The sequence below is a fragment of the Coregonus clupeaformis genome, chromosome 14 (genome assembly GCF_020615455.1).
Source record: "Coregonus clupeaformis isolate EN_2021a chromosome 14, ASM2061545v1, whole genome shotgun sequence".
Lineage (NCBI taxonomy): Eukaryota > Metazoa > Chordata > Actinopteri > Salmoniformes > Salmonidae > Coregonus > Coregonus clupeaformis.
In genome coordinates, this window is record NC_059205.1 from 25,894,578 (window position 1) to 26,006,106 (window position 111,529).

General features: G+C 41.8%; 2 protein-coding genes and 3 long non-coding RNA genes across 8 annotated transcripts; 2 read left to right on the top strand and 3 right to left on the bottom strand.

The window, feature by feature from the left end:
* Positions 1–17,533: 17,533 nt before the first annotated feature.
* Positions 17,534–33,961, top strand: LOC121581594 (neurturin-like). Its single transcript, XM_041897092.1, has 3 exons — positions 17,534–17,632; positions 31,988–32,321; positions 33,166–33,961. The coding sequence occupies exons 2-3, from the start codon at positions 32,015–32,017 to the stop codon at positions 33,645–33,647; spliced, it is 789 nt and encodes a 262-aa protein (XP_041753026.1). The 5' UTR covers positions 17,534–17,632; positions 31,988–32,014; the 3' UTR covers positions 33,648–33,961.
* Positions 33,962–47,547: 13,586 nt separating this feature from the next.
* LOC121581595 lies at positions 47,548–60,205 on the bottom strand. Of its 2 annotated transcripts, none has more exons than XR_006003232.1 (4): positions 60,131–60,205; positions 58,167–58,235; positions 57,899–57,966; positions 47,548–48,061 (listed from the first exon to the last, which is right to left on the bottom strand). It is a non-coding gene; the product is annotated as an uncharacterized LOC121581595 (long non-coding RNA). The 2 variants fall into 2 exon arrangements; XR_006003233.1 differs by having other exon boundaries at positions 58,167–58,232; positions 60,131–60,202.
* Positions 60,206–60,604: 399 nt separating this feature from the next.
* Positions 60,605–64,136, bottom strand: LOC121581596. The gene is made up of 3 exons (XR_006003234.2): positions 62,096–64,136; positions 61,657–61,935; positions 60,605–61,428 (listed from the first exon to the last, which is right to left on the bottom strand). It is a non-coding gene; the product is annotated as an uncharacterized LOC121581596 (long non-coding RNA).
* Positions 64,137–69,711: 5,575 nt separating this feature from the next.
* LOC121581264 (serine/threonine-protein kinase OSR1-like) lies at positions 69,712–91,531 on the bottom strand. Of its 3 annotated transcripts, XR_006003183.1 has the most exons (18): positions 91,321–91,531; positions 86,472–86,584; positions 85,932–86,040; positions 85,106–85,247; positions 84,390–84,445; positions 84,071–84,180; positions 83,637–83,738; positions 82,948–83,081; positions 82,203–82,251; positions 81,481–81,546; positions 80,587–80,709; positions 80,136–80,165; positions 79,199–79,350; positions 75,580–75,632; positions 71,006–71,074; positions 70,615–70,706; positions 70,333–70,397; positions 70,203–70,226 (listed from the first exon to the last, which is right to left on the bottom strand). XR_006003183.1 is itself a non-coding variant. In XM_041896773.1 (17 exons), the coding sequence occupies exons 1-17, from the start codon at positions 91,388–91,390 to the stop codon at positions 70,152–70,154; spliced, it is 1,518 nt and encodes a 505-aa protein (XP_041752707.1). In that variant the 5' UTR covers positions 91,391–91,531; the 3' UTR covers positions 69,712–70,151. The 3 variants fall into 3 exon arrangements, 2 of the variants coding, with proteins under 2 accessions (XP_041752707.1, XP_041752708.1); XM_041896773.1 differs by lacking the exon at positions 70,615–70,706 and having other exon boundaries at positions 69,712–70,226; XM_041896774.1 differs by lacking the exons at positions 70,203–70,226; positions 70,333–70,397 and having other exon boundaries at positions 70,639–70,728.
* Positions 91,532–101,029: 9,498 nt separating this feature from the next.
* On the top strand, positions 101,030–106,443 carry LOC121581597. The gene is made up of 4 exons (XR_006003235.2): positions 101,030–101,217; positions 101,661–101,808; positions 105,758–105,919; positions 106,054–106,443. It is a non-coding gene; the product is annotated as an uncharacterized LOC121581597 (long non-coding RNA).
* Positions 106,444–111,529: the final 5,086 nt, after the last annotated feature.

Here is a 111,529-nt window from a genome sequence, read left to right on the forward strand (position 1 = left end):
CGCAATAAATGACTTTACTTTTTGCTTCAACTGGCTGTCCAAATCCACTGAAAGATCGGAAATCCTGTCTGCAACTGTGTTTCTTGTCAGGCTGATATTTGCAAAAGCCTGCCGCTTTTCAGGGCACACAATCTCCGCTGCCTTCATCATGCATGTTTTTACAAATTCACCCTCACTAAATGGTTTTGAAGCCACTGCGATTTCATTAGCAATGAGGTAGCTAGCTTTAACTGCAGCGTCACTGATGTCTCGGCTGTGAGTAAACACAGACTGCTGTTTCTTCAGACCCGCCAACAGTTCATTCACCTTCTCTCATCTCCGCTGTCCTTGAAAGTTGTCATATTTGTCGGCATGAAGACTCACATAGTGGCGACGAAGGTTATATTCTTTCAGCACTGCAACATGCTCTGAACACACCAAACATACAGCTTTCCCATTCAATTCCGTGAATAAATAGGATGACCATTTTTCTTGGAACACTCTGCACTCTGCGTCCACTTTTCTATTTTTTGACAGAGACATATTGGGGCAATGAGGGTGCCAAAGCACATAATGTTAAAAGTAGAAGCCGTAATAAATATCGCGGGCAAAACAAAGTAGCTCATTGGCTGCACGTGCTTGACCTACTTGCTCTGCCCCGGTATAAACAATTTGCTTGCTTAACACAATTGGAACAGCAGTTTATTTTATTGAAAAATTGCAGCGCATTTTTATACTTAAAAAAAATAATAATAATAATGTTTCGCGGGCCGGATTAAACCCGTTTGCGGGCCTGATCCGGCCCGCGGGCCGTACGTTTGACACCCCTGTTATATACAGTACTTAGGCTATTGTAACGAGTTCAACCAGTTAGCAAGTCAGAAATGTCAGTTTCCTAGTACCGACTAGCACTTGAATGTTGTATTATGCCAGCTTCACATTCTCATGGAAAATGGGAAGTTGTAACTCCGACATGATTGTGTTGAAGTGCTTTTGAAGTCGGAACAATTCTTAAACCAATAAGATTGGCAACAACATTTTCACTATTTCCCACTTGTAATTCCTACTGGAGGGTCATTCAAATGAAACTTCCCAGTAGGAACTAGGTATTTCCGATAACTCTGATAGCACCTGAACGCAACATTAGTATGTGTGATCGACAACAGTAGGGTCTGGGTCGCGGCGTGTCCAGTCCCCATACCCATTCCATACGAGTGAGTGTCCGTAGTCTACTATATGTCCGTGCTATGTGCAGTCAACTAGTATAATTATTGTTTGTGATGTAAGTATGGTGATTATTATTAAGGTTTTGGTCGTCTGAGATACCAACAAGTAGGCTATACAATATCAAAAAAGATATATATGTCACGCCCTGGCTCTGGGGACACTGTTATGTTGAGCCAGGGTGTGTAATTCTATGTTTGTATTTCTATGTTGGCCTGAGTGACTCCCAATCAGAGGCAACGAGTGTCAGCTGGTTGTCTCTGATTGGGAGCCATATTTAACTGTCTGTCTTTCACTTTGTGTTTGTGGTTTCTTGTTCTATTTTGGTTTGTGTTAAACCGTAGACATCACGTTATCGTCTGTTGTTTTGTTCGTGTGTTCATTCATTAAATAATATGTTCACCTTCAACGCTGCGCATTGGTCTCTCCCTGACGATCGTGACGGAAGAAACCACCAGAACTGGACCAAGCAGCCTAGTGAGGAGCAGAGTGGGTGGACTTGGCAACAGTGGAGGCAGAGCTTCGACTGGGTCAAGCCGAATGAGGAGCTGAATGGCGGAGATTGGAAGCAGAAGAGCGAGAGTTGGGCGAGAATTATCGAGGCCTGGCCCACGGGGAGGAGAGACTCCCAGACATTTTTTAGGGGGGGGCTCACGACGTCGGACCAGCAGGAGGCCGCGATAGAGCGGCCCAGCGGGTTGCCAGAGGAGGCCGCCAGGTTACGGGGGCCACTGGTCGAAGAGGGGATGGAGGATGTAGAGGCACGGCGAGAGGTACTGGCGTGTGTTGCCAGTCCGGTCCGGCCCGTTCCAGATCCCGGTGTAGGGCCAGTGGTGTGTGTCCCCCAGTACGGTCCGGTCCATTCCTGCTCCCCGCACCAAGTCTGTGGTGCGTTTCGTCAGCCCTGTCCGGCCCGTTCCTGCTCTCCGCACCAAGTCTGTGGTGCGCGTCGCCAGCCCAGTCCGGCCCATTCCTGCTCCCGCACCAAGTCTGTGGTGCGTTGCGTCAGCCCTGTCCGGCCCGTTCCTGCTCTCCGCACCAAGTCTGTGGTGCGCGTCGCCAGCCCAGTCCGGCCCATTCCTGCTCCCCGCACCAAGTCTGTGGTGCGTTTCGTGCAGCCCTGTCCGGCCCGTTCCTGCTCTCCGCACCAAGTCTGTGGTGCGCGTCGCCAGCCCAGTCCGGCCCATCCAAGCTCCCCGCACCAAGTCAGTGGTGCGCTTCGTCAGCCCGGTCCGGCCCGCTCCTGCTCCCCACACCAAGCCAGTGGTGTGCGTCGTCGGTCCGGCACGGCCCGTGCCTGTTCCACTGGTGCCTGGTCCGGCACCGGTCAGATGCGTTACGCCGGAGCTAGAGCAATCCGCTCCATCAGTGTGCAGTCCAGCTCCGGCCAGCGGGGCCAGACCCGGACCAGGGGTACTTTGGGGGGTTGGAGAGGGAGTGGGGATCAGGCCCGAGCCGGATCCGCCGCCAAGGCGGAGTGCCCACCCGGTCCCTCCCCTGTGGTATTTAGTTGGCGCGGTCGGAGTCCGCGCCTTTAGGGGGGGGTACTGTCACGCCCTGGCTCTGGGGACACTGTTATGTTGAGCCAGGGTGTGTAATTCTATGTTTGTATTTCTATGTTGGCCTGAGTGACTCCCAATCAGAGGCAACGAGTGTCAGCTGGTTGTCTCTGATTGGGAGCCATATTTAACTGTCTGTCTTTCACTTTGTGTTTGTGGTTTCTTGTTCTATTTTGGTTTGTGTTAAACCGTAGACATCACGTTATCGTCTGTTGTTTTGTTCGTGTGTTCATTCATTAAATAATATGTTCACCTTCAATGCTGCGCATTGGTCTCTCCCTGACGATCGTGACAATATATTTTTCTATTAGTGTATTTGAGTTTGTTCTGTTGTTTCTGGATGATTAAATTGAAATTGCAACCAACATTCTATGGCTTGTTTTAGATATAGTGATATTTGAGAGATGATTTCATTTCAAATAACTGAGAGGTTGTCATCTGAATAAAGGGGGAAAATGCCATTATTGAACATGTGGTAATTAGAACACAAGATTTCACTCTTGACTTTGGCGACTATTATTGCGTGTAAAGGGCCGGCAGTGTCTTGTTGCGCACACAGTGTGCTTTTGCCTGCGCACAGTGTACTATTGGCATCGTTTGCCATAGCAGGCTAGCATTAGATTAGAACATAAGATTTCCCTCTTGACTTTGGCGACTATTATTGCGCATAAATGGCCAGCAGTGTGCTGTTGCGCGAGCGCAGTGTGCTTTTTTCATCGCTCAGTGTGCAGTTGCGTGCGCGCAGTGTACTATTGGCCTCGTTTGCCATAGCAGGCTAGCATTAGATTAGAACATAAGATTTCACTCTTGACTTTGGCGACTATTATTGCGCGTAAAGGGCCGGCAGTGTGCTGTTGCGGGGCGGTGTGCTGTTGTGCGTGCGCAGTGTGCTTTGTTCTGCGCGCAGTGTGCAGTTGCGTACGTGCAGTGTACTATTGGCATCATTTGCATTAGAAGGCTAGCATTAGATTAGAACATAAGATTTCACTCTTGACTTTGGCGACTATTATTGCGCGTAAAGGGCCGGGAGTGTACTATTGTACGTACGCGCGCAGTGTACTATTGTATGCGCGCGCAGTGTACTATTGTTTTGGGCGCACAGTGTATTGTTGCGGGCGCACGCAAAGTGTATTGTTTTGGGCGCGCAGTGTATTGTTTTGGGCGCGCAGTGTATTGTTTTGGGCGCGCGGTCCTAAAAAAAAGAAGCAAAGCATCCCTTCCAATAGCTGACAGAGGAGGCCTCCGCAACGGGCCAATCGGGGTGGTGGGGAGATGGTGTCCAATCAGCAGATGCCACTGGCGGCTTTATACATTTCACATGGGCATTTCGAGGCTATACTTCGACTGTCTAAGAAGGAAGCTAGTGCCATGGCCAGAACCAAGCAAACCGCTCGCAAATCCACCCGTGGCAAAGCCTACAGAAAGCAGCTCGCCGCCAAGACTACGCGCAGGAGCGCCTCCCCGTTACAGGCCCGGCACCGTGTCTCAGATAGATCCGTCGTTACCAAAGGTCCACTGTGCTGCTCATCCGCAATGTGCCCTTCCAGTGCCTGGGGAGAAAAATCACCCAGTTCTTCAAGACCGACCTGTGCTTCCAGAGCTCCGCCGTGATGGCCCTGCAGGAGGCTAGCGAGGCTTACCTGGTCGGTCTGTTCGAAGACACCAAACTGTGTGCCATCCACGCAAAGAGGGTGTCCATCGTGCCCTAGGACATCCAGCTGGCCCGCTGTATTCCCGAAGAGCTCGCGTAAGTGATGACCTGATCTCCAAAATCCCACCTCCATATTTCCATCAAAAAGGCACAATTGCTCCATTTATACGCACACCTCTACATTTCTCACCATGTATGTTGTTAACTAACCCGTCTAAAAGCTACATATTACACGTTTTACTTGCCTGAGGCGTTGAAATAAAAGGCATCAATCCAAAGGGATTATCTACAATAGTCGAAGACGCACGGCAGACCGAAAAACTCCAACCAAACAATTGGCCAAATCAAGAAGTACAAAGGAAGACTCGGCGCATGCGTTGCTTTATTCAGCACAGTTGAATGGACAGCGCGTCTGCTTCATCTCCACTCACGAGATGGGTAATAGCGGAGCTCCGTGGTGCTGAAATGTACAAAGTTGTTCACTATCGGTATATCTATTTATTATGGCCATTGAAATGTTAGCTATTCAAATCAGATCCAGCAATAATATCAAGGGATTAGAAATCCAGGGCTTAAAAACAAACGTGTCATTGTACGCTGATGATTCTTGTTTTCTAACCTCTCTGGATTACAACCACATTATGATAAATGTACAATGTTAGGTATTGGCTCTCCTGTAGCTCAGTTGGTAGAGCATGGTGCTTGCAATGCAAGGGTTGTGGGTTTGATTCCCACGGGGGGCCAGTATGAAAAATGTATGCACTCACTAATTGTAAGTTGCTCTGGATAAGAGTGTCTGCTAAATGACTGAAATGTCAATTGGATCACTAAAAAATACAACTTTTACATTACCTTGTAGTTTACCAATAAAATGGTCTGATGGTGATGTGGATACATATCCCAAAAGAAATAAATGATCTCACTCTATTAAATGTTAATAGAAAGTTAGCAAAAAAAGATAAGATCTTGCTACCACGGAAAGGTAAATACCTGTCTATTTGTGGAAGAATCACAATGATTAACTCTATAGTATTATCCCAGTTTACCTATTTGTTTATGGTTTTGCCTACACCTAGCGAATCACATTGTAAGATTTTTAATGAATTTATTTGCAAATTATGGTGGAAAATAAGTATTTGGTCACCTACAAACAAGCAAGATTTCTGGCTCTCACAGACCTGTAACTTCTTCTTTAAGAGGCTCCTCTGTCCTCCACTCGTTACCTGTATTAATGGCACCTGTTTGAACTTGTTATCAGTATAAAAGACACCTGTCCACAACCTCAAACAGTCACACTCCAAACTCCACTATGGCCAAGACCAAAGAGCTGTCAAAGGACCCCAGAAACAAAATTGTAGACCTGCACCAGGCTGGGAAGACAATCTGCAATAGGTAAGCAGCTTGGTTTGAAGAAATCAACTGTGGGAGCAATTATTAGGAAATGGAAGACATACAAGACCACTGATAATCTCCCTCGATCTGGGGCTCCACGCAAGATCTCACCCCGTGGGGTCAAAATGATCACAAGAACGGTGAGCAAAAATCCCAGAACCACACGGGGGGACCTAGTGAATGACCTGTAGAGAGCTGGGACCAAAGTAACAAAGCCTACCATCAGTAACACACTACGCCGCCAGGGACTCAAATCCTGCAGTGCCAGACGTGTCCCCCTGCTTAAGCCAGTACATGTCCAGGCCCGTCTGAAGTTTGCTAGAGTGCATTTGGATGATCCAGAAGAGGATTGGGAGAATGTCATATGGTCAGATGAAACCAAAATAGAACTTTTTGGTAAAAACTCAACTCGTCGTGTTTGGAGGACAAAGAATGCTGAGTTGCATCCAAAGAACACCATACCTACTGTGAAGCATGGGGATGGAAACATCATGCTTTGGGGCTGTTTTTCTGCAAAGGGACCAGGACGACTGATCCGTGTAAAGGAAAGAATGAATGGGGCCATGTATCGTGAGATTTTGAGTGAAAACCTCCTTCCATCAGCAAGGGCATTGAAGATGAAACGTGGCTGGGTCTTTCAGCATGACAATGATCCCAAACACACCGCCCGGGCAACGAAGGAGTGGCTTCGTAAGAAGCATTTCAAGGTCCTGGAGTGGCCTAGCCAGTCTCCAGATCTCAACCCCATAGAAAATCTTTGGAGGGAGTTGAAAGTCCGTGTTGCCCAGCGACAGCCCCAAAACATCACTGCTCTAGAGGAGATCTGCATGGAGGAATGGGCCAAAATACCAGCAACAGTGTGTGAAAACCTTGTGAAGACTTACAGAAAACATTTGACCTGTGTCATTGCCAACAAAGGGTATATAACAAAGTATTGAGAAACTTTTGTTATTGACCAAATAATTATTTTCCATCATAATTGGCAAATAAATTCATTAAAAATCCTACAATGTGATTTTCTGGATTTTTTTTCCTCATTTTGTCTTTCATAGTTGACGTGTACCTATGATGAAAATTACAGGCCTCTCTCATCTTTTGAAGTGGGAGGACTTGCACAATTGGTGGCTGACTAAATACTTTTTCCCCCACTGTATTAACAAAATATTCGATGAAACATTGAATTTGGCCTTACTGCTATTAGCCCATAGAAACGCATTGAATAATAGATTCATACATGGAAAAACAGTCAAAAATTAAATATAAATAAATATGTTTTGAAGTGTCTGTCCTATATCTGAAAGATATCAGGAAAATAAAGAAATAATTTTTACTCTGGAATTACCCAAATACCATATACGTGGATAATTTTTTCATACCAGTACCGGGTTACCTTCAGACAAGTACACAAACCTACACAGGAACAAGATCCCACAAATACTGTGGAAAAACAGACTGTTTAAATATGGTTCCCAATCAGAGACAACCAGTAACAGCTGACACTCATTGCCTCTGATTGAGAACCACTCTGGCCAACATAGAAACACAATAAATAGAACACCCTAGAAACACAAAACTAGAACACCACAAAGAACACTCACACCCTGGCTCAACATACAAGCGTCCCCAGAGCCAGGGCGTGACACTCGTCTTTCCATAGAGGGGCCATAGTAGTGTGTAGAAAAAAACTTTTGGACGCTACAGATGTTTTCGTGAGAAGATGATTAACCGGTGGAAGGTTGCAGAGCTATAGCTGTGTTTGTCAGACCAGGAGACATCACAAAATTGTTTCATGATGTCTCCTGGTCTGACAAACACAACTGTAGCTCTGCCACCTTCCATCGGTTGTCCTAGTTACCACAGCCACAAAATCAAAATTGGCTATATCGTAAAAATTCTAAATTTGCTTTTTGGCCATAATTTAAGGTTAGGGCCATAATATTAGCAGTCTGGTTAAGGTTGGGGTTAAGGTTTAAAATCAGATTTTAAGAAGAAAAATTTTAGAAATAGCCATAATTATGATTATTTTGGCTGTGGTAACTAGTGACGACCCCTTCCACCGCAGATGCGGAAGGCCGACATCGGTGGATGTGGTGGATTGAGACGCAGCCAATGCAAAATAAATACTGAAATCTCTAGCTTAAACAGACATATTTTGATGGCGATTTTTTATTTTTTATTTATTATGCTTCGAGTGGAGCATTGGGCCCTCAAGCTGAGAAATATATATGTCATTTTTTTTATGCCCAGCTCCCGAGTCCCCTTGATGATGTGAGGCCTGAGGCAATTGCCTCTTCTGCCTAATGGTAAGTCCACCAGTGACTATGGACTCTTGAGTGTACAGTGCTATGAAAAAGTATTTGCCCCCTTTCTAATTTTCTCTACTTTTGCATATTTGTGATACTGAATGTTATCAGATCTTCAACCAAAACCTAATATTAGATAAAGGGAACATAAGTGAACAAATAACACAACAATTACATATTTATTTCATTTATTTAATAAACAAAGGTATGCAACACCCAATTCCCCTGTGTGAAAAAGTAATTGCCCCCTTACACTTAATAACTGGTTGTGCCACCTTTAGCTGCAATGACTCCAACCAAATGCTTCCTGTAGTTGTTGATCAGTCTCTCACGTCGCTGTGGAGGAATTTTGGCCCACTCTTCCATGCAGAACTGCTTTAACTCAGTGACGTGTGGGTTTTCAATCATGAACTGCTCGTTTCAAGCCTCTCAATTGGGATTAGGTCTGGACTTTGACTAGGCCATTCCAAAACATCAAATTTGTTGCTTTTTAGCTATTTTCATGTAGACTTGATTGTGTGTTTTGGATCATCGTCACTGAGTTAAAGCAGTTCTGCATGGAAGAGTGGGCCAAAATTCCTCCACAGCGACATGAGAGACTGATCAACAACTACAGGAAGCATTTGGTTGGAGTCATTGCAGCTAAAGGTGGCACAACCAGTTATTGAGTGTAAGGGGGCAATTACTTTTTCACACAGGGGAATTGGGTGTTGCATAACTTTGTTTATGAAATAAGTGAAATAAATATGTAATTGTTGTGTTATTTGTTCACTTATGTTCCCTTGATCTAATATTAGGTTTTGGTTGAAGATCTGATAACATTCAGTATCACAAATATGCAACAGTAGAGAAAATTAGAAAGGGGGCAAATACTTTTTCATAGCACTGTATGTAGTGTGAGTGTGCCCGGGCCTGTCCTTGTGTTTTGTTCTGTGTAGATTTTATCCTGTAACCCCCTTTTAATACTAAGAAAAGAGAAAGGAAAGATATTAAAACAACCAGTAACAGACTGTCTGCCTCCTGCCTGTGTCTGTGGTATTGAAAGAACTTTGCTTTTTGACACATGCACGCAGGCCAAAGCATCCCGTAGCATTTTTCCACCAGCCAGAGACACAGACAGGGAGATTAGCATGTCAAAAGTAATCCCACTCGCTTGGCCTACGAGAAGAACTATGGAGACAGGGAGAGGAAGAGGGAGGAGGAAGGGTTAAAGGGAGGAGGAGAGTGAAGAGAGGGAGGAGGAGAGGGAAGAGTGAGAGGAAGAGAAGGGGGAAAGGAGGAAGTCAGGACAAGGAGTAGGAGCAACAGTTTGGAAGAGTGGCATCACAGAAACTCAAGCTGCCTGCTCCAGTTAACTATTCTCCGGTACCCATCCCATCTATTGATTCAAACCTTTCCCTTATTGTTCTCTAGCCATCCCTGCTTATAATCTGGCAGTGAATGGACTGGTGGAGGAACGTGGAGATATAGAGGTAAGGACAGGAGCTGTTCTACCCTTATCGAAAAAACACCTGAATTTCACGTGTGAAGTGTTCCAAAAACACGTTTTCATGTGATCACGTGATCTTATGTGAAGTTAATGTGATAACATGTAAAGCAACATGTGATAACATGAAATTACACATGTGAAAACATGATGACATGTGACGTGTTCCAAAAACACGTTTTCACATTAACTTCTACGTGAAATCATGTGATTTTTCACATTTGAAATCATGTGGTTTTTCTGTAAGGGTACTAACACTATGCGGAGGCTACATTATAAGAGAATGACTATAGTCGTGGTCTTACTTTACTTAGCTTTACCTTACTTTACTTGGCTTTACTTAGCTTTACTTTACTTAGGTTTACTTTACTTTATTTAGCTTTACTTAGCTTTACTTTTCTTTACTTTAAATGGGCACTTGTCATTGTACCTGTTTGACTTTTAAACTCGTGTTTCAGGTCAACTAGACTGTACTCTCCTTGCCTGGTAGTGGTACAGTACATCAACGAGGGAACTGCATCATCAGTATGGAAAAAATAGTATTGTGAAGTCTCACATGCCTTTTGAACATTCCCACTCTGTGCTTCACCTTACCTTTTCTTTCTCATTGAGTCAAGTCCAAATATGAGACTTACTCATCACTTCTTAAATCAAGATGGGGATTTCTATCATTGCGACACAACGGATTTAACGTTTGGAATAGCCACTGCAATGAATGGACAAGAGAGTCATGAGAGAGAGTATCAACACAATCACTTCAGAGACTGGAGGACACCTGGATCCACAGGGATGAGAGGAGGGACACACACTGGTTTCTTCCCCGCTCAGAAGCCACGATGCTGGGCTTACCCCGCTGCCGGTTCCAGAGGTCAGCTGGAGAAGACGACGCTAGGCAGCTAAATCTGGATTAGCAGACCCGGGCGGACGGTAAGGACACAGCTTTTGTTAGTATAAGCCGGGAGCTTAGTGTGAAGGTGTTAGGTGCCACTGAACACGTTAGGTGCTGCATGTTGACAACGACAATTAATCAGACATCAATATGTCAGCTAACACATTATGGATTAGATCTGTATCAACAATGTTTCTTTTAGCTTCGACCACGTGTTACTGGGGCTGTATGTATCAAGCGTCTCAGAGTGTTACAGCTGATATACAGTATGTTCAGATCCTGACTGTCCATGTAATCTTATTCATTGTGATTTAAAAGGAAAAACTGATCCTAAATCAGACGCTTGATACATGCAGCCTCTGATTTCGGACTGGTGTTGATTTTATTTAGACCTTGACAGCATGATCTTATTTAACCTCCTGTTACTTCTGATTCAGTCTCTAAATGTCAAACACATTTCAGATATTTCTTACCTGCTGGAGCATGCTCATGACAGCAGTATTCAACATGTGTCAAGTGGCAGTCATCATTATAGACTTACACAAACATCCACATATCACACATATAGTCCAGTGCATGAGCTAAAACAATGTTCAAAATGTTCCTAATGATGTATAGAATTAGTCTACCAAGTGCCATGCTTTTATCCAAAAGTGCAAAAAAAAATCACATCTCCTGGACTAATTAACATGGGTTCCTAAAAATGTAGTGTAGTTGGAGCTCTGAGATTTTTATTTAGTCACATGCACAGGGTCGCAGGTGTAGTTGCAGTTTACAGTGAAATACTTAAACTCGGAGCTCCAACAGTGCAGGTGTGAATGAAAGTAGAAACCTGCAATGTTTTGTGGGAGCTCGAGGCGCCATCTGTCGGCGCCATTTTAGCATCTTCGGCATGGACAGATAGGTAAGCTTAGCTACTGTAGTGAAACAGGTCACCTTTTCATAAAGTGTCTCAGAGTAGTGCTGACCTAGGATCAGTTTTAACCCTAGATTTCTGCAAATTGACAATGGGGACCTGATCCTAGATCAGCACTCCTACTCTGAGATGCTTTATGAATTTGGGCCCAGGTCCCATTGCCCCATTTACAGTAGAGAGCAGATGACAGCCTTGTTCGAAGATGTAAACCAGTGATGGTGCACTATGACTATCTAAGGCCAGGGTAAGGTCATACCCTAACCCTATGCTCCTACATATGCATAGAACTTTAATTTACCCTTTCATATAAGACAACAAAATCAACAGAGCAATAAATTACTTTAGTTTATTCTAGTTCATTTTTATTTTCATTAGTTCTAATTGGATAGTGAGTCCAACATGTTCATAACATGTAGACTGTTTCATACGCAGTGGCAACCCGTCATTCAGGGTAGGTGGGGAAGAGCCCCACCTGTTTTGAGCCCCACTAGTTTTTTTGGGGGGATGCCTGTTTTGCATTTTATTTTGGCATTAATACATTTCACATATCAGTTTGCAAACAATGTAAAAAATACGGAGCATAGGGGTTGGTAATGTTCTCTAGTTGCGCCGTGATTGGCTCAGTGTTCTGTTACTCATGGGGACACTACGTCACCGTCAAATCTAAGGGTAGAGCTCGAAAATTCAAGCCCCTTGGGTGCTGCCATAAAGTTACATTAGAAGTGCCCATCCAAGAATGCTCAAGGTCATTGGCCACAGATAAAATGACTTCAAATCACGTTATACAGTGGGGAAAAAAAGTATTTAGTCAGCCACCAATTGTGCAAGTTCTCCCACTTAAAAAGATGAGAGAGACCTGTAATTTTCATCATAAGGTTCACGTCAACTATGACAGACAAAATGAGAAAAAAAATCCAGAAAATCACATTGTAGGATTTTTTATGAATTTATTTGCAAATTATGGTGGAAAATAAGTATTTGGTCAATAACCAAAAGTTTCTCAATACTTTGTTATATACCCTTTGTTGGCAATGACACAGGTCAAACGTTTTCTGTAAATCTTCACAAGGTTTTCACACACTGTTGCTGGTATTTTGGCCCATTCCTCCATGCAGATCTCCTCTAGAGCAGTGATGTTTTGGCGCTGTCGCTGGGCAACATGGACTTTCAACTCCCTCCAAAGATTTTCTATGGGGTTGAGATCTGGAGACTGGCTAGGCCACTCCAGGACCTTGAAATGCTTCTTACGAAGCCACTCCTTCGTTGCCCGGGCGGTGTGTTTGGGATCATTGTCATGCTGAAAGACCCAGCCACGTTTCATCTTCAATGCCCTTGCTGATGGAAGGAGGTTTTCACTCAAAATCTCACGATACATGGCCCCATTCATTCTTTCCTTTACACGGATCAGTCGTCCTGGTCCCTTTGCAGAAAAACAGCCCCAAAGCATGATGTTTTCACCCCCATGCTTCACAGTAGGTATGGTGTTCTTTGGATGCAACTCAGCATTCTTTGTCCTCCAAACACGACGAGTTGAGTTTTTACCAAAAAGTTATATTTTGGTTTCATCTGACCATATGACATTCTCCCAGTCCTCTTCTGGATCATCCAAATGCACTCTAGCAAACTTCAGACGGGCCTGGACATGTACTGGCTTAAGCAGGGGGACACGTCTTGCACTGCAGGATTTGAGTCCCTGGCGGCGTAGTGTGTTACTGATGGTAGGCTTTGTTACTTTGGTCCCAGCCCTCTGCAGGTCATTCACTAGGTCCCCCCGTGTGGTTCTGGGATTTTTGCTCACCGTTCTTGTGATCATTTTGACCCCACAGGGTGAGATCTTGCGTGGAGCCCCAGATCGAGGGAGATTATCAGTGGTCTTGTATGTCTTCCATTTCCTAATAATTGCTCCCACAGTTGATTTCTTCAAACCAAGCTGCTTACCTATTGCAGATTCAGTCTTCCCAGCCTGGTGCAGGTCTACAATTTTGTTTCTGGTGTCCTTTGACAGCTCTTTGGTCTTGGCCATAGTGGAGTTTGGAGTGTGACTGTTTGAGGTTGTGGACAGGTGTCTTTTATACTGATAACAAGTTCAAACAGGTGCCATTAATACAGGTAATGAGTGGAGGACAGAGGAGCCTCTTAAAGAAGAAGTTACAGGTCTGTGAGAGCCAGAAATCTTGCTTGTTTGTAGGTGACCAAATACTTATTTTCCACCATAAATTATAAATAAATTAATAAAAAATCCTACAATGTGATTTTCTGGATTTTTTTTCTCAATTTGTCTGTCATAGTTGACGTGTACCTATGATGAAAATTACAGGCCTCTCTCATCTTTTTAAGTGGGAGAACTTGCACAATTGGTGGCTGACTAAATACTTTTTTTCCCCACTGTATCTACAGCAGCTTTGATTGGACTGATCATGTCAACATCATTATTTCAGCAAGCTAGCAGTCATCATCATGAATCAAGTCGACAATCTACTGGCAAATCCTTTTTAATCCTTGTCATATGAAGAGAAATAATGAAGAGAAATTATTGATAAAACGTATCGGTGCTCATCGGCCATTGGACATAAACATTACACAACAAGTTGGAAATCGCAAATTCAACAATGAGTGGTTTGGAAGGAATCAGTGGCTAACTGCAAGCATTACAAAGCAATCACTAGCCTGCTATTCAGTGGAGTGGGTGTGTGGTCCCAAGTCTGGGTTTAAGGGTCTCTTTTCCTAGCTGAAAAGGATAAACATTCAACGTTGGCCATGGTGTCAATCCAGCATGACCTCTGCCACGCTCAAAACAACTGGAAACTCAGAACTGGGAAATCTGATTTCAGTGAGTTCAAGACAACTGGGAACTCTGAAAAAAAACTAGCTCCAACTGGGAAAATACGTTTTGAACAGTCATCCAACTCGGAATTGCAGGTCGGGAACTCGGGCCTCTTTCTAGAGCACCGACCTGAAGATCACTGATGTTCCGAGTTCCCAGTTGTCTTGAAAGCACCATAAATCCAGAGAATGCCAGACTTTGATGACAAAGTTTGATGACAAAATTTACCCACGAAGGACCGCCGCGCCACCTTCCTGTTCAAGTGAGCACAGCACAACAAGGTGAGTCCAAAAATGTCTTGTATGCTGCTGCATAAATTATGTAATATGCCAGGGAGATATGTATACTGTAGCTAAGAAAGTAATACTAAGTGTATGTTGTGTAGTAAGCTGTTAGTAGCCCATGTGCCTCGCCGTAATTATTTGGTCCCGTTTGCCCTCCTCATTTCGCCTACTGTTCTGACTTGGTGGTGCACATGTAGCCTATAGCCTGTTGTAGAGAAATGTAATCATCAAATATTGTAAGAGCTTTCATTGTCTGCTTATATGCCCCCTTTATTTATCCTACGGTTCTGACTTGGTGTACAGGGAGAATACTGTAAGAACGGCCCATGTTCTGAATTCTGTCGCTGTACATTTCAAAAGTGCTGAACAAATAGTTATATTGACTACGTCTGTCCCAGCTCGCTCATTAATGTTTTAATTGAAATTACAGATTGCCTCTTATCCGCTCGTCGTCCCCTTATGCCATAGTTTGTACATTTCAATTGTCAGTAGAAACCACATTTGTTTAAGAAAGTCAGCCATATCACCTATGTTTTTTTAAAAGGCAGTATCGGTAAAGTTCTCTGTCATCTCTGCTTCTTTTGCGGAGAAAATACGTTTAGGGACTAGGAGAAAATACAACAACTCAACAACAACAAAAATGGGAAAGATTTTCTGTGCAAAATGTCCAAATGAAATCAGTTTGACCGGTTGTAAAGAAATAGAAAGCTGTGAAAACATGTTTCTGATAAGATTGGCTTGGATGCATATTGTATGTGGTTGAAATACTATCAGCTTATATGATACTGATAAAGATAGCACCTCTACAGAGGGTATCTAACCGCGCATTCACATTCTCTCAAGATACTGAAATAAATAAATCATATTTCTCCACTCCTGTTTCCGATTAAAATGTTTGCCTACATTTGGTGTAGGGGCCTATCGTTCTACTGCAAGAAAAGTTTTTTTTTTCTGCAGGACTTAATATTAAGGCTATGTGAAAAATTTCAGATTTCAGTTTCCATCTAAACAGTAGGATACAGTTCCCTTGACGTGCCATCGACCTATTTGAAGTCCCTGTCTTGTGACTATCGAATTTGTATAGCGCCTCACAATCATCACACATAACATAGCACTGCTATCATCCTCTTTTACCACTTCACCAAATTTTTCCCAAACATTGCTTTTCTGGTCCTCCCGTCTCTTTATTTCGCAGCTTTTCTCTTATTGAATTAAACTCTGACATTGTCCTTTTTGCCTCTGTGGATGGACTTTTTCTGCCCGTTCCCAAAAGCATTTGGCAATTGGCTTGTATGCTATTTGTCACGTGTACAGTGGTTAGTTGGTACGTGTATAGTGAGGCCCTAAAGTTTAGGCTTATGCACTAATGCCAGATAGACTAAAATAATGAAATAATTTTTATCGGTCAACCCGCTCAACACTAACACATACTTAATTTCCCCCACCTTAAGAGCAGAGGAGATTGGATTTCCCTCAACAATATGCTCCCACACTAGCTATACATACAGTATATCCATACGTCATCCCTATGTCATATGTTAACATACGTATCCCCATATCATGTCAACATACGTTTCCCACATGTCATATGTCAACCTAACTCATCCCATATGCCATATGTCACCCTTGATAGCAGCAGTCCCAGCTGTGGCCTGAAGGACTACATGCATCACTGCCTGGCCCTCAGCCAGGTCACTCATGATACAAGTCAGTATTCGACGTCCATCCATGTCTGAGGATGTCGGGAGATTAAATGGAAACCGGCCACTAGGGGCAACAGTGAGCGCTGTTACCTTCAAGAAGGTTTCAGTTTTACTATGGCATTGTGGATGGAGATGGTGGATGGGTGTAAGCATCTGATTCAAAAGGTTCTACATTCAAATCCAGTGATAGAAAGTTGTTTTTGATATTTTTGTTTTAAGATTATCCCAAACCTTAACTCTTACCTTAACCATTCTGAGTTAATGCCTAACCTTAAGAATTTGGAGTTAATGCCTGAACTTAACCCTAACCTTAACAATTCAGTGTTAATGCCTAAACTTAACCTTAAACACATTGAAATTTGACGTTTGGAACAACTTCAAAATTGTAGAGCTGGTAGTAGCCCTACTTGGCCCAGCAGGTCAACACTGTTTAACCTGAGAGAGGTGATACCTGCCTGGGATTACCTCTCTCTATTCAGGTGTAGAGCAGCCTCCCAACCCACATGGTTGAGAAACACTGCTAGTGTAGCCTGGGTACCAGTCTGTTTGTGCCATGATATCACAAAACAGATCTAAAACCAGGTTACTGCCAGTGCTGGGCTGGAACAAAACGAGAGGTGACATGTACATGGGATTCTCTCATTTTCTCTCTGCACAGAGCTTCCCTCACAACTCTTTTAGAGCTAGCCCTGGTACCAGTCTGTTTGTGCCATCATGCCATCATGTTTGGCATGGCAAGGCGTTGACATGGTAGCTCAAACAGACCTGGGACCAGGCTACATTAGAGCTGGGCTGGAACAAAAGCCTGACCAGGATTAAAGACCACAGGTCTAGAGGCTTACTGTGCCCTGTGGCTTCTTAACCCTGAGACAGAGGTGGCTTTGCTTGGCATTGACACTGAATATACTACTTAATTTTTTTGATTACTTCACTGATCACTTAACAAGGAAGTGCTACACTCCAAAAAGGAAGTAAAAACAGGTGCTCTTTCATTCCCACCATTTGATGCTGATAATTAGCGGTTTCTTTTTACAGCCATTTGGAGATGTACAGTATATACAGCGTAGTAAAATGAGCAGTGAAGTAAAACAAAGTGAAACTGAGCTAAATTCAGTCTGGATGCTACAGTAGGCAAGAGGTGTGTAGGCCTACACCCTCAGCCTGTCCATCCCACCCCACACAGCTAGCCCTTAACCTACCAATCCCAGGTGTTAACCCACGTGAGCGTAGATAAACCAGGAGGCATTAGCGGGTAATCCAGCCCTGATCTTTGGAGTATGTCCCCGTTTCCTTCAGAATCTACAGAACAGCTACTGTCTATCTCTAGCCCTTACCTTACCTCATGCCTTCTGATGCTCAACATACAGGGAAAACAGGGACAGGGAAGACAGGGCTTTTCACTGCAACACGGAAGTAAAAACAGTAGGTAGTCTTTGTATTTCATATTAATAGTTGTCAATAGGTTGATATGTTCTCTTTTTAGTCAGTACATTTGGAAATTTACAGAGTAGTGTGTGTGTGTGTGTTTGTGTGTAAAGGATCATGGTTAGCAGTAGCAGACACTCAACAGTACATAGTACTTGGGCCTCTCTCTCTCTCACTGTTAGACCAGTAGCATTACTGAACTATCTATCAAGGAACTACCATAGGCTATGTTTATTTATACAATGGGTGGGTCTAATCCTGAATGCTGATTTGTTTAAAACCGCATTCCAGCCAGTGTCTATTACACAAGTTACCACAGGCTAAATCTATGACATTAAAATGCCTATTTACTTCAATCTGTGCGCAATCCACTGTCTCATCAGCCCAGCCAGGCAATTTTTTTATTTGATCTCCACTATAAAAGCATCTAGACATCTCACATTTCTTTTAGACTAACATTTAGTTTTCAACAGCGGAGATTTGTATAAACCTTGCTGTCTATCTCTCTGACATTTGCAACATTGTTTCAATATTCAAATTCGATCTCGAGCTGTTCAATAGTAATCAACGTGTTGGGATTCGGGACGAGACAGACAGGCAGGCAGCTTTACTCAGCCAGTCTAAATCATGAATCAGCTGGCATCATTTTTAAGGATATATACAAAGAAATGTCAATTGAAAAAAAGGTAAAACGAAACAAAGTGCAGCTAGTTTGCAGTCTTTCCAGCTTAAATTTGAAGTGATTGTGTTAGCTGTGTTGTTGACTAGCTCCTCTAAACAACAGTGTCCTGACGAGAGAGCACATTTTCTATGCCAGGCGAAATCGTGCCTCATTAGCTCATTGTTATGGATGTATCCAAATAAATATCACCAGAAAACAGCTTAAACAAATGCAAATGCAGCTACTATTGTTATTCTGACTGCACTGTTCAACGTGACTGTATGTTAGCCGTAGTTGGCTAGCTAGCAAGCAAGGGATAAGAACATTGCCAGCCAGTATGGCAATGGAACATTTAGAGCGAACGGCTGGGTCGCGTACATACAGTACCAGTCAAATGTTTGGACACACCTACTCATAAAAGGGTTTTTCTTTATTTTTACTATTTTCTACATTGTAGAATAATAGTGAAGACATCAAAACTATGAAATAACACATATGGTATCATGTAGTCACCAAAAAAGTGAGAACCAGTTTCATTTTAGCACTTTATGGTTTTTGCGACTGCACTTGAAGAAACTTTCAAAGTTCCGTATTTACTTCATGTCTTAAAGTAATGTTGTTTCTCTTTGCTTATTTGAGCTGTTCTTTCCATAATATTGACTTGGTCTTTTACCAAATAGGCTATCTTCTGTATACCCCCGTACCTTGTCACAACACAACTGATTGGCTCAAACGCATTACGAAGGAAAGAAATTCCACAAATGAACACAAAGGCACATCTGTTAATTGGAATGCATTCCAGGTGACTACCTCATGAAGCTCTTTTTTTGCTGAGTTTATGTCAATCATTATTTGAATATGTTGGTAACCCATTGTATAAAAGCGATAATGCCCTCGAAGACGGTGTTTGGAGGATATATTGGCACGGTAATAGCAACTTAATAAAATTACAACTTTAGTTGGATGATTGGTGGCCCAATTATCTTCTTTGATCATTCAATAAGAATGGCACTTCTATCATTCATACACACAGCAGCCTTTGAAACACTCGGTTTGTTATTTCTGACTAAAACATAACCAATATTCGTTAAATATAAATACAGAACTTGTTTTTGCGTGGACTCCGCGACTCAGTTAACTTTTAACAGCTAGGACCGCTATTTCTTGTCCCAGAATCCCGCTTAACAGACAGGTTGAAGCCTGCTTGACAGAGCCACTAAGCTGCTAGCCATCAAGCTAACAAAGTTAGTCCCAGATGAGTTTTGCAATGGAGCCCTCTTTGTCTGGAGAAATAAATTAACGGTTCCAGCGCTGCAGGAGCTGTATCTACTACGCTTTGTTTCGGGACAAACCGGATCACTCAGAGTTCCGATGCGGCAATTGTTTGCTTGCCGAAGATTATAGGCTTGATGTGGCTTCCTTGATCACGCAGGTTGCCAGCCTACGTAAGAAACTGGGGAAAATGCAGAGTGGAATGTACCTGTGTCTGCGGCTGCAGTGCCTACTCCTACAATTTCGAAGTCGACGTCGGCAACCTTCCGTCCCTGCTCTGGATCAACCGGTGCTTCTCCATCTGTCGGAGGCTACACCAGGCGCCTGGAGCAACGGGCTCAAGTTATCCTGCCTCTCGCCTGTCCATAAAGGGTTCTCCGAATTCTGTGAAGAGTGGGAGTGGGCGGATTTCCTCGTCCTTCTCGCCAGCCGTGATTTTGGCCACCTCCGTGGTAAGAAATGTGACCGTTCCTGGTGCAAAAACAATGTCCTATCCCGGAGCTCGAGTAAATTACATTGCTAAGCTGCTCCCGAATGTACTACGTCAGGACATGGAAATCAATTCTATCGTAGTCCATGTGGTTTTTAATGACATTATGAAGGGCAGCTCTGAACAGTTGAAACTGGATTTTAAAGAGCTGATTGACTCTCTGCTAGACACAAATAAAAGACCCCATCATATCTGGCCCAGTGCCCTCTCTGAATCGTGGCGTTGAACACTTTAGCAGGATTCTTTCTCTTCACAACTCTTCACGACTTACCAATGACCCAAGCCCAGCTCAGTTAATCCCTACCATTGTGACGCTGAGTTGTCATAATGCTTCAGCAAATGTACATTATACCAGGGGCATTGGTAGACACAATGTAAGTAACCTAATTTATGTCCCTCTAACTTCCCTCAATGCCTCTGCTGATCCTACAGCTATTGTATGCAGTAATCATGTGTCTATGAACCAGATTTATACTGTTAGCACTGAGGCGGTGTGCCCAAGTAGGAAGTCCACTGTGTATAGCTCATCCTGCACTAACATAAATAACATGAGCCTATCTACTTCTGCTAAGCTTCCCAGTAAAGCAATGAAAACAAGTAAGCATCCCAGAAGAAAAGTGTTAAAAATATCCCACGTTAACTTATGTAGCTTAAGAAACAAGGTTCATTAAATTAATAATTTGCTAGTAACAGATGACATTCATATTCTATCTCTGAAACTCACTTAGATAATACCTTGGTGATACAGTGGTAGCAATACAACGGTATAACATTTACATAAAATACAGAAATGCCAATGGTGGAGGTGTTGCTGTTTATATTCAGAACCACATTCCTGTAAAGCTTAGAGAGGATATCATGTTAAATAGTGTTGAAGTAATATGGCTACAGGTTCATCTGCCTCACCTAAAGTCCATTATTGTGGGAAGCTGCTATAGACCACCAAGTGCTAACAGTCAGTATCTGGATAACATGTGTGAAATGCTTGATAATGTATGTGATATCAATAGAGAGGTATACTTTCTGAGTGATTTAAATATTGACTGGCTTTTATTAAGCTGCCCACTCAAGAAAAAGCTTCAAACTGTAACCAGTGCCTGCAACCTGGTTCAGGTTATCAGTCAACCTACCAGGGTAGTTACAAACAGCACAGCAATGAAATCATCAACATATATTGATCACATCTTTACTAATGATGCAGAAATTTGCTTGAAAGCAGTATCCAGATCCATCGGATGTAGTGATCACAATATAGTAGCCATATCTAGGAAAAACAAAGTTCCAAAGGCAGGGCCTACTATAGTGTATTAGAGAGTCATACAATACGTTTTGTAGTGATTCCTATGTTGTTGATGTAAATAATATGTGTTGGTCCATGGTGTGTAATGAGGAGCAAACAGACGCTGCCCTTGACACATTTATGAAATTGCTTATTCTAGTTACTAATAAGCATGCACCCATTAAGACAATGACTGTAAAAACTGTTAAATCCCTGTGGATTGATAAGGAATTGAAAAATTGTATGGTTGAGAGGGATGAGGCAAAAGGAATGGCAAATAAGTCTGGCTGCACAACCGATTGGCAAACATGTTGCAAACTGAATAAAAAGAAGAAGAAACTACACTATGAAACAAAGATAAATGACATAAAGCTTTAGAGCACCTTAAATGACATTTTGGGAATAAGGGCAAACTCAGCTCCATCATTCATTGAATCAGATGGATCATTCATCACAAAACCGACTGATATTGCCAACTACTTTAATGATTTTTTGATTGGCAAGATTTGCAAATTTAGGCATCATATGCCAGCAACAAACGCTGACACTACACATCCAAGTATATCTGACCAGATTATGAAAGATAAGCATTGTAATTTTGAATTCCGTAAAGTGAGTGTGGAAGAGGTGAATTTTTGTTGTTGTCTATCAACAATGACAAGCCACCAGGGTCTGACAACTTGGATGGAAAATTACTGAGTATAATAGCGGACGATATTGCCACTCCTATTTGCCATATTTTCAATATAAGCCTACTAGAAAGTGTGTGTGCCCCCAGGCCTGGAGGGAAACAAAAGTCATTCCGCTACCTAAGAATAGTAAAGCCCCCTTTACTGGCTCAAATAGCCGACCAATCAGCCTGTTACCAACCCTTAGTAAACATTTTGAAAAAAATGTGTTTGACCAGATACAATGCTATTTTACAGTAAACAAATTGACAATCAGCACGCTTCTAGGGAAGGACATTCAACAAGCACAGCACTTACACAAATGACTGATGATTGGCTGAGAGAAATTGATGATAAAAAGATTGTGGGGGCTGTTTTGTTAGACTTCAGTGCGGCTTTGACATTATCGATCATAGTCTGCTGCTGGAAAGCGTATGTGTTATGGCTTTACACCCCCTGCTATATTGTGGATACAGAGTTACCTGTCTAACAGAACACAAAGGGTGTTCTTTAATGGAAACCACGCCAACATAATCCAGGTAGAATCAGGAATTCCCCAGGGCAACTGTCTAGGCCCCTTACTTTTTTCAATCTTTACTAACGACATGCCACTGACTTTGAGTAAAGCCAGTGTGTCTATGTATGCAGATGACTCAACACTATACACGTCAGCTACTACAGTGACTGAAATGACTGCAACACTTAACAAAGAGCTGCAGTTAGTTTCAGAGTGGGTGGCTAGGAATAAGTTAGTCCTAAATATTTCTAAAACTAAAAGCATTTTATTTGGGACAAATCATTCACTAAAACCTAAACCTCAACTAAATATTATAATAAATAATGTGGAAATTGAGCAAGTTGAGGTGAGTAAACTGCTTGGAGTAACCCTGGATTGTAAACTGTCATGGTCAAAACATGTTGATACAACAGTAGCTAAGATGGGGAGAAGTCTGTCCACAATAAAGCACTGCTCTACCTTCTTAACAGCACAATCAACAAGGCAGGTCCTACAGGCCCTAGTTTTGTCACACCTGGACTACTGTTCAGTCGTGTGGTCAGGTGCCACAAAAAGGGACTTAGGAAAATTGCAATTGGCTCAGAACAGGACAGCACGGCTGGCCCTTGGATGTATACAGAGAGCTAACATTAATAATATGCATGTCAACCTCTTCTGTCTCAAAGTGGAGGAGAGATTGAATTCATCACTACTTGTATTTATGAGAGGTATTGACATGTTGAATGCACCAAGCTGTCTGTTTGAACTACTGGCTCACAGCTCGGACACCCATGCATACCCCACAAGACATGCCACAAGAGGTCTCTTCACAGTCCCCAAGTCCAGAACAAACTATGGAAGGCACACAATAGTACATATAGCCATGACTACATGGAACTCTATTCCACATCAAGTAACTGATGCAAGCAGTAAAATTTGATTTAAAAAAAAACCAGATACAAATACACATTATGGAACAGCGGGGACTGTGAAGCAACACAAACATAGTCACACACACATGCATAGACACACACGATAACATACGCACTATACACACACATACACATGGATTTTGTATTTTAGATATGTGGCAGTGGTGGAGGAGCGGCCTGAGGGCACACGGTGTGTTGTGAAATCTGTGAATGCATTGTAATGTTTTTAAAATTGTATAACTGCCTTAATTTTGCTGGACCCCAGGAATAGTAGCCGCTGCCTTGGCAGCAGCTAATGGGGATCCATAATAAATACAAATACAAATACTATTCACAATAATCAGATTATTGTGTGCATGCTCAGTGCCGGCCATATTCCTCTTGGTCAGTCACCGGGATCGGCTCGTAACACCAGCCACACTACACGATAAAGGCAAAAAAATAAACGTAACACTGCAAGAACTTTGTCGGAGCCTACCACGTAGTGGTACTTAATCAGCAGACCTAGACCCTGTCACCCTGAAGAGCCAAGATGTCCGACAATCGTTTACCCACACGACTTGAACATGTTTACCCACACGACCTGATGAGTAAGATGCTAATTGTTTTATTCTAGATGATTCTGACTGAGACTGGAGCATTCAGGTCCTATTGGGTAAATATGATGCATCCCAATTGGCACCGTATTCCCTATATAGTGCACTCCCTGGTCAAAAGTAGTGCACTATAAAGGGAATAGGGTGCCATTTGGGATGCACCCTACGACTCCATTCCTGTGTAATTACATAATGAATATTACTTATTGATAGCATATGAAAACAATGATATCACTGTTCGCTAAATTTATTATAACTGGCTCCGTCTGTTCGGAATTAGAATGTGTTTATCATATTCAGAGAGCAAGCAAACAGAGACAACTAAACTCTTGGGTGACACACATTGGTGCCGCTTCAAAACCCAAAGCAAAAGGGTTTCCATCATTTTAAGCTATTAAATAATGTAATTGTACTGCAATAATGATACTTCTCTAATACTACTTATCTGAAGCAGGCGGTTGACCTGCTTCTGTTTTGTGGGTGGCACTGTGTGCTGTTTTCGAAGGACGGGTTCCTGGCCTCTCGGGGGGCCTAGGGATCTGTGGGGACAGGGGTGGTATGCCGATCACTGGGATGACAACCCAACTTGGGATGGGGAGGGGCTTTAGCGGGGGGAATAGTGGAGAACAATTGGAGGGTTACTTAGTAGCAATGCAAATATCATGGTACAGTTGTATGGACACTCAATCACTATGGTATTTTTTATTGGTAAATTTACAAACATATATTATGATAAATAGATTTGAAACTTGTATCTCATTATGGTAAGTGGTGAAATAAGTATAGGCAGTTATAATTGTATAACAAAAGAAGAACAATATTTACATGGCTCAAAGAGAAGGAATATAATATCTATTGTTTACAGGAAACTCATTCAACAATTCTAGATGAAGTTGTGTGGGAAAAGGGGGGGGGGGGATATACTTCTCCCATGGGCAAAGAAACTCAAAAGGGGTGATGATATTAATTAACAGTAATTTCGTTCCGAATGTGCAAATTGTCCAAACAGGTCCGCAAGGTAGATGGATGATTTTAAATATGTTATTGGACCATAAACAGATATGGCTCATTAACCTTTATGGACCAAATAATGATGATGCACACTTATTTGACAATATACATAATACATTTTAAACCCTGCACGCAATACAAGACTATATTATTATGGTGGGAGATTATAATATTGTTTTAAATAGCTCTTAAGGAAATCATGAATGCCATGGATACATTAGAACTAGTAGATATATTGAGGCTTAAATATCCTGACCTAGTGAGATATACATGGCGGAGACTAAATCAAGCTAGTTGTCTTGACTTCTTTCTTATGTCATTCTCGTTGGCACCAAAAGTTTAAAAAGTGTTGATAGGGGACAGAATGTGGGCGGACCATTATATAATTGGCATATACATTACTCTTACTGAATTTCCACGAGGGCGAGGATTTGTAAATTTAATCAAAGCCTATTGGATGATAACTTGTTTTTAACTAGGACAGAGGAATTTATTTTTTCAACATAGCATAGGTACAGCAAATCCCCTTATTGTATGGTACACTTTTAAATGTGCCTTTAGAGGCCATGCAATTCAGTACTCATCTCGAAAACAAAATTTAGGTCAAAAGAGTCCATACTAACAAAGGAAATATAAGGTCTAACAGACCAGATAGATATCAATAAAAACTGTAACATAGAGGCTCAGAATAAATTAGAGAAAAAACTAGAAGAAATTGAGAAACTTATTCAAGAAAGATCAAATGTAATATATTATAAAAATAAAGCAAACTGGATGGAATATTGGGAAAAATGCACCAAATTATTTTTTTATCTTCAACATAGAAATGCTACCAAAAATAATTGACTGAAACTGGTTACAAATGACGGAGTCACCCGTGATTCACCAAATTATATTTTGAAGGAGGAAGCAAAGTACTTTAAGAATATGTTTTCATTTCTGCAATAATAATAAGGTCCCCCTGTAGCTCAGTTGGTAGAGCATGGCGCTTGCAACGCCAGGGTTGTGGTTTTGTTTCCCACGGGGGGCCAGTATGAAATGTATGCACTCACTAACTGTAAGTCGCTCTGGATAAGAGCGTCTGCTAAATGACTAAAATGTAAAATGTAAATTTCAGTCGCCTCCATCTCCTCTAACTGAAGCTAATTGTAGGGATTTTCTTTTCTATTGATAATGTAAAATTAACAGCCATACAGAAAGACTCATGTGAAGGTGAAATTACAGAGGAGGAACTTCTGGATGCAATTAAATACTTTAAGTCCGGGAAAACTCCAGGGTTGGATGGTATACCAAACCTTTTTTGTTATTCTCAGAGGACCATTATTAGCATGTTTTAACCATTATCAGACACTCAAGAAGAAGGTCTGATTTAATTATTACTGAAACAGGATACAAGTGGGAAATATAAAGATCCAGTCCATTTAAAAAATTGGAGGCCACTTACACTTCAGTGTTGTGATGCAAAAATTCTAGCAAAATGTATAGAGCATAGACTTAAAAGAGGAATTGTCAGACATTGTTCATTCTAATCTGACAGGTTTTTTTATATGGACGATACATTGGAGATAATGTAAGGCAAGTACTGGAAACAATAGAACACTATAAAACATCTGGGAAACCAGGCCTACTATTCATAGCAGACTTTGAAAAGGCATTTGATAAAGTACGACTGGAGTTTATATATAAAGCCCTGGAGCATTTCAATTTTGGAGGATCTCTTATAAAATTGGTTAAAATCATGTATAGTAACCCTAGGTGTAAAATGGTAAATAATGGCTATTTCTCCGAAATGTTTAAACTGTCAAGAGGAGTAAAACAAGGTTGTCCACTATCAATATATCTATTTATTATGGCCATCGAAATATTAGCTATTAAAATCAGATCCAACAATAATATCAAGGGATTAGAACTCCAGGGCTTAAAAACAAAGGTGTCATTGTACACTGATGATTCATGTTTCCTTTTAAATCCAAAACTTGAATCCCTCCACAGCCTCATAGAGGATCTAGATACATTTTCTAAACTCTCTGGATTACAACCAAATTATAATAAATGTACTATATCATGTATTGGATCACTACAAAAATAAAAAAAATTACATTACAATGTAGTTTACCAATAAAATGGTCTGATGGTGATGTGGATATACTCGGAATACATATCACAAATTAAATAAATGATCTCACTCCAAAACATTTAAAAAGAAATGTAGCAAAAATAGATACGATCTTGCTACCATGAAAGGTAAATACATGTCTATTTGTGGAAAAATCACCCTGATTAACTCTTTGGTATTATCCCAGTTTACCTATTTGCTTAAGGACTTTCCTACGTCTACAGAAAGTTTTTTAAATTATATGAGAAAAAAATATTCCATTTTATTTGAAACGGCAAGCCAGACAAAATTAAACGGGCCTATTTATATAATGAATATGAATTCGGAGGACAGAAATTATTAAATATTAAAGCATTAGACCTATCACTAAAAGCTTCAGTCATACAAATGTTATACTTAAATCCGAACTGGTTCTCTAGCAAATTAGTAAGATTGTCTCACCCCATGTTCAAGAATGGCCTTTTTCCCTTTATTCAGATTACAACCTCTCACTTTCAGTTATTTGAAAAGGAAATCATCTCCCAAATATCACTATTTTTAAAACAAGCCATAGAAATGTGGTTTTAATTTCAATTTAATCCTCCAAAAACGACAGAACAAATAATGCAGCAAATATTGTGGTTAAACTCAAATATACTAACTGATAAAAAAACATATTTTTTGGAAAAATGCTTTAATAAAGGTATAATCTTTGTAAATGATATCATAGGTAGGACTGGTGGAGTTATGTCGCACATGCAGCTAAAAAAACCATCTGGAAATGTCTGTTCTACCCAAAATTACAACCAAATAATTGCAGCATTACCGCAAAAATGGAAGAGGAAAGTGGAAGTGGGAAAAGTAAGGAACTTACTGTCGGCCCTGCATTAAAGAACATAATTGGTTAAATAGAATTGTGATAAATAAAAAAGTATACCAGTTTCATTTAAGGACCAAAGGATTGACAGCTGTCCCATATAGATAGCAAAATAGTTGGGAAGAGATTTGTGATGTACCAATTCCATGGCATAGTGTTCATGAACTGATATGCAAAACGACACCGGATTCAAAACGTAACATTTTTCAATTTAAATTATTATACAAAATTCTTGCTACCAATATAATGTTATTTATATGGGGGATAGAATCTTCCCAGCTCTGCAGATTTTGCTGTGAAGAGACAGAATCATTAGATCATTTGTTTTGGTACTGTCCATTTGTATCTTGTTTTTGGTCACAGGTCCAGGAATGGCTGAAGGATTGCAATATTTACCTGGAGCTAACCCTGCAGATAGCACTACTGGGTGATCTGAAAAGTCATAGTCAATCGATCAATAATATAATAATACTTTTAGCAAAAATGTTTATTTACAATCTGTAGAAACAATGAGAATAGAAAGTTTCAGAACTTTTGTGAAACATCACAGTATAGTTGAAAAATATTTGGCAAATAGAAATCCAATATGGATGGTGTTAAGAGATAGATGGGAGGTGTTTAATGGAACTGAAGGATGGGACTAATAACAACTAACAACAACTAATAACAACAAGATAACTAATGTAAAGAATACTGTGTCCATAATAAGTATATAGGTTATAGGTTGAGAGCTTTTGTGAAAGAGCAGAGTTAGAAAGATATGGCATACAGAAGCAAACCGGATGGACATCATGAAAATGATTGGAGAGGTTGAGGGTAGAGGAAATTCAGGAGTAAAAACAAACAAAATATAATTATTGTAAAATTGACTGTGTCCATAAAATGTATATAGTATGTATAAGCTGGAAGTAGAGGCCTAAGCGTTGTTGTTCACTAGTTTACTCCAATTAGGGAAGGGGTGGTGGGGTTGGAAAGTACTAAAGGGAAATATTTTTATAAAAAGGATATTTGTATATATATGTGTGTATTTATATGTATGTATGTGTATATGTATGTGTATGTATGTATGTGTATATATATATATATATTTGCATGCAAAAAATCCATATGGGGGATTTGAAGTGATGCAGACAATTACATTGATGGAAGTTACAATCTATCTGCAATATTAAAGCTGATCTACCCCCCTCAAAAATATATATATATATTTTAAAAAAAATACTTATCTTTATCCAATTAGCCTTGACCCTGTGTGAGGCCACAATGCCTGTTCAATTACATCTCCGCTATATATTATTATATGTGAGCCTTTAGAGCTTCCACCTATGGAGTGTGTCGGTTGAGTTGGACTTTACTTTAGCACAATTATCAAACTGCTGTCTTCTTCCATCCAACGCAACGCGCACACATACATCAGTCCTGACTTACGTTTCGTCCTCAGAGTGCAGTTATCTTATCCAGTCTGGCGAACCACTATAGAGAGACCTGGTCTGGATTTGCTCATAGTTACTGCCAGTTTACCGTTTCCTGGTCTGGCCTGGGGAAATGTTTAGCTTTTTGCTGTCAAGATAAAAAAAAAATACTAACTAACAAATGATGAGCTTGTATTGTACTATCCCTGTCTTGAGAGAGGTGGTAATTATTTTAAATTACAGCACCTACCGTAGCACTACAGTTCCTAACACTAAAGGAAGTAGAGGCTTGCATCTACTACAAGACCATGGTGCTTGCCTACGGAGCTGTGAGGGGAACGGGACCTCCTTACCTTCAGGCTCTGATCAGACCCTACACCCAAACGAGGGCACTACGTTCATCCACCTCTGGCCTGCTAGCCCCCTACCTCTACAGAAGCACAGTTCCCGCTCAGCCCAGTCAAAGCTATTCGCTGCTCTGGCACCCCAATGGTGGAACAAGCTCCCCCACAACACCAGGACAGCGGAGTCACTGACCACCTTCCGGAGACACTTGAAACCCTACCTCTTTAAAGAATACCTGGAATAGTATAAAAGTAATCCTTCTCCCAAAAATAATAATAATAATAATAATAATAGTGGTTGTCCCACTGGCTATCATAAGTTGAATGCACCAATTTGTAAGTCGCTCTGGATGTAAATGTAAATGTAAGTATAGGAGGGAGGAAGGAGGAGAGGGGTAACAGCTTGCTCATGTACAGTATACATAAACACATGTTCACTGAGGGACCTAGAGGCTATGTCCCAAATGGCAGCCTGTTCCCTACATGGTGCACTACTTTTGACCAGGGCCCATAAGAGCTTTGGTCAAAAGTAGTGGAATATACAGTATAGGGAATAGCGTGTCATTTGGGATGCACAACTGGATGTCTTGACATTGCAGCAGAACACCGTAGATGTGGCTTACAGAATCCTGTTGGAGAATAAATTATTTTCCATCTCTCTCTGGAAGCTCATGACTTATAACACACACCACATTCTTACATGACAACAAGTAATGTAGGATTATTTTGCAGATTGCAGACGGAACGCAAACTAACAGCTATTTTAATAGAGGCTGACACCAGTTACATTAAGCTGTCTGTTATTACAATGACTGTTGAGTTGAAGAATGAATCTCAGCTAGGTGAAAAGAGATGTACACTATAGATGAAGAAATAGAACAACAGTTAAGTCATTGTTCAGTCTAAAAAAACAAGGGATATTTTTCCATTTTAGACTAACAACAGTCTTCACACACTGTAGTGTAGCCAAACCTTGTAATAGCTCATGGGTCGTTCCAAGAAATGAGCGCCTTTTGCGTCCCTTTGATATTTTAAGTAGAAATTGTGCACCAATATTGAATTTTAAAAGCCTGCTATATTAAATGAAGTGCCCTTTAATATAGACCATATGGAGAATTCAATACATCTAAGTTCAGAATGTCCCTCTTCGTGGAAGATTTTAACCCACTTAATCCCAAAATGTATTCAAGTTTTCACCATCATTGTAAAGCCCTAGTTATTTTGTTGCTATGACAAAGTCATTTCTGAAGATATTATTTATTTCATGTGATCAGTGATTCATTTAAATCTATCCCTCATTTTAAGGTCAACCCTGTTACGTGAACTCAACTCTCGTTTTAATGTGGTGAAACTATTCCTTTTAAAATATTTTTTTCAAAAGAAACATTGAACATATGTAAAACCACAGTTTAAAAGCCGGTGAGCTGGTTATACTCTTTTTGGCCGTGTTCTAGTGTTTTGTGGTGGAAAAGTGAGCGGGTCGAACATAACATGTCAACCCAGGTACACATACACTACCAGTCAAGAGTTTGTACTGTAGATAGACAGGCTAGAAATGTTTTGTTGTTGTTGTGAAGCTTACTTTCAATTGCTCCTCCCTATTGCACACACCAAACTTCCATTCACCCTGTCACAAGGGGATTTATGTCTGTTTTAAGATGAAATCGTCAACCCTGTTACTTTATTTGGCACTTAATAGTCACTTACTATAAAAATTTATAATATTTAACCTCGAGATGGGACAACTTATTTTTTATGAAGTTCAACATGTGCTCTTTATGACAATGTTAAATTCGGACAAATCTTAAGTTTGTTGATCAAGTTACACTACCCAAAAGGGGTGGCAGGTACCTTAGTGGTTCTAATCCCCGAGCCGACTAGGTGAAAAATCTGTCGTGAGCAAGGCACTTAACCCTAATTGCGCCTGTGAGTCGCTCTGGATCTAAATGACAAAAAAAAAGAAAAAGAAGCCACCCAATTGGTGTAATTACCCTCATAGGATTCCCTGAGGTAAATATTTTACATGTTCACTGATTTAACAATGTGTTGTCTCTCTCTCTCTCTCTCTCTCTCTCTCTCTCTCTCTCTCTCTCTCTCTCTCTCTCTCTCTCTCTCTCTCTCTCTCTCTCTCTCTCTCTCTCTCTCTCTCTCTCTCTCTCTCTCTCTCTCTCTCTCTCTCTCTCTCTCTCTCTCTCTCTCTCTCTCTCTCTCTCTCTCAGAGTTTCAATGCTCCTCCACTTTCTAAGATGAAGTTATGGAAAGGTGCCACTTTTGTCTTCATGTTCTGTGGTGCGTTACAGTCCCTCCACCTTACTAGAAACATCATGGCTACTGCTGGACCTTCATCATCATCGTCGTTGTCATTGTCATCAAAATCATCATCAAAACCACAGTCGCTATCAGTGACAAAGCAAATACCACCACCACCGTTGTCATCATCATCATCACCATCATCATCACCACTATCATCATCATCTTCCTCGTCGTCCTGGATGAAGGCTGGTCTCCACAGAACAGTGCGGGCGGTAGACACCATCAGCTCTCTCTCCCAGTGTAAGTTAAGATAAACTGTTTTTGTCTCCCCAGCGACCAGGGTGTTTTAGATGAGGTGGCGTGGTGAGGGATTGTCGTGGCACTGACAGCGGGGCTTAGTGACTCTGGTTGCGTCCCAAATGGCACCCTATTCTCTATGATGTGCACTACTTTTGACCAGACCCCTATGGGCCCATGGCCCTAGTCAAACACAGCCAGTGTGTCGTTGACATAAGGACAGAGTCACGTCTTTATGCTTCACAATAACCTGCCATCACCTCACACATCACCTCATACCTCACTGCACTGCCAAGGGGTGGTAGGTTTAGAGTAGAAATAAAGCCAACCGGTAGTGCTATAGTTACTGTCGAACACATGAACCCTCAACACAGCTTTTTATGAGGCTTATAATGTGTAATGTATTCCTATGCAGCAATATAAAAAATACAAGAAGTTAGTATTGCTGAAAGTCACCTGAATGTGGAAGATGTTTCGGTTTGAGGCCTGAGGGGACTAATAGATAGTTGTGATCTCAAGCCTCCCTGTCCCTGTATCCTGTCCTGCCTGTATCTGTCTGTCTGCCTCACTTTAAACTGTTTACCGCTACCCTGCCCTGCGTGTCTCTCTCCCTGCCTCACTTTCATGACCCCTCTCCCTCTCCCTGCCTCTCTGTCCCTCTACCTGCCTCTCTCCCCCTACCCTGTCCTGCCTGTGTCTATCTCCCTGCCTCACTTTCCCTGCCTCTGAACCTCTACCTGACAGTTGTCTTTTTGTCTCCCCAGTGTCCCGTCTGCTTCACTGAACCCTGGTCTGTCTCCCTGCCCCTCTCTACCTCTATCTAACTGTTCTCTCTATGTCTCCTCAGTGTCCCACCTGCTCCAGAGCTTCACCGAGGGAGAGCTGAAGAAGGTGATCGGTACTCTGATGGACAGGAGTAGCAGGAGCAGGAGGAGGAGCGGCAAGAGCAGCAGGGAGGAGTTTCTGGAGAAGAGCCAGGAGAGCACCCAGAGGACTAAGAGAGCTAAGAGGAGGAGGAGGAGGTTAAAGCCGTGCTCTCTGCAGGAGGTGGAGGTGACGGTGGGAGAGCTGGGGCTGGGCTATGACAGCGACGAGACTCTCCTCTTCAGGTATTGCAGCGGCAGGTGCACCGCGCACCGACGCAACTATGACATCACCCTGGAACACATGAGGAGGGCGGGGCTCATTAAAAAGGGGAGGAGAGACAAGGTGCTGTACAGCCCGTGCTGTCAGCCAATCACGTACGAAAAGGATATCTCCTTCCTGGATAACAACAGTAGGTACCACACGGTGCAGGAAGTGTCGGCTCAGGAGTGTGGATGCGCCTGACCATGGGGAGGGGTGTATTGAACATTGAATAACGACCACATCCACTGAACCACCTGCTACTGTGATGCGCTCTGTCTGTCCCCATGAATACAGGGTACTGGGATGACAGCATAAGAGGATGATGTCTCGGTGTGGATACTTTTCAGGAGGGTGCAGCGTAATGAATGTATATGAATAGACAAAGTCATCAGCCACGTGACACCATTCATTCCTATGTGAAAACTCAATAGCGCATTGAAGCCAAATGAAGTCGGTTAAGATTGCGTCTCATGGATACATGACATGCGCAGTTTGAGCTACTCCAGGAAGTGATGTTGCAGGCTAGCTCAGTGCTGCCCCCTCTCATTGAGTAACTGAAGTTGAAAGCCGACCGGGGTACTGCAGGCTGTCATTAGCAACTAAATTATCCGTATAATTTCTTCTGTGTGCGATTTTTTAATAATCTGTTCAAGGACATACATCTGGCGTATTATAATTAATTATTGGTACCATGATTGTCTTCATAATTTTTTTTTTTACACAAAGATTGACCATGAAGATTGACATTTTCCCGTTCCCAATAATGGGGGATCCTGTTTTCTGCAAACAATGCCTACAGTATTGTGGTCGGCCTTGAACTGCCGTGGCTTCAATGAGAGGAGGCAGTCGTTGTCACCTGGTACAACGTTAAAGAAAGTTCAATAAGCTCTGTATCGTATGGAACAGAATTGATTGTCTGTCATGTATTTCCTTTGGATGCTGACCATGGATACTGTATAACAGCAGAACAGGATAATGTCTCTGGATGTGGATCTGTGTTGATGTACTTCAACCGGTTGCGAACATTCTGGCGTGAAAGACCAGACTTTTGTGGCTGTGCGTGACCTCTGACATGGGGCCTGTTCAGGAGGGCGAACGTTCAGATAAAAATGAATGGTATGGAACAGATATGATTGTCTGTCATGTGGAATATAGGGACTGGAGCCAGCTCTATATATTACATTTCTATCTGCAAGGTTATGAACCTTGAGGTTTCACCTCATTCAATGTCAATACGCCTCCTGGTGGCGTAGGAGCTGCAGGACATCCATGTAGTCAAGGACAAGCATGTAGATATTTGTATTTTTAGTTTATTTGAAAATAACCAACTTTTCAAATACTCAAGGTAGTCGAAAGGTAGTCAAATATAGAGAATCAACTAAAGGCAATTAATTCCTTTGATATTGAAATACAGGTCTCAGAAAAACAAATCATATTTTAAAGTATTTTAAATACCTCTCAGAAAAATCTATAATATTTGAAAGTATTTGAATATGTGCAAGTTACTTGAATATAAAATATTTGATGAAGAAATAAAAAGTACAACAGTTAGTTTAATTAGTCTAAATATATGATCATTAGCATTGAGGCATGTAACTGGATCTACACAACAAATAACCTGGGACATGGACTTATGATAAGACATTTTTAGGCCTGAAAACGTCTGATAAATGTCACTTTAAGGCATTTAGCTAGATCTATGAAACTGTTTGTGAGGGACATGGACTCATCTCAACAGAGTAGAACACAGTTTTTAAAATGAGTGAGACATAAGGCAATACACTAACAGTTGACATCAAGTTCTTATACATATGTAGTAACTTTATGGTTACTACAATAGTTACATAGGACTTTAGAAATTGCTTTAAAATTGCATAACAATGGAGTTATTACACATGTTGAATAAGGAACAGTCACTGATCCTCGTGTCCTGTAGTTACAAAAACTCAGCTAATTGCTATTCAATTAAAATGCAATTACCCAAGAGTTATGTAGCGACATGCTAATAAAACAATGCTCTGAAAGTCATTACAGTGTTATTAAACAGGCACAAGAAACATTTAATGTTAAGTGTTACTGAGAATAATAATAGTTTTTAAAAAAATATGGCTATTATGTGTCAAAGGGAAATATCCATGTCTTCTTAAATCAACTACAGTCAGTAAACTATCCCTTAAAATATGGTACAGTTTGTGTTGAAACAAGAACACTTTGATTTGATTACCTACACCTGGGGCCTGTTCAGGAGAATGGAAATTTACATAATGTTCAGATAGAAATATATTGCAGATCAAATATCATCCACTGTCAGATGGATTAGAATATTATATGAAATTGTGTGTGCTCTATTCAATCTATTTTTATCAGCAACATGCCATTCCAGAAACAGCCCTACTATTAGTTGAAAGGGAAAGGGAACTTCAACTGAAATGTGTCTTCCGCATTTAACCCAACCCCTCTGAATCAGAGAGGTGCGGGGGACTGCCTTAATCGACATCCACGTCATCAGCACCTGGGGAACAGTAGGTTAACTGCCTTGCTCAGGGGCAGAACGACAGATTTTTACCTTTTCAGCTCGGGGATTCGAAGGCAGCCAATCCAATCGTTTCTGAAAAGTAACTTCCTGTACTCAAATATATTTTTAAGTAGTTGCTTTCTCAGATCTGTAAACAAATAGTTTTAAAAAGTAGTTACTTTCTGTGATCTGTATTCAAATAGTTTGGAAAAAGTACACTGGGCGAAAAGGGTCAAAATCAAGGAATATCTTTATCTATAATGCCAATTAGCAGACGCTTTTATCCAAAGCGACTTACAATCATGTGTGCATAAATTTTTATGGGTGGGTATGGGTGGTCCCGGGGATCGAACCCACTACCCTGGCGTTACAAGCGCCATGCTCTACCAATTGAGCTACAGATATATCCAGATATCTGACATTTTATTAGATATAAGGAGTAGACGTGCTCCAGATTCACAAGTCCTTAATTTCACATATTGAGCTAGGATATTCTCCGTAATGGGACAGTTTCTACATGCATCCAATCCGTACCTTAGAAATCTCCCTGCTACCGTATGAATCCAGGGAGATATCTGGGGTGAGATCCCTTCAAGACACGCCCCTGATGCGCGTGCACCCACTTATATATTTGTAGAATATTTTAACTCCGGAAAGGGTATGTGTCAACATGCTGACATATCTAAGCTTTTATACTTTGGAATGAATCCACAAACTTTCAGAAATGTATCATATCTGTAGTCATTACCTGATCATTTATGGATCCGTACAAAAACATTTTTTTTTTTATAATTTCAATAGATATCCTTACATGATATGTAATATTCATCCTGATATGTCTTATTGAAAATGGGCTAAATCTGACACATGATCAATGTCCAGCCTCCAAATTATACTACCTGTTCAGGTGCCGAAAATCATTGTGCTTCGTCAAATGAAGGTGATATAACTGTGCATACAGTGGCTTGCGAAAGTATTCACCCACCTTGGCATTTTTCCTATTTTGTTGCCTTACAACCTGGAATTAAAATTGATTTTTTGGGGGTTTGTATCATTTGATTTACACAACATGCCTACCACTTTGAAGATGCAAAAAAATTTTTTATTGTGAAACAAACAAGAAATAAGACCAACAAAAACATAAAACTTGAGCGTGCATAACTATTCACCCCCCCAAAGTCAATACTTTGTAGAGCCACATTTTGCAGCAATTACAGCTGCAAGTCTCTTGGGGTATGTCTCTATAAGCTTGGCACATATAGCCACTGGGACTTTTGCCCATTCTTCAAGGCAAAACTGTTCCAGCTCCTTCAAGTTGGATGGGTTCCGCTGGTGTACAGCAATCTTTAAGTCATACCACAGATTCTCAATTTAATTGAGGTCTGGGCTTTGACTAGGCCATTCCAATACATTTAAATGTTTCCCCTTACACCACTCGAGTGTTGCTTTAGTAGTATGCTTAGGTTCATTGTCCTGCTGGAAGGTGAACCTCCGTCCCAGTCTCAAATCTCTGGAAGACTGAAACAGGTTTCCCTCAAAACTGTCCCTGTATTTACAGTGAGGGAAAAAAGTATTTGATCCCCTACTGATTTTGTACGTTTGCCCACTGACAAAGAAATGATCAGTCTATAATTTTAATGGTAGGTTTATTTGAACAGTGAGAGACAGAATAACAACAAAAATTTTATAAATTGATTCGCATTTTAATGAGGGAAATAAGTATTTGACCCCCTCTCAATCAGAAAGATTTCTGGCTCCCAGGTGTCTTTTATACAGGTAACGAGCTGAGATTAGGAGCACACTCTTAAAGGGAGTGCTCCTAATTTCTGTTCGTTACCTGTATAAAAGACACATGTCCACAGAAGAAATCAATCAATCAGATTCCAAACTCTCCACCATGGCCAAGACCAAAGAGCACTCCAAGGATGTCAGGGACAAGATTGTAGACCTACACAAGGCTGGAATGGGCTACAAGACCATCGCCAAGCAGCTTGGTGAGAAGGTGACAACAGTTGGTGCGATTATTCACAAATGGAAGAAACACAAAAGAACTGTCAATCTCCCTCGGCCTGGGGCTCCATGCAAGATCTCACCTCGTGAAGTTGCAATGATCATGAGAACGGTGAGGAATCAGCCCAGAACTACACAGGAGGATCTTGTCAATGATCTCAAGGCAGCTGGGACCATAGTTACCAAGAAAACAATTGGTAACACACTACGCCGTGAAGGACTGAAATCCTGCAGCGCCCGCAAGGTCCCCCTGCTCAAGAAAGCACATATACAGGGCCGTCTAAAGTTTGCCAATGAACATCTGAATGATTCAGAGGAGAACTGGGTGAAGGTGTTGTGGTTAGATGAGACCAAAATTGAGCTCTTTGGCATCAACTCAACTCGCCGTGTTTGGAGGAGGAATGCTGCCTATGACCCCAAGAACACCATCCCCACCGTCAAACATGGAGGTGGAAACATTATGCTTTGGGGGTGTTTTTCTGCTAATGGGACAGGACAACTTCACCGCATCAAAGGGATGATGGACGGGGCCATGCACCGTCAAATCTTGGGTGAGAACCTCCTTCCCTCAGCCAGGGCATTGAAAATGGGTCGTGGATGGGTATTCCAGCATGACAATGACCCAAAACACACGGCCAAGGCAACAAAGGAGTGGCTCAAGAAGAAGCACATTAAGGTCCTGGAGTGGCCTAGCCAGTCTCCAGACCTTAATCCCATAGAAAATCTGTGGAGGGAGCTGAAGGTTCGAGTTGCCAAACATCAGCCTCGAAACGTTAATGACTTGGAGAAGATCTGCAAAGAGGAGTGGAACAAAATCCCTCCTGAGATGTGTGCAAACCTGGTGGCCAACTACAAGAAACGTCTGACCTCTGTGATTGCCAACAAGGGATTTGCCACCAAGTACTAAGTCGTGTTTTGCAGAGGGGTCAAATACTTATTTCCCTCATTAAAATGCAAATCAATTTCTAAAATCTTTGACTGTGTTTTTCTGGATTTTTTTGTTGTTATTCTGTCTCTCACTGTTCAAATAAACCTACCATTAAAATTATAGACTGATCATGTCTTTGTCAGTGGGCAAACGTACAAAATCAGCAGGGGATCAAATACTTTTTTCCCTTACCGTAGCAATATCCATCATTCCTTCAATTCTGACCAGTTTCCCAGTCCCTGTCAATGAAAAACATCCCCACAGCATGATGCTGCCACCACCATGCTTCACTGTGGGGATGGTGTTCTCGGGGTGATGAGAGGTGTTGGGTTTGCGCCAGACATAGCGTTTTATTTGATGGCCAAAAAGCTCAATTTTAGTCTCATCTGACCAGAGTACCTCCTTCCAAATGTTTGGGGAGTCTCCCACATGCCTTTTGGCGAACACCAAATGTGTTTGCTTATTTTCTTCTTTAAGCAATGGCTTTTTTCTGGCCACTCTTCCGTAAAGCCCAGCTCTGTGGAGTGTACGGCTTGAAGTGGTCCTATGGACAGATACCCCAATCTCCGCTGTGGAGCTTTGAAGCTCCTTCAGGGTTATCTTTGGTCTCTTTGTTGCCTCTCTGATTAATGCCCTCCTTGCCTGGTCTGTGAGTTTTGGTGGGCGGCCCTTTCTTGGCAGGTTTGTTGTGGTGCCATATTCTTTCAATTTTTTAATAATGGATTTAATGGTGCTCCGTGGGATGTTCAAAGTTTCCGATATTTTTTTAGAACTCAACCCTGATCTGTACTTCTCCACAACTTTGTCCCTGACCTGTTTAGAGAGCTCCTTGGTCTTCATGGTGCCGCTTGCTTGGTGGTGCCCCTTGCTTAGTGGTGTTGCAGACTCTGGGGCCTTTCAGAACAGGTGTATATATACTGAGATCATGTGACAGATTATGTGACACTTAGATTGCACACAGGTGGACTTTATTTAACTAATTATGTGACTTCTGAAGGTAATTGGTTACCCCATATCTTATTCAGGGGCTATATAGCAAAGGGGGTGAATACATATGCATGCACCACTTTTCCGTTATTTATTTTTTAGAATTTTGTGAAATAAGTTATTTTTTTCATTTCACTTCACCAATTTGGACTATTTTGTGTATGTCCATTACATGAAATCCAAATAAAAATCAATTTCATTACAGGTTGAAATGCAACAAAATAGGAAAAACGCCAAGGGGGATGAATACTTTTGCAAGGCATTGTACATTTGCACTATATTCAGTAGTAGGCTACAAGGCACAGAAAAGCAAACATCATCATATTTCATTCAAAGCACATCTATGCTATTTCTGTTTTTAAAATGCAGCATAGCAAATCCAGAGGTCCAATCACAACACGTTTTCTGTAAAGATGCAAACGTAGTCCAATCTTTGCTGAAAATGTATTTGATTCATTTAACAGAAAATAAAAGTTGCACACTCTCAATACCCCTGCCTGCCCTGTTTGTTATGCAATAAAATATTGTCATTTCACAGAACCATACCACAAGTTTGCTACTCTACCTGCTTCATTCATGACAAGAAGGCTTTTAGTTAGTTATCTTATATTAACCAGTAATACAGAATATGCCCAAACGTTTTAAAACGTTAGCTGTCACTTTGAGGCTTGATAGGGGGTACAAAAAAAATCCCTGATGGGAAGGAAATGGTGTTATTTGTTAGCTAGCTAGCTAGGCTACCAGTTAGCTTTTACCCCCATCAAGCCTAGCTAGCTAGCTACAGGCTGCTGGCCAAATTAGCTAACATAGCTACTCACTTTAGCGTTAACTTCTTCGAGGTCTTTTCTGAACAGCTTCTCACTTCTTTGTTTCTCCAGTTGTCAGTTCGACCACACACCATTTACAAATTTGTGGCGCCCAAATAAAAAAATGACAGTTGAAACTCCACAGCAGAAAATATGTGATTCATGTTGCTAGGCTACCAGTTACAGTGCTTTTAGCTTGCAGTTTGCGCGTGCCTTTATGCAGATGTAATATAAAAAAAACATTTAGCTAGTGTCTTAAATAATTATATGAATTTAATATTTGTCCAATTATTGAACATGGCCTCAAAACTCAAATAAGCATCAGAAATTGTCCTTATTTAGTATATCAAAAAAGCATACCAAGATCCTGATATGGACCTCAGTCAAGAGCATATGCATTGCATGTGCTAAGAAAATATACTATGTTGGCTTACTGTCAGTATTTGTTATAATATAGAGAAAATAAGATGTCCACATAGTCCTATCTCAGGATATCTAATGAGTCAATAACCGGCCATACCATGTACTGTATGATCTCCGGAGGGAATGAAAAACTGATTTGTGCATGAAAGAAACATATGAATTTCATATTTTACAAATTATTGAGCATGTGCTGAAAACTGAGAAATTCATCAGAAATCGTCCATATTTTCAGCATATCAAAAAGCATATCAAGATCCGGATATGAACCTCAGCCAAGAGAAGCATATCTGGAATCAATATAGCTTAATGTCTTGAATGTGCTTAGAAAACACATACTGTATGTGATGTAAATAGGATGTCACATATCTTAGGATATTGAATGAGTCCATATCCGGCCATAGGAAATGTTTATGTGTGATATTCAGAGTAATCCCAATATCATACATCTCTAAAAGACACATCTGGATTCAGAATTTGTCAGGATATGTTGCAAATCCACAAAACTAAAAATATGCATTGTAAATGGTCTGTATTCTCTAGAATATCAAAAACATGTCATGTAAACATATCCCCTGGTATGGACTCTTTTCACCCAGTGGTAGTAATCTTTTGGGATCTGTATTCAAATAGTTGTAGCCACTTCCAACTATTTGTACCCTTCCCCCCATAGTTATTCCAGTTCTGGCTGACTATCTGTCCCCATGCATACTGGAAGACAGCAAAAAATGACAACATCTCTGTCTGTGGATTGTGTGGATGTACAGTTGCTAACATTCTAGTGTGAAGGCCCCTTGTATGGAACTGGTTGAGGTCGGGAAACAAACCTCTATTGAACTTCTGAGTAGCAAAGTCTTGTCATTTCAAGTGTTATGACCACATGGGAACAGTATGGAGCAGCTTCCTTTTGTATTTGAAATATTACTTGAATATTAAGTGATTGAGCAATGAACAACTCCCCTTCCCCTCCGACTGCTTATCAATCTCCATAGAGATATCACAAAATGTCTTCTTTCTTATCTGCTCTCAAAACGATTAGATATTCTGAGGGATATTCATCATATACACAGCCGTCAAATTTTCAGCGTTGTTCAACTGTGTAACCCCATCAGAACCCAAAATATAAGGTTGTTTTACTCCTTTGTTTGTAAACAATGTAATTGTAAACAAATACTGTATAGCCTCAAAACATGGTTAAAACTATAATCTTTATATCATGGATGGTCAGTCCTTGTATCCAAAGCTCTGTCTATGAATTTGAGAGTGGTGGTTACATTTCTCCAGCCCCATCCCTCAGCTGTTCACTGAAACAGTGGCAGGGTTATTGTTATTGTTTGAACAAATGATTGTTTCCATTTTCATAAAACCTCTCTCAATATTCTTCAACACTGAAGTGCTGAAAGAAATATAAAATAAATATTTAGGCCTCCCGAGTGGCGCAGCAGTCTACGGCACTGCATCGCAGTGCTTGAGGCATTCACTACTGACCCGGGTTTGATCCCAGGCTTTGTCACAACCGGCCGTGACCAGGAGTCCAATAGGGCGGCGGACAATTGATCCAGCGTCGTCCGGGTTAGGGAAGGGTTTGGCAGGGGGGGGGGGCTTTACTTTGCTCATCGTGCTCTAGCGACTCCTTGTGGCGGGCCGGGCGCCTGCAGGCTGACTTCGGTCGTCAGTTGAATGGTGTTTCCTCCGACACATTGGTGCTTCCGGGTTAAGCGGGCGTGGGTTAAGAAGCGCGGTTTGGCGGGTCATGTTTCAGAGGACGCATTACTCGACCTTCGCCTCTCCCGAACCCGTTGCGGTGGAGACAAGATTGTAATTGGATATCAAGAAATAACCTAACCTTTGTTATGCCTACAGAATGTACTTCTCTGATGAATGTGAACAATGATATAGGTGCACTATATTGGGAATAGGGTGCCATTTGGGACGCACCCATATGCATAAGTATTCAGACCCCTTCACTTTTTCCAAATGTTGTTACATTACAGACCTGTTCTAAAATTGATTAAAAAAAAATCCCCCTCCTCAATCTACACACAATACCCCATTATGATTATTGTGGTCCTCTGTAGCTCAGCTGGTAGAGCACGGCGCTTGTAACGCCAAGGTAGTGGGTTCGATCCCCGGGACCACCCATACACAAAAAATGTATGCACGCATGACTGTAAGTCGCTTTGGATAAAAGCGTCTGCTAAATGGCATATTATTATTATTATTATTCAGACCCTTTACTCAGTACTTTGTTGAAGCACCTTTGGCAGCGATTACAGCATCGAGGCTTCTTGGATATGACGCTACAAGCTTGGCACACCTTTATTTGGGGAGTTTCTCCCATTCTTCTCTGCAGATCCTCTCAAGCTCTGTCAGGTTGGTTGGGGAGCGTTGCTGCACAGCTTTTTTCAGGTCTCTCCAGAGATGTTCAATCGGGTTCAAGTCTTGGCTCTGGCTGGGCCACTCAAGGACATTCAGAGACTTGTCCCGAAGCCACTCCTGCTTTGTCTTGGCTGTGTACTTAGGGTCATTGTCCTGTTGGAAGGTGAACCTTCACCCCAGTCTGAGGTCCTGAGCGCTCTGGAGCAGGTTTTCATCAAGGATCTCTCTGTACTTTGCTCCGTTCATCTTTGCCTCAAACCTGACTTGTCTCCCGGTCCCTGCCGCTGAAAACATCCCCACAGCATGATGCTGCCACCACCATGTCAGGTTTCCTCCAGACGTGACTCTTGGCATTCAGGCCAAAGAGTTAAATCTTGGTTTCATCAAGAATCTTGTTTCTCATGGTCAGAGTCTTTAGGTGCCTTTTGGCAAACTCTGTCTGGCCAATCTACCATAAAGGCCTGATCGGTGGAGCGCTGCAGAGATGGTTGTCCTTCTGGAAGGTTTTCCCATCTCCACAGAGGAACTCTAGAGCTCTGTCAGAGTGACCATCGGGTTCTTGGTCACCTCCCAGACCAAGGCCCTTGCTCAGTTTGGCCGGGCGGCCAGCTCTAGGGAGAGTCTTGGTGGTTCCAAACTTCTTTCATTTAAGAATGATGGAAGCAACTGTGTTCTTGGGGAACTTCAATGTTGCAGAAATGTTTTGGTACCCTTCCCCAGATCTGTGCCTCGACACAATCCTGTCTCTGAGCTCCACGGAAAATACCTTCGACCTCATGGGTTGGTTTTTGCTCTGACATGCATTGTCAACTGTGGGACCTTATATAGACAGGTGTGTGCCTTTCCAATTCATGCACCTGAGCTCAATTTCGAGTCTCATAGCAAAGGATCTGAATACTTACGTAAATAAGGTATTTCTGTTTTTTATTTTAAAATAAACCTGTTTTTGCTTTGTCATTATGGGGTATTGTGTGTAGTTTGCTGAGGAATTGTTTTTATTTAATCAATTTTAGAATAAGGCTGTAACGTAACAAAATGTGGAAAAAGTCAAGGGGTCTGAATACTTTCCGAAGGCACTGTATGTTACAGTTGGCTTAAAAGCAAAGCAAGAGCTGTGATGCAGTGATCTTTATTGTGGATCATATGTACAGGGTCAGGGAGTTTTTACTGACCAGGGACAACTCTGGGCCCTGATTCTTTCTGTGTATTTATTGGGAAGTAAATTATGGTTTGAATATTTATTTAGTTGACATAGCAGAGACAGGTCAGTTTACCCATTTGTTGAGCAACTGTGCCAAAAATGTTTTTAGCTAACATTCTATACTGACTGCTAATTAAACCTTATACCAATTTCAAAGAGCTCCATGCTCATTATTTATATCCCACTTTTCTAAACACACATTAGTTTTCTCCATCTTGTCTAGATTATTTGGATTTAATCCTTTAACGAGCTGCTTTACTGGACAAATTCCTTCCTTTGATACTATACATTTCCTTTCCCAGCACCCAGATGTTTTTGTTTAACAGCTGATTTTCCCCATTTCTATCCCAAATAATCTACTTTTTAAGACACCGAAATCACCTACCCCAGCTCAATCTTTTCAACATCCACACCTAAAACATATCCCACTGGGCACAGATGTCAATTCAATATGATTATTATTATTATTATTCCACCTTGGTTCAACGTAATTTCAATGAAATTACATGGAAACATTGATTCAACCAGTGCATGCCCAGTAGGATCATCCATTCTCGGACTTCTGCTTCTAACAATTAGCTCATTATCATAACATTACACATTGCCAGTGTTACCACCTGAGAAATTGGTTTTGTTCCCTACATAGTGTGCGCTACCTTTGACCAAAGTTATATGGGCCCTGGTCAAAAGAAATGCACTATATAGGCCTAAGGATGCCATTTAGGACGCAACCATTATCCAAAACAAGCACTACACCTCAATGGATGTTCTATTCTCCCATGGAGATTGCCTCCAGTTACCGTGTAGGGCACTGCAAGGTTGGGTGACCAGGGCCATCTGGGACTGCCTCCTGGGGGAATTCAGGCGTGTAAAGGCTACTTGTGTCCTGCATAACTTCATGAGGATGGACACGAGGACAAGGAGGGGATCTGCAGCTCGCCGCCATGTGGCAGAGGAGAGGTCTGCTGCTCTGCAGGTTGTTTCAAGGATGGGGGCCAACAACGCAGCACGGGAGGCAATCCGTGTGTGGGAGATCTTCACCTCCTACTTCTTTGAAGAGGGTGCTGTTCCCTGGCAACACCACAGACAACCCAACGCATAACCAAATGCTATTTTCAGAGCCATCCACATTGCAATAAGAGTATTCTTCCGTTTACTTAGCTATGTCAACTGCAGTTATTACATTCCCAGTTTCTCTCCTTTTGATTTCTACTTCTCAGGTGAGGGTGCTGTTCAGGTAAGGGTGATGTCTGTACAAAAACAAAACAGGCTCTTTCAAGAGTCACCCATATTGAAAAAATTTAGAACAATTAGACACCCTATAACCCACACCTACACACTTGTGTATCAATCTGATTGATGGATTGTGTTGTGCAGTAAGCAGGCTCAGGTGTATAACTGTGGCTCCTTCCACCTTCAAAGAATAGGCAAGAGGACCAACCATGGAGAATAGTAAGACACTTCATTATTTATATAACTACGCTATATAGTTTGTGTCTGTGCATGTTTTTCAGTATAAAGTACTCTGCAGCCACTTAGTGTGGACCACAGGTGAGACCACACATACAGATTCCTGTTGAACACTATCTCTTTAACTACCTTATTTCCTCAATAACAGTCTATCTCCTTCACTTCATCCCTCTCCTCCCTTCTCCCTAAATCCTCTGGGTTAAATCAGCTATGTCGGTGAACCCCACCCGCATCTGAACTGGCTGACACATAGGAGGGCACAGCATGATCAGAGGTGAGAGGTCACTTGGTCCGGTCAACAGGAAGTATTATTAAAGAGATGCTTTACATTGAAATACGGATAGAGATGTACACTAGTAGTCCCAGAGTTAATGATCCAAGGTCAGTTTTGCATTTCACCTCCTGATGATTATGATGACTGACAGTGTTAGAATAAAAAATACACAAGGCTTAATCATGCTCTCTCTTTCTCCATCTGTCTCTCGTCTGCAGGTATATTCTGATGTGAGAGAGGATGCCAACCCACAGTCCCGTCATTGCCATCTCACCCGCTCTTAAGATAGCCTTGGGCCCCCAGTTGGCCCGAAGGTTGTTAGGAGACACCGCTATGTAATTGTGATGAACTGAGAGAATATTAGGGTAGCACTGTAATTCATTAATCATATTCTGTCTTCCCTGCTCCTCTGTTCTTACCTCTTTCCCTTTCTGTCTTTTACACTCTCTCACACCTCCTCTTTCTTCCTCTGTTTTTATAATGCACACCAGATGTGCGACCGGGAGACCCATGGGGCGGCGCACAATTGGCCCAGTGTCGTCCAGGGTAGGGGAGGGAATGGCCGGCAGGGATGTAGCTCAGTTGGTAGAGCATGGCGTTTGCAACGCCAGGGTTGTGGATTCGATTCCCATGGGGGCCAAGTATGAAAAAATGAATGTATGCACTCACTAACTGTAAGTCGCTCTGGATAAGAGCGTCTGCTAAATGACAAAAATGTAAAATGTAAAATAACACTTGGATAATTAACTTCTTTCAATAAAGCGTTTCACATTCTCTACTGGTTGAAATTAAGACTAATTTGATTAAATACTACACCTATCCTGTGTCCTCAGATCAATGCAGATGAAGGGAGTTAGATATTGAGATGAACCGGTTTTAGAATATTTACATGATGCATAGGAAGTGTATTGTACTGTTTTTTAAATTCTGTTTCTGTATATATGAATTACAAATCAGCCTTTAACTACTTAAATCATGTTTCTGGTCTATTGCATAGTTACAATGTGTAACCATTGATGTCCCAGGACCAGCATTGGTAAACACTGTTGAAGTGTATAATTGTAATACATACATGCAGACACAGTATCATTCAAAGAATGGAGTTTGACGCACATTTATTTGCCAAGGTAGAGTACATGATTAGTGAATATATTCAATGTACAGGCTGGAATGTGGGGATCTCATGCTTGGTAATAACTACATGTATATATGACTTGCATCCTTGGCACAATAAAGTTATATTATATTCTACTCAATCCATAGGCTTCATTAATGTCATTCAGACTGTTTTGAAGTCGATACAACAGACTATGATAGCTGAGGTTCATAGCTAGGTTCTGAACTAATACTTATACCAAACGTTTTAGGGTCCATTCACAGATCGGCTACATAGCTAGCTACACATCCATAGGTATACAGGTATTTTTATCCTGCACTACACAATAAGCAAGAAAATAATTAGCTAGCTAGCTACGTTACTTCCGCTGCATTGCATTGGAAATATCAGCAAGGCAAGCTTACAAAATTGTACATTCAATTTGCAGTAAATGCTTTAGCTAGCTGGATTCTTTACATCCACTGTTTCACAAGATGACAGCCTGGTTTGCTGGTTTTCTCAGGAGTCCCTAAAACATTAAACAACACAAATTATAATTTCATACTCATGTCACAACACCCATAAAGCTAGTTAGCTAGCTGGCTAATGTTAGCTAGTCAGCTAGCTTGCTAAATAGCGATTTTTGGGAAATTAACTTTATGACAAAAAAATATGCATAATTCTTTGTCTCTACATTTACTAACTTTGCTGAAGAAAGTCTCCAGCGATGGGTCGCATAGCGTCAAATTCGTCATGGGAACCACTCGATATGATTGGTCTTCGCCCAGCGGTCGCCACTGAGGATTTCCATAAAGTTGGGAAATGCTTAACTTTTTCACCGCCTCCCATGCCACGTTCGCACCGCCCAACGGTCCCCTGCCCTCTCTGCTTTCCTTCCATTGAAAATGAATGGGAAGCAGTGTTTATCCTAGTGGCAGCGCGTGCTAGAGTACATGGGGCATAAAAGTGGCCGAAAATGCGCTTGTATGAAATGAGACTCTGGGCACGTTTGAGTTGTAAGGCTAAAGCAACCGACTGTTGACGAAAGTCAAAGAGTGAAGTCGGGGGAGATGCATCTGCAACAGCCAAAAGTCGGCACTAATGTGGTTTTCCAACAGCAAGGTTCAGATCAACATCGTTTATAAACGTTTTCCTTTATAATGTCGAAATAAACAAACCCCACACACTCACAAACTGGAATCATATGTGTGTACATTGTATAATCAATTAGTGAGATAGACTCTTAAATATCACATTCATTTGTATCCACTGTATGAATCGTGGCAAAGTTGGTTCCTGTTTCAGTCATCTCTTTGGTCACGATCGTGTGCATCAAATAAAAACACCCTAATGAGTGGATGACAATCGAGCCTCCCACAATGCAGGTGTTGGCTGCAGGATGAAATTGAAGACCAATTGCAGAAACTTGTAGTCAGCTAAAGTCAAAACTTCATGACCTTTGATCATATACTTTTTGTAAAGTTCATGCAGTTGACATGTAGACAATTTCTATCCCCATGATGCAACAAACCTTGAAAGGCGGTGACGAACGATGGTCAAAAACTTGACAAACGTTATCTGCTAGAACGCGCCCTCTCCTTCTCCAATCGTGCATCATCAGGCAAATTATGTTAACAGGGTGGAATCACATAATTACATTTATAAAGTGATAAAAACAAATGTAGCTAGTTGTGCAATACATTTTATAGATAAAAGGATAAGTAGCATATTGTTTTTACATTTTTGCATGCTTTTCTCCTTCGAGAAAACAATAGCTGATTCAAAGGGGGTGTGATAGATTTCATACTGTAAATCTTCAGAAAAGGTCTCAGGTAAGACAAAGATTATCTATTATATTGACAAGATAGCCGAGTGACTGCTCTAACAATGGAAATACATGTCCTGAATGATTGAAGGCAGGCGAGATCAGGTTGGACCATTGAGTACCACAGTATTAGTCATAATACCAAATACTAAAGTATTGTTATCATAGTGATGGCACCGGAGTGGATGGCTGCCGTTTTATGGACTCTTAACCAACCGTGCTATTTAGTTTTTTCGCATTGTTTGTAACTTATTTTGTACATAATGTAGCTGCTATCGTCTCTTATGACTGAAAAGAGCTTCTGGACATCAAAACAGCGATTACGCACCTTGAACTGGACGAATAATTTTTATTTTATGAGTCGGACGAGAGGGATTTGCTCCAAACACCCGACAGGGCCCTCATCCCCGTCATTCGCAGTAGAAAGAAAAGGAGATATCGCGGAAGGAGATTGGGGTGCTTGGCAAGGAGCCGGCTACGAGTGGCTAATCTGCCTTTGCAATAGATACTATTGGCCAATTTACAATTGCTTGATAATAAAATGGACGAACTACAGGCACGAATATCCTACCAACTGGATATTAACTGTAATATCTTATGTTTCACCGAGTCGTGGCTGAACGATGACATGAATAACATACAGCTGGCGGGTTTTACACTGTATCGGCAGGATAGAACAGCAGCCTCTGGTAAGACAAGGGTTGGCGGTCTATGTATATTTGTAAACAGCTGGTGCACGATATCTAAGGAAGTCTTGAGGTGTTGCTCGCCTGAGGTAGAGTATCTCATGATAAGCTGTAGACCACACTATCTACCAAGAGAGTTTTCGTCTATATTCTTCGTAGCTGTCTATTTACCACCACAAACCGATGCTGGCACTAAGACCGCACTCAATGAACTGTTTACGGCCAGAAGCAAACAGGAAAACGCTCATCCAGAGGAGGCGCTCCTAGTGGCCGGGGACTTTAATGCAGGGAAACTTAAATCCGTTTTACCTCATTTCTACCAGCATGTTAAATGTGCAACCAGAGGGAAAAAAACTCTAGACCACCTTTACTCCACACACAGAGACGCGTACAAAGCTCTCCCTCGCCCTCCATTTGGAAAATCTGACCATAATTATATCCTCCTGATTCCTGCTTACAAGCAAAAACTAAAGCAGGAAGCACCAGTGACTCGGTCAATAAAAAAGTGGTCAGATGAAGCAGATGCTAAGCTACAGGACTGTTTTGCTAGCACAGACTGGAATATGTTCCGGGATTCTTCCGATGGCATTGAGGAGTACACCACATCAGTCACTGGCTTCATCAATAAGTGCATCGATGACGTCGTCCCCACAGTGACCGTACGTACATACCCCAACCAGAAGCCATGGATTACAGGCAACATCCACATTGAGCTAAAGGGTAGAGCTGCCGCTTTCAAGGAGCGGGACTCTAACCCGTAAGCTTATAAGAAATCCCGCTATGCCCTCCGACGAACCATCAAACAGGCAAAGCGTCAATACAGGACTAAGATCGATTTGTACTACACCGGCTCCGACGCTCGTTGGTTGTGGCAGGGCTTGCAAACTATTACAGACTACAAAGGGAAGCACAGCCGCGAGCTGCCCAGTGACACGAGCCTACCAGATGAGCTAAATTACTTCTATGCTCGCTTCGAGGCAAGTAACACTGAAACCAAAGGAACACCTATGTGAGAATGCTATTCATTGACTACAGCTCAGCGTTCAACACCATAGTGCCCTCAAAGCTCATCACTAAGCTAAGGACCCTGGGACTAAACACCTCCCTCTGCAACTGGATCCTGGACTTCCTGACGGGCCTCCCCCAGGTGGTAAGGGTAGGTAACAACACATCTGCCACGCTGATCCTCAACACGGGGGCCCCTCAGGGGTGCGTGCTCAGTCCCCTCCTGTACTCCCTGTTCACTCATGACTGCATGGCCAGGCATGACTCCAACACCATCACTAAGTTTGCAGATGACACAACAGTGGTAAGCCTGATCACCGACAACGACGAGACAGCCTATAGGGAGGAGGTCAGAGACCTGGCCATGTGGTGTCAGGACAACAACTTCTCCCTCAAGTGATCAAGACAAAGGAGATGATTGTGGACTACAGGAAAAAGAAGAGGACCGAGCACGCCCCCATTCTCATCGATGGGGCTGTAGTGGAGCAGGTTGAGAGCTTCAAGTTCCTTGGTGTCCACATCACCAACAAACTAACATTGTCCAAGCACATCAAGACAGTGAAGAGGGCAGGACAAAACCTATTCCCCCTAAGGAGACTGAAAAGATTTGGCATTGGGTCCTCAGATCCTCAAAAGGTTCAACAGCTGCACCATCGAGAGCATCCTGATTGGTTGCATCACTGCCTGGTATGGCAACTGCTCGGCCTCCGACCGCAAGGCACTACAGAGGGTAGTGCGTACGGCCCAGTATATCACTGGGGCTAAGCTTCCTGCCATCCAGGACCTCTATACCAGGCGGTGTCAGAGGAAGGCCCTAAAAATTGTCAAAGACTCCAGCCACCCTAATCATAGACTGTTCTCTCTGCTACTGCACGGCAAGCGGTACCGGAGCACCAAGTCTAGGTCCAAGAGGCTTCTCAACAGCTTCTACCCCCAAGCCATAAGACTCCTGAACATCTAATCAAATGGCTACCCAGACTATTTGCATTGCCCCTCTTTTACGCTGCTGCTACTCTCTGTTTATTATCTATGCATAGTCACTTTAATAACTCTACCTACATGTACATATTACCCCAATTACCTCGACTAACCAGTGCCCCCGCACATTGACTCGGTACCGGTACCCCCTGTATACAGTGGGGGAAAAAATTATTTAGTCAGCCACCAATTGTGCAAGTTCTCCCACTTAAAAAGATGAGAGAGGCCTGTAATTTTCATCATAGGTACACGTCAACTATGACAGACAAAATGAGGGGAAAAAATCCAGAAAATCACATTGTAGGATTTTTTATGAATTTATTTGCAAATTATGGTGGAAAATAAGTATTTGGTCAATAACAAAAGTTTCTCAATACTTTGTTATATACCCTTTGTTGGCAATGACACAGGTCAAAGTTTTCTGTAAGTCTTCACAAGGTTTTCACACACTGTTGCTGGTATTTTGTCCCATTCCTCCATGCAGATCTCCTCTAGAGCAGTGATGTTTTGGGGCTGTCGCTGGGCAACACAGACTTTCAACTCCCTCCAAAGATTTTCTATGGGGTTGAGATCTGGAGACTGGCTAGGCCACTCCAGGACCTTGAAATGCTTCTTACGAAGCCACTCCTTCGTTGCCCGGGCGGTGTGTTTGGGATCATTGTCATGCTGAAAGACCCAGCCACGTTTCATCTTCAATGCCCTTGCTGATGGAAGGAGGTTTTCACTCAAAATCTCACGATACATGGCCCCATTCATTCTTTCCTTTACACGGATCAGTCGTCCTGGTCCCTTTGCAGAAAAACAGCCCCAAAGCATGATGTTTCTACCCCCATACTTCACAGTAGGTATGGTGTTCTTTGGGTGCAACTCAGCATTCTTTCTCCTCCAAACACGACGAGTTGAGTTTTTACCAAAAAGTTATATTTTGGTTTCATTTGACCATATGACATTCTCCCAATCCTCTTCTGGATCATCCAAATGCACTCTAGCAAACTTCAGACGGGCCTGGACATGTACTGGCTTAAGCAGGGGGACACGTCTGGCACTGCAGGATTTGAGTCCCTGGCGGCGTAGTGTGTTACTGATGGTAGGCTTTGTTACTTTGGTCCCAGCTCTCTGCTGGTCATTCACTAGGTCCCCCTGTGTGGTTCTGGGATTTTTGCTCACCGTTCTTGTGATCATTTTGACCCCACGGGGTGAGATCTTGCGTGGAGCCCCAGATCGAGGGAGATTATCAGTGGTCTTGTATGTCTTCCATTTCCTAATAATTGCTCCCACAGTTGATTTCTTCAAACCAAGCTGCTTACCTATTGCAGATTCAGTCTTCCCAGCCTGGTGCAGGTCTACAATTTTGTTTCTGGTGTCCTTTGACAGCTCTTTGGTCTTGGCCATAGTGGAGTTTGGAGTGTGACTGTTTGAGGTTGTGGACAGGTGTCTTTTATACTGATAACAAGTTCAAACAGGTGCCATTAATACAGGTAACGAGTGGAGGGCAGAGGAGCCTCTTAAAGAAGAAGTTACAGGTCTGTGAGAGCCAGAAATCTTGCTTGTTTGTAGGGGACCAAATACTTATTTTCCACCATAATTTGCAAATAAATTCATTAAAAATCCTACAATGTGATTTTCTGGATATTTTTTTCGCAATTTGTCTGTCATAGTTGACGTGTACCTATGATGAAAATTACAGGCCTCTCTCATCTTTTTAAGTGGGAGAACTTGCACAATTGGTGGCTGACTAAATACTTTTTTTCCCCACTGTATGGGTTTATTTAATCTTCGAAAAACAGTATTTCAATAGTTCAATTAATACACCAGAATCTTATGTTTTGCCATTTTCACATCCAAGAATCAGGTGATACTAAAATGGACACTTGGAGGCAAAAAATTAGAGGGAGTAAAGGTGCCAGCTGCTATGGGCACATGCCTTCTTCATTGTCCTCTGATGGCTGTTGTGAACAACTTCATGTAACATTCTCAGAAAAGGTACTGTACCTCACCAAATTGCAGTGCTCAAGACATCTTTGATTGAAGTGCTTACAGTTTGTGATAGATTTGCTTCGATGTACTTCGAAGTACTAGATGTACTTTTGAGCCTGTTTAGTAATATAACATTCTAAAATGTATTTCCATTAGTCCACACAGCACGTATAGCCTAACATGCGTAACTGCACACACACACACACACACACACACAACAAACACACACACACACACACACACCAAGCTTCTCCCTGCAACTTCAGACTATAGGCATACACCCTTCTAACAGCATGGTGCATTATAAGCGCTACCAAAAAACTCTTGGCACTACACTGTCACTGACTGCGAAGAGTCAGTCCTCTGAATTCGCTACAATGAATTCGCTACAACGTTATGCTGCATAGCCTACTACAGTAGCTTAGAGTGTCTAGCAGCTAGGCCTATATGATGAAAGGGAAGTTCAGAATAAGGGGGAACAAAAATCTGTGCGTAATGGCAACTTTAAACAACCTATCCATGGTGCTTTTACCACACAAGCTCACAGAACGGGACCGTCGAGTGATGTAGCGTGTACAAATCGTCTGTCCTCGGTTGCAACACTCACTACCGAGTTCCAAACTGCCTCTGGAAGCAATGTCAGCACAATAACTGTTCGTCGGGAGCTTCATTAAATGGGTTTCCATGGCCGAGCAGCCCACACAAGCCTAAGATCACCATGCGCAATGCCAAGCGTCAGCTGGAGTGCTGTAAAGCTCGCCGCCATTGGACTCTGGAGCAGTGGAAACGCGTTCTGTGGAGTGATGAATCACGCTTCACCATCTGGCAGTCCGACGGACGAATCTGGGTTTGGTGGATGCCAGGAAAACACTAGCTGCTCTAATGGATAATGCCAACTGTAAAGTTTGGTGGAGGAGGAATAATGGTTCGGGCTAGGCCCCTTAGAGCGTACGTTAGAGCATACAATTACATTCTAGACGATTCTGTGCTTCCAACTTTGTCGCAACAGTTTGGGGAAGGCCCTTTCCTGTTTCAGCATGACAATGCCCCCGTGCAAAAGCGAGCTCCATACAGAAATGGTTTGTCGAGATCGGTGTGGAAGAACTTGACTGGTCTGCACAGAGCCCTGACGTCAACCCCATCGAACACCTTTGGGATGAATTGGAACGCCGACTACAAGCCAGGCCTAATCTCCCAACATCAGTGCCCGACCTCACCAATACTGTGGTTGAATGGAAGCAAGTCCCCGCAGCAATGTTCCAACATCTAGTGGAAAGGCGTCCCAGAAGAGTGGAGGCTGTTATAGCAGCAAATGGGGGACCAATTCAATATTAATGCCCATGATTTTGGAATGAGATGCTTGTTGAGCAGTTGTCCACATACTTTCGGTCATGTAGTGTATCTCTTTCCATTCATCATCATCATCATCATCAATAGCTTCTACCAGGTCTTCCTCACATTTTTTTTTCCAATGCATTTTATTACAATGTTGCGAGACTTGTTGTTTGAACCTCCAATTGTCTATGGAAACTTTATTACGGCTAAACTTTTATCGAGTTTTGTCAAAATTATCGTGCGCAATTGTAGTCACTGTTGATGTTTGGATTTAATTATTCCCAACATTTTGCGCAAAGTTCCAAATGATTTCATATCCAGATGTGTGTGACCGACCGTGAATTCGCTCTATTCCTGTTTTAAATTTGAACAGAGATCGACTGAAACATGATCTCTTCAACTCTTTACGCAGTTGACTAATAGCCAAACAAATGCCTTTATTTGACCAGCTTTATCAATGAAGTGTAAATAGGCCTATCATATTGAGAGTCGTTCATGGACAGTTCATACTACTCGGCTTGATAACATTTCCCAGGGAAGGTCAGAAATGAACAAGCATTTTATTGTATGGGACACCTTTAAATGTGCCTTTAGAGGCCATGCAATTCAGTACTCATCTCGAAAACAAAAGCAATTTAGGTCAAAAGAGTTTATACTAAGAAAGGAAATAGAAAGTCTAACAGAACAGATAGATGGCAATAAAAACTGTAACATAGAGGCTCAGAATAAATTAGAGGAAAAACAAAAAGAAATGGAGAAATTTATTCAAGAAAGATCAAGTGTAACATATTATAAAAATAAAGCAAACTGGATGGAATATGGGGAAAAATGCACAAAATTCTTTTTAATCTTCAACATAGGAATGCTACCAAAAAGAACTTAATGAAACTGGTTACAATTGACGGAGTCACCCATGATTCACCAAATGACATTTTGAAGGAAGAAACAAAGTACTTTAAGCATATGTTTTCTTTTCAGTCGCCTCCATCTCCTCTAACTGAAGCTAATTGTAGAGATTTTTTTTCTATTGATAATGTCAAATTAACAGCCACACAGAAAGACTCATGTGAAGGTGAAATTACAGAGGAGGAACTTCTGGATGCAATTAAAGACTTTAAGTCTGGGAAAACTCCAGGGTTGGATGGCATACCAGTCGAGGTATACCAAACCTTTTTTGATATACTAAGAGGACCGTTATTAGCATGTTTTAACCACTCCTATGTAAATGGTAGATTATCTGACACTCAAGAAGAAGGACTGATCTCATTATTACTGAAACAGGATACAAGTGGAAAATATAAAGATCCAGTCCATTTACAAAATTGGAGGCCCCTTACACTTCAGTGTTGTGATGCAAAAATCCTAGCAAAATGTATAGCGCATAGAATTAAAAAAGGTATTGCCGGATATTATTCATTCTAATCAGACAGGTTTTTTACATGGAAGATACATTGGAGATAATATAAGGCAAGTATTGGAAACATTAGAACACTATGGAAAATATGGGAAACCAGGCCTGCTATTCATAGCAGACTTCGAAAAGGCATTTGATAAAGTTCGACTGGGGTTTATATATAAATGCCTGGAGCATTTCAATTTTGGAGAATCTCTTATAAAATGGGTCAAAATCATGTATAGTAACCCTAGGTGTAAAATAGTAAATAATGGCTATTTCTCAGAAAGTTTTAAACTGTCAAGAGGAGTGAAACAAGGTTGTCCACTATCGGCATATCTATTTATTGTGGCCATCGAGATGTTAGCGATTAAAATCAGATCTAATAATAATATCAGAGGATTAGAAATAAAGACCTTAAAAACAAAGGTGGCATTGTACGCTGATGATTCATGTTTTTTTTTAAATCCACAACTAGAATCCCTCCACAGCCTCATAGAGGATCTAGATACATTTTCTAACCTCTCTGGATTACAACCAAATTATGACAAATGTACTATATTACGTATTGGATCACTAAAAATACAATTTTTACATTACCATGTAGTTTACCAATAAAATGGTCTGATGGTGATGTGGATATACTCGGAATACATATCCCAAAGGAAATAAATGATCTCACTTCAATAAATTTTAATAGAAAATTAGCAAAAATAGATAAGATCTTACTACCATGGAAAGGAAAATACCTGTCAATTTGTGGAAAAATCACCCTGATTAACTCATTAGTATTATCACAGTTTACCTATTTGCTTATGGTCTTGCCTACGCCTAGCGAACAGTTTTTTAAATTATATGAGAAAAAAATATTCAATTTTATTTGGAACGGCAAGCCAGACAAAATTAAAAGAGCATATTTATATAATGAATATGAATTCGGAGGACAGAAATTATTAAATATTAAAGCATTAGACCTATCACTAAAAGTTTTTTCTTCCTCACATTTTTGTTTTACATGTTTTGTGTCATCGGGAAAAGCCTCTGTCAACCCTTAATACAGTTTGGAAATCAACTTTGGAGGTTTGTCAGACTGCCTTAAAATAGCATCTGGCTTGTCCAGTGTTTGCGGCACAGACAGAATAAAGGGTTATATATGTAAAAATTCACCTCAGCTCCTTCACAGGTCTTCCCTGGCTGCCTGACAGTGCTGAGACCGCTGTCATCATCTGATCCTCCTAAGATTACAAAGAATTACCTTGGCGTACATTTATACATTATATTATCCAATAATAGAATCAACCGTTCAATAATTAAACTGACCATTATTCCCAGATCCCAAAATGTAGATTTAAGCTTAAACTGATGTCTTGTAGCTACTGTAGGTCTACCCATCAATTCAAGATAGTTGATATTGGTAATATACTGCAAAATTCACCTGAGGTCCGTAGACTGGTCTTCCCTGACTGTCTGACTCTGCTGGGACCCCTGTCCCCATCTGATCCTGCTAAGACATGATGAGCATAGTGTTGTGTACTGAGTAGAGGGCTGCATTTCCGCCTGACCCGACAGATCATTGCGCGTGCTCTGCATTTTTCATGCTGTGGGCGGTCAGACAGACTGGATGAAAATATTTGTGTTGTCCCACAGATTATTTGGAAAGGTCCTCTTTCTGCTTTGTATGCGTTAGCCTACCTATTGTAGTAATCACATATTTTTCGCATTATTCACACAAGTTCAAGTGTGCCTAGTATGTGTGGTCTCATTGAAATAGAGTAGGCTGCATACAAGGGCTGAGAATCACTTGGCAGTTAATTGAAATATTAAATTAACTTGAATAGATTCTAGTTTAGTAGTGTCTAATTAAATTGGCTATTTATAATGGAAAGATGTGGAGGGCGCTCAACCAACGTGAGTCGAAGTGCAATCAAAAAATGGAATCATGATTGAAAAGGAAAAGGCACAACCCGCAAATAGGTTAAGCTACTATGGTGAGCGAGCGTTGCGCCTTCTCATTTTCAATACGTATTGATTACCCATTAATTTGACTCTGCCTGCAAATCGTCCTCCTAAAAGGTAGGCTATATCCTATAGGCCTATGTAAAACGTAGCAAGTGTCGCTGTCATCATTCTTGCTGCTTCCAGTTCAGTAGTCATACCTGCGAGATCAGGTGCGTGTGTGGTCTCAATTAAATAGAGCAGGCTATAGCCTATTCATGGACTGAGAAGCACGGGGCAGTAATCTTTCCAAGGAAATGTACTTCCTAAATAGGCCTATGATTAGGCTATAGTTTACTACATTGCCTAGAAATATGCCTACATATTGATCACCCACATTTCTCCGTCTGAAAATCTTCCCACTCCCAAACGGTAGGCTATAAAAAATAGCTCAAGAGAAAGTGCAAGTCTCTCCTGTGCTCTCTTCAAACTACAGCTAGCATATTGGCTGATATAGCCCAGTAATACAGATAGCCTAATATAAGGGCCACGTGAGAATCTCTGGTAATTTAAACTATTTCTTACCTTATTTTTATGCATTTGATATTGCCTATAGGGCGCAAAGTTGCTGGGACCATGGCTGGCAAGTGAGCTGCGTCACATACGCCTAAAATAACATTTCGGGACTTCGGGTGGGAGTCAGCCAGAAAGCCAGCTGTGCTGGTTGAGTGAGGTATGAAAAGCTGCAGATGTGAGCGGAAGGGGGATGAAGAAATCGGTCCTGCGCATACCTCCCTTACGAAAAAAGATTGCAGTCAGAGTGCAGTATAACTGCAGTTATTCTGCAATTACTGTGTCCAAAATACCACAGTCGACTGCAGTTACTGCACTTTTATTGCAGTTTCAAAACGGCAATCTTTTTTTTCACCATGACAGTGAAGCCTGTAACATAACAGTTGATTACTGTGTCAGTGTGAAAATTTGGGAATTAGCTAGGGAAACTGACAGATCAATAACGTTACATTGCCATATTGACTAATAAAAACTCACATTGCACTGAAAAGTGCTGATGGTTTCATCGTTTGATTCAGGTCTAGTGTGATTGAGGCAAAAAGATTAGCTAATATTAGCCACCTTTTGGCCAGCTCTCTCTATCTAACGGTACATCAACTGTCGAAAGCTAGCCAAGATCATGTACTTCTGTTGAAACGGGACAAAACAGACTACAAAACATTCCATACAAACAACTGCTATTAGATAGCGATGAGGTGGCTATTATTACTATCTGACAGATAGCTAGAGCTGACCTGGCTGTGGTAGCTACTAGCTAGCGTAGCTAATTCATTAATCTCAGTCGAGAGGAAATGAAACATTAGCTAACGTTACATGTCAGTTACAACACTAGCTCAGCACTGCGAATAAACACTAGTTTCGTTTCTTTCTGTTAAATTAAACAGCAATTACCTTGCCAGCTACATCAGTCAACTAAAGAGTAGCCAGTTTCTGCTCTGCTTGCACAACTCAGTGAAAGAGCGCAACACATTCACACTGAACTATGCTCAACTCTCCAGTGCTGGTCCAACCAGCCTTCTAGAAGCTTTGCCTTGTCCCCAGTGAAAGTTGCGCCCCATCTACCATCTATTGACATTGTGCATCTGTCCCGCTTGACTTAAAGGCTACTTAAGCTCACTCACGCCAAAGTTTGAGGTAGGCCTAATTTTAGTAGTGGAAAAAACGTACCCAAAAGCCATACTTGAGTAAAAGTAAAGATACCTTACTGGAAAATGACTCAAGTAAAAGTGCAAGTCCCCCATTAGAATACTACTTCAGTAAAAGTCTTAAAGTACCTGATATTAAATGTACCTAAGTATCAAAAGTAATAGCCATAAGGTAAATGTACTTAAGTATCAAAAATAAAAGTATGAAATGGAAGAGCAGTAAATCCAAAAAGCAAAACAGCCAGACCTTTTATTTGGTTTGAGCTTGAGTTTTTCCTGAAAGGTAACAGTCTTATGGATGCAATAATGCTCAGATAAAACAAAAAGGTGGATTCTCAAATAGGCAACACTTCAAAATACATCTCTTATAGACAAAATAGAATTATGCCTTAATGAAGGAATATAGCCTGGAAATATAAGCACTTACAATCACAGTCACTTTGCTTTAGAAAAAACATCCTATAATATAACCCTATACATTTTTTAAAAATGTAGATGATGAGCTCATCAAAAGTACATACATGAACTGCAAACAACCTCACTGTAGGAATATGAGGCCATCGCCACTGATGGAACTGTATTATAAATCAGTGTGTTAGGTCATGCCTTTGTTCAAGGACACCTATAACTTGTGAATTTTACACATAAATTAACAAAACACATTAGGCATCCCTATCTTTGGGCTTGCTAGCATTAAGCTGTCATTACTTTTGCAGTACATCTTCAATCAAAGCTGGTTTTCAACGTTTCTGGAATCCAGCCTTGCTCTCCTGGGGCTGAAAACAAGTCTTGCAATGCTGAACAGCCTTTCACAGGCAGCTGAGGCAGGTAAGGGTGTGTTTAGCCTCAGAGACAGCTTACAGACTGCCGGGAAGGACTCCATATGATCTGCTGAACAGGCCAGGTATCCGTCCAGCTGTTTGGAGCTTTCTTGTGCTTAAGACGTCTTCATGGCAGAGAAGAAGTCCTCCTCATCTGATGAACTGGTACCATCACCTAGCTGCAGCAAAGGTTCTTCCAGGTGGTCCTTGTTGTAGTCCATTTCTGAAATACAAGGGAGATGACAATAGAAATCATGTGAGCCTACATTAATCCATCCCCAATCTATATAAACCAAGCAACAGCGCTAAGTAGGCTACCCATTGGACTGAACCACAAAGTCAGGGTTGTAGTTTGAATGGGTGGTTCTCAAATCTATGAGGTGTCAAAATGTACACTATACACAGTTGTTAATGAATAATAAAATATTGTTAATTAACCACGTTGTCTTACCCATTCTGATGGTGGCGTCATCCTTTGTCCACGTTGTTGTGCTCAGGGTGTTGAAACATGTGGCTGAAGCTCTTCTTCAGTCCCAGTTGTAGCACATCTACAAGAGGCTTACAGTACTTCAGGGACAACTTGATTTGGTCAAGTTTTGTGATCAGTAGATAGTTGGAAGTAGCCACCCAATCTGGACATTGGTTTCAGCCTGCAGGATGTTCATGGCCTTTGTGACTGGGCTCATGGTGGCAGCATACTCTGTGGAAGGTGAGTTCAGATGGATTGAACCTGAGAAAAAAAAAAAAAGTAGTTGATCAATGATAGTGTATGGCTACAATATGTGAAACAGTTAATAGTCCCCAAGCAAAGGGTCAGGAAACACTGCAACAGATTTAGACAATATTCAAGACCTTAAATTATGACAAAATAATACATAATCCTTACTTACATTGGAACCTCGAAGTCTGTGCAGAGAACTCTGACGGCTGCCTCTCCTTTGTCTTTGATGATCCTCAGGAGTCTTTCTACAGCCATGAACCAGGAGTTCCACCTTGTAGCATTCGGGCGCAGCAGCTGGAGTTCGCAAGCATTTTCAACCGTTTCGGCTGCAAGTGTGGATCTTCTGCATTTGTTCCAAAGTGCTAGGCACTTGCCAAATGTTGAACGGGCCACTTTTTTGTAAGCCTCACTGGATGTTGGTTCTCGAAACCATCATCTTCATTCAGGATCGTTGCCACATCAACAAACTCCACTTCTTCACTCTCCTCTTGATCCTCTTCACCATCTTCCTGTCCTGGCTAAGCTGCTTCACCACCCATTGCTTCGACTGCCTCATTGTTTTCATCTTCTCCAGATGGAAAGCTTTCAAGAAGTTAGAGCCATTGTCTGTTGTTGTTCTCACAATCTTACCCCGGATTTCAAACTCAGAATGGATGTCATTTAGGGTTCCTGCCAACAAATCAAAGGTGTGCAAGCCTCAACCGTTTACAGGCCAGGGCTGAAGAGCATCTGTTGAGACTGTCAGGGTCTATCCAATGGGCTGTAACATCAACGAAGCTCCGTCTTCTTGCAGACCAGCAGTCGGTGGTGGTACCGATGTGGTCAACTCCTCTCATGGCCTGTCACCACCTTCTTAATTTCTTTGGACGCTTCATCAATCCTGGAGCACAGTGTGGGCCTTGATATGATATTTGAGTTAAGCTGCAGATCCTGGACAAACTCTCTAAACGGTTCTTGTTCTACAACAGCGAATGTTTGGAGCCCTTAGACCACATACTTCACCACAGCTTTGTCGATGGATTTTTGAGACACCATCTTCAGTAATGTGCTCTGCCTGATAGTGGAGGGAGTGTCAGGGACATGTTTTCTCTTCAGTGTGTTTGCTGTCAGTTCTCCATACTTCTTAAGATGGTGTACATGCTTTCTCTGAAATAAGAAGAAAAGGAAAAGAGAAAGACATGTTACTTAGCTTGATAACTACCATCAACAAACACTTAAGGTATAGGATCCTAATGTTAAAGCTATAAACAACATTAGTTAAGTGAGAGTTTGTGACCACCATTTAATATTACAATGAGAAAAAAACGATGTTGATTGATCTAGATAGTAGGTTACGTCAATAATACCTTAAGTCTACAGTAATTAGCTAGGTAAGAAGAACAACTTTATCAACTAACACAAGGAATAAAATGGCAAGCTAACTAGCTAAGCCATTTCATCTGGTAGGATGAATACTTCATTCCGAGAAAATAAAACATTTATTTTCGATTCAGCCAACCCAAGGATGTTCATCCTCATAAGGTGGGTGGTAGAGCGATGTCGGACATGATTGTACGATTTCGGACTTGATTGGGCAAAGTGCTGCTGAGTGGATGACTGTTTTGCAAGTGACATGCTCCAGGTGGGTGGGGTTAACGCTTTAGGACCCTTGGATTTGCCCAAACTGATGAGGGTTGTATCAACTCTGCTTGCATGTCGTTGCCTGCTGCCTCGCAAAACAAGTTCCTCCACGAGTGCTCCGACTCGCCAAAGTTGCTTGCATCTTTTTTGCAACATGATCCGTTTTCTTTCTTCCAGCTTCAGATTGATTGGATTTTGTAGCGAGTAACGAAGGTGTCAGGGGAAATGTATCGGAGTAAAAGTATACATTTTCTTTTGAAAATGTAGTGAAGTAAAAGTCGACACAAATATAAATAGTAAAGTACAGATACCCACAAAAAAAACAGCCGATGTAGAAACGCCAAGTGGTCTGCTGACAATATTTCCTTGTCAAGACCTGCAGATGGAACAAGCTCTCCAAAACAAGAGCACACCCAGTGGCAGCAAGCACTGCCTATTCTCAATTACTTAGGCTAAGTCTATATAATAGAGACTATAATAGTCTTGCCCGTTCCCTCTCATCAGCACCTGCATCTTTTGCAGAAGGACAATTACGTAAAACAAGGCCAAATATACCCTGGAGTTGCTTACCATGATGACATTTAATGTTCCTGAGTGGCCTAGTTACAGATTTCATTTAAAATCTGCTTGAAAATCTATGGCAATACTTGAAAATGGCTGTCTAGGAATGATCAAGAAACAACTTGACAAAGCTTGAAGACTTTAAAAGAATAATGGGCAAATATTGTATAAGCCAGGTGTGCGAAGCTCTTAGAGACTTACCCAGAAAGACTCACAGCTGTAATCACTGCCAAAGGTGATTCTAACATGTATTGACTCAGGCAGTTGAATACTTATCTAATCAAGATAGTGTTTAATTTTTCATAAAAAGTCAAGGGGTGTGAATACTTTCTGAAGGAACTGTATATAAAGAAAACAAACTCTTGGAACTTGGTTCAAACCATGTGAATTTAATTTACCTATTCACCTGTTTTAGAAATAGTTTACCAGAATGATTTATTTTTATGTTTTTGTGTGATGGCAATTTTACCACACATTTACAACATTGATTCCACAAAGTGCTTTTCATTCCTGACATCAAGTTGTAATTTAATGCTAAGATTTCACAAATAGCATTCTTCAAATAATCAACACAATTGATTTTGATCACTTGCACATTTTTTGATGATACACATAATAACGTCAAAAATATATATGCGTTGGTTTCAAATAAACCAACTTCCAACTAATAAAAAACAACAAAATCATACAAGTTCAATCAGATCCAAGTAAGTGTCATAATAAATACGAATCATTCAAAGAGTTCGCCTTCTGACCGATATCTACCTGACAACATTGGCTTTCCAATTGGATTCACAATACAGAGGGAAAAAGAGATTAAAACCCAGGACATTTTGCTATCAGCTCACACATTCTTCAATGAGTGACAGGGAGTTGGCACAAACAGACTGACATACAGGCTAACATTCTTCAACATATTGCTCAGTCTGAAAGCAACATATCACACCAGTGGGAATGGTGTCAGTTCTGTGTCATTTTGTTGTTAGTTAGCTAGGCCTACTTTTACATTTCTTGAGGAACATCATTCCAGTTTGTATTACTACAGGAAACTCTAAATTGTACAGGTTTCAGTGATTAAGAAAGTCTCAATGGAAAAACAAAACAAAAAACAAATTGCATATTACTATCTCCATGACAACAAAAGCATCAATTGTGAGCTAGATGACAAGCCTTAATGAACTAACTCAAATATGTACGTTAATATCAATAATAAGGTGCCAATTCAGCAAATCACATGTGGCATGATTAGCAACAAAACATGGAATTAGTGATGATTATCTAACAAAGGCCAACAGTGGAAAAATCTATAAAACAAAACAACCAATTATTTTAACCTATAGAGATACTGGATGAGCTACTGATAAAGTATACCAGTTGTTTATCTGCCACAATCATATGTACAACTAAAGAGCCTTCTTTCCGTATTAGAAATGTACTCCAGAAACAGTCGATACTTTGCTTTGCTTCCTACTCACATACAGACCTTTGGGAGGGTGTGTGAAAAACTGCGCATGTTGTGGCATCACCAGCTTGCCATTATAATGTAATGTACCTTTTTGAAATACAATATCTGCTAAATAGACCAATTTACAACAGTACCTGAACACACACACAGCCCCTGGAACACTGTACAGAAACACACATACCAACCAACTAACAAAACAAACAAACATACAACGTAAAGTGGGAGTGACAACAGTCGGTGACTTTGAGGTGAGTGTGGATGGATTGGAGAACAAGGCTATGATACAAATGAATTTGTCCATCTAGGAAGAAACAACAGCCATCATGACGACAGCTAGCTAGCGGGAGTACAGCGGTCCAGTGACTAGTGAACCGCTGGTAATGAACATCACGGAGACAAAGTTGCATAGTCCCAAGACCATAATCAAGATAATAATAATAATAATATAAGATCTCAGTAAGTTATTGTTTTACCGTCTTTGCGAATTAACTCTGGATAATCGTTCAGAATGTTTGCAGATTGAAATGTATGAATAGAGCAGACCCAATTCCGAAATCTATACGACAGGCAATCCTATCGGTTCTGCACAATACATTGCTACCCTATAACATTGCTCCTTTCTGAACAGACCCCTTCCTTGTTAGAGCAATGTCGTCATTCTGTCTGTCTCTGCCGGTCTGTCTGGGGTAACCTGAACAACTAACACCACAGCTTATATTAACATAATGATATACCAATGAGAGGTTATAACAGGCCCCTTGCAACGCCAGGGTTGTGGGTTCGATTCCCACGGGGGGCCAGTATGAAAATGTATGCACTAACTGTAAGTCGCTCTGGATAAGAGTGTCTGCTAAATGACTAAAATGTAAATGTAAGAGAACTTACGACAGCTAATGTCAACTTTTAATACACCTATGAGAGCTTTTAAACAGCTTATGTCAACAGATGAAAGACCTAGGAAAGCGTACGACACACCTAAAAAACCTTATGTCAACGTATGTAATGACATACACTATATGATGTCAGTTATTTCAGATTCATGACTAGGGACCCTTATAGTTCAATTTCAATGTTATCAAGGGAAGTCACTTTTCATCAGCCATTCACTCACTCTTCTACAGATCCATACTGTAATAGATCCTTACTAAATAACTAATTTACACTTCGTAATATACTATGTCTGCATCCGAAATGGCAGCCCCGCTCAAAAGTAGTGCACTATGTAGGGAATAAGGTGGATATTGATGAGGCAGCTTATATAATTCAGATAACAGTATAAGGATGCTATTACGCACTACACTCAGTTGTGTGTTGGTTCAGTGGCACTGTTTATAAAAAGGCATTTACAGTGCCTTTGGAAAGTATTCAGACCCGTTGACATTTTCCAAATTTTGTTAGGTTACAGCCTTATTCTAAAATTGCTTTTTTCCTCATCAATCTGCACACAATACCCCATAATGCCAAAGCAAAAACAGGATTTTACAAATAAAAAAAGGAAATATGACATTTACAGTGAGGGAAAAAAAGTATTTGATCCCCTGCTGATTTTGTACGTTTGCCCACCTGACAAAGACATGATCAGTCTATAATTTTAATGGTAGGTTTATTTGAACAGTGAGAGACAAAATAACAACAACAAAATCCAGAAAAACACATGTCAAAAATGTTATAAATTGATTTGCATTTTAATGAGGGAAATAAGTATTAGACCCCTCTGCAAAACATGACTTAGTACTTGGTGGCAAAACCCTTGTTGGCAATCACAGAGGTCAGACGTTTCTTGTAGTTGGCCACCAGGTTTGCACACATCTCAGGAGGGATTTTGTCCCACTCCTCTTTGCAGATCTTCTCCAAGTCATTAAGGTTTCGAGGCTGACGTTTGGCAACTCGAACCTTCAGCTCCCTCCACAGATTTTCGATGGGATTAAGGTCTGGAGACTGGCTAGGCCACTCCAGGACCTTAATGTGCTTCTTCTTGAGCCACTCCTTTGTTGCCTTGGCCGTGTGTTTTGGGTCATTGTCATGTTGGAATACCCATCCACGACCCATTTTCAATGCCCTGGCTGAGGGAAGGAGGTTCTCACCCAAGATTTGACGGTACATGGCCCCATCCATCATCCCTTTGATGCGGTGAAGTTGTCCTGTCCCCTTAGCAGAAAAACACCCCCAAAGCATAATGTTTCCACCTCCATAGACAGCATTCCTCCTCCTCCAAACACGGCGAGTTGAGTTGATGCCGAAGAGCTCGATCTTGGTCTCATCTGACCACAACACTTTCACCCAGTTCTCCTCTGAATCATTCAGATGTTCATTGGCAAACTTCAGACGGCCCTGTATATGTGCTTTCTTGAGCAGGGGGACCTTGCGGGCGCTGCAGGATTTCAGTCCTTCACGGCGTAGTGTGTTACCAATTGTTTTCTTGGTGACTATGGTCCCAGCTGCCTTGAGATCATTGACAAGATCCTCCCGTGTAGTTCTGGGCTGATTCCTCACCGTTCTCATGATCGTTGCACCTTCACGAGGTGAGTTCTTGCATGGAGCCCCAGGCCGAGGGAGATTGACAGTTATTTATTTTTTCTTACATTTGCGAATAATCGCACCAACTGTTGTCACCTTCTCACCAAGCTGCTTGGCAATGGTCTTGTAGCCATTTCCAGCCTTGTGTAGGTCTACAATCTTGTCCCTGACATCCTTGGAGAGCTCTTTGGTCTTGGCCATGGTGGAGAGTTTGGAATCTGATTGATTGATTGCTTAATTTATAACATTTTTGACATGCGTTTTCCTGGATTTTTTGTTGTTGTTATTCTGTCTCTCACTGTTCAAATAAACCTACCATAAAAATGATAGACTGATCATTTCTTTGTCAGTGGGCAAACGTTTGGCAGCGATCACAGCCTAGAGTCTTCTTGGGTATGACGCTACCAGCTTGGCACACCTGTATTTGGGGTTTCTCCAATTCTTCTCTGCAGATCCTCTCAAGCTCTGTCAGGTTGGATGGGGAGCGTGGCTGCACAGCTATTTTCAGGTCTCTCCAGAGATGTTCGATCGGGTTCAAGTCCGGGCTCTGGCTGGGCCACTCAAGGACATTCCGAGACATGTCCCGAAGCCACTCCTGCGTTGTCTTGGCTGTGTGCTTAGGGTCGTTGTCCTGTTGGAAGGTGAACCTTCGCCCCAGTCTTGAGGTCCTGAGCAGGTTTTCATCTAGGATCTCTCTGTACTTTGCTCCATTCATCTTTGCCTCAATCCTGACTAGTCTCCCAGTCCCTGCCACTGAAAAACATCCCCACAGCATGATGCTGCCACCACCATGTTTCACTGTAGGGATGGTGACAGGTTTCCTCCAGAAGGGACACTTGGCATTCAGGCCAAAGAGTTCAATCTTGGTTTCATCAGACCATGGTCTGAGAGTCTTCAGGTGCCTTTTGGCAATCTCCAAGCGGGCTGTGGTGTGCCTTTTATTGAGGAGTGGCTTCCGTCTGGCCACTCTACCATAAAGGCCTGATTGGTGGAGTGCTGCAGAGTTCGTTGTCCTTTTGGAAGGTTCTCCCATCTCCAGAAGAACTGTAGAGCTCTGTCAGAGTGACCAGCAGGTTCTTGGTCGCCTCCCTGACCAATACCCTTCTCCCCTGATTGCTCAGGTTTGGCTGGGCGGCCAGCTCTAGGAAGAGTCTTGGTGGTTCCAAACTATGATGGAGGCCACTGTGTTCTTGGGAACCTTCAATGCTGCAGACATTTGTTGGTACCCTTCCCCAGATCTGTGCCTCGACACAATCCTGTCTCTGAGCTCTATGGACAATTCCTTTGACCCCATGGCTTGGTTTTTGCTCTGACATGCACTGTCAACTGTGGGACCTTATATAGACAGGTGTGTGCTTTTCCAAATCATGTCGAATCAATTGAATTTACCAAAGGTGGACTCCAATCAAGTTGTAGAAACATCTCAAGGGTGATCAATGGAAACAGGATGGACCGGAGCTCAATTTCAAGTCTCATAGCAAAGGGTCTGAATACTTATGTAAATAAGGTATCTGTTTTTTATTTTTAATACATATGCAAACATTTCTAAAAACCTGTTTTCACGTTGACATTATGGGGTATTGTGTGTAGATTGATGAGGATTTGTATTTATTTAATCCATTTTAGAATAAGGCTGTAACGTAACAAAATGTGGAAAAAGTCAAGGGGTCTGAATATTTTCCGAAGGCACTATAAGTTATCACTTCCAGAACTGACAGGAGTTATATTAGAATATGTTTTGGATTGTAGAGCTAAATGTAGAAAACTAAGTAAGAAACATTTGTTGTTTATTTTTAAGTCGATTGCGTTGCCGTCCTCCCTCCCAGATACACTGCTGTAAACTCTTTTAAGTGATTTCCTGTTCTGTTGTCTTTTTGTTACAATGGTCCCATTCTCAGAGCCCATCTATTTTAACTAACACTGCAGGTTTCAGTAAAGAAAAGAACCCTACAGGTTGACAAATGCACTGTAGCGCTCTTCTTTGGCAAGAGTGGTGTCTTGGAATTTAGAACTATGCTGCTGTGCAATACTGATTGTTCTCCTTTGTTGACGGAATATTGAGTTAACTGATGCTGAGCTGAGCGAAACCCATCAGTTTGACATCGTCAGGGATCTCCGACTCGTCTATGCCAGATGCCTGAGAAAGATAGAAAAATAAATGTTCAGTGCATCTCTCTTTGTGCAGGGCTATTTCAACAGGCCAAAAATGGAAGCTTTTGATTGAAACAAAATATTGAACTTACCAGTTTGAAAGTGATATTTTTATTGTTGAAAGCATCATCAACAATCTTCTGCAGGTTTGCAGCAACTGGAAAGAATACAGAGGTGGAATCAAGAATCTGAACCTCTCTAAAAACCAGCATAACTTTCGCCGTCTCTCGAGTCAATGACCGTGTCTGAAATGTGTCTTGCCTACTACTTACTAAAACGACATACTGTGTACTAATCGTTCTACATACTATTTAGAACGTACTGTTTAGTAAAATGTATGCAGTAAGCAACAAATATCAACATACTAGGCTCACCCATACTGAGAATGTGTCATCTAATGCGCAATTGCGTTGTTTCCAGCCATTCGTTCATTTTTCTACAGCCTGTCCCCTTCTTTGATTATCAGCTGTTGTCAAACACACGTGGGTCTGAAAATATGATTCTCTTCCTTAATAGTGTGCAGATAAATCGACTAGATGAAAAGCCAAAATGAGTATGACATCCTGGCATTTAAAGCATACTAAATTTTCTAATGGTCACATACTACTAAATATTATATTTCCACATACCCAAAATGTTGTCGCAATCATTCATTTCAGCCTGACCTGTGACTTTACTGACCTCTAGTGGCTTTGGTGAAGTTATCACAGTCAGGGACTGGGATATGTTATCCTACATCTCTCTTAGCTTTGGTTTCATACTCACCAACCACTACGTCTTTCCCATCGACTAGACCTGCAGATACCAACTCCTGAGACACTCCATCTGCTGAATCTGAGGACGGCCGGGGGGGGAGCGAGAGAGGAGGGGAGAGAGAGAGAGGAAGCGAGAGAGAGAGCGAGAGAGAAAGAGATAGATGGGGGAGATCCAGAGAGTCAGGAGTGGTTAGTTATGTGAAGAAAAAAAAAGTGTGATGGGTCCATATTCTGTATTTCTTTGTGATTGTAACCAGTATACAGGTAGACCAGAAAAGCCACATCCCTGATTGGCAGATGACTGGCAACCCTGATTAGAAACACCTGCTTCTCACCTGTTGATCACTTGTGTTCCCTATAAATGCTGTTTCTGATCTGAAAAGATTTGAACCTACATGAAGAAGGCTGTTAAGTTGAAACATCTGTTCTGAAGCAGTAAAAATAAAAGTATATATTTTTTACATATAAAGTAAGCTTTATGCAACATATTTTTGAGTGCGGATCCCATCACACTTTTTTGCTCATCTGGATTCACAGGTTTTATGCAACCACCAAACTTTTGGGTGAGTGCGATGGTCCTCTTTTGATTACCGTATTTTCCGCACTATAAGGCGCACTTAAAAGCCTTTAATTTTCTCAAAAAACGACAGTGCGCCTTATATTCCGGAGCGCCTTATATATGGATCAATTGGTTAATTGGTTGATCCATACTGGTTGTACACGGCGCTCAAGGCGCTCTGTCAAAATGTTTCAGTATGAAAAACCAATAAAAACTATTTAATAATAATGAAATGTTTCAGTACGACTGGTAAACTACAAAGCCGCACCGCTTGCAGCATTACGGCTACCGTAGTCAGTAAACACCGGTACTGTGCTTACTCACAGTCCCACACCACTTGTGTGTGTATAAAGACCCCAAAATGGCACCTTTCAAGAGACACGCTTACGACGCAGAGTTCAAGCTCAAGGCTGTCGGTCACGCAGTAGAATATGGGAATAGAGCAGCAGCGAGAGAATTCAACATTAATGAATCAATGGTACGGAAGTGGAGGAAGCAAGAAGATGACCTGCGCCAAGTAAAGAAGACTAAACAGAGTTTCCGTTCAATTCGGACACTGAAGAAAAGAATTCGAGGGATTCGTGGACGGGGAATGAACTGAAAAAGTGAGCTTTACGTGTTATACGTAACTGAACAATGTTGAGTTATGCACTAACGTTTGATTTAGTGGTATCAGACTGTTTCTTTTACTACGTGTTTACTGAATCAGGGAAAAGTTCCCCTCCACGTTTGGGAGAAGAGTGAGCTAGGCTGGGAGATATTGTTAATATGCACATTAACGTTTGAACAACGTTACCATGGGAGTGACCGGAGTTGTCAGAACGCTTAATAAAGTTTGACTTTATCTGACTGTTTTGTTGACATTCCCTTTAGCACAGCTCCATCTAGTGGATGCATAACGCAACCCCAGTCAAACGTTTGACTACATTATCTTCTATTCTATGCGCTTTATAATCTGGTGCGCCCTATATATGAAAACAGTTCTAAAATAGGCCATTCATTGAAGGTGCGCCTTATAATCCGGTGCGCCTTATAGTGCGGAAAATACAGTAGATGTTAGTTACAGTGACTTCAGAAAGTATTCACACCTCTTGACTTTTTCCACATTTTGTAGTGCTACAGCCTGAATAAAAAAATTGATTAAATTGAGATTGTGTCACTGATCTACACACAATACGCCATAATGTCAAAGTGGAATTATAATTTTTATAAATGATTATAATTTTTTTATAGCTGAAATAATTTGAGTCAATAAGTAGTCAACCCTTTTGTTATGGCAAGCCTAAATAAGTTCAGGAGTGTTGAGGAAAACTCGTTCCAAGGATCAGGCAGAGCTCATAATCCAGTAAATAAGAGTTAATTCAAGCAATTGCAGGGAAGTTCACTCAGGATATACTTGGGCAGACAAACAAAAAAATCTACAGAATCACAGTCATTTATATACTTCACCTACACAAATAACTGCTTACCCCTACAAGAGGGAGGCAAGCTTACATTTGATAAGATCTTTAGAGCCGAAACAGATAGAACAAGAATTCAGCCTGGATGGGCATTGGGTGCCCTAAAGATAAAGAGCCAGTAACAAATCACTCCTTTGTTGCGGTGTGTGAAGGTGGTACTGGACAGCTGTGGAAAATTACCAGTGATATAGTACATTTAGTACTTTACATAGTATTAGACTGTAACAAAACCATTTTGCCCGAACAGGAGTAAAAATGTGCTTAACAAGTCACATAATAAGTAGCAATAATAGTGTTTAACATCATTTTTAAATGACTACATAATCTCTGTACCCCCACACATACAGTGGGGGAAAAAGTATTTAGTCAGCCACCAATTGTGCAAGTTCTCCCACTTCTGTAATTTTCATCATAGGTACACGTCAACTATGACAGACAAATTGAGAAAAAATAATCCAGAAAATCACATTGTAGGATTTTTAATGAATTTATTTGCAAATTATGGTGGAAAATAAGTATTTGGTCACCTACAAACAAGCAAGATTTCTGGCTCTCACAGACCTGTAACTTCTTCTTTAAGAGGCTCCTCTGTCCTCCACTCGTTACCTGTATTAATGGCACCTGTTTGAACTTGTTATCAGTATAAAATACACCTATCCACAACCTCAAACAGTCACACTCCAAACTCCACTATGGCCAAGACCAAAGAGCTGTTAAAGGACACCAGAAACAAAATTGTAGACCTGCACCAGGCTGGGAAGACTGAATCTGCAATAGGTAAGCAGCTTGGTTTGAAGAAATCAACTGTGGGAGCAATTATTAGGAAATGGAAGACATACAAAACCACTGATAATCTCCCTCGATCTGGGGCTCCACGCAAGATCTCACCCCGTGGGGTCAAAATTATCACAAGAACGGTGAGCAAAAATCCCAGAACCACACGGGGGGATCTAGTGAATGACCTGCAGAGAGCTGGGACCAAAGTAACAAAGCCTACCATCAGTAACACACTACGCCGCCAGGGACTCAAATCCTGCAGTGCCAGATGTGTCCCCCTGCTTAAGCCAGTACATGTCCAGGCCCGTCTGAAGTTTGCTAGAGTGCATTTGGATGATCCAGAAGAGCATTGGGAGAATGTCATATGGTCAGATGAAACCAAAATATAACTTTTTGGTAAAAACTCAACTCGGTCGTGTTTGGAGGACAAAGAATGCTGAGTTGCATCCAAAGAACACCATACCTACTGTGAAGCATGGGGGTCGAAACATCATGCTTTGGGGCTGTTTTTCTGCAAAGGGACCAGGGACGACTGATCCGTGTAAAGGAAAGAATGAATGGGGCCATGTATCGTGAGATTTTGAGTGAAAACCTCCTTCCATCAGCAAGGGCATTGAAGATGAAACGTGGCTGGGTCTTTCAGCATGACAATGATCCCAAACACACCGCCCGGGCAACGAAGGAGTGGCTTCGTAAGAAGCATTTCAAGGTCCTGGAGTGGCCTAGCCAGTCTCCAGATCTCAACCCCATAGAAAATCTTTGGAGGGAGTTGAAAGTCCGTGTTGCCCAGCGACAGCCCCAAAACATCACTGCTCTAGAGGAGATCTGCATGAAGGAATGGGCCAAAATACCAGCGACAGTGTGTGAAAACCTTGTGAAGACTTACAGAAAACGTTTGGCCTGTGTCATTGCCAACAAAGGGTATATAACAAAGTATTGAGAAACTTTTGTTATTGACCAAATACTTATTTTCCACCATAATTTGCAAATAAATTCATTAAAAATCCTACAATGTGATTTTCTGGATTTTTTTCTCTCATTTTGTCTGTCATAGTTGACGTGTACCTATGATGAAAATTACAGGCCTCTCTCATCTTTTTAAGTGGGAGAACTTGCACAATTGGTGGCTGACTAAATAATTGTTTTACCCACTGTACAATTATATGTAAGGTCCCTCAGTGGAGCAGTGAATTTCAAACACAGATTCAACCACAAAGACCAGGGAGGTTTTCCAATGCCTCGCAAAGAAGGGCACCTATTGGTAGATGGGTAAAAAAATAAGCAGACATTGAATATCCCTTTGAGCATGGTACAGTTATTAATAACACTTTGGGTGGTGTATTAATACACCCAGTCACTACAAAGATACAGGCACCATTCCTAACTCTGATGCCAGAGAGGAAGGAAACCGCTCTGGGATTTCACCATGAGGCCAATTGTGAAACCTTTCGGACGCTACAGACGTTTTTTTTGAGAAGACCGATTATTGGGATGTCTCATGGTCTGACAAACACTGCTCTAGCTCTGCCACCTTTCACCACAGATGCGGAAGTGCGACATCGGCGGATGCGGTAGATTGAGACGCATCCAAGTCAAGGGGTGTGAATACTTTCTGAAGGCACTGTATGTGTTAACAAGCAAACAAGCGTGCAAGACCAGCCAAAAGTCAGCCAGTTAGCTCCCTCTGTTGGCTCCAGTTGAACATAACAGAGCAGCAATGTGTTGGTGAGTGTGATGAGGGATATAGCAGGAAATAGCTAAAACACACACAAACAGACAGACACTTACCTCTACCAGGCATGAACTCAAACCGGATGTCGTTCAGTTCTTTCTTCAAGTTCCTAGGAAGAGGAGAGTTAGAACTGGTTAGGAGGAGGTCTGGACATTAGGGTTATGCGGTGTCAACCATTGTCCAATCGTGATTATCTACTGATAAAACATTGTGATTTACAATGGTATCAGCCCCTATTGGCCAACACTTTTTTTTAAGACTTTTTTTTTTTTTACCACTGTTGGGCTATAGCGCGAAATCGGATGTTACAACTGGACAAATCATGACAAAAGATAATGTTGAAAGCCTGGACAGAGACTAAGTGCAGGCAAATATTTTCTAATATTCCTTTCTGGTGGTGGAGCTTCAGGCATGGAACAGGCTTCACATGACGGAGCAAAGTGACAGTCAACTGATGAGGAATGGGCAGTCTTGCCGTAGTGAGTTAGGTTATAAATCATTGGATGGATAGAAGCAAAGTCTGCAGTATTCAGAACTGGATAATAATTGCTTCATTTGCCTCATCGTCCTCTTAATATTGTTTGTTCAACTTCTCATAAAGCTGTGATTGAGAATATGACAGAGAATGTTATGGGGCTAATTGGCTTCCACTGGTCCTGGGGCTCTTGTTAAGGTCAACGGCATCATGAATTTTACCCAGTACCAGGACATTTTAGCCAAAAACCTGGTTACCTCTGCCAGGAGGCTGAAACTTGGCCGCAAGTGGATCTTCCAGCAAGACAATAACCCCAAGCACACATGAAAATCCACAAAGAAATGATTAATTGACCACAGAATCAACATTTTGCAATGGCCATCTCAGTCTCCAGACTTGAACCCCATTGAAAACCTGTGGTTTGAATTGAAGAGGGCAGTCCATGCAGGGAGATAAAGGATATCAATGATCTGGAAAGATTCTGTATGGAGGAAAGGTCTTTGATCCCTCCCAATGTGTTCTCCAATCTCAAAAGACATTTTAGAAAAAGGCTCAGTGTCGTTCAGCGTCGTTATCCTCGCAAGGACTGGGGGCAACAGTAATGAAAACAAAGGTGTCAATTTTGACACCTATCTTTTTTCATTTTTTTATTACTTGTTAAACTAAATCTCTCTGAGCAATTGTATTAGTGAGTGAGTGAGAGAGCGAGAATATTTTCTGACTGGACATTGTGTTGCTTTGGCGTTCTGTATACAGGGCCCTCCTGTAGCTCAGTTGGTAGAGCATGGCGCTTGCAACGCCAGGAATGTGGGTTCGATTCCCACGGGGGGCCAGTATGAAAAATGTATGCACTCACTAACTGTAAGTCGCTCTGGATAAGAGTGTCTGCTAAATGACTAAAAATGTAAAAAATGTATACAACATATTTATTGAAATAAGCTATAACTAAAAGGAATATTACTCGGAATGTCACTCGTGCGCTGCCGGTGCGCTTCAGTCGGTCAGTGTTTCTGAATCTTTTTTGTATAGGCCATCAAGTTATGATCCTTTCTCTTAGGAGGACCACTTTGATTAAAACTAGCACTGGAGAATGGACTAAATCAATGTCAGCGAACCATCTGAGGGACCGGTCAGTAACATCCCAGGGACCAGAACCGGTCAACAGACCAGGGGTTGAGAAAAATTGCCTCTAAAACATCTGGGGAGGGAACCTAATGTATTTTAGCCTATTCATTGATTGAAATACCAGTCGATGTAGCGCGAGAGCTGCTGATACAGCTCAAACAGCTGTTTGTTGCTGCTGGAGTGAAACATACTTTAATAAGCCCAATCATTGCGCAACAATTCTAAAGGCAATCGCGTGCAAAAAACAACAATGGCCATGATTTAAAAAAGCTACTATTTTTACTTCTCAATTGGTAATTGAAGCGCACTTCCCATTCAAGTGCATAGGCAATTAGGCAGGCTTCAGCGCATCACACACCACTTTGCAATGAGCTGGAGGCAGTATGCATTTTGAAAACATATACTTAATTGTTTGAAACCTGAACGTTTTACTAAATATTATGAGGCATGTCTTACCTTGCTTCAAAGTATCCTAGCCAAAATCCAACCAATTATTTTATAAAGACATTTATTTTATAAAGACTTCCATATGCCATTGAAACCAGTAGCCTTTTTCTCTCATGTTCCATTGGTTTACAAATGAACTTTCTTTCATTGTCCAGTAGCCAAAGGCACAATCCTAGTCATATTAGCAACCCCTGCTAGTTGTTGCATATTTAGATCTTTCAACATTTCTAACGGATATTTCCATCTCCGTCACATGAAACCGCTCACAATGGCGTTTTCCCACTAATTGCATTATGGGAATTAGTGCACATTGCTGTGCTTATAATGTGAAGAAATAATAGTTTATCAACATGTTATGCTTAACGTTCTGATCTGTTGCATGAGCCTAATTGCCTTTTTAAGTTTTGGGGATGTAGCCTAGGTCTACTGGTTATATGTATTTGGGATCTATCGTCGGTTTGGAATAGGCTACTTCTTTCTCGCACAGAACGACAAGCTGTCCAATAGAATAGGTAAAGTTTTCTACTATGGGGGATAGTAGATTGGTATAGGCTAGTGATTTTGCGGTTCGTTCCTCGTCTTGTTGGCTGAGGAAAAGTAAATGTGGGCAGTTATTCTAACATAGGCAGCACGTGGGTTTCAAATTTGGGGAAGCTAATTTCCACCATAGAAATTCACCTTTATAATAAAGGATTCCATGCATCCTCACATTTGCAGATTTATGTAAAATAGCCTAATATTCCTAATGTGATGATTAGATTGGATGGTCATAATTTCGGCTAATAATATAACTCAATCACTGTTCGCAAAAAATACTGTTCAATGCAGCGTGCGTAGTGGCTTAGAGTAGGCCTAGGCTATATCAGATAGGAGAAGAAATGTTAAGCTTTCTTTGCACAGGAAAATGTTGGCCTTTTATAAACACATTTCATGCAATTTTACTACACTTTATATGACTGGAGACATTAGCAGAATATTTTTTTATACGACAAATTACAGGGTGGCCTACTCTGCTGATACTGACAAACAGATCAATAAAAACGACATTGTCAGATCCATATAATCGGCCTACGAAAAGGGGAGACCCAAACACAATATGACATCCATCCTACCTGGAGGAGGAAATTATTGTCCAAAAACAAACAAAAGTGGCACTGACCAAATGATAAAGACAGTGAATATGCACACTCACCAAGGATATGGCCGATGTTCTCCGCTGGTGTCAATTAAGTAGAGAATTTTGATAACTAAAAGATAGATTGGAGACTTTTCATTGTCTTCTCTTTACAGCAATAGCCATTTGTTTTCCAAACTGTTTTTCCACGATTGTGTATGTTTTTATATTGCGATATGCTTGGCAGGGTCTCTCTGCTTTTCACTGACTGTCGCAACTCAACAATCATCTATGTGATATGTGCCGCGTGATTTGCCCAAATTGAGGGCCCTTCCGACTGTAGGCTATGCGATTTAAAACAATCCACAGCTTTGGGTGGGTGGACGCCCTAATCGCGAGTGGACGCCCTAATCAGGTTATGCAACCAATGCATATGGGGGTCTGGTAAATTTCTTAAATGTCCGGCACCACATTTTCCTAACGGAAAAACTGTCACCCCCCACTAGATGCGTACCTCAACCTCAACACCAGGCTGATGGGGACTTTGGTGACGGCAGGGTCCTGGGCTACAGCTTCTCCCTGGGTAAGGGTGGCCTCGCCTGGCTTGTCCTGCCCTGCCCCTCCAGGACGGAGCCGACTGGGAGAACCATCCTCTGTAGGGAAGATCTGAGGAGGACCAGAGATAAACTCATGCTGTATCAGAAAGAGATTGATCCACCTTATAAGGCAAATGTGGTTGTGGTTGTCAACCTTCTGTGGTCATCTTACCAAGCTACCTTAAAGGGATACTTTGAGATTTTGGCAATCAAGCCCTTTATCTACTTCCTCAGAATCAGATGAACTCATGGATCCCATTTGTCTCTGCATGCAGTATGAAGGGAGTTAGAGGTAGTTTTGCGAGCCAATGCTAACTAGCTTTAGCACAATGGCTGGAAGTATATGGTATCTACTAGCATGCTAGCAGTTACCCATAGACTTCCAGTCACTGAGCTAACGCTAGTAAGCAATTGCGCTAACGCTAGGTATAGGGCTTTATTGCCGAAATCGAGAAGTATCTCTTTAAGATAAAGGCACTAACTATAGTGTCTACTAAATGACTAAAATGTAAATGTCTCTGTATTCTCTTAGGCCAGGGGTCAGGAGGCTGTCAGCCCTGGGCTAAGAGCAGTGTGAGCGTGGCTATAGATACTTATGCCAAGTCTTATAATGCATTATGACTGCACCATAATGCATTATTCCTGTATGCCTTAAGTGAAGTGTTACCACATTATCTGCATGTCCATAAACTTATTTTTGGGGAGAGCAGATTAAAGAGTTAGATCAGGTATTTGGCAATGATTCTTCTAATACAATTTCATACAAAACTAAAGCTGGCCAGCATCCTATTGTTTCTGCAATTAATAGATAAAAGGTTTTTAGGTATTCTGATTTATATCAACACCAGGGCTTACCTCGATGGATCCATCTTTCACTCTGGGAGACTAGAATGGGATATGACACAAAGATTAACAGACGTCAGAAGAACACGAAATTAAGGTTTTTCCTCCCCCACAGTGTAACAGGTTTGATTGAACAACTAATTGATTGATTTGATTGAGGAGTCCTAGGTGGCATTGAACCACTACAGGACTAAAGTAAGGTTACAGCTAGCAGACCTGGGTTCAGATATGGTTTAAAATAAACCACTCCAGGCAGACTAGAGCAAAGCATAATGGATGGTTTCCTGGACACAGATTAAGCCTAGGCCTAGACTAAAAAGCACTTCCGATGAAAATCTCAATTGGGAATGCTTTTTAGTCCAGGACAAGGCTTAATCTTTGTCTGAGAATCTGGCCCTATAGCTAAGTATTTGAAAGATTTTCAACCAGATTGCTAGGGTAAGGGTAACTAGGTTAGTCTCACCCGTAGAGCTGCCACGGCTGCCTTGCCCTCCTCACTCTCCATATCCAGTTCGTCATCACTCCACTCCCACTCCCCGTCTTCGGTCTTGTGAAGACGACCGCTGGAGCCAGGCACACGGCGCACCTAAAACCACAATTTGATCTTTAGCATGGCATTGAGTGGTTTTGAGTAAAAAAGACACCTTGGACCAGTCCCTCTGAAATCATGTACAAACTTTTAATATCGTAAAACCATAGACACAAAATGCAACATTTCCCTGCCATCCTGTAGGCCTAGACTACGGCTGTACATAGCAGGAAGGAAGTCATTGTGATGTGATGCTCAGTGTCTGCATGACCACTCATGTCTCAGGTCCCCTATGTGTTAGCTAGTGCTGCTGAAATAATAAATATGTGCTCTACGCTACAGCAGATAGATTACTTCCTTATTCTTCTACTATGTAGGCCTACACTACCCTTTCCCTGACACAAGTACAGGGCAGATTGGACAGAGACTTGCTGTCTGGTTAGGATTAAACACACTGAGACAAAGACTATTTAGATTATACGTGTATCTAAAATGTATGTATGTATCTTGTATCTTACAAATATTAGTTAATTAGTTATTATTGATGAACTACTAATCCCTTGTAAACCTTAACTAGTTTATTTTATATTTTTTCCCTGATAGTGTTTGTTTCTGTATGTGATGTCAGAGCATGATGTGTCTATGTAGATTCCTGTGTTTGATGTCACTATATACACTACCCTGGAATAAGCACTGGGGCCTATTCAGTAGGCTGTATCGCTGTTTTTTTTTTTTTATAGAACTGTATCGTGTAGAACAGCTACGACTGTGTGTCGTAGAATTCCACTGTGTGTGTATGCCAAGGGTTATAATTCTGTTGTCTCGTACCCTTTTGGATCTGTCTACTATCGATGGACCCTTCTGAAGGAGCTTCTCTTCCAAGTATTCATTATTCTGCATGACAGAGACAGACAGACAAGATTAAAATCACATGACAACATGGTTCTTTTTCTTTGCAACAGCAGCCATATTTGTCAATGGGCCTACATATTACGGATGCACGTACACAGTGTACAAAACATTAGGAACAGCCGCTCTTTCCATGACATAGACTGACCAGGTGAAAGCTATCATTCCTATTGACGGCACTTTTTAAATCAACTTAAAATCAGTGTAGATGGAGGGGAGGAGACAGGTTAAAGAAGGATTTTTAAGCCTTGAGACAATTTAGACATGGATTGTGTACGTATGCCATTCAGAGGGTGAATGGGCAAGACAAAATATTTAAGTGTCTTTGAACGGGGTATGGTAGTAGGTGCCAAGCGCACCGATTTGAGTGATTCCAGAACTGCCATGCTACTGGGTTTTTCACGCTGAACAGTTTCCCATGTGTATCAAGAATGGTCCACCACCCAAAGGACATCCAGCCAACTTGACACAACTGAGGGAAGCATTGGAGTCAACATGGGCCAGCATCCCTGTGGAACGCTTTTGACACCTTGTAGTCGACAAATTGAGGCTGTTCTGATGGCAAAAAGGGGTGCAACTCAATATTAGGAAGGTGTTCCTAATGTCTTGTACACTCAGTGTATATACAGTCTCTGTCTTACCTTTGCTTTAGTGAAGAATTTATGCTTTAGCAGCTCAGCAGCAGTTGGTCTGAAAGACAGAGAGACAATGATTTACTACCCTGCAGGACCTTAAACACACCATGGCAGGAAATCAGATGAGGGAAGAGAATCCACTCAACAACATCAAATTGGATTAAGAAAAGTTGAAACCCAGGTGAATAATAATAATAATAGCTGCCTTTGTGTGCCACACAAAGGACAATGCTAACTTGGAGAAATTGTGTCACAGTGGGATTAGGTAGCCAACCTTATTGTTACACATCTGATTCCTAGAATCACATTTGTTAGATTAGGGTTGAAGCAAAAGCCTGAAGGGAGGAAGCTCTCCAGGAATAGCCATGTGCTATACCCATCTCAGGTCAGTTACATAGTCAGTGGTCCGGTGTGGCTCAGTTGGTTAGACCGTGGCCCCAGCAATGTCATGGTAGTTGGTTCAATTCACACTAGGGCCATATCCTAAAATCTATGCAATTACTGTACTGTAAGCCACTTTGGATAAAAGCATCTGTTAAATGGCATACATTCTATTATGAGGGCAGGTAGCTTAGTGGTTAAGAGCGTTGTGGCTGTAAGGTCGCTGGTTCTAATCCCCGAGCTGACTAGGTGAAAAATATGTTGATGTGTCCTTAAGCAAGGCACTTAACCCTAATTGCTCCTGTAAGTCGCTCTGGATAAGAGCATCTGCTAAATGACAACAACAAAAAAGAGTGTTTGGGATAGTCACCTTTTCTCAGGCTCCTTCTGTAGACACATAGATATCATCTTCCTGAAGGACTTGCCATACTTCTTCACCATCTCCTTGTCCTGGATCCCTGTCTCCAAGCAGGGAGGGTCATTCTGCAGGGTCAACATCAGTACCTACACACATACAAACACCAGGTTATTGCTCACACAACACCAGGTTATTACCCACACAACACCAGGTCATTACCAGGTTGTTACACACACCAGGTCATTACCAGGTTATTACAAACACAACACCTGGTCATGACTAGGTTATTACACACAACACCAGGTTATTACACAAACAACATATAAGACAACATCGGCTGGCAATTTAATTCATAATAATAATAATAATATGCCATTTAGCAGACGCTTTTATCCAAAGAGACTTACAGTCATGCGTGCATACATTTTTACGTATGGGTGGTCCCGGGGATCGAACCCACTACCCTGGCGTTACAAGCGCCATGGTCTACCAATTGAGCTACAGAGGACCACATATATCGTATGAAAAATGTATGCACTCTAACTGTAAGTCGCTCTGGATAAGAGCGTCTGCTAAATGACTAAAATGTCAATGTAAAAATGTAAATATATATTTAGCCAGGATAGTCTCAGCAATATATTTTCAGGTGGATAAAGATCACACTGCTTCCACACCTTTCCAAGTAAATGTGTATAAATCACCTTCATGGGTGGATATTTATGATATGGGGCAGCGCCTGTAGCCAGCTCGATGGCTGTGATCCCGAAACTCCAGATATCTGCTTTGTAGTCATAACCTCTGACCTGAGGAGAGTGGAATAATAATTGTAAGATATATTTTCAAATATCTTCTAAGAGCATCTGTTCTAACAGTTAGAGAAAATGGTTGCTGACAAACAATCACGACAGATACACATCAGTAAAGTGCTTGTAGTTTCTCAAAAGATCCGAAGCAAGAGGAAATTGTGTATGTCTCCACTAAGGTCTTTGGAGATGTATTAGTTTTCATCTAGAAGTTAGATAAAAATAGAGGATAAGGAGAGAGAGAGAGAGAGAGCAAGAGACAGAGAGAGAGCAACAGAGAGAGAAATAAATACAAACAGAAAGCGGGAGAGAGAAAGAGGATTGCCACCCACCTGCTCCATGACCTCTGGGGCCATCCAACATGGCGTTCCAACAAACGTCTTTCTAACCTTAGTCCTAGTCATATCTCCTCCCGCCGCTAAGAAGGCACTCACACCAAAGTCTGGGACAGACAGAAGGGAGGAGAGAGGTGAGAGTTGGTAGATAGAGAGATCAGAGAGACAGGCAACCAATAGATTTGTTCCAGAGGAGTAAATGCTAGGAAGTCTGTAGAATTTCTACTGGTAAAAAAACAGAAGAAAAAAAACAGTTAATACTTTGACAGCATAAATATGCATAAGGGAGTTGGCGGCTTGGGACACGTGACCATACCTGCGATTTGCACGGAGCCATCGTCCCCTAGAAGAATATTACCAGCCTTCAGATCCCTGTGAACAGAAGAAACCAGACAAACCAGATGAATCAGTATCAGGAGTCACCTGTAATGAAACTAAACTAAGTAGTAGGTAGTAACCTAGCAGAGGCCTACTACTAGACAAACATGGTCACACTATTAAAGAGGAGTCATTATCGTGTGTCTGTGGCCTGTTTGAGCTGTAAACCGTAAACTATTTTTATTTGCTCCTGATAACTGCACTCCATGAATCTGAGCCAAACATACTGTTCAGTGAATACTACTAAAAAGTAGTCATTATCCTGTGTGTCTAGGGCCTGTTTCAGCTGTATGGCACTGTGGTGCTTCAGCTGGAAGACAGATGAGAGCCTGTTTCAGTGGCCTGTTTCATCTTTATGACGCTGTGGTGCTTCAGCTGGATGACAGATCACTATGTGTTCCTGGGGTGAAGCTGTTAAATGAATTAAAGAATGAAAGACTGAATGAAGGAGGGAGTTTACATGAATGAAAGAGTGAATGAGGAAGTTAAGAATGAAATAGGATGTGCGCCAATGTCTTTGACTGGCTCTTGAATGTCACAACTCCACAAGATTCCTATAATTTGACGTTGGCCAGTGAACAAAACACAGGTAAAGTCCATGCTAAATATTTCAAGTTCAAAAAATAAATAAAAATAAAAAACATGTGACTGCACCTGTGGATCTGCCCATTCTTATGCAGGTACTCCAGTCCTTCTAGGACCTCTTTGAGGATTGTGGCTATGGACGGTTCATCCAGCACCCCAGACTTATGCTCCCCACGAGATATGATGTGTTTAATGATGTCCAGTACTGAGCCTGAGAAAGAAAGAGATATTGAGAGAGAGACAGAACAGAAAAGAGAGAGAGACGGAAGACTGGAGCAATGACAGGACCAGGTTACTATTAGTTAGCTGTAGGATGGAACATGCGTCAGAAGAGAGTGAACAACGGTAACATCATGAATTGCTTGGTCAAGTCCTTTTAGGTCAATAGTACTTTACTTCAAAAGTCTGTTGTTATTTAGGTTTTGTGAACAGAAATAGCTATCACACACACGCACGTTTCATTACAAGCAAAGGTAAACCACAGAAGAAATAAAGCTCAAAGGAGGTGTCCATAACAGTCTCTAAGGCAGCAAGGATAGTCTGGGCTGAGATGCCCTATCCCTCCTCTATCTCTTGGCAGTGTTACTGCATGCCAGGAGGATGGACAGTACTGGGCTGAGAGCCAAGGCCACAGCTGGAGAAAAGCTGCTGCTCTGTGGCCAATAGAGCCTGGTAACCAGGCAGCTGGGATGGAGATGGTGTCTGGTAGTTCAATAACAAACGTATATTTCAAATGCAACTTCATTACTATTATCAACCCTATATTACCAGTCGAGCTGGCAACAACCTGATATCAATCCCAATTACATGTCATCCCAATCCTGCCATCCCAGACAGTTTGAAAGGCCAGTGCAGGGGCAGCCATAAGTATATTTACTCTAACAGTAGTGCTTACCGCCACTGAGTAGCCTCATCACCAGCCACAGCTCGTCCTTCACTACAAAGGATGTGTAGTAGGACACAATGTTGGGGTGGTGGCACTGGGACATGGCCTGGATCTCTTTCTGCAAAAAAAGGAAGAGAAAGAGAGCAAGAGACAGAATCTGAGAGGACTGTATCGGTCTCAGCAATGCAGTGATAACGTCTAGGTGGATTTGTGTGTCTGTGTGGATCGGCTGCTACACTCTCATCTTCCCCAGTAACTCCTCTACAGCTAGGCTATATCAGAGGCCATATTGTGAGATTTTGACAATTCATGTGACTCTGAGTAAGTAGATAAAGGGCTTCATTGCTAAAATCTCACACTATCCCTTTAAGAGGGCTTGCTATCAAATTATTAGCTAGTACTGATTAGATAGTATTGATTGCTATACTGTCAACTCCTGAAAGACAATGTGCTCTAAACATGTGAGTGTGTGCATACCTATCTGTGTCTATGTGTGCGTTTGCGTGCGTGTGCGTGCGTGTCTGTAGTGTGTGTGTATATGTGTGTTACCAGGAGCTCGTCCATACTGGTCTGACACTTCTCCAGGTTAATGCGTTTAATGGCCACCCTCTCCTTCCTGGGATCACAGTAGGCCGCCTGCACCACGGCTGTGGCACCACTCCCTGAAGAGAAAATGAAGGGGGAAGTATTAGAATGTAACACACATCCAAAGGGAACCAGTGGCACTCTTACCTGGGACACACCAAGAGGTGGGCAGAACATAACACGCACTATTGGGAACACATAAGGGTTTAACTAATCGTAATGTTTTGTTACCAGACAACTTGAACAAAAACCAAGTGAACAAGATGGAAGAATTAGAAGGCAACACACTCATTGGATAGGAAATCATCAGGTTTTAAATTAACGTGTAATAACCAGACAACTTCATCAAAACCAAGAGGAAGACAGAGGGGGAAGAACGTAACACACATACAGTTGAAGTTGGAAGTTTACATACACCTTAGCCATATACATTTAAACTCAGTTTTTCACAATTCCTGACATTTAATCCTAGTAAGATTCCCTGTCTTAGGTCAGTTAGGATCACCACTTTATTATAAGAATGTGAAATGTCAGAATAATAGTAGAGAGAATGATTTATTTCAGCTTGTATTTCTTTCATCACATTCCCAGTGGGTCAGAAGTTAACATACACTCAATTAGTATTTGGTAGCATTGCCTTTAAATTGTTTAACTTGGGTCAAACGTTTCGGGTAGCCTTCCACAAGCTTCCCACAATAAGTTGGGTGAATTTTGGCCCATTCCTCCTGACAGAGCTGGTGTAACTGAGTCAGGTTTCTAGGCCTCCTTGCTCGCACACGCTTTTTCAGTTCTGCCCTGCCCACAAATGTTCTATAGGATTGAGGTCAGGGCTTTGTGATGGCCACTCCAATACCTTCCACAACTTTGGAAGTTTGCTTGGGGTCATTGTCCATTTGGAAGACCCATTTGCGACCAAGCTTTAACTTCCTGAATGATGTCTTGAGATGTTGCTTCAATATATCCACATCATTTTCCTTCCTCATGATGCCATCTATTTTGTGAATTGCACCAGTCATTCCTGCAGCAAAGCACCCCCACAGCATGATGCTGCCACCCCTGTGCGTCACGGTTGGGATGGTGTTCTTCGGCCCCCTTTATCCTCCAAACATAACGATGGTCATTATGGCCAAACAGTTCTATTTTTGTTTCATCAGACCAGAGGACATTTCTCCAAAAAGTATGATCTTTGTCCCCATGTGCAGTTGCAAACCGTAGTCTGGTTTCTTTATGGCGGTTTTGGAGCAGTGGCTTCTTCCTTGCTGAGCGGCCTTTCAGGTTATGTCGATATAGGACTCGTTTTACTGTGGATATAGATACTTTTGTACCTGTTTCCTCCAGCATCTTCACAAGGTCCTTTGCTTTTGTTCTGGGATTGATTTGCACTTTTTGCATCAAAGTATATTCATCTCTAGGAGACAGAACGCATCTCCTTCCTGAGCGGTATGACGGCTGCGTGGTTCCATGGTGTTTATACTTGTGTACTATTGTTTGTACAGATGAATGTGGTACCTTCAGGCGTTTGGAAATTACTCCCAAGCAAACCAGACTTGTGGAGGTCTACAATTTTTATTCTGAGGTCTTGGCTGATTTATTTTGATTTTCCCATGATGTCAAGCAAAGAGGCACCGAGTTTGAAGGTAGGCCTTGAAATACATCCACAGGTACACCTCCAATTGACTCAAATGATGTCAATTAGCCTATCAGAAGCTTCTAAAGCCATGACATCATTTTCTGGAATTGTCCAAGCTGTTTAAAGGCACAGTCAACTTAGTGTATGTAAACTTCTGACCCACTGGAATTGTGATACAGTGAATTATAAGTGAAATAATCTGTCTGTAAACAATTGTTGGAAAAATTACTTGTGTCATGCACAAAGTAGATGTCCTAACCGACTTGCCAAAACTATAGTTTGTTAACAAGACATTTGTGGAGTGGTTGAAAAACTTGTTTTAATGACTCCAACCTAAGTGTATGTAAACTTCCGACTTCAACTGTAGGTAAACCATGAGGGTTTAAATTACAGTAGCTAAGAATTTAACTCCAGTGTTTGACAACGAAGAGATACAAACAACTCCAATTGTAAAATAGTCTTCTCTCTTAGTCTTAGATATGGCTCAAATTACAGTAATGTGTAATGACCAGACAACTACAACAAAAGCCAATAGGAAGCCAGTGGGGGAAGAATGTAAGTTACAAATTTATAGGAAAACGATCAGGCTTTTAACTAGCTTCAGTAATGTTTCAATACTCAACAACAAGTCACTATAATACCCCTGTATTTACTATAAATGCATATTTATTTATTTTACATTTAGCAGGATGAAATCTCTTGAGGTGTCCAAATGGAAAAAATCAAAACAATACTTAGTAACAAGAAAAATATGTCAACTGTCTAATAATAATACAAATTAAATAATAAACAAAAAATATTTATATTAACAGCATAAAAACGTTGTACAACTACTAATAGGCCTAGAACTAATAAAAAATATGGCTACAACTACTAATACAACTAATAAAACAAAGTACCTATAATATACACTTCCGTTCAAAAGTTTGGTGTCACTTAGACATTTCCTTGTTTTCGAAAGAAAAGCAATTTTTTTGTCCATTAAAAGAACATCATATTGATCAGAAATACAGTGTAGACATTGTTAATGTTGTAAATGGCTATTGTAGATGGAAACGGCTGATTTTTTATGGAATATCTACATAGGCGTACAGAGGCCCATTACCAGCAACCATCAGTCCTGTGTTCCAGTGACATGTTGTGTTTGCTAATCCAAGTTTATCATTTTAAAAAGGCTAATTGATCATTAGAAAACCCTTTTGCAATTATGTTAGCACAGCTGAACACTGTTGTGCTGATTAAATAAGCAATAAAACTGGCCTTATTGAGACTAGTTGAGTATCTGGAGCATCAGCAATTGTGCATTCGATTACAGGCTCAAAATGGCCAGAAACAAATAACTTTCTTCTGAAACTTGTCAGTCTATTCTTGTTCTGAGAAATGAAGGCTATTCCATGCGAGAAAATGCCAAGAAACTGAAGATCTCGTACAACGCTGTGTACTACTCCCTTCACAGAACAGCGCAAACTGGCTCTAACCAGAATAGAAAGAGGAGTGGGAAGCCCCGGTGCACAACTGAGCAAGAGGACAAATACATTAGAGTGTCTAGTTTGAGAAACAGACGCCTCACAGGTCCTCATCTGGCAGCTTCACTAAATAGTACCCGCAAAAAACACCAGTCTCAACGTCAACAGTGAAGAGGCGATGCCGGGATGCTGACCTTCTAGGCAGAGTTGCAAAGAAAAAGCCATATCTCAGACTGGCCAATAAAAAGAAAAGATTAAGCTGGGCAAAAGAACACAGACACTGGACAGACGAATCGAAGTTTGAGGTGTTCGGATCACAAAGAAGAACATTTGTGAGACACAGAGGAGTGCTTGATGCCATCTGTCAAGCATGGTGGAGGCAATGTGAGTCTGGGGGTGCTTTGGTGGTGGTAAAGTGGGAGATTTGTACAGGGTAAAAGGGACCTTGAAGAAGGAAGGCTATCACTCCATTTTGCAACGCCATGCCATACCCTGTGGACGGCGCTTGATTGGAGCCAATTTCCTCCTACAACAGGACAATGACTCAAAGCACAGCTCCAAACTATGCAATAACTATTTAGGGAAGAAGCAGTCAGCTGGTATTCTGTCTATAATGGAGTGGCCAGCACAGTCACCGGATCCCCTTATTGGGGGCAGCTTGACCGTATGGTACGTAATACGTGCCCATCAAGCCAATCCAACTTGTGAGAGGTGCTTCAGGAAGCATGGGGTGAAATCTCTTCAGATTACCTCAAATTGACAACTAGAATGCCAAAGGTTTGCAATGCTGTAATTGCTGCAAATGGAGGATTATTTGACAAAAGCAAAGTTTGAAGGACACAATTATTATTTCTATTAAAAATCATTTATAACCTTGTCAATGACTACATTTCCTATGCATTTTGCTATATTTCCTATTCAAACTCACTTCTCGTATGTTTTCATGGAAAATAAGGAAATGTCTAATTGACCCCAAACTTTTGAACGGTAGTGTATATCCTTTGCTGGAAGGATATTAATTATATAGCTATTATATTATAATGAATATCCTTTGTTGCAAGGATTTTTGACACATCTTTGGCATTTGTATCAAGTGATTTGTGAGATACGTTTGGCCTTATTTAGGTCTCCTTTAAGACAATTTTCATCTGTATCAGGACTTAGTGGTCTCCTTTACGACTCAAACTTAAAATACAATCAATACCATACATATAGCATTATACAGAAGCACAAACCAGTCCATTTTCACAGAAAGAAAAGACTAATAGCTACCAACTCCTTGCTAACACAAGGTATGAGTGACTCACTAAGCCCTATCACGCCTTCTTTCAGCGAAGGGAACCACCCACCTCCATCCTGCCCCTAGCTAGCACTTCACTCATTCACTTGTCTTGGTTTTACCTACTTCGCTAGCTACTGTAGCTAACGTTAGCTAGGCTAGGTATTCATGTTAGCATTGGGAAGCTAACTAGCTATGTTAGCTACCTAGCTAGCTAGTAACCAACCCATGGACCGCACAACTGAGAAACATACGTTTGGCCCATGTTTAACGTTACGTTACTTCAATATATTTACTAGCTGTCAAAAGTAAGGTTGGTTAGCTGTAGGTTTAGCTGACCAGATATACGTTAGCGAGCTAGCTAGCTCGCTGTCTTGCAAGAAAGTCAGTTTAGCTAGGAGGTTAGCATGCTAGCTAGGTGTCTAGCGCCATACTCACCAATCACCTCGTTGAGAACATAATCGTCCTTGTTGATGGACCAAGTTTGAGCACTCAGGTCCTCTGTCATGGCTTCGTTGGAGGTTTATACTGTTTACAGTGTTATAATGAATGTGGTGAGCTGGTTTTCATGAAATGTAACGAGATTATTACTCCATTCGGTTATGGGATGTTAGCTACCTCGCCCAGACAGTTCCTGCCGCTCAGCGTTACCAACTCATTTTCACGGGAAGTTGCTAGAGGAAGGTCGATTCTTCTTCTTCAGTGCGGTTTATCGGCGGTTGGCATCCAATGTTATGGTGCATTACCGCCACATACCGTACTGGAGTGTGGGCCAGAGACAGGGATAAACTAAATCCTGCCTGCCAACCCCGTTTCTCTTAAAAAAGATAACAAAATATTTGAGACTATATCTAATGACGCTCTACTCAATATACTCTTTAAACTAATTTCCTGTATCCCCTTCTCCCTCATACTAAATCTCATCCTCTCTCTTTCACTCTGATACTGCCCACACTGTAGCACTACATACTCCACAGTCTCTATTTCCTGACAATAATCACACTTTCCTGATGGATGCTTTCCTATCACGTTTAATGTCTTATTCAACTGGCTGTGTCCCACTCTTAATCTTGTAAAAATAGCCTCCTCTCTTCTGTCCCTTCCTGCCATCCTACCCTCCCTGACTTTCCTCTGTACTTGAAATAAATGCCTTCCCTTATTATCTCTATTCCACTGCTCCTGCCATCTCTTCACCATCACTGTATATATCAGTCTTTTTGCCTCTGCCTTGCTCATTGACACTTCAACATTAACATCCCCACTACTAAGTGCTTGTTTAGCCTGTTCATCTACCGCCTCGTTCCCCTACACCCCCACATGGGCTGGAACCAAAGTAAATCTTATCTGAATACCCATTTGTTTAATCCTGCCATGGGTTTGTAGCACCTCAAAAAGCAGGTATTTTCTGCTACGTGAGCTAAAGGACTGGAGACTCATTAACACTGCACATGAATCAGAGCAAATAACTACTCTGTCTGGCTTAACTTCCTCCACCCACTGCAAGGCCAACAGTATGGCCATCAGCTCCGCCGTATATACAGCCAAGATGATCTGTAATACGTTTCCTGACTTCCACCCCACATTCCTGCACTACAAATGCTGACCCAGTACGTCCTGTCCTTGGATCTTTTGAACCATCTGTGTAAATGGCCACTGTGTATCAAAATCCTGATACACAGTTTCCAGATGTCTCTTAAAGAAATCAGCTGGATCAACACCCTCCCTATCTTTCTGTAGTCTCTCCAACACTTCTAGATCAACTACTGGAGATGGGAGTAGCCATTGTACACTCTGTTGTACAACACCAATACCTTATCCAGTGCCTCATCACTAAGATGGGCCAACATAACATAGCACACCTCATCTTTCCCAGGGGCAGGTCGATTTGTTGCTAAAAGTTGCTAAATGACGTTGTGATATCATTGCGTGATGACGTCATTAAGTAATAACGTAAAACTGCGTCATTACATAGAATACACAATAACGTTACAATTGACTGGCCATCTCGGCTACAAATATGATTTGACATTTGTTAGTTTAGATTTGTTTGTTTATTATCACATATTTTTATTTGTAAAAGTAATATAAACACAACACATTTTATATGATCAGATATTTTTATTTTTAAACACAACACATTGAATTATTGAACAATTACAAATTACACATTATTGAAAAATTACATTTTATTTATTTTCTTATTAACTAGTAAATCTACACATTCTGAACAATTATAGTTTTAAGCAGTGTATTAGTAGTTAGTTAACATGCTACCTAACTGATCAACAATTATAGGTACAAGCTAATAACAAGGTATATATGCTATCTTATTGAACAAAAGCAACTTAACTCAAATAATGATGGCTAGGCATCTCTCTCCAGCTCTCTCCTGGTTGTTGTGCTGCTTGGCTGGCCTGCTGCTGCCTGTGCACGAGCTGAGCGCCTGCTGCTGACGTCACTCACAATGCACTTTTGCAGCGAGGCACGTGTGTTGTGACTGAGTGTGTGACAGAGAAAATCATTTTTGTGTCATTCAGAGGGAAAATGCGTACATTTTAGCGTTTGAGTCACTTTTCAAAAGTTGCTAAAAGTTTCAAATAAAAATGTAAAAGTAGCTAAATTTGTTGCTAGGTGCTGTTTGAAAAAAAAGTTGCCAGGGTAGTCTGAAAAGTTGCAAAATCTAGCAACAAAATTGCTAAATTTGCATCACTGCTGCCGCTACTGTCAACACGACTTTGACACTTGCGAGGCACCTTGTAGCCGAAAGTGGAATGAAAAAGACGCCATCTTGGTTGTGGCTATAGGTGGCTATATATGGAATGCCACTTGGGTATTTGCGTGTCAAAAAAGATACACGTCAAATAAGGTTTTAATTTGACACGTCATATAACAAAATTATATTATATGGAACGCCGTATAATACGTGTGTCAAAAAAGATACTATTTGACGCGTCAAATAAGCTTTTAATTTGACACATCAAATAATACGATTCTATTAAAGATTGTTGTGTGTGTGCGGAATTTGCATGTGTAAGGCAAGCGCCACTACCACGATCAGTAGCACTGTCAAAGCTGTACAAAAAAGTCTGCAAACAAGCACACACCGGCCACAAACGATGTGTTTACAATACCATGTTGGCATTATTTGTACGACAGAATAGGAAAACATCAGTGTGAGCATTTGGAATAAGAGCAGTATCAAAAATGTTTGCAAATATCTTTCATACAATTGTTCTTAGAAACTTTAGCTTGGTACCATCCTAGCTAGCACCAATGCAACCAGCCTGAAAACAATGACCAGTAGAAACTGCAGTCATTTTCAATATGCTTAGCAATGATTTAGGAATCCATGTAAGTAAGTATTAGCTAGAAATCGAACTTCAGTTCATGGAAATAACTAGCTAGCCAGCTACTTAACACTGTTGCTCAAAGCTAACGTTATAAGCAGCCAGCTAGCTTCATCTGGCTAGTGAGGCTTGACCGGACCGGATTATGTGTTATGAAGCTAGCCATAATAAAGACTAGCCACAATAGTGGAATTTGCGGTTCGCCTTCAAAATAAAACTTCCTCTTTGAAAGTGATGCAAATGGTTACAATTGGTGGTATCATGCCCTATTTAGACTAGATAATTTTAAACAAGGTTGGAGTGTTGTAATGTAGAGCAATGAAATGGGGTATCAGTCTACTCGGTTACACCGACAGAACACAACTGTGAAGAGTTTACGCAACTACTAGCATATTGCACTGTGCAGCCTTACCTAAGGATTTGGGATCAATGAAATGGGGTATCAGTCTGCTCAGAACCCAAGTGTTTTTTTTTCCAAAGTCCTCCTCAGAGTTATCAGACTACAAAATATCCATGTTGTATTGTTTTTCCTCTGGAAGTGTTCAATACACATAGTAGGTTGACTGGTACAATAAATATGGCTAATTTCACAGTGCTTTCAGAGTCCTGCAATAAGAGCTACGACACTAATGTTCTGTGGGTGTCACTAAGTAGACTATTACCCCATGTCATTGATCCACAATCCATAGGTAAGGCTGTACAGTGAAATAAGTATGCCCCCAATGCAATTCTAAAGTGTAATGCATCCACAGTGTGATTTCAACAGATTTTTGTCAAATTAACAAATAGTATTTTATTGAATTTATATAACAACATTCCAACCTCGTGTAGCATGATCTATTCTATTATGGCACTATTTGAATTCATTTGCATCACTTTCAATGGAATACTTTTATTTTGAATGCGAACCACAAATTCAACTATTGTGGCTAATCCTTGTTGTGTCTAGCTTCACATAGGTGGGTCCAAATATCATTCATCAAATAACTGTTTTATAAATTAGTGGTATTTTAGATTATGACACCTAGCTAGATAGTTAGCTAGCTAACTATAGCTACTGAAACAGATTTGGTCGTTTCGCTATGTTTCTGGGGAAGGACATTGTTTGCATGCATCAGCTTGATAGCTTTTCTTTATGACCAGCACTGTCCTAGAGTTTGGGGAAGTGTATCTGCGTTCAAGTGCAGCAGCGGCAGGTGCTCGAGACAAACCTTTACCAGCATCATAGCATACGTATCGGTGAATCGCTGTGACATATGAAATACGAGTGATAGTGTAATCAATGTGTAATCAATGTGTAATAACTACGTCAAAGGTTCATGAAAGTGTTAAATTATTAAGTGATGTGCAGTCAATAGCGTTATTTGACGTGTATCTTTTTTGACACGCAAAGACCCAAATGGCGTTCCATAGCTAGATGGTCAAGTGCAAAAGTGTCAGGAAAGCTTTGCAAGTATGTTTTCACCAAGTATGTTCCCTCAAGATTGTGCAATCCTAAATACAACCTTGATCCAGATTCTGAACATTTGTATTTCTTGAAAATTGGCTCTTTTATTGGTCTAAGGATCTAAATGTGGGCCTCACATGCTGACTAGACTGGGCACGCGCATGCTTCCGCGTGCGCCATCGCAAGCATGTTGATTTTGTCTATCCACATCAGACACGATCAGGACATGCAGGTTGAAATATCAAAACGAACTCTGAACCAACTGTATTAATTTGGACACAGGTCGAAACGCATAAAACATTCATGGCAATTTATGCTCTTGCTAGCTAATTTGTCCTGGGATATAAATATTGGGTTGTTATCTTGCTACCATGGAACGGTAAATACCTGTCTATTTGTGGAAAAATCACACTCATTAACTCTTTAGTATAATCCCAGTTTACCTATTTGCTTATGGTCTTGCCTATACCTAGCGAACAGTTTTTTAATTTATATGAGAAAAAAAATATTCAATTTTATTTGGAATGGCATTCCAGACAAAATTAAGCGGGCCTATTTATATAATGAATATGAATTCGGAGGACAGAAATTATTAAATATTTTAAGCATTGGACCTACCACTAAAAGCTTCAGTCATACAAAAGTTATACTTAAATCCAAACTGGTTCTCTAGAAATGTGTAAGACTATCTCACCCCTTGTTCAATAATGGCATTTTCCCCCTTTATTCAGATCAAACCTCTCACTTTCAGTTATTTGAAATAAAATCATCTCCCAAATATCACTATTTCTAAAACAAGCCATAGAAAGTTGGTTGCAATTTCAATTGAATCCTCTTGAAACGAGAGAACAAACTCAAATATAGTATTTTTTTTTCTTTCTTTTTTTTAAAAAGGTATAATCTTCTTAAGTGATATCATAGGTAGGACTGGTGGAATTATGTCATACATGCAGCTAACAAAAACATATGGAAATGTCTGCTCTACCCAAAATTACAACCAAATAATTGCAGCATTACAGCAAAAATGGAAAAGGAAAGTGGAAGGGGGAAAAAGTAAGCAACTTGTCTGTCGGCACTGCATTAAAGCTGTCCCATATAGATTGTAAAATAGTTCGGAAGAGATTTTTGACGTACCGATTCCATGACACATGGTTTATGAACTGATAGACAAAACATGACATGCATGACACAAGTAATTTTTCCAACAATTGTTATCAGACAGATTATTTCACTTATAATTCACTGTATCACAATTCCAGTGGGTCAGAAGTTTACACACACGAAGTTCACTGTGCCTTTAAACAGCTTGGAAAATTCCAGAAAATGATGTCATGGCTTTAGAAGCTTCTGATAAGCTAATTGACATCATTTGAGTCAATTGGAGGTGCCTCCCGAGTGGCGCAGTGGTCTAAGGCACTGCATCGCAGTGGTTCGAATCCAGGCTCTGTCGTAGCCGGCCTCGACCGGGAGACCCATGGAGCGGCGCACAATTGGCCCAGGGTAGGGGAGGGAATGGCCGGCAGGGATGTAGCTCAGTTGGTAGAGCATGGCGTTTGCAACGCCAGGGTTGTGGGTTCGCTTCCCACGGGGGCTATGAAATAAATAATAATGTATGCACTCACTAACTAAGCAAGGGTAACTGTAAGTCGCTCAGGATAAGAGCGTCTGCTAAATGACTAAAATGTAAATGTAAAAAATGTACCTGTGGATGTATTTCAAGGCCTACCTTCAAACTCAGTGCCTCTTTGCTTGACATCATGGGAAAATCTAAAGAAATCAGTCAAGACCTCAGAATAAAGATTGTAGACTTCCACAAGTCTGGTTCATCTAAACGCCTGAAGGTACCACGTTCATCTGTACAAACAATAGTATGCAAGTATAAACACCATGGGACCACGCAGCTGTCATACTGCTCAGGAAAGAGATGCGTTCTGTCTCCTAGAGATGAACGTACTTTTGTGCGAAAAGTGCAAATCAATCCCAGAACAACAGCAGAGGACCTTGTGAAGATGCTGGAGGAAACAGGTGCAAAAGTATCTATATCCACAGTAAAACTAGTCCTATATCAACATAACCTGAAAGGCCGCTCAGCAAGGAAGAAGCCACTGCTCCAAAACTGCCATAAAAAAGCCAGACTATGATGTGGAAAAGAATCACTATACTTTATTAAAAATCAAAGTTCTTCCAGAGTTTTTGTAGAATCAAGATTGACTTTGTTACAATTCAACAAAGCCGGGCTGGTCTGCAGAGTAGCCTCCCTTCTCTCTCTCTGCTCCCCGTCTATATAGTCCCATTCACATCCCTCCTAGCTCAAAACCCCTCCCTCTTGGGTTCTCCTACCACTATCTTCAGTTTCCCGCTCTCTACCGCTCCGCCCACTTCCTTAGTCTATAATAGGGCTAAATTTGACTGTCATTCAGTTTAGAAACAATATTATTACAATCAATCACATCCTTGTCATGCAAAAACACTCATGTTCAGTTGACCTGAAGATTGATTGTTGGACATGACAGTTCCAAACTTAATCTTTCAAACATACACAAATGTAAATGTACATTTTTACATTTACATTTACGTCATTTAGCAGACGCTCTTATGCAGAGCAACTTACAAATTGGTGCATTAAATTTATGATAGCCAGTGGGACAACCACTTTTTTTTATGGGGGGGTGGGGGAGGGGGGGGTAGAAGGATTACTTTTATACTATTCCAGGTATTCCTTAAAGAGATAGGGTTTCAAGTGTCTCCGGAAGGTGGTCAGTGACTCCGCTGTCCTGGCGTTGTGGGGGAGCTTGTTCCACCATTGGGGTGCCAGAGCAGTGAATAGCTTTGACAGGGCTGAGCGGGAACTGTGCTTCCGTAGAGGTAGGGGGGCTAGCAGGCCAGAGGTGGATGAACGTAGTGCCCTCGTTTGGGTGTAGGGTCTGATCAGATCCTGAAGGTAAGGAGGTGCCGTTCCTCTCACAGCTCCGTAGGCAAGCACCATGGTCTTGTAGTAGATGCAAGCCTCAACTGGAAGCCAGTGGAGTGTGCGGAGGAGGTGACATGAGAGAACTTGGGAAGGTTGAACACCAGACGGGCTGCAGCGTTCTGGATAAATTGTAGGGGTTTAATGGCACAGGCAGGGAGCCCAGCCAACAGCGAGTAATCAATTAAGAAGATAGCCAGGGAGAGACAAAGGGTTTAGCCTGAACTCTGTTCAACCCTGGCTCATTCCAGGGATAGGCCTAAGGAGAGCCACAGTCTGGTTTCAGTCTCTGATAAGATAGAACAACTGTAGAATTTGACCCAATGACAGGTCAGATGCCCATTTTACACACACACAAACCTAGTGAGAGGAATTCACTAAGTTATTGCCTAGCAACAGCAATGTACCAATGTTTAATTATGACTCCTTGTTCATCATGTGTGTAATTAACTTTGGTTATCCAATAGTTTACAAAAAAATCTTCATCAACTACGGATTGCAACTGCACATGGGGACAAAGAGTGTACTTTTTGGAGAAATGTACTCTGGAGGAAAAAGGGGGCCGCAACATCTCAAGACATCAGTCAGGAAGTTAAAGCTTGGTCACAAATGGGTCTTCCAAATGGACAATGACCCCAAGCATACTCCAAAGTTGTGGCAAAATGACAACAAAGTCAAAGTATTGGAGTGGCCATCACAAAGCCCTGACCTCAATCCTATAGAAAATTTGTTGGCAGAACTGAAAAAGTGTGTGCGAGCAAGGAGGCCTACATACCTGACTCAGTTACACCAGCTCTGTCAGGAGGAATGGGCCAAAATTCACCTAACTTATTGTGGGAAGCTTGTGGAAGGCTACCCGAAACGTTTGACCCAAGTTAAACAATTTAAAGGCAATGCTACCAAATACTATTTGAGTGTGTCAACTTCTGACCCACTGGAAATGTGATGAAAGAAATAGAAGCTGAAATAAATCATTTTCTTTCCTATTATTCTGACATTTCACATTCTTAATATAAAGTGGTGATCCTAACTGACCTAAGACAGGGAATCTTACTAGGATTAAATGTCAGGAATTGTGAAAAACTGAGTTTAAATGTATTTTTTTTTCCGATTTTCGCCTAAAATCACATACCCAAATCTAACTGCCTGTAGCTCAGGACCTGAAGCAAGGATATGTATATTCTTGATACCATTTGAAAGGAAACACTTTGAAGTGTGTGGAAGTGTGTGTGCAGTGAAGCATTGCAATACTGGACTATTTTGTATCAAGTCTGCCCAAATGTGCCGAATTGGTCAATTGATACATTTTCAAGTACATAACTATAGAGCACATACAAAAATGATATGGTAAAATGACCAAAATGTTAACCCGTTATAAGTATAGGGTGGAATTGTACTATGAGCTGGTTAAGTCTATATACATAGTTCAGAGTGTAAGCACCTTTTCACTAGAAACTATCTTGGGTTAAAATTACAGTCAGTGCCAAATAGCTAGGAAGCTTTTGGAGTTCCACTGGGCTGCACTTACCGTTATGAGAGCAATAAATAATGTGTAATACCCACGTCGACCTGAGAAAAGCAGCAAAACACCAGAAAGCTTCTAGCCTACCAGAAAGTTACAAGAAGAACAAGAAAAGTTAACTCATCCGGTCATGTGACATTTATTGTTTATATATTTTCCGCACCACACAAGAGGTCTGGACTGTGGACAGATAACAGGTAGGTCACCAGTTCGTCCCTTGTTGTAAGAAATACAGCAATAATACACATTTGTTTTGTGTTTGTTAAAGTGTGTGGTTTAGTTGCATTACTTTACATTAGTTGCATATATTTGAATATCATTCTCACATTATTTTAGCCACTTATACATTAGGCTATATAGTCACCTTTTTTCTCTTTGCATTTTCAAAGAAATACACATTGCTACTCAATCTGTATTCATCTTGTGACTTCTCCTTGGAAGAAGGAGAGAGGGACCCTAGGAGGGACGTAAAGGAGTTGATGAAATCCTGTTAAGACATAGACCATCAGGTGAGAGGAGGTCCTAACTAGTCAATTACCTAAATTGATTGATCATGTACAAGGGAGGAGCCGAAACCTGCAGACACTGTTGCCTTTAAGGACTGGAGTTGCACACGTCACAGAACAACATGACAAAGAAAGTGAAAGATGAATAATGCATTGTTGGTAAATGGTGAAAGACTGACTGATCTGCAAGTAATAATAAGTATGTATTTGGTATGCAAAGTGATTTGTAGATCAGTCAGTCTGCGTGTGGAGGAGGATGAAGACCTTTAATTACATGCAGGACGTAGTAAAACACACACAAACACACTGTCAATGATATGCAGCTTTTCCTCTCATAGACAGGGGAGGTTACTATGTGAAGGAATGTGTTAGGATTGGAAGTTGTCTCTTTATGTTTCTTTTGAGATGGTATGGCCTCTGAGGACCCCCAAGACCAACTGGATGAGGCTATTAAAAAGACAGAACGGCTTGCTGAGGAGCTCAACCAAGAGAAGGACCCACATGCCCAACTGGAAGAGGCAATTACCGAGCTCAACCCAGAACCGGTAATGTAACAAGTCGTACATTACTGGTAATGTAACCCCTATAACTCCCATACATTAACAAATATTCCCAACACACCCCCAACACCACAGCGTTATGATTTATCATTGCATTTTGTTTGTCAAAGTAGAGCCCACATGGCACAAATGTAAATTTAAACAGAGACTTAGTGATATGACCTGATCACGGGCATCAATGATATTGCACATTGAGCATGAGGCACAAGGGTGCACATGTTAGCATCCTTGTGAACATCTACACATGTTAGCTGTGTGAGTGACCCAGAACGTGGGTCTACTGCAGGTGCCTTTCCTCAGCTGACAAATCCCTTCAGCCTATGTGAAAATACAATTCTTGCTTGTGCTCCATATGTGTGCAAGCAAGACATGCTTGTGGGAGACTTTTATTAGTGGACCAGCAATGATAATTGAAATGCACTTTTTAGGAAAATAAGAAGAAATGGACAAACAAGGTTCAGATGGAGACAAATGGATGAGAGAGGACAGATTGTTCCTCAAACCAGGAAGACAACTACATCCACTTCACCAGACCAGTGCAAACTTTTGGGCCAGTCACTGAGAAGGAAGATTCAGGTATTGATGAGCGATTGAATAGATTAATATATACAATTGCTTGTTATTCAGTGACCTTGTAATTAATTTGTTGAATTTTTTTTTTATTAAAGCCTTAATCAGTTGAAACAATAACAAAGCACACTCCTCTCCCCTGTTTTGGTAAAAGGCTGAGTGATGGGGTTGGGGAAATGAAACCACTTTCAATTCATAGACAGAGCTATGGATGCAAGAATTTACCATCAATGATATTTAAATAATAATTTTAACCATGTTTTAAGGCTGTACAGTGTTTTTTTTACAATTACTTTGTTTACAAACATTTTACTAAAATAAGCTTATAGTTTGGGTAAAACAAGCTAACATTTTGGGTTCTGATGGAGTATGTCACGCTCTGGCTCCGGGACTGTGTATTTTGAGCCAGGGTGTGTTCATTTGGTTGTGTTGTATTTGGTTGTGTTTCATTGTTTGGTCGTGTGACTCCCAATCAGTGGTAACGAGTGTCAGCTGTCGGCTCGTTATCTCTGATTGGGAGCCATATTTAAACTGTCAGTGTTCACCTTAGTGTTGTGGGTTTATGTTCCTTGTCAGTCATTGTAACGGAGGACTTCACGTTTCGTCATTGTTTGTTGTTTTTGTAGTGAGTACGTTAATTTAATAAAGTCATGTTCGCTCAACGCGCTGCGTATTGGTCTGCACCTTTTGAAGACGATCGTGACAGAAAAACCCACCAAGATGGGACCAAGCAGCGTGTCCAGGAGCCATCGCCAGGGAGATCCCTCACAGATCTCCTTCGCCTCCTGGACTGGGTCAAGCCGAGTGAGGAAGAGAAGGGCTTGACATTATGGCAGAAGGGCGAGAGGCTGGCGAGGGACATGGAGACCTGGTCCACGGGTAGGAGAGACGCCCCGAAAATTTTTAGGGGGGGGCTCACGACGTCGGACCAGCAGGAGGCCGCGATAGAGCGGCCCAGTGGGTTGCCGGAGAAGGCCGCCGGGTTACGGGGGCCACTGGTCGAAGAGGGGATGGAGGAAGTAGAGGCACGGCGAGAGGTACTGGCGTGTGTTGCCAGTCCGGTCCGGCCCGTTCCAGATCCCGGTGTAGGACCAGTGGTGTGTGTCCCCAGTACAGTCCGGCCCATCCAAGCTTCCCGCACCAAGCCAGTGGTGTGCGTCGTCAGTCCGGCACGGCCCGTGCCTGCTCTCCGCATCAAGCCTGTGGTGCGTCTCGTCAGCCCGGCTCTGCCCGTTCCTGCTCTCCGCACCAGGTCTGTGGTGCACGTCGCCAGCCCAGTCCGGCCCATTCCTGCTACTCGCAACAAGCCAAGGGTGCGAGTCGTCAGCCGGATTCAGCCCATTTCCTGCTACTCGCACCAAGCCAAGGGTGCGCGTCGTCAGCCCGATTCAGCCCATTCCTGCTACTCGCACCAAGCCAAGGGTGCGAGTCGTCAGCCGGATTCAGCCCATTCCTGCTACTCGCACCAAGCCAAGGGTGCGAGTCGTTAGCCGGATTCAGCCCATTCCTGCTACTCGCACCAAGCCAAGGGTGCGAGTCGTCAGCCGGATTCAGCCCATTCCTGCTACTCGCACCAAGCCAGGGATGCGAGTCTTCAGCCTGGTGAGGCCTGTTCCGGCTCCACGCACCATGCAAAGGGTGCGTATCGTCTGCCAGGTCCGGTCCATTCCTGCCTCACGCGCCAAGCCAGGGGTGCGCGTCGGCAGTCCTGATCCAGCTAACTGGGTCAGATCGGACTGGGGACACTGCGGGGGGATTGTAGTAGGGTGGTGGTCAAGCCCGAGCCGGAGCCGCCTCCGAGGAGCAATACCCACCCAGCCCTTCCCTATTTGGGGTGTAGGCGCGGTCGGAGTCCGCGCCTTTAGGGGGGGGTACTGTCACGCTCTGGCTCCGGGACTGTGTATTTTGAGCCAGGGTGTGTTCATTTGGTTGTGTTGTATTTGGTTGTGTTTCATTGTTTGGTCGTGTGACTCCCAATCAGTGGTAACGAGTGTCAGCTGTCGGCTCGTTATCTCTGATTGGGAGCCATATTTAAACTGTCAGTGTTCACCTTAGTGTTGTGGGTTTATGTTCCTTGTCAGTCATTGTAACGGAGGACTTCACGTTTCGTCATTGTTTGTTGTTTTTGTAGTGAGTACGTTAATTTAATAAAGTCATGTTCGCTCAACGCGCTGCGTATTGGTCTGCACCTTTTGAAGACGATCGTGACAGAGTATGACAGTTGAACTAAACTCATGAGGCATTAATACATTATAATCTTCAAGAATCAATGGCTACATATCATTAGTATAAGTCCAAAAATGGCCTTATCAACATATTTTAGAGACAAGGACCAATGGATTGGAATCCACTCCAGTTTTCAGCATTGATGAAGAAACATTCCTAATATTGAGTTGCACTCCCTTTTGCCCTCAGAACAGCCTCAATTCGTTGGGGCATGGACTCTACAAGGTGTTCGAAAGCGTTCGACAAGGATGCTGGCCCATGTTGACTCAAATGCTTCTCACAGTTGTGTCAAGTTGGCTGGATGTCCTTTGGGTGGTGGCTCATGTTGAACCTGAAACCCAGGAGCGTTGCAGTTGTTGATACAAACCGTTGCACCTGGCTACTACTACCATACCCCGTTCAAAGTCACTTAAATATTTTTGTCTTGCCCATTCACCCTCTGAATGGCACACTTACACAATCCATGTCTCAATTATTTCAAGGTTTAAACATCAGCTTTAACCTGTCTCCTCCACTTAATCTACACTGAAGTGGATTTAACAAGTGATGTCAATAAGGGATCATAGCTTTCACCTGTTCAGTCTGTCAGGAAAAGAGAATGTTTTGTACACTCAGTGTGTTTTTGCTGTTTTAAGAACATTCCGAATTTCTATTCGACGATGGGATCAAGTTCTATTGTGTGATATTCCATCTTAGACTTAATTCTCAATATTTTGGTCTGGCATGTAATTGAATTTACTGTAGAATCAAAACTGAGGTTTTTGGCTTGTCACACAATCGATTGTGCAGAGATATAATAATTATATAATATTCCTAATTTAATAATTTTCCTGTTTTGATTGTGTTTCAAAAAAGCAATACTTCATCGAGAAATTAACATCCTACTAGCTGACTTAGAAGACCCTGAGTGTGCAAATCATGTTGTGCCTGGTGCATCACACAGTTGTGAGGAAGGAACTCTCACAGGATAGCTAGAGGGAGTCCAGGCCTGAGATTGTAGATTTTGCGCCTTCCTCTTTGCTCCTCTTCGCCTTCTGGAGCACATTCTTCTCTGTCTCAATTGTCTCAACTAACTGTAATGACTGACAACATTGTCGGCCAATCCGATGTCTAGCCAGTCTCAATTATCAAAAAGTGACTAAAAGCCACCAATGGGAATACGAGACAGTCTCAATTAACTGTATCCAACCACCATCGCCCGTTTGACGTGTGGTCCAATCATATTCGCCCTTTGACTTTAGCCCCGGCTCCAACCTGATTTTTCAAGAATATTTTTTTACAATCGTAAAAATCGTATCAATGCATTTGCATTAATGCTTTGTACTGTAGCTGTAACCCATTCAGGCTGCCGCTTGGCTGTAGATTTCCTGTCATGGTGCTGGTGCTGGTATCCCCCTCCATTCTTTTCCAACTTTGATACTCATATTATTTGTAGTTGTTACTTAGTATTTTCATAATGTTACTCTCACATTGTGAAAAAATGTGGCATGTTATTGTTTTAAATCTATAACATAGATTAGATTCCGAACACATTGTGACATTGTTTCCACTCCAAAGCTCTTTTCCAGAGTTTTCCGGCTTTTCTGACATCAACCTGAGCTTAACTTGTTTCAATTCCCTAACCCTAAATCAATATATTGCTTTAACTGATTCTGTTGTCCTGATCACATCCTTGGGCAGCACAATCATCACTTTTTGCTGATTTATGTATAAAGCCTTGAACGTACAGGTCCCTCCACCACTGCCTCCCATCCCATCCTGCTGATGACCTATCCTGTGCTTCCCTGGACCGGGACCCCCTGAATCCATCCGAGGCTTCTGTCCTTGCCCTGGTGGGGCGAAGAGAAGAAGAGGAAGATTTGCCCCAAGGCCTGCCCAAGAAAGTGCTGAGGTGAATAAAATAAATAACATCGCAAATCTTACAAAGGTAATTGGATATTTGTATTGGGTCACGCTGGAAAATGAATCTTCCATTTATTGTAGTTTTAACTCTCTCTTTCTCTAACTCCTCTCTCTTAAATGCAGCTGCTGCTTCCAGAGAGCTGGTGGGAAACTCTCAACAAGGAGCAGCAGCGGTGGATTGGCCGGACGCTGTTTACCAGGAGCAGCTCGGGGAGGTTCCAATTCATCACAGACTTGCGTCCGTGGTGGTACCCTCCCCAACCCCGGCCGGTCTACAATCAGCCCCCCGCATCAGCCGACCCCTTCTTCGCATGTCCGCTGTTCCTCTGGCATTCTAGCTGACATGCACCCAGCCTGGGTGTAACTATCCCGAGGGTCGTGGACATCAAGGGTTGGTATCTCATGGCCACTGAGTCCCTGGAGTGCCCTCGGTGTAAGAAGAAGGTGGCGGGCTGGTCGCAGGACGTCCTGGGTCAGCTGGACCCTGCGCATCGCTGCCAGTTTCCAGCGATTCTGACCTACAGGTAAGTGTTGAAATGCATATTTTTATTTTAACTGCTGTAGTACAGTTGAGTACACTAAATGTCCCTCACCCTTTTCTCACTGCCCCTCTCTCCAGGCGTTCCTGTGACCTGGCAGTTGTGGGAATGCTGAGGGAGCGTGCTTTGGGGAACAGCGCCACTCAGCTATACAACAAGCTGTGTGAGTGCCACAGCGAAGCCTAGATGCGGCGGTCCATACAGATCGAAGACAGCTGCCATGTTTCCTGAATGGGACCAGCTGGTGGTTCCTCTTGACATCAGGCATCTGCTGCCGCGGTTCGCATCATGTGTATAGGGCCTTCATGCAGCAGCTGTCATCCTGCATTTTTGAATGGCATGTAGGAGACTGCTGGAGGCCAAGCGGTCTGAGCTGGGGAAGCAGGGAATGGTCAGCCTCACCGACGCAGAGGTCTACAGCTACTTGGGGAGGAGGGAGATGACTCTTCACTGCCGTACGCGCGGAGCTCCTCCTCATGGACACGCTGGGGACCTTCAACAGTGAGAAGGGGCACGACACCCTGGGCATCCCGTGCCTGGCCCTGCAACTTGGCCAGGCACCAGTCGCCTGGTGGAGGCCGTTTGCAGCCAGCTCTGTCGGCTCCATCCTAGTGGCATGCAGACTGCCGGCACCAAGAGGAGCAGGTGGGCGCTCATCTTGGCGGACTACGTGTCCATCAGAGAGGCAGTGCTGGATAGCCCGAGGCTGATGGCCCAGACTAACATTCAGCTCTTTGAGCTGAACCAGAGGACCATCTCGCAATGGTAAGATAATAATACATTAACAATATTGACCAAGTTGTGTTGAGATTTATTACCATGATGACAATGACAAAATACTTGACTGACAATGTTTTTCCTGCATGTCTTGTCTGCGTGTGACAGGTACTCTCGGTGCCAGAAGGAAAGGGAGAAGAACCTCTTGGAGCAGGGTTTGGTGCTCTCCCGTGCCCGAGTGTTGCCGCCCAGCCTCTCCCTGCTGCCAGGCCGCTCCACTACGAGCCGCCCCCAGACCTGCAGCCCTTCACCTTCTCAGTGCCAAAGGACCTTTCACGCTAGGCCACCCAGTGCCTACTCTGCCAGCCCACGTTCTTCCCGCCCCCCAGCAGCAACCCCCCTGCTCTCTTTCAGGCTACTCCCAGGGCCCCCAGCAGCACCTCCCTACTACGCCCGGCCCCTCCCAAGGCCCCCTACCATCACTTACAGTGGCCAGGTCAACGGCTTTCCGGTGGAGGAAGGAAGCAGAAGCCGCAGCCGGGGGGAAAGGGTGCCCTCCTAAGAGGAGAAAGCGGAAGGAATACAAATGCAGAAAGTGCGCACAGCTGAAGCGGAAAGAGACAATTTGGGTCTGTATCTTTCTGCTCAGCTTCTGAGGGGAAGACTGTTGAACAGTGGCTGGCGGAGATGAGAGACACTAAGGGGCGAGGTGCTGAAGGAAACTGAGCCACTCGTTTGGTGGTCGTGGACGTTCCTTTTGTATATAGTTCACCTTGTTCCCATCTCCCAAGACCGAGACCTTGAAGCGGTGTAGAGGCTTGTGTGTGTTGAGGACCCTCAGAGCTATATTGTCTGTAGCCTATGACTACTGGCAGGCACTCCCATGACAAACAGGTCTGAGGTGAGACACCAGACTGACGTCGGTCCTTTCTCCAATGTGGTTGTGTAACCCATGCTAACAATTGTCTACTCCAAAGGAACAGATATTTGGACATTGCTGAAATGTGTTACGTTTGACATTTCTAACTAATCTGTATTTCACTCGTGTGGCATGAACATAAGCAATACTTACAATTGTCTACTACAAAGGGACAGTTATACAGACACTCCCATAATTTCCATGGCCTCCTCTAACTTCTGAATGTTAATGGTGAACTAAAATTAACTTCACTGTGTTAAGTGCAAAAGATAGAAGTACAAAAGATCCCTCTAAATGAAAGTAAATGCATCTAATTTGTGTGTGGGAAGGGAGTTTGAAAGGGATGTATTGACAATATATGAATTTGAAATAAGAACTGTATAAAAAGGAGTAATGATTTGAGTAGAATACAGTTAAATATGTCTACAACAAAGGGACAGTTTCACATGAACTTGTTTGTCTCTTGTAATTTAGTCCTTATATCACCTTAACTTGCCCAGTGGGTATACAGCGTACATAGACAGTGGAGCAATTGTGCTGTGGGGCACGTTGTCCTGTCATTTCTTTCACCTTGTTGTTTTCCACATTTTGTACAGGTGTGGCTGGTGTGATCTGATGTTCAATGTTCCCTGCTGTGAAAATGTGCAGTATGATTTATCTTTGCAGACTTTAATCAATAGTTTTTTAAATTAATTACATTTGTGTCCAGTTTTCGGTCACAAGGCACCTGTCACTAGTTTAGTCACCTATTGGACACCATGAAAAACCATTTAAACAATGAAGCTGCTAGCAACCATGATGGGGTTCAAGATAGGGCTCTGTATACAGACTAATTATTTTTTTGTATTAATTATATTTGTATCCAGTTTTCAATCACAAGGCAACTTACCAATTTAGTCACCTGTGGGACACCATAATGCAAATCCATTTAAACAACAGCTGCAAGCAGCCATGCCCGGGGTTCAAGCTTAATTTACATTTTGTGATTTACAGTTCCTAGGACTGTAAGGACAACATAGCACATGGCTACTATGTTATGCATTGTTTACATTTGGATGGGTGTGTTCTTAATCGTTGTCACCCCCTCCCACTTTCTCCTTATTTGGCAAAACCCCCCTTTAGCCCCCCCTTCCTCAACAGAGAAGTTTGAGCAGGTTCCTTTGCGCTGGCTGCAGAGCATGCTTCTCAGAATATCTGTCAGTCATGCAATGTGAAAACGGCTATTCTGCGATGTAGAGACTATCTGCCAAAACGGCTTTACTGCGAAGACTGCGATGTCTCTACACATGCGAAGTTCCCCTTGCACAACAGAGAGTCCACGATCGAGGAATTCTACACGCCCCTTCCTCCAACCACAGCCATATCTCTCCACAGTGATGGCAAATATGCACTTCATGAACATGGTGCGTTTTTATGTTTTTTTGCGGCTGAATGTATTATATCAAAGTTAAAATGTATTCTTGTTTATTGTTATGTAAAATATTGTTCCTAGATTGTTTCTTACCATTGGACGTAGCAGAGGTGAAATGTGGTTGCCTGACAAGCACCGTATATGTTGGCCCTGGGAAACATACCGTCCTCGTAGGAATAAATGGTACGTGCAATATCTACAAGAACCGAACAGTGATGTAGCAATGCAATGTAAAACAACATTAATTCGGACTGAACATTTTTTTTCCTCAAGGTCGCTACAATGTCACAGTGCCTTTGCTGACCTACACAACCTGTCTTAGCACCTGGACAGCAAACTTGGCACATCTGATAAAGAATGGGATACTGGCCTGCCACTGTCAACTGTGACACCATATACCAGGTAGATCTGTTCAGCTCTTTTGAGGAGCTGAAAGTGTTAGCCCCAGGAATGTCCCATCTGGCATTTATACAGATTTTGAAGCAGCGAACTGACTTCTTTGGCAGGGTAAGAATAAATTATAATCATCTTTACCAATGTATTACTTCAGGTTAACAATATGTTAGTTATGTTACACAAAGCGTTGTAACAAAATGTATTGCCAGTTCTACAACTACATTAAAACTTCTGGTCTCTTGCTACAGTATGTGTTAGCCTCCTGCACCACTGTCCTGCCATGCCCGTTATCTGTGCCCCTCTTGCATCCAATATTTCCTGCTCTTTACAACATATGTACTCATCCTACTTTTGTGTTGTCTTTCACCTGCTTTGCTGGCAACACTGTGCACTGGCCTTGCTTTAACTCAAATCCAGTCAGCCATAGTGAATTATAGTATGTTTTGTTTATAGTATTGTTGTAAGCTATTTCATATCTTTCCCATATGTATATTTCCCTTACCAGAACGGAGTGATCTGTGGGGACACTTTTCAAAAAAGCTTATTTGAGTGGACGTACTGCCGCTCTGAAATTGATCAGGTCTGCGATATACAGCACTTTGACTGCCCAGCCTGTTCCCCCGGCATGCTTGCAGTGTCAGTGGACGGGAACAAGAAACTGTATCGATTCAAAAAAGGGTATGTAAAACTATTCATAATTGATAAAATAACACCATACTCTATATGGTTTAAACAATCCAAACAGGGTTAGCCTTTTCTCTGTCCAGTGTGAAAGTCTTCAAATGCAGTTGAGCTCTTTTTTAGCTGAAATGTTTTGAGTTTGTAATGAAATGAATTATCAACATTGTCAAGTGTCCCACAATCAGTTACTGAAGTTGATTTGATATTTGATTGGTCATATATATATAATGTATTTCATGTATCCTTTCGAGGGCTGATGACAAAGGATTATTTGATGGCGTATTTATCTGCAAGGATGAGGATGTGTCTGACTTTGTGAACTATGTCCATACAAAAACTAAACATGAACGTTTCCTGTGTATCTTCTAATCTGTTAAATAGGACTGGCCTCGGGCCATCTGATTCAAAGGCATACTCGTTATACACTGTTCCAAAAAGAACATATCATTTTGGAGAGATTGTAATCCACTCTCTTCAAGTCCAGGGTCACTCCCTCCGTTCAGAATGTATCCCCACGCTTCACTGTCCCAAATGCAACAACACTTTACAAGTGCTTCTTTTTGACAGTCATTCTCCCACTTCTGATCTCAATTGTAGCGAACACAGGGGGTAGCTCAGCGCCCTCAGCTAGATTTGAAAAAAATGACCAATGTCCCGTTAACACCCCCCCCAAAAAAATGTGTTCAACCTATACTCTTCTACTTCCCTGTCTAGGGTTATGGAAAAGGGGTATGTGGAGCATCTTAGTGGACAGCAGCTAAAGAGTCGTCAAGGAAAACAAACAACAAACTTGATGAAGTGGGACTTGAAGTTGCCGTCTGCCGCCACAGAACACTTCTGAGGAGCCTCAACATGATGCATGGAGAGATCTTTGCGTACTGTAGTGTATTGACAATATGATGGTGTTAAATGTTTTTCAAATGGAACTGAAAGAAT

Coding starts and splice junctions, on each gene's coding strand:
- LOC121581594 (XM_041897092.1), top strand. CDS start 32,015: ATGAAGTTATGGAAAGGTGCCACTTTTGTCTTCATGTTCTGTGGTGCG. Junction 32,322..33,165: donor CATCAGCTCTCTCTCCCAGT/GTAAGTTAAGAT, acceptor ATGTCTCCTCAG/TGTCCCACCTGCTCCAGAGC.
- LOC121581264 (XM_041896773.1), bottom strand. CDS start 91,390: ATGACAGAGGACCTGAGTGCTCAAACTTGGTCCATCAACAAGGACGAT. Junction 70,398..71,005: donor TGGGAAAGACGTAGTGGTTG/GTGAGTATGAAA, acceptor TATTCTTTCCAG/TTGCTGCAAACCTGCAGAAG. Junction 70,227..70,332: donor AAAATATCACTTTCAAACTG/GTAAGTTCAATA, acceptor TATCTTTCTCAG/GCATCTGGCATAGACGAGTC.